The sequence below is a fragment of the Adiantum capillus-veneris genome, chromosome 13 (genome assembly GCF_014529385.1).
Source record: "Adiantum capillus-veneris isolate H3 chromosome 13, ASM1452938v2, whole genome shotgun sequence".
NCBI classification, from domain to species: Eukaryota; Viridiplantae; Streptophyta; class Polypodiopsida; order Polypodiales; family Pteridaceae; genus Adiantum; species Adiantum capillus-veneris.
In genome coordinates this window covers 47338282-47482460 of record NC_140943.1, presented here as the reverse complement: position 1 = coordinate 47482460, position 144179 = coordinate 47338282, and the positions used below count along the sequence as shown (strand labels likewise).

At 44.6% G+C, this 144179-nt stretch overlaps 2 protein-coding genes across 2 annotated transcripts; both read left to right on the top strand.

Moving 5' to 3' along the window:
* The first annotated feature begins 28720 nt into the window (after positions 1-28720).
* LOC147443932 (potassium channel KAT3-like) lies at positions 28721-129797 on the top strand. The gene is made up of 13 exons (XM_086527757.1): positions 28721-28930; positions 29065-29265; positions 29637-29852; positions 125926-126084; positions 126167-126224; positions 126305-126622; positions 126711-126950; positions 127052-127183; positions 127371-127556; positions 127659-127853; positions 127930-128005; positions 128131-128856; positions 129371-129797. Exons 2-13 carry the CDS (start codon positions 29078-29080, stop codon positions 129541-129543), a joined length of 2667 nt encoding a protein of 888 aa, XP_086383883.1. The 5' UTR covers positions 28721-28930; positions 29065-29077; the 3' UTR covers positions 129544-129797.
* LOC147443933 (uncharacterized) lies at positions 102946-108570 on the top strand. The gene is made up of 3 exons (XM_086527639.1): positions 102946-103285; positions 103337-103587; positions 108439-108570. Exons 1-3 carry the CDS (start codon positions 102946-102948, stop codon positions 108568-108570), a joined length of 723 nt encoding a protein of 240 aa, XP_086383765.1.
* Positions 129798-144179: the final 14382 nt, after the last annotated feature.

The window sequence follows — 144179 nt, the reverse complement described above, 5'->3', positions numbered from 1 at the left end:
CGCTCGCGTGTTTTCCTCTCTTCACAGATGTGCACGATCCAAAGCGTGGAGACACTAAGGAAATTCTCTACCTGAGCAACATGTGGATGTGTACAACTTGCGAGAAATTTTTAGTCTCTGTGATAAATTTATAGATATTTTATTGAGTCTTGAGTTCCAAGACTGTGTGTGTGTGTGTGTTTGTTGCCCTCAGCCTGCTCGTCAACCGTTAGCCCAGTGCAACCTGCTACAACAGTAGCGCCACATACTCTGCAGCCAGTGACAGTTTGAACTTTCCAGGCAGAGACAGGACACTGTTTCCTAGATATTTTTTTAGCTTTGATCCTAAATCCTAAAAGTCCATATCAGCATTTAGTTTTACAGGTTTTTTGCGAGGCGTATGTCCTCTGTGGGAGATGTACATATTTCTGAGGGCTTTGTAAATAGATACTGCAAATCAAAACACAAAAAAACTCTTTTGTTTTGGTCTTCGCTCGCTCGTGGTTAGCCTGTTGTATGTCAGAAATTCAGTGTGTTTTCAAGCGTCGTAAAGCCATGGACAATGTCTCAGAGAGTGCTTCTGAAATCAAAAGCTACCTGTATGAAGACTTTGAAGAGCCCAAGAAATCATGGAATGGACGGGCACTTGCACTTGAGGTGCGAATTCCTGTACAGGACCTGATGGATCCGTTCGTGCAATATGCCATGAATGCATTCACTTTGTTTTTCCCGGGCAAAATGCCTATTGCGCAGGATGTCGGACAATGGGTTGATTTTCTTCTCAAACGCCAGGCTGTCCGAGGAGTTTATTTTGGTGCTTGGGGTTTCTATGAGGTTTTACTGGCAGACACTGAAGCTAGAAACCTTTTGTTGGAGATGTCTCCGCTCTTTTTCGGCACGCAGATGACTCATGTTCTTCCATGGGCACTTACGAAGGACTATCAAAGCCTTAATCGTCACAAATGTCCTGTGTGGGTGGAAATTGTTGATTTCCCTCGCACGTGGCGGCATTTCCTTCCGTTGCTGGCTGCTCAGCTTGGCAAGGTAATTTGCCCTCCGAAATTGGATGCGAATACCAATAGGTTTTGCATTCTTTGGGATACGGGTAAGCATACCCCGGATGGAATTATGATGGATTCATGCGATCCATGGGTTGGCAAGCGTCCCTTTAAACTCAAATGGGGCAAATTTGCAAACTCCTGCTTCCGTTGTGGTAGATTTGGTCACATGCAATCTGAATGTCATGAACCAGTTCTCCAACCCCCTCTTTTGGTTGTTCCAGCTTCTACCCCTGCCCCTATAGGCAAATCTGTTGGTGAAGCTAAATTGAATGGTGTTTCTACTGTGAAGGTGATTCCCAATGTAGACAAAGGGAAAAACAAAAATTTGCAGTCTGCTGATGTAGGGAATGTAAATGCAGGGAAAGGCAAAAATGTTGGGTCAGGTGATGTTGGCTCATGGGTGGTGCCTAAAAAGACAGTGAAAAGTTGAACTCCACCTAATCCTCCCATAATTATGTTCCTCTGGTTAACGCCAACAAGAATGTATCGTTTAAACAGCTTCCCTACAATGACAATCGCACATTGATTGATGCTTGGGAAAAAGCGATGCATTCTTATAAGGATGTGCTTTTGGGTGAGGCTTCCACCTCTCAGGCAGTTCCTATGGACAACCCCGGGGCGGTCACTTTTTAGAATGTGTATGATATCACGTGAGTTAACCGGAAAGGATTATTAAAAGACCAAAATGTATAAAAATGTATACATACAGAGGGGATGGGGGTTTTTTAAATAGGCTCACAGTGTAAGTATAGTATGTATATTGGGTTATTATTAATTACCTCTTGAACGCACGTGATATAGGGGTCTTTTGATAAGTGACTGCCCCGGGTGGATAAGTCTCTTGTTTTCACTCAGCGGACGGGTTCTAGCATAGATGTGGTGGATGGAGATGTTCATATGGGCATCTCGACTTAATCCATGTGTTTTTTTGCCGTTGTATATATGGTTTCTAATACACAGTTGACAAATGGCGATTGACTTGGCACTATGTACATACATATAGGGCAGCAGCATGACTTGGTTGGCCAGTGTTCCTATTTTGTTGGTTATTGGATCGCATATGTTGGGTTGCAAGATTATTCAGGTTTATTGATGCTAGTTTGACATGAGCTTCAGCCACCTCTCTTTTGCAATGATCCGCAGGGCTGCTGGATGGTGGTTCAATATCTGCTGAACGGTCACGTTTATGAATTTGGAGGTGTTTATGCACATACAGCATCTGGGCAACGGGCTACTTTATGGCAAGATATCTCTTCTCGTTTGTGGACTTCAAATGCATTCCTTTGTGGTGATTTTAATAATACCCCTGCGATGCATGATAGTACCACAGGTAATTCGCACATGTTGTCTGCAGAAAGGCGAGAATGGGATAATCTGTTTGATACTGCTTTGATGATTGATTTATGGCGGCATTTTCACCCAGATGTCTCTGGATTTACTTTTTAGCATGTTGCTCACTCTTCTTATCAAGCGCGATTGGATCGATGGTATTTGCTCAATGTGCAACAATATGAGGATTTTGTGTGTGAGGCCAGCATCGATTACACCTTGCATTACCCTGTTTTGTTGAATCTGAGTTTTGGGCAGTCTCTTTGTGATCGACCTATTTCTAGGAAACGTCTATTACATATTAACAATGCCTATCTCAGTCATGCGGCTTTTCGCAACATGATATCTGATATTATTCCCCCGTTTCATTTAGACCTTGATGATACCTGGTATCGCTTTGTTATGAGGATGCAAAGTGTAATTCATGACTATGGCACACATTATATGCAGTGCACTCGGGGGGATGTTAAGGATGCGAAGCAAGCTTGTCAACAGTTGCAAGTGTTGGCTGATTTGCGGCCTTTGTCTGACTCTGAGATGTTAGAGTTGTACGAAGATTGTGTGTGCATTCAGCATAATGACAATCGTAAACTTGCTAAATGGTAGACGCGTGTCCGTCAACAGGCTTTCATGGATAAAGGCTGTGCTTCGAAGCAATGTTTAAAGCATTTGCATCATACAAGGGTCTCGCAAGCAATCAAGCGGGTTATGCTTTCCCCAGGTGTTTGGACTTCTTCGAAGCAAGAACTTGCTGATGCCATGGTTTTTCATTATCGAAAGGTGTTTGCTGCTCATTCTCAGGCATCCTCGGATGTTTTCCATGCGCGTCAATTGATGCTTTCCTTTGTTCGTCCGATCATATCCCCACAGGATGCATGTCGCCTTGAGGACCCATTTACTGCCTCGGAATTGCATTGTGCTTTGCTTGATTTGGGCCGTTGGCAGTCTCTTGGTTGGGATGGGCTTACTATGGAATTCTTCCTCTCCTTTTGGGAATCTCTTGAACTCCCGTTGCTTTTCATGATAAATGCAGCATGGCAGAAATAGGATTTGCCACTATCTTGGAAAGAAGGTTTACTTAAATTTTTGCCTAAGCAAGCACTTTGCGATAAATTCTCTCATTGGCGTCCGATTACATTGATGCCGATGATTTACAAGACATTGGCTAAGATACTATTACACCGCATTAAGGACCATCTTTTTGCAAGACTCCATCAGGCTCAATATGGTTTCATTCCGTGTCGCCAGATTATGGACAGATTATGGACAATTTGGCTAATGTTATGATTGGGATGGAGTATGCTAAGTACACTCATCAGGATATGTTGGTTATGCAAATTGACATTGAAAAGGCTGTTACCATATACATGTGGTAGTGATGTGTGTGAACACACTAGGACCGCCGGGGCATTTTTTCCCTCTTTAGGAGGTTTTTTCCCCCGTGCATTGTATATACGCCCATCACTCTAGGGCTATCTATCTTTTCCATTGCACACTAAGGAATACACTCTCTATTGTGTACCTTGAGCTTCCTTCGTCTTCTCCAAGCTGTGTGTGTTTCTCTGCAACCCTAATTCCAACAATTGGTATCAGAGCAGGTCACGTCCTCCCGGGCTTAGTCGCCAGCTGCTCCAGCACACGCCTGCTCACTTTCTCCGATTTCAGTGAGCTTTGGCAAGCGTTTGCAGGTCGACAAATATTTTGGGTGAGCTCAGAGAGCTCGGTCTGCTCAGAATTTTGATTTGGGCTCATTTCGGCCTCCGTTTCCACTACGGGCAGTACTGCACAGGCTATTTCGTCATTTTGTGCAGATTTTCTGTCAGTGCCGTTTTCTGCATAACAGGTGCCTTATAGTCTTCTACGGTTTGTGCTATATAGCACAAGTTGTTCCCGCTCCATTTCTCCTATTTTCGGGCAGTTTTCACATCAGGTGCAGCATTTACCATGGCTGACAACAACAACACAGATGTGTTCAAGATGTTTGCTGCTGAGGACAGGTTGGATGGGGACAACTACCCTATGTGGGCTTATATGATGCAACATGTTCTTGTGTCAAAAGGTGTCTGGAACATTGTGCAGGGCATTGATGTACGTCCTGGTTCTGAAGATGTAGGTGATGTTGAGGATGTTGCAGGTCTTGCTGCAAGGATTGCAGCTGTTAGAGTTGTTTTGCCTATAGCAGAACAAGCTCGTTGGGATGTTAAGGATGCGCAGGCTCATGCATTGATTGCGTTGTCTGTGAAGCGCACCATTATTCCTCACATCCGTTCAGCAAAATCTGCAAAACAGGCTTGGGATATTCTAGCAGGTCTTTATGCAAGCCGCAATGAGGCTAAAATTGCTTTGCTGCGTAAAGAGCTAGAGTCGAAGATTATGCATGAGGAAGATGATATGGACACCCTTGCTAGTGTCAAGGATATCAATGAGCAACTCATTTCTGCAGGTGAAGTCATTTCTGACAGTTCCCTTGTGCAGACTGTTCTTGATGCCTTACCAGATTCCTACCAGACTTTTGCTAGTACTTGGAGACTGATGACCCAAGGAAATCCTGAAGTTGTCAAGTTTGATGCATTATGCACATTGCTGTTGCAAGAGTCACTTTCTAGAAAAAACAGGACTAGGCAGCGTGCAGTTGAACATGCTTTTATTGCTTCTCAAAGAAAGGGTGGTAACACTAATACAGCCACTTCTTATGGTTCTGCTGCGAGTGGCAAAAATTCTGTTCCTAATGCTTCTGCTGGCAGCACTTCGTCTGGCAATTCTGGTGATAAGGGCAAAAACAAGATGCGTTGCCATTATTGTAAAGCCAATGATCACTTGATCAAGTCGTGTCCTAAGTTGAAGGCCAAAGAGGCTAAGAAGAAAGAGGGTGGTTCCACTGCAAATGCTGGTTCCACTACAAATGCAGCCATTGTTGAGTCTTCTGTGAAAGGAGATTGTGATGCTGATGTTGATGCAGAATGGGCTTTTAGCGCAGAGTGCACTTACAATCCTGCTGTCCATGATGCATGCTTGTCAGTTGCTGCAGATTCACATGTGTGGTATTTCGACAGTGGTGCTACAAAGCACATTACCTCACATCGTGAATTGTTTATCTCTCTCGAGTCTGTCCCTCATGGGAATTCAGTCACTTGTGCCAACAACGCCTCTTATCCAGTTCAGGGAGTTGGAAAGATTGTGCTCACTGCTGCTAATGGCAGTTCCTTCACACTTGTTGATGCACTTTATGTACCTGGGATCAAGAAGAATCTCTTGTCTGTATCCGCACTTGCTAGACTTGGACTTGTAGTCAAATTTGTGGATGACAGATGTACAGTTCATGATCTCAGTTTTGGTGATGAAATTGTTGCATCTGGGCTTTTGTGCCGTGGGCTGTATAAGCTCACTTTGTATGACAAGTGTGGACAAAATTTTGCAAATGCTGTTGTAGATTCAAGGGCTATTTCAGATGCAAAACTTTGGCATGCACGTTTTGGTCATCTGAATTTTGCCAGTTTGCTGCGTTTGCAGAAATCTGATATGGTTGCTTCTTTGCCGCCTCTTGAAGCACCTATCAAACATGTTTGTGAAGGCTGTATTCTGGGTAAAATGCAGCGTTCTAAGTTTCCAAAGGATGGTTCAGTTAGGGCCACATGCAGGTTGCAGCTTGTGCATAGTGACGTTTGTGGGCCCATGCAAACTCCATCCTTGGGCAATTACCTGTACTTCGTGACTTTCATTGATGATTACTCCAGGCATGCGTGGGTATTTCCGCTTAAAGCGAAGTCCGAAGTTTTTATGTGCTTCAAACAATTTTTGGCTATGGCTGAAAATGTCTCAAAATGTACTATGGGCACCCTCCGTTCCGATCGAGGGGGGGAGTATATGTCTCATGAATTTAATGCATTTCTGGCTAGTCGTGGGATAAAACACCAATGTACAGTGCCTTATACACCTCAGCAAAATGGTGTTGCTGAGAGGAAAAACAGGTCACTAACGGAAATGGCACGATGTATGGTCAAAAGTCAAGCTTTGCCGCATTCTTTTTGGCTTGAGGCCATCATGTGTGCCACTTATGTACTTAACAGGTGTCCTACGAAAGCTTTGTAGTCTATTACTCCATATGAAGCATGGCATGATAGAAAACCTTCTATTGAGCACATGCGTGTTTTTGGCTGTTTGGCATATGCTTTGGTGCCACAAGTGCAGGGCAGAAACTTGGATGATAAGGCTGTCAAATGTATTTTTGTTGGTTATAGTGCTGAAAGCAAAGGTTACAGGTTGTATCATCCGCAAACAAAACGTATTTTGGTTTCACGGGATGTAGAGTTTGTGGAAGATTCTGTTCAACCCTTGCTGTCATGTACTAGAGACAGTAATGTAAGCTCACAGGACATTTATGACACTTTGTTGCCTCTTTTCAGTGGTGGAAATACGAATGTAAGTTCCAATGAGGCAAATGTACAGCCTATGGGGGTTTCTGAAAATGTTTTAGAACAGCCTATTACTGATGCAGATGTACATGATGTACTTGATGAGGAAAGGGCTGAAAATGAGCAGGCTAGAAGTATGCCAAAATGGCTGGTGCACACTTTGCGTGACAGTAAATTGGATGCACCTTTATCTAGTCGTACTCGTTCAGGCTCTCGCCATGCATCTTATGCATCAAATTGTTATGCTTTGGCTGTGTCTAGTTTACATGATGTTGAGGAGCCTCTGTCTTTTGATGAAGCACAGAATTCAGAAAATTGGATTGCTGCCATGAAATCAGAATATGATGCACTTATAGAGAATGACACATGGACTTTATGTGATTTGCCTCCTGGCAAAAAGGCCATTGGTACGAAGTGGGTTTACAAGTTGAAACGCAAGCCGGATGGTGAGATCGATCGCCATAAGGCTCGACTTGTTGCAAAGGGTTATGCACAACAAAAAGGCATAGATTATGAAGAGACTTTTGCTCCCACTTGTCGTATGACTACTGTGCGTTTTCTATGTGCATTGGCAGCTCATTTTGGTTGGGATGTACATCAATCAGACATTGTTACTGCTTTCTTGAATGGTGACATATTTGAGGAAGTTTATGTAACGCAGCCTCGCGGTTTTGTCATAAAAGGACAAGAGGACAAAGTGTGCAAATGTAAGAAGGCTTTGTATGGGTTGAAGCAATCTCCTCGTGCTTGGTATGAGAAAGCTGACACTCATTTGGTTAAACGAGGCTTTCGTAACAGTCCAACAGAAAGCACATTGTATGTAAAGCGTGAGGATGATGTATTTCTCATTGTGGTTCTTTATGTTGATGATTTGCTGATCACTGGACCAAATGAGAGACATATTGCTGAATTTAAGGCTGATTTGAATGCTACTTTCAAGATGAAAGATTTGGGGCTGTTGCATCATTACTTGGGTATACAGTTTAAGCAGTGTGATGGTGGTATTGCCTTGTGTCAGAAAAGTTACATAGAGACATTGCTATGTAAGTTTGGACTTGAGGATTGCAAACCTATTGCCACTCCCATGGAAACAGGTATGAAGTTGAGTCTACATGATGCTGGCGATCCTGCTGATGTCACTCTTTACCAAACTGCTGTTGGCTGCCTCATTTATGTATGCAACACGAGGCCAGATATTCAGTTTGCAGTCTCGCAGGTCAGCAGATTTATGCATAGCCCAGGGTCTAAGCATTGGCAGGCTGTCAAGAGGTTTTTTCGCTACCTTAGTGGCACTTTACATCTTGGCTTGTTTTATCCCAAGGGGGGATCATTGCCGCCAGACTTACATGCTTTTTCGGACTCAGATTGGGCTGGTTGTTTTGACACGCGAGTGTCCACAAGTGGTTTTTGTTTCATGCTTGGCAGTTCATGTATATCATGGTTGAGCAAGAAGCAACCTACTGTGGCCACTTCGAGTTGTGAGGGTGAGTACAGGGCAGTCTTCACAGCTACGGTTGAGTGTGTATGGCTCAGACGCCTTATGGCTGACTTGGGTGTTGGACAGGACACTGCCAACACTATCTACACTGACAGTCAGAGCGCATTGGCAGTTGCGAGGAACCCAGTTTTTCATGCTCGCACAAAGCACATTGAGGTGCATTACCACTATGTCAGGGAGAGGCTCTCAGCAGGAGAGATCAGCTTGGCTTATGTGCCAACACAGGACAACCTTGCAGATCTTTTCACAAAGGCATTGTCTCGTGAGAAGCTTGAAGCTTTCCGCAAAGCTTTGGGCTTACTCCCCTTTGTGGACTGATCCTGTCCTCAGGGCATGGCACTTCCCTTTACTCATGTGCCATCTCTCGTTCACCGCATCACTCCAGGGGGGATTTGTTACCATATACATGTGGTAGTGATGTGTGTGAACACACTAGGACCGCCGGGGCATTTTTTCCCTCTTTAGGAGGTTTTTTCCCCCGTGCATTGTATATACGCCCATCACTCTAGGGCTATCTATCTTTTCCATTGCACACTAAGGAATACACTCTCTATTGTGTACCTTGAGCTTCCTTCGTCTTCTCCAAGCTGTGTGTGTTTCTCTACAACCCTAATTCCAACAAAGGCCTTTGACACTGTACAGTGGGATTTCATTGTTGCCACGATGAGGTGCCTAGGGTTTGGTCCTAAATTCGCAAATGTGGTTTATTTCTTGTATGCATGTAGCACGTCTTCAGGGATCTTGAAAGGCGAATTGACAGAATCTTGGCCTCTTGGTTGTTCGGTCAGGCAGGGTTGCCCCCTTAGTGCTCTGTTGTATGCTATAGCCACTCACCTGTTGTTAACTTATCTTGATTACTTGACTTTTGTCAAGCGTCTTCATGGTTTGCGGTTACCTTCGGGTCGTACCTTTGTTGGCCAGGCATACGCAGATGATTCATAGTTTATGCCTCATAATCAGAAGGCTGATGTCAAAGTGATTATGGAAGCTTTGGAACTTTTTGACATTGCGACTGGGCTTAAAGTCAACTTTTGTAAATCGAAGCTTCTGCCTCTTTGTTCTTGTGATTGGCACAATTTGCTATGGCCAGGTGAGATTGTTTCTCTGAATATGATTACTAGGCACTTGGGTTATCCAATTGGATGGAATGTCACACATTCTCAAAAAGTAGATTGGGTTATCCAGCGTTTGAATGTCAAGCTGCAATACTAGAAGTTATCCACGTGGCCATTACATGTTCGTCTGCGAATTGTTCATAGCATTTTGTTGGCTTATGTTCAGTTCTTTTTGCCGTTGATGCATTGGCCTCATCGTTGTCTTGATTCTCTTATGTCAGACATCATGTCCCATCTATGGCGGAATCATGCTTAGAAGAAAGGCTTGCGTTTGATGTCTATAGAGAAGCTTTGCACTTCTAAACGCATGGGTGGCCTTAAGATTTTGGATTTGCACAGGCATGTTCTTGCTCGGAAAGCTATGTTGTTGCCGACACTTGCGCAACAAATTCAGCCTTGGACTCTTATGTTTGCACACCTTGGTCAACATGTTGTTACTTCCTCTTTTGGCCATTGGCAATCATCTATCTAGGAGGTGGTTTTCGGCAAGATGAAAGGGTACATTCCTGGATGTCCTCTTGCTTCCACTTTAGTGTTTGCCTAGAAAGAGGTTACAATTCATCTTTCATGGAATCCTCGGTGGGAAGGTGATTCAATTCATTTGGAGAGCCTCCATTGGAGCCGCGCATTTTCTCTTACTTTGGTCGATCGCTCCCCTTGCCAGGCTTACTTTCTCTCTGGCCGTGGTGTTCGTGTGGTTGAGGATGTAGTCGATGAGGCTGGATATACTTTTGAGTTTCCCTTCGCCGCTCGCCGTTTTGGATTGGGTACGCATTACTGTCAGTTTTAGAGAGAACTTCAATGTATGCTGCTTGACTTTTTGCCAATTTCTCCCTTACCTGATGGTGATCGCATGTCTGATTGTTTCGAGACATTTCTGCGGGTCGCATTTATGCTCTCCTTCTACCACAATCATGGCTTACTGATCATTGCAATGATCTTTGGCACATGCATAAATCTGATCTCTGGTGGAGGAAGCTTCTCTCTGCCTTGTGGAAAAGCCATTTGCCGTTGAAAGAACGACTGTTTCTTTGGCGTTGTTTGCTTGGAGTGCTTCCTGTTGGCACTTTTCTTAGGGCACGTCATATTCGCCCTTCCTCTTGCGTCCGTTGCTCCAATGCAGAAGAGGATATGTTGTGGGATTGCTGCACTACTAGGGATTTCCTTCGCCGTGTATCGGCCTGTATGCGGCTTTGCTTTCCTGGGGTTGTTTTTCACAAACGGTTTTGGATATTTGGCATTTTCTCATCGACACTATAGCGGTTTGCGCTCTTCTTTATGTGGGTCAGATACTGGGCTTATTGGACCCTGTGGAGTCAGCGTAATGCCTGCATGTTTCATCATACTCATGCAGACCCATTCCCACTCTTTAAGCTTTCCCTGAGGCAATCGTTACGATTTGCTTTGGAAGTTGGTGTTATCACTGCAGAGATACATCGGCTTTCCTATGACTGTTTCTAGCTACTCTGTACAGCTAAGTAGTTTTGTGTTTTTCGCATTGTACATTACCCTTTTGGTGGGTTTTCCTCGCTTTGAGTTTTCCCACTGGTAAGTTAAGAACAATCTCCATGTAGGAACAATCCCAAGCCTAGACCCCAACTAAAGATATATTAAATTAGATTTACAAAAAAAAAAGTGTGTGTGTGTAAGAACAATCTCCATGTAGGAACAATCCCAAGCCTAGACCCCAACTAAAGATATATTAAACAAATTTCAAACTTCATATGAGAGAGAGAGAGAGAGAGAGAGAGAGAGAGAGAGAGAGAGAGAGAGAAGAAGAAGAAGAAGAGAATTTTTAACGTTGCATGGGAACAATACTAAAAGATGACATCTAGGAGTCCAGCTTCTCCTCAAGCAGGTACTCAAAACCATCCGCTACTAAGAGTGTGGTTACATGGTGCGTAGTTCTTGGTTACAAATAGCTTAGGCAAACTAAGCCTTTCGTAGTAAACTAACATTCAAAGTGGTCACACACAACATAGTTGAAACTCACAACTCACACGTTGAGGTGGAGTGCATGTCGAGAAACAAGCAGGGCACACACACACACACACACACACACACACACACACACACACACAGAGAGAGAGAGAGAGAGAGAGAGAGAGAGAGAGAGAGAGAGAGAGAGAGAGAGAGAGAAATGAAATGTTATATTAACATCTTCAAAAGGCCAAAGTGACCTATGAGACCAGAAAGTTACAATGCGGTGTATCTGATACAAAGTCAGATTAACAAAATAAATTAAACTAGGATAACAAAATATGAATATTGCGGAATCCTAAACTAAGCTGACAGGTGTGAAAGGTGGAAGGCGTGAAATGTGTGAACTAAGCAGTACAATGTGTAGACAATATGGGAGGGAGGTAGAGATCCATCTTCATAGAGGTCCATCTTCATCTGCACTATGGACGACGAACAAGTATGGCTCAAATCCTTTGCTGTAGCCTCCTTCGAAACTGTGTAGGCCTTCCATCTAGGTGCCGCACCCATTGTTGGTCTATTCATATGATTCCCTATCAAGTTCCCCATAGAGCCGTTGATACTTCCTGACCATGAGTTCTACTAAATAAAAAGCTTCTACCATCTTGCATCACATACTTTTAAAAAGCTTCTACCATCTTGCATCACATACTATTAAGTCTTAGCTATATGAAGTGGCTTTGTACATGAAATCTAGCTTTTGAATCTCAAAAATCTTCCCAAAGTAGAACGTATGCGTTTTACGCTTTCAGTGAATTCTCTGTGTGCGCGCGCACGTGCGTGCAAGTTTAAGGCTCCTCGCGTGGATCTTTAATATGTTTTTGGATTTTTGAAAGACATCCAAATTATCTTCTTCTCCTTTCTCTTTCTCTCTTCCCTCACCCCCCACCTTCCTTGAAGTCAAGACACATTGGGTAGACCTTTAGCACCTAAAATCGAGTGCTAAAAAATAAACCTTTTTCCAAAAATCTAACAAGCTTACTTTAAAAGAAATAGTAGAGGTAATTTTGAAGACTTTTCCAGAAATTTTCGTAGATTTTCGCACCTTCGAATTTAAAATTTAGAGATAAATCTCGAAATTTATAGGTGGAACTACACTAAAGTTTTAACCTAGGTCAGCTCCCTCTTTCAGGCGGCAAGGAATTTAATTATCTCTCTCTCTCTCTCTCTCTCTCACACACACACACACACACACACACACACACACACAAATAAAAGCACACGGGCCAATCGTGTTCTCTCTCTCTCTCTCTCTCTCTCTCTCTCTCTCTCTCTCTCTCTCTCTCTCTCTCTAATTAATCGATTGTGTATCTCACTCTCTAACTCTTCTCACACACACGAAGGATGAATCACGTTGCATCCTACTTTTATGTTGCACACCAAATCCTCCGTTTTCGCCTTCTTTTTGAATACACGGTGAATCCTCCCCGCGGCTTAAAGCCTAAACTTGAGCACGAAGACATGTCACGTGTCATCCTTAGGGACACAATTATAGCATCTATTGTCCCTATCTCCACCCACCTCGTTTATAAGTAACACGGGGTCCAAGTAGAGGGATTGACGGCAGGGGAGCCTTTTCGGCGGCGCGAGTGATTGGGGCTATTGGATCAACGCAGCAGGGGGGGGGCAAGATTTATATAGTACTGGACTCGCATTGTTTTCAATGAGTCGCGCTAGGGGAGTTGGATAGGGTGTGGGAGAGCAATGGAGCAGGTCACGAGTTCGAGACGCAGCGTAGCAGGTGGGGATCTTTCTTTTTTTATCCATCGTAGATGGGATCAACGGTGGATGAAACCCTCACCGTAGATCCCATGAGTTTGGGCGTGTCACTTATAAACAAGGCTCCACCATGGAGGATTCAACGTGCGACAAAAAAGTAGGTGGCAACACTGTCCAGCATAAAAACAGGCAGTAGTGCAATTTCCTCTCAACATCGTCCTTTGTGTGTGTGTGTGAGAGAGAAGAGTTATAGAGTCGATTAATTTTGGAGAGAGAGAGAGAGAGAAAGATTGCACCAACTTCCAACGATGGATGAGAGAGATAGTTGTATATGAGAGAGAGAGAGAGAGAGAGAGAGAGAGAGAGTCTTTTCGTTGTCGCCTGAAAGAGAGAGCCCACCTCAATTTAAACTTTAGTGTAGTTCCACCTATAAATTTTGAGATTTTATCTCTAAAATCTGCAAAATTTACTGTAAAGGTCTTCAAATTTACCTCTAGTGTTTCTTAAAAGTAACTTTGCCCTATTTTTGTAAAAAGGTATATTTTTTAGCACTCGATTTAGGTTCTATTGAACACTCACGCATGCAAAGCTGGAAGTTGTCAGTGGAAGTAGGCAGGTCCGACCGTCCGACTACTAGCCCCGATCATTTTTCTCTTTTTGTTTTACTTATTATTATTAGGCTACAATGGCTTATCAAGCGAGCCACACAATTATGCATGCAATGGTCTGCATAATCATGTTAAAGCTAGGGTATTCTATAGTACGAGGATGATCGTCAATAGTGTTTTCTTCACCTCCACTGGAGTCGAGCTTCTCATCAAGCAAGTACTAAAAATCGTCCTCTCTTAAGAACACGGTCACACGGTGCACAATTCTCGATTACAAATAGCCTAGGAAAACTAAGCCTTTCGTAATAATTGCTTGTAAAACTAAACATTGGAAGTTGCCACGCACAACATAGTTGAAACTCACAACTGGCACGTTGAGGTGGAGAGCATGTCGAGAAACAAGCAGGGCACACACACACACACACACACACACACACACACACACACACACACACACACGGAGGGAGAGAGAGAGAGAGAGAGAGAGAGAGAGAGAGAGAGAGAGTGAGTCATGCAGCAAAAATAGATTGTGAGCCCCACATTCTGTTTAATGAAAACCCATGCAATGGCCTCAAGAGAGGACGCCTACAAAATGCAAAACTCAAAAGTTATCACATCTCCCTCGATAATTTTCAAGAGCAACTATACCAAAACCGTCATAGGTACAAACTCCTTTGCATAATAGAACTATGCCTCTCAACTCTCCTCCCATGATCATGAATCTCAAAAATCTTCCCAAAGTAGAACGTATGCTTTTTACGCTTTCTTTTGTCATTAAGTATACCTATGAGTGAGTTCTCCCTCTGTGTGTGTGTGCGCGCACGTGCGTGTGCGGGTGCAAGTTTAATGCTCCTCACATGGATCGTTAATATCTATTTGGAGTTTTGAAAGAAACAAAACTATCTTCTTCTCCTCCCCCCCCCGCCCCCCCCCCCCCCCCCCCCTTCCTTTGAAGTCAAGACACATTGGGTGGATCTTTGATGTCATCTTTTAGGATTGTTCCCATGCGATGTTAAAAATTCTCTTCTTCTTGTTCTTCTTCTTCTCTCCTCTCTCTCTCTCTCTCTCATGTGTTAAGTTATAAATTTGTTAAGATATATTTGTGTTTAATATACATTGTGCACATCCATGAAGAGTGAAAAGCACGCGAGCGCTATCACATGGATGACCTCTTGACATGGTGAGCTACCTATGGGAAGCATTCTCAGAGAAAGCCATGATCCATTGTAGAGGACGGGCTTGCACGCGTGCACACACACACACACACACACACACATAGAGAAGGATTTTTGGTTTGCTACCCATAGTTGTTTATTTCCCTAACTACAAGCAAATTGTGAGCTTTGGACATGGATGAGTACCAGGAGAACCATAGTTTTGGTTGGTGGTCTCTCTTAGGAGATGGACGACAGAGGCCTCAAAAGCTAATATAGGAGGTTTGGCAAGGTCAGGAAGACCAATGTTATGATTGCTAGGGATATTAGTTCACCTTGTGGTTTTGGATCTATAACTTTCGCTTACAAAATTGGCATGAACCATGCTATTGATAGCTACATGATAAACTTTTGTTTTAATTGTGGGTAACCAAGTCACTAAGCAAGAAATTTTGGTAGGGGAAAAACAATTTCCCATGGTGGCAATGGGGACAATAGCTGCTATAATAGTGTCCCTAGGTATGGTGACCACTATAATGGACATAGGGACTATAGGGAAATAGAGGATATGCTAGGTATAGCAATTGTGATAGCTAATACTTACAAAGAGATACTCATTATGGAGACCGTGCTGATACCAATTGTTACGGGGACTCCCGAGACACTCAAGATGAACACCTTCACCAAGAGGCCAAGGGCCCGCAACTTAGAGCTCACATGCTGGGAGACTCGCATCCACTGACTTGAGTCCCTTTGGTGGCTCGTTGATGGGCTCGTCCAGAAAACGGCCCGAAATCACGTCTTGCTTCAACTCCGCGCGGTGCCTTGACAGGGGCCAAGAATGCCATGGTAGTGGAGGGCTAACAAGATACAAAGGGCAATACAAGCATCGAGCTAGGTTGTAAGACCATCCAAGTGGTGGAATCCGGTTTGACTATGAAGGCCTCTATTGAGATCAAGGGATGGCCAAGGCTCAGCCTGCTGTGAAGACACTTATCATTGGGTAGCTTCTTAATCAGTTACACCTCTAGCAAGAGCACATTCAGCTCATGAATCTGCTTCTTTGTTGAGCATTGTTTAATATTCATTTAGTTTTATAAAAATATTATGTTTTTGAGATCATGTTTGACTGCCATGAGGAACAATATCAAGAGACCACAGGAGGCTTGAACTAAAGATTTCATATTGTATAGAGAGGAAAGAGAGAGCAGCCTAGCGCCTACCATCAGGGGGAGGAGAGAGAGACATAGAGAGAGAATCTTAAGAGGCCTCTTGAGTCTTGAACTCAAGACCTGATATGGTATCACTTTATTCTTTGCTCTAGCGTCCACCCTTCCACGTGCTTCGCTCTTCTTGCATTGTGAGAATTAACGATATGCGTCTCAAAAGTGCACCAACAAAGATTAGGAGCTGCAAGTGTTGAGAGAGAGAGAGAGAGAGAGAGAGAGAGAGAGAGAGAGAGAGAGAGAGAGAGAGAGAGAGAGAGAGTTCTATTATCGTCCTCGGAGGTCAAATATGACCTATGGGACCAAATGAACATGTCACATGGTGTGAGTGGAGGTCATAAGTGACTCTCGATGCTCAAAAATGGTTGAAATGAGCGTCACAATAGAGAGTTCACATCGTGGTTGGGAGAAGAAGGTATGTAGGGAGAGCTCATGACTGACGGGATGACTGAATATATGGGGAAAAGAGGACCTAATGTGGTCAAAAGCTAAGCACTCAAGTAGTGTGTGGTACTCACTCTCTCGCACTTGACGAGGGCATAAGGTGCAAAGTCGACGAGACTCCTCGCCAGTGCCCGAACGTCCTGTCTCACACAATGTAGAGAATGGGAGCTAAGACGATGGAGGCAATGGTGCGGATCGCAGTCAACGGGATGGGCTCAAGGATGTAGGGATGGGTCCGGTTACCTCGTTCGGAGAAGAAGAGAGATTTGTAGTTTGGGGCAACGTGTGTGGTGTAATGGCTGAAGCGAGAACCTCAGGATTTCTCCCAGGCCGTGATACATTGGTGTTGTAAGAAGGCCTCATTAACTTGGGATTCGATTGACGCATCCTTGACCAAGTGACATGCATACCATCTTCCAAAACATTTCTTGATGTCAAGAGTCCACCCCAAACTTAGTATTTTGCTCTTGCATGTCTTTTGGACCTTTTGACTTGCTTTATATGTGATTCTAGGAAGTTGATGCAAAGGGCTACGTTGTGTCTTAAGCATGTACTCCACAACCCTTTGCATGCCCAAGACCTCAATGGGAAGCGATCCGGACTCAAGAAGTAAGAGCATGTAGGGTGTTTGTGTCTTGACTTGGAGAAAGTTGGTGAGAAAACGTTTTTGGACATTCTCAAACTCTTTCCAAGTAGACTTCCCAATGCTTCCACCCCATAAAGAAGCACCGGTGTCACCAATGTATCAAAGAGGTACTTTTGAGAGCCCAACACTTGATTTGTCCATCATTGCACATGTTCTAAATGTATAATAAGTCCTCTTACCGGCTTCCAAGCGACGCATTGCACAATCCTTCCATTTATGATTGGATGGAACCTCAATGCCAAGGTACTTGAAGTGATCTACCACTTCAAGTTGCTCATTGTTGTATACAATGCATGGATTTTCGTCATTGAGGGTCTTTACAAGCATAACCTTGGTTTTGGATCCATTCACGATCAGCCTGCTATGTAGGCAAAAGCATTCCAAGACACTCATAAGCTTTTGTGCATCTTCTAAGGTATGTGCCAAGAGCACTACATCATCGGCATAAAGAAAAAGCATGATCACCCATTTCCGATCTGAACCTCTTCTATGCCTTCTTGCTGCATAAAATCAAGAACCATGCATTCCAATTCATCAATGAGTAGCCCAAAGAGGGTTGGGAAGAGTGGGGATCCTTGTTTGACACCAATGGTGCTTGCAAAAAATTCTGAAATTCCATCTCCCATACGTAATCGACATATCACTTTTTGGTAGATGCGAAAGGCTGCATGCATAAATTCTCTCGGCACTTGAAGGCTTTGCATACGTCTCCAAATATTTCCTCACGGTACCATGTCAAAAGATTTCTTAAAATCCACAAAGCAACAATACAACTTTTTTCTTTTCAATCGAGACGCTTCCATAAGAACTCGATGTAGCCGATAATGTGTCGTGCTCTCTACATTGGGTGGTCCTCAATGCAATGTGCGTGACATCTCACTCAAACAGACTGAACAGAAAGGAAACAATAGACATCAACAGAGCTCACAAAGACGCAACAGTAGACCAGAACGTATGACTCGACTACCTCAAAGACTGATACAGACTCTGGCGTGGCAGCACACTCAGCTCCAGCCCAGAACTCATAGGTACAATGGGATGTCGAGGCTCAGATGTGCAGAGATGGTGAAGATGTGCTCTGTGTAAAGACTCACACACTCTAGACCACTACGTACAAGATAATACCACTCGCCCAAAGCGACTACTCGTATGTACAATCATCAAGAGCCACCAACGGCTCATAAAGAACATCATCTAAGTCTATCCTCCGTTGGGTGGCGGTGGTGACCTGGCCACGATGTCCACTAGACCACCGTATCCCTACCACGTGTCTCTACCCAGCGAGTCCGTCTAGTGTGAACCGACCAGACCAAAGACCAACTGACCAAAGACCAACTTTAAACTAACTGTCGTGTGAAAGTGACATTGTAGCCTGTTACAGGTTGCCCGCCAGAAGACCTCTGCCTGTCCCGGAGAGCGGAACTTAAGAACTAAAATATCGACGATCTACTGTTGGTGGTCGGATGATGGAGGAGGAGGAGGAGGCTGATAGAAAGGTGGGTAAGGAGATGGAGGACAAGTGTATGGTGAGGGGTAGTGACCATGAGGAGGGTACAATGGCTATGGAGTAGCCAAGGAGAATTGATATACTGCAGTTGCATCCCATAGTGCTGTGTTTGCAGCAAGTAATTGTGTGTGTGTGCATGCGCACACACACACATGCACAAGAGAGAGAGAGAGAGAGAGAGAGAGAGAGAGAGAGAGAGAGAGAGAGAGAGAGAGAGAGAGAGAGACTAATTTTGCAAATATAGCCGGTTAAAATACACTAAAGCCGATTATTTGTGAACATTGGTTCCAATTAAGCATTTCATAAGGTTCATGAATCACAAACAACCCTCAAATTTGAAGGGCGACCTACTACTTTTCCTTTTTCAGAAAGTCATAAGGAAACTCCCTTTTTCTTTTTATAGAAATTGGAAGGGCATACACCTATTTTTTCTCTAAATAATCTTCTACAATTTATATCTACACTATTCTATCTATACTATACATAATGGAGCTTAAAATTTTTCAAGAAGGAGAAGGCCTCCACATGTCATGTCTTGGAGCGTTTGCACGGACTTGTAGTGCAAATGCACCTTTCAAATGGAATTTGGAAACTCCTTTCAAATGGAATTTGGATACTTAAGCTATGTTGTTCATACCTATATCCGCTCGAGTGCATATGTGTGTGTGTGTGTGTGTGTGTGTGTGTGTGTGTGTGTGTGTGTGTGTGTGTGTGTGAGACACACACACACACACACACACACACAGAGATTGGCACCTATGTGTGTGTGTGTGTGTGAGAGAGAGAGAGATCAACGAGACTCAATGATTGGAGAGAGAGAGAGAGAGAGAGAGAGAGAGCACGACTGACACCTGTGTGTGTGTGTGTGTGTGTGTGTGTGTGTGTGTGTGTGTGTGTGTGAGAGAGAGAGAGAGAGAGAGAGAGAGAGAGAGAGAGAGAGAGGCGAGACTCAATGCTTGGCGACTCAATTGCATGGAGAGAGAGAGAGAGAGAGAGAGAGAGAGAGGATGGGTCTCACACCTCGCCGTTTGTAAATTTTCCTTACCAGTTATGCTATCTATGTCGGTGCTTAGCACATATTGCAACCAATGGGTGCAATGGGATACACCATGGTGAAGGGTGGACATTTTCTTGGTTTGGGTACCAATATTGTAACTTTCTCTGACAAAACGTCTGTGGCTCTGACGATTGACTTGCCACTACAAAATTTGACAGTAGTGGTGGGCCAAACCTTGGATGTGGTGCTAGCAGAGCCATAAGAGGTGAATCAGTCATCAACTACGTCACCCATGGCTCTAATGTTGGTTCTTGGAACTATGTACGTGGTGCGGGATTTGGTGATTCACATTATCGACTCTGTCTTAGTTGGGATCCATCCAACCCTCAAGCAACTCTTGCCTCATTGCTCGCCAAGAGAGAAAAGCTATAAGAGGAGCTTCGTTAGGTTGAGAAATAGGTTTGAGATCTTGAAACTACCGTTAGCCAAGTTGGGAATGTGCTAAAAGGGTTTGAAGGTTTCCTTTTATCAACATTGAGATGCATGCAATTTGAAACAACCAAAAAAGTTTCAAATGTTTCAAAAAGGGTTTGAATGTTTCGTTTCATCAAAATTGAGGTGCAAGCAATTTGAAACAACCAAAAACATTTTAGCATGAGGATATGTTGTTTTCCTTATTGATAGTCATGATAACTATGGTTGAGGAGCATACATTTGGTTGTGATTCTGATGATAGAATGGATGGCATTGGTCAGAGCTGCAAGCTAACTAGCTTACAAGGCATGGATCAAGTCAATATGCAAAGCGTAGGTGGACACAATCCAAGGATGGTAAAAGGATCAAGCATGCAAGTGAGCTAGATTTTGATGATGATGATGACATTGACCGTATATCTCGATAATAGTTTGTGGTGGAAAATTTACTACAGGTGTAGCATACTCTTCTCAATCAGTCATGGGGTTGGTTGTTGTGTAGGTATCATTATGAATATATGGATTTGGATTATATTTATGATTCAATAGCTTTTGTGGTTTTGAGTGGATGGTATGACTTTAGCATCAGAGGTGGGTGCTCACGCACAAGGCATGCAAAATACTTGATTCTCCAGAGTTCATCATATATAACGAAGAAGAAATTAATGATGAATAATAAGATGATGATGATAAGTAAGTTTTTCTTCAAATATGGCTTCTAAATGAGTGTCTCGAAGATAGCACAAACTTTGGTATGACTTCATATGGTTGTGCCCTGTTTTGTTTAAAGTTTACGTTATGGTGATCAATGTCACTTATAGTGTGGATACAAATAGCTGAGTATCCAATTTTTCATGTCATTTGCAATTTGTCATGACATGAGGGCTCAAACACTTTTCTCAAACACGTGTGCATGTGTGTGTGTGTGTGTGTGGGAGAGAGAGAGAGAGAGAGAGAGAGAGAGAGAGAGAGAGGTGGGAAAGAAGAAGAAGAAGAAGAAGAAGAGATATTATTACATTGTAGGAAACATGCCAAAACGTTTTGAAGGTCTATCCGACAAAAGAACTTAAAAGTTGTAAAGAGAGGCATGTGACATTGGAACAATCCTAGAGACCTTATATATTATCTGACAACTACTAAACTTTTTTTTAAAGCAAATCGCACTCATCTGGTGCGAGATGACAAATTGCATCCTTATAAGTACATAGGGTCGCTTGGTCGCACTTGAACCCATGACCCGGGTCACGGAGGTCAAGTACTCAACCAACCAAGCTAACTCCTTTGGAGAAGATGCATAGAAACAAGTGCTAAACTTAAAACATGTTACAAAAGAGTTGAAAGATCTAACCAACATGTTATGAACTCAAGATATATATATATATATATATATATATATATAGAGAGAGAGAGAGAGAGAGAGAGAGAGAGAGAGAAGAGATTTATTCAATCTTAATCATTGGTGACCGTACGGTGTACATGAGTTTATGTAATGGTTTGTAGGTCCACCTTAATTTCTTTATTCTGTTGTGTTGATATGATCAAATAAATTCAAAAGTATTGAATGTTTAGAAAAACTTAATATACATTAATGTAACATCCATTGTACATTGATACTTTATTTATTGAAGCATAGGTTTGTTTCATAATACTAAAATCCATGTTCGTTTTTACCGCAGCAACGCGCGGGTCACATACTAGTTACATTTGAAAAAGCTTGTCACTTCTTACATCCTGAAAAGGAAAGGCTGAAAAGGATGTCATTTCTTACAATCTTACCCTTTACTTTTGCATTTTAGATTAAATGTTTTGTAAGGTGTTGTTTGAAATGAACCAAGAGTGACACGTGGACGCCCTCTCCTTCCTTGAAAATTTTAAGCTACATTATAAAGAGTATAGATGGGTCTTCCAGAAAACAAAGTAGCTTGCCAATATGAACATTTTTTTACTTCAAGGTTTGTACTTTACTAAAACTCCCCTGCCCCCCACCCCCCCCTTCTTTTCTCTCTCTCTCTCTCTCTCTCTCTCTCTCTCTCTCTCTCTCTCTCTCACACACACACACACACACACACACACACACACACACACGTGTGTGTGTGTGCATGCACGCACGTGCACACAATTCTATAAATGACAATCACAAAAATAAATAAATAAATAAATATATATATATATGTGTGTGTGTGTGTGTGTGTGTATATATATATGTGTATGTGTGTGTATATATATATGTGTATGTATATATATATATACATATATATAAATAGTATATATGTATGTATGTATATATATGAGATAAATGACCATATATTGATAATTTTGGAAAGGAAAAATAGCAAAATATCCTTCAAATTTTGTTGGCTATGTGTCCTTTGCCCTATGCCATGCCAGTTGGTGTGTACCATTTCCAGTCTAGTAAAGATCCAGTCAGCAGGAAACCATGTGATTGCATGTGGGCTTTGGTGAGTTGCTTAAGGAGCCAAAAGAGTTCCTTTTGGAGCCTACATTGGTAGGTTGACCTTTGCCCTTTGAAAAGATGCCTCTTGACCCTTGAGACGTTCACCTAGCCATTTTACTATCACTTGCACTAGACTTGCAAGTTGCTACTCCTATATAAGTGGCAACACTTTGCACATACACTAATAGTGTTGATAATTCATGTTGAAGTTTGTGGTGAGTTTGGTGGTGAAGTGAAGAAGAGAAAGGGGCATAAAATCCACATGAAATGTAATAATGTATGGCCTTTGACCATTGGGTCTTGGAACCATTGGGTCTTGGAGCAGTAAGTAGCAAGCTATGGAAGTTGGGCAAGGTGGGATGTTCAATGTTTTTGTTGAAAGTTTTCCAACTTAAAGGGGATTGGCACCACATGAGCTGCCACGTGGCCCGTTTTGGTCCCACATGTGGAGATGTGGGCCAAGATCTTGCTATATATATATAATGGACCATGGACATTCTATGAGCATGAGAGAGAGAGAGAGAGAGAGAGAGAGAGAGAGAGAGAGAGAGAGAGAGAGAGAGCGCTCTTGCGTTGGATATGGTGCGAGCGTCCGTGAGGGCGCTGCTGCTGCGGCACTTTGGTGTGCATGGCGATTTGGTGGTGCCCTTGGGCATTGTCGTGGTGGTCTTACGGCATGCTAGTGGCGCTCTATGATGATGACACGGCAAGATCATGCGAGCACATTCACATGGGGGGACAAATGGCCTCCCCCTTTTGTTGAAAGAGAGGTGGGTCACCCCCCCCCCCCCCCCCCCCCCCCCCCCCCCCCTTGTCATGACGTCGTGACATCCAAGAAGGAGGGAGCTCACATGCGTGACTTAGAAGTTGGAGTCCAAGGCAATCAACAATTAAGCTGCAGTTCACATGCAACAAGCTAAAAAGAGGAAAGGTCGACAAAAATAGGAAAGTGCTAAAATACCGTATTCGTCGTATAAGGGACACATTTTTTTGTATTTTGCAAGGTCTTTGGTGAGCCCAGTGGAAGAGAGGAGGGCTATTTTTGGTGAAGAAGAAGGAGATCCATGAGCATTGTACCAACATTTTGTGAAGAATCAGGCAAGCACTACCCCTTTTTTTTTGTTGATCCTCCCATCCCCTTCCTCTTTCTGCTGTTTCCTCTCTTGGTGTTGGTGATGGCGTGTATGTGTTGCCCCTAGGTTGTTCTTTTGTGGGGTGAAAAGAGAGAGCGAGAGGCAAGTGTTGTGCAATGGTAGCACATGTGATTGAAGAAATAAGGCTACTCTGCAGGCTTGGATTTTCCAAAGTGTGTGCAATGTTGTTGGTGAGCAGTGCAGAGGGTGTGTTGTGAAAACTGTGTCGTTTTGAAGGCGTATATGAGAGGAGTGGGGTGTTGTGAGTACCCAGGGCTATAGAGAGGCATCTGTGTGTGGTCCCATTCCCCCTCTCCAACGTGTTTGTACAGATACTTTGTAAGCCTCTTGACAATCTACACATTGGAACTCTCAACCAAACCATTATATTGAGGATGGTAAGGCAAAGAGAACCTGTGTTGGTTGAATGCTTGGTTGGATGCCTAGCTTCTCAATTAATGCATGCATTAATTTTCTTGTATAACAAAAAGGCATTGTCTATGAAGAAACATTTCCTCCCACTTGTTGTATGAATATCATTCATTTTCTATTTGCATTAGTAGCTCATTCTGGATGGAATGTAAATCAATCAGACATTGTTATTGCTTTCTTGAATGGTGATAAATTTGAAGCATATGTAACACAACCTCATGGTTTTGTCAAGAAAGGACAATAGAACAAAGTGTGCAAATGTAAGAAAGCTTTGTATGGATTAAAGCAGTCTTGTGCTTGGTATGAGAAAGTTCATACTCATTTGGTTAAACAAGGCTTTTTAATAGTTCAACTGAAAGAACTTTATATGTCAAACATGAGGTTGATGCATATCTCATCGTCGTTTGTAAGTAAACAATTTGCGGATTACTCATTCAAATGAGAGACACGTTGCTAAATTCAATACTGAGTTGAATGCCACTTTCAAATGAAATACTTAAGGCTTTTGTATCATTACTTGGGCATATAATTAAGTAGTGTGATAGAGGTATTGCTTTGTGTCAAGCAAGATACATAAAAACATTACTATGTAAGTTCAGACTCAAGAAGTGCAAATTTATTGCTACGCCAATGAAAATAGGTTTGAAATTGAGTCTTCCTGATGCTAGAGATCTTGCTGATGTCACTCTGTATCAAGCTACTATTGGATACCTTATTTATGTATGCAATGTAAGGTTTGAATATTTAGTTTTTAGTCTCATAGGTCAACAAATTTATGCATAGCCCAAGGTCTAAGCATTGGCAGACTGTGATAAGGATCTTTTTCTACTTGAGTGGCACTTTATATCTTGGATCATTTTATCCTCAGGGGGATCATTACTACCAAATTCACATGCTTTTCTTGACTTAGATTGGGCTGGTTGTTATGACACATGAGTGTCCACAAGTGGTTTATGTTTCATTCTCGATAGTTCATGTATATCATGGTTGAACTACTGTGATGGTCACTTCCACTTGTGAAGATAAGTACAGGGCAGTCTTCATAGCTATGGTTGAGTGTGTATGGCTCATCAGCCTTATGGTTGATATGGGTGTTAGATAGGACACTGCCAACATCATCTACATCGCATTAGTAGTTGCAAAGAATCTAGCTTTTCATGCTTGCACAAAGCACATTTAGGTGCATTATCACTATGTCAGGGAGAGACTCTCAACAAGACATATCGACTTGGCTTATGTGCCAACACACCTTGAAGATCTGTTCACAAAGGCAAATTGCCTCATGAGAAGTTTGAAGCTTTTCGCAAAGCTTTGGGCTTGCTTCTCTTTGTGGATTTATCTAGAGCATGGAACTTCCTATACACTATGTGCCAGATCTTGGTCACCACATCGAGGGGGATTTGTTACCATATATGTGGTAGTGATGTGTGCCGTCGAGGCGTTTTTTCCCTCAATAGGAGGTTTTTTCTCCGTGCATTGTATATACACCCATCACTCTTAGGCTATCTTATCTTTTTATTTGCACACTAAGCAATAGACTCTCCATTGTGTGCCTTGAGCTTCTTCATCTTCTCCAAGTTGTGTGTGCATCTTTGCAACCCTCTTTCTAATAGAGATGATGAAAACTAGCTTAGAGTGTACTTCAACCTTCTCTTCTACTTTCTCCTCTACCTTCTCCTCCTCTATGGTCTTTTACTCATGCGATTTTCTCTCTTTTTTCTTATGTCTTTCGCTTACAAGAAGGAAGAAAGGAACATGTATCTTTGGCCATATTTCTATCGCTATTGCTCATTGTAAGCGTGGATGGGTGATTTTGGGAAACCGGGTTGAACTATTTATAGTTTTATGAAGCAAGGGGATCACAAGATTATGGTATAATAGCACTTTGTTTTTTTTGCACATACAAAACCATACAATATTGAGAGCATGACATTGGCGTACCTTTCATATCCAATCACAAAAAAGCTTAGGAAACCAACAAGATGAGACATTTGCACTAAACAAGTAATTGTCATTGATATCAAAATATTTTGTACAATATGTCAGTTGTAAGCAAGAATTGATATAAAATGCCAACAATATTAGCAATATGATAGGACTCTAAGTAGGGAGTATGCTTAAGTTTGAAAGTAGATGCACAATCCCTTCTAGCATGTTTTTATATAGAAATTTATTTTCAATCCTTCTTGACACTTGAGATCCATATTATAAAAAAGAGAAATTAAGACTATGACTCACACAAGCAAAGAACGAAAGAAAGAAAAAATCATTATCTACGCACCTTCTTGCTATCTATCTCCAAAGCAAAAGCTGCAGGCAAATCTATCTCTTGATTGTTTAGATCCTGCCTCACTTGGTGCAATGTGCACATGGATCTAGCTTATCTTTAAAGTTGGTAGGCGTTTACCGCTCATCCATACATCAATGCCTTGGATGGAGTTCTCATGAAAATCATCCATGTTTTGATCTAAAGGGACCAATATATTCAACCCCCACATCATGCCACCGAATATTTTAAAAATGATAATGAAGTTTTGTGTATGGATCATGTATTTACATGTAATGGAACCAGATTAAACTTTACAAATGACTTTATTCACTATTTTTTGAGCCCAACCTTCATCCACAAATTCCAATATACCTTTTGTATTTAGGTACTTAACTGACATCATTGTTCTAAACACTTCACATGTACTTTTGAAAAAAAAAAAAGACAAACACAATGATGGTCATTAAAATTGAAACTATGCTATGTTTGCTTGCAATGTTGGCCTTTAGGCATTTTTGGATTTCATAAAAGATCTCGCATTTTGTAGCTTTCATGCGCTGTCGAGCTTGGTAGTGGACACTCTCCATTCTTGGTAAAAGACCCATGAGTTCTTTCTTTGGTTTAAAGTTCCTCCCCAATGGAGCCATGCCAGACATTCAAAATATCAATGAAATGCTCCACTAGCTTCCATTTCTCTATGCTTGAGGGATCGGAGGTATGTAAGAAGCATAGTTGCACAACACAATCAGAATATAGGCCTAGTGGTTAAGGCAAGGGGCTCTAAGCGTGCCCAATAAGGTTCAACCCCTGCGACACGTGGGTGTGTGTGTGTGTGGGCGCAATCCAGTTAAACTAGCTGATGCGAAGCATCAGAGTGCTAAAAAGAAGAAGAAGCATAGTTGCACAATACAAGCACAAATATAATATAATAATAATAAGGGATAGAATGACATAAACAAGCAAAATCAAAGTGGAAATAACAGTCAATAATTAGTGTAAACACATGAATCACTCACATTTAACTCTCAACAAAGAAAGATTGGAGCTCTTGAGACAAAGGTGCAAATACTTGCGCATATAAACATAGGAATCACTTATAGTTAACTCTTTGCAAAGGAAGATTGGAGCTCTTGAGACGTAGGTGAAACTCCTAGTGCATATAAACATGTTGCACTAAAAATGTTCTTCACCGTCTTTTTAACTCGAGAAAGCTCGAAATATTTCACTCTTCCTTTCCAACATTTTAAGAACTTATTCTTTGAGGAGGCTTTTCTTCTCTCATTATGCTACATTATAATCTAGCTACCTTTGGTTATGGATATCGGGATCCATCGATTATGTTTGTTTAATGTGCCAAAGGTGGTGATGGACGATGGATATAATGTAAATGCTAGGGTGTTTTTATCAGGTGGCCTCGATTGCTTGAGGAAGATAACGCACAAAAGATAAAGGTGAAGAGAGGGTAGTAGGAAGAGGAGGGAGAAGAAGGTTATGCGACAAGGAGAGAAGTGGGAATAGGAGGGAAAAGAAGGCCATGAGAAGATTCAAAAACATTTTTTGGTTGGTGAAAGAGATGTTCTCAAAGTAAAAAGATCATGCTACGGAAAGTTACTTCAAATTGTCTCTGGAAGAGAATTTATTTTGAAATTCAAAAGCAATTTTAAAAATGAAGGGCTTGTAACAGAATCCCTCCTCCCCTAAAGCACTCTCTCTACACGTTAAAAGGCAAAAAAATGACCTCAAACTTCCCTTAATGACAACATAAAGGTGCACCACCATTTGTGACTTGTTAGACAAGTGGTTTAAAATGGTCGTGTGTCCATGTGGGCCATCAACCAAAATAAAACGATGAGAGACTTTGATCATGAAAGAGAGTTCGTGGTCTCAATAAGCTTAATCCAATGGTCCACAAATCCCATGAGTTTTAAAAGTCTACTAGCTGAGTAAGGCCCTTGTCATAGCGGGCATTGGACAAGGCCCCAACATACTAATGGGTATGCCTTGAGTGTCACATGGGGCGAGCGACATCCTTCAATGAAACTTTTCACACTGAATGCGACAACAACCGGAAAGCCACTCATCATGAGCACGCTTGTGGATAGCTCAAAGCTAGATACAACTAATGTCTACCATGAAGCCGGGACGGGTGATTGGGTCTACCATGTTGTTTGCCACTTGAGTGCCACATATATCCGAGAGAGGACGTGTGTGACACATGCCTAAGGAAGCCAAAAACTCGGAAATAAAGTTGTGCTGATATAACAGAAGAAAGTTATCACCTTCGTTTCATGCAGCTGAACAAGCGGGAGAAACGCGCACACCCCTCCCTCCTCCTTCCTTTCTCTCTACACACAGAGGCTAACGCCATTATTTCTGCTGGGCCTGCTTAGGGGCGGGTGTGCGTAAGCGTCCGTGCGTGCGTGTGCATGCATGGGAGAAATGCAAAGCTACGCATACTATTAATCTGCTTAGGACTCAGCAGCAATACCGCAGGTAATCTTCCCCATCTCCCTTGCTTGTCCCTACTCATGTGCGAGCATAGATGTTGCATGAACTCAATTGGAATGCAATCAACCGACGGTTCCTGCATTTGAGTGCCTCTTGATACGTTCTTGTTCAACCTGCAGATAGTCCTTCTTAATGCAGCTATTTGCCATGACTTTTGCGGAGGTTTTGCTATTGTGTGGCAGGACGAAGCCCTACCACGATGTTGAGCATTCACTGGAGGCTAGTTATCATAGCTTGTCCATACCTGCCTTGGGCGCTAGGAGTAGCAGTCATATCCATCTCCGAAAACACATCATTTCGCCATACGACTTACGTTACAGGTAATTCTCAAAATCAGTCTCTAACCCCCCCCCCCTTCCCCCCCCAAAACTATAATGGGTCGATTTGGCAACCTACTTCCACATATTGTGAACATGAGCTGGTAACTGGTTCAGACTGCACAACCAAAGAATTTGAAAAGGGGCTTGCTGCCTCCTGTGGCATCCAGGCGACGAAAAAAAAGGCGTTAAATTTCGAGTGCTAGTGCCACACTAATGCCCTTGATATTGAAAATTTTGAATTTTTGAAAGGCGTTCGCTAATGAATGTCATTTTTTGCAACTTCATTAACCTCCATAAAATTACCATTTTTTCCAACCATTCAATCTCATCATCTTTGGTTAAATCTGACCAGGTCCCCATTTTTGTGGCAGATGGTGGCAAAATCTGTTGATTGTTCTTGTAGTGTACTCGGCTTGGGTTTCTCCATTTGAGTTTGGGTTTATACGAGATCTTCCAGGAAATTTTTTTGTAGTGGATGTAGTCGTGGATCTATTTTTTATGGCCGATATTGGTGTTACATTTTTTGTGCCTTATTTGGACAAGAAAACGTTCCTTCTTGTGGATAACTATCGCAAAATAGCAACCAGGTATATTTAATGTTATCAAAAGTGCTTTTTATAAAGTGCCAAAAATTTACATGATTGTTTCTTTGATAAATAGATAGGTACTTGAACCCTTCAACTTACTATCACAAAATTTTTGGTTATAGTTGCATTTCAATCTTCTAGCAGTTTTTTGTTTTTGTTGTATTGAGTACTATGAATGTGTTTTAACTGCATGACAAGCTTAGAATTTACTTTGGCTCGCAGTGTAAATGTGATTGACTTAATTTAAGTAAATCAGAGGGCATAGGTGCTGTGTAAGACTATCTTGTGGTTCTTTTGCTGTAAGGTTTGGACCTTAGTTTAATAAGCAGACCTCTATGGTTGACCACCATTTAGTTTGTAGGTAATTGTAGCCTTTGGAAGTTGAGAGTTATTTAATGCTACTAGACAAGCATATAGATAAGAATTAAATCATAGCATTGTAGATTCTTCATGACCAACTTCTTTTTTTTTGCTTCCTTTGCTACTTTATCTTGAGATTCTTGTTCTTCAGACTCTTACTCCTGCTGAGAACCCATAGTGTGTGCTCTAAAAAATTGGATCAGTGAATTGGTGCACAATTGCAAGAATTGCTCAAGTGTGTCGTGTTGATAGATCAAACTAGTGGTGGTTTGTGACAATGTATTGCATAGATTTATAGTATGCCCGACAAACATATTCTGCACAACTTTGCCTAATCACAATGTTAAATCCAGCATAGCAATTGAGTGATGGTATGTACCTTCTCATTGAATAGCCCCATAGTATATCCATCACATATATCTTGTTAAGCTATGTATTCAGCTGTTTGATAGGGATATATTAATCCAAATAATGACAAAGAGATCCTTCTATTAGTTATGAAAAAAGAAAGGGTGCCCATAGGGCTACAAAAATCTCGTGTGTAGGAGTCAAAAAACCAGGTGTAGCAAAGGGATATATCAATCCAAATTTGGCTTGTATCACTCCAAAATTATTATTTGAAGAAAATCATATTTTACAACAAAGAATTCTAAATAGAAGAAGAAGGAATCTCCTCCTTCAACTTCATATCCTCTGTATAGTCTGTCCTCTTTGTGGCAAAGTGACGATTTCTTCTCGGCATCCAAAATAGTGGAATTCTTGTAAAACCATGGCATGCCCAAAAGGACATCAGAGTGAGGTAACTTAATAATATGCAAGTCAATTGTGTTCGAAGAGTCCCAAACCTTAACATGAAGTGAACTGATCAAAGAGGAGACTCGAGTCATATCCAATTGGGCTAGGATAGAGAAGCCAGGTTGAGCACAATCAATTCCAAGGTCTCGAGCAAAGCGCTCTGAAAGAAAGTTTTTTGAAGCTCTAGGGTTGAAGAGAATTATAGCTTTTTCTCCCTTCACTTGCTCCCGAGAACTATACATTAGGAAGAGAATGGGGTCTAGGAGGGCCTCTTTATTTGGCAGTTTAAAGAAGTCAAAGCTTTAGTATTAAGAAATTAATCAAAGGACAACTTTTAAATTCAAACAGGCAAAACGGCTACTTTACACCATTCTTGCACAGATGGTGTATGCCTATTTGTCAAAATGTTAATCACCTCCATAAGCTCATGGCAAATAAAGAGGCCCTCTGAGACCCCATCCTCTTCCTAATGATAGTTCTCATGATTCTTCATGGGGCAAAGTGTCATTCATATCCTCAAGCAAGTGGACTGATTGTTTTGTGCTTTGTTGGGTTGGAAATTGGTGGACAAGTTAGGTTTTTGTAACAAGGGACAAGCATGACAAGTATGTCTGTTTTGGAAACAATGGTTCTTCTTTATAAAAAGAATCCTGTTGTATTGGAGTAAGGTTTAACTTTTGAAAGGTTTGTTGAATAGTTCGGTTAATTGCAGATGGTGTATCTTTGGAAGATTGGAAGTACAATAGATGGGGCAATGGTTGTAAGTAGTAGAGGTAAGGGACTTGCCACTGGTGAAAGTGATTTTGCTTTCCATCATTTATATCCTACAGTGTCATGATCCATAATTTCTTGTATTGTGGAAACTTTGATTGTAAGACACTGCTCTTGTAATGGAGAAGTGTCAAGTGCAGCGGAAGGTTTGAGGATTTTAGTATAGATCGCACAAATGCTGAAATGCTGAATACTAAATGCTTCATGCGGATAAACTGCGAATACGCTAGGCTGAATACCGATGCTGATGATATAGGCCGGTGCTGACAACACTGGTGCTGATCTGCTAGTACTGTGGGTGTTGATGCTGAGGATACTGGTGCTGATGATGTAGGTGCTGTAACAGACTTGGACACTCCAAGTCAAGAAGCAATCACGACAGCACCAAATAACCACTTCAAACAATTCACAGATCACAATAGATTTACACTGGCCCCGTGGAGTTCTGTGCCTAGAGATATTGGCCCCAAAGACTGGCGCCCCTTTCGGTATTTCTTTATGTATTAAATCAATGTCAAAGTACAAAGAGCAGTTAGGGTTTCACTTTCAGACTCTGCGTCCAGATGCTCTGCAGAGTGAGCCCTAAATCGTATATATAAAGATTACAAGGGATGCCCAAAAGCAGAGCCCCAAAAGCTTGAAAGCAAAAGCAGATTCTCTCTCTCTCTCTCTCTCTCTCTCTCTCTCTCTCTCTCTCTCTCTCTCTCTCTCTCTCTCTCTCTCTCAATCAGAGCAACAAAAAGCAATTATGCCTTTCTCTCTCTCTATCTTCCAAAGCGTAGCCAAAAGCTGAGATTTGCGTCGCTAAAAAAAAACATTTTTTTTTTCACCTCCGCGATTTTCGGAAATATCCATACACTGCTGCCATGTGGCATGGCCGCCTGCTTTTAGGGTTTCCAGCCATTTTAGGGTTTCAGCCAGCAGTTATGATTAGGATTTCCAGAAATTAGGGTTTGCAGGATTTTTAGGATTTCTGGCAGAAATTAGGGTTTTTGGGCCGGTAGCCACATCATCACTTTGTGACATACCCCGCTCTTGAAAGCATTGTAATCGACCGCGATTACGGGTGCAAAACCGACAGAAGCCATAAACTATCTTAGCAGACACTGATTGTTAGTACCTACGTACTAGGAATACACATCTAGCACATGTACCAAATCGACAGTCATAGCACATGACATCACAGGACATCATATGACATTCAACATTCATTCGGATCTTAGACCATGATTTATCAGCAATGTAGTTCCAGGAGGCAAATCACATAAAGTCCATGTGTCATTTTCTATTAGAGCATCATATTCTGATTGCATGGCAGCTATCCAATTTTCTGAATTCTGTGCTTCATCAAAAGACAGAGGCTCCTCAACATCATGTAAACTAGACACAGCCAAAGCATAACAATCTGATGCATAAGATGCATGGCGAGAGCCTGAACGAGTACGACTAGACAAAGGTGCATCCAATTTACTGTCACGCAAAGTGTACACCAGCCATTTTGACATACCTCTAGCCTGCTCATTTTCAGCCCTTTCCTCATCAAGTACATCATGTACATCTGCCTCAGTAATAGGCTGATCTAAAATATTTTCAGAAACCCCCATAGGCTGTACATTTGCCTCATTGGAACTTACATTCGTATTTCCACCACAGAAAAGAGACAACAAAGTGTCATAAATGTCCTGTGAGCTTACATTACTGTCTCTAGTACATGACAGCAAGGGCTGAACAGAATCTTCCACAAACACTACATCCCGAGAAACCAGAATACGTTTTATTTGCAGATGATACAACCTGTAACCTTTGCTTTCAGCACTATAACCAACAAAAATACATTTGACAGCCTTATCATCCAATTTTCTGCGCTGCACTTGTGGCACCAAAGCATATGCCAAACAACCAAAAACACGCATGTGCTCAATAGAAGGCTTTCTATCATGCCATGCTTCATATGGAGTAATAGACTGCAAAGCTTTCGTAGGACACCTGTTAAGTACATAAGTGGCACACATGATGGCCCCAAGCCAAAAAGAATGCGGCAAAGCTTCACTTTTGACCATACATCGTGCCATTTCCGTCAGTGACCTGTTTTTCCTCTCAGCAACACCATTTTGTTGAGGTGTGTAAGGCACTGTACATTGGTGTTTTATCCCATGACTAGCCAGAAATGCATTAAATTCATGAGACATATACTCCCCCCCTCGATCGGAATGGAGGGTGCCCATAGTACGTTTCGAGACATTTTCAGCCATAGCCAGAAATTGTTTGAAGCACATGAAAACTTTGGACTTCGCTTTAAGCGGAAATACCCATGCATGCCTGGAGTAGTCATCAATGAAAGTCACGAAGTACAGGTAATTGCCCAAGGTCGGAGTTTGCATGGGCCCACAAACATCACTATGCACAAGCTGTAACCTGCATGTGGCCCGAACTGAACCATCCTTTGGAAATTTAGAACGCTGCATCTTACCGAAAATACAACCTTCACAAACATGTTTGACAGGTGCTTCAAGAGGCGGCAGAGAAGCAACCATATCAGATTTCTGCAAACGCAGCAAATTGGCAAAATTCAGATGACCAAAACGTGCATGCCAAAGTTTTTCATCTGAAATAGCCCTTGAATCTGCAACAGCAATTGCAAAATTTTTTCCACACTTGTCAGACAAAGTGAACTTATACAGCCCACGGCACAAAAGGCCATATGCAACAATTTCATCACCAAAACTGACATCATGAACTGTATATCTGTCATCCACAAATTTGACTACAAGTCCAAGTCTAGCAAGTGCAGATACAGACAAGAGATTCTTCTTGATCCCAGGTACATAAAGTGCATCAACAAGTGTGAAGGAACTGCCATTAGTAGTAGTGAGCACAATCTTTCCAACTCCCTGAACTGGATAAGAGGCGTTGTTGGCACAAGTGACTGAATTCCCATGAGGGACAGACTCGAGAGAGGTAAACAATTCTCGATGTGAGGTAATGTGCTTTTTAGCACCACTGTCGAAATACCACACATGTGAATCTACAGCAACAACTGACAAGCATGCATCATGGACAGCAGGATTGTAAGTGCACTTTGCGCTAAAAGCCCATTCTGCATCAACATGAGCAACACAGTCTCCTTTCACAGAAGACTCAACAATGGCTGCATTTGTAGTGGAACCAGCATTTGCAGTGGAACCATCCTCTTTCTTCTTAGCCTCTTTGGCCTTCAACTTAGGACACGACTTGATCAAGTGATCATTAGCTTTACAATAATGGCAACGCATCTTCTTTTTGCCCTTATCACCAGAATTTCCAGACGAATTGCTGCCAGTAAAAGCATTAGGAACAGAATTTCTGCCACTCGCAGCAGAACCATAAGAAGAGGCTGCATTGCTGTTACCACCCTTTCTTTGAGAAGCAATAAAAGCCTGTTCAATTGCACGCTGCCTAGTCTTGTTTTTTCTAGACAGTGACTCTTACAACAGTAATGTGCATAATGCATCAAACTTGAAAACTTCAGGATTTCCTTGGGTCATTAGTCTCCAAGTACTAGCAAAAGTCTGGTAGGAATCTGGTAAGGCATCAAGAACAGTCTGCACAAGGGAACTGTCTGAAATGACTTCACTTGCAGAAATAAGCTGCTCATTGATATCCTTGACACTAGCAAGGAAAGTGTCCATATCATCTTCCTCTTGCATAATCTTCGACTCCAGCTCTTTACGCAGCAAAGCAATTTTAGCCTCATTGCGGCTTGCATAAAGACCTGCTAGAATATCCCAAGCCTGTTTTGCAGATTTTGCTGAACGGATGTGAGGAACAATGGTGCGCTTCATAGACAACGCAATCAATGCATGAGCCTGCGCATCCTTAACATCCCAATGAGCTTGTTCTACCGTAGGCAAAACAACTCTAACAGCTGCAATCCTTGCAGCAAGACTTGCAACATCCTCAACATCGCCTACATCCTCAGAACCAGGACGTACATCAATGCCCTGCACAATGTTCCAGACACCCTTTGACACAAGAACATGTTGCATCATATAAGCCCACATAGGGTAGTTGTCCCCATCCAACCTGTCCACAACAGCAAACATCTTGAACACATCTGTGTTGTTGTTGTCAGCTATGGTAAATGCTGCACCTGATGTGAAAACTGCCCGAAAATAGGAGAAATGGAGCGGGAACAACCTGTGCTATATAGCACAAACCGTAGAAGACTATAAGGCACCTGTTATGCAGAAAACGACACTGAAAGAAATTCTGCACAAAATGACGAAATAGCCTGTGCAGTACTGCCTGTAGTGGAAACGGAGGTCGAATTGAGCCCAAATCAAAATTCTGAGCAGACCAAGCTCTTTGAGCTTACCCAAAATTTTTGTCGACCTGCGAACGCTCGCCAAAGCTCACTGAAATCGGAGAAAGTGAGGAGGCGTGTACTGGAGCAGCTGGCGACTAAGCCCGAGAGGACGTGACCTGCTCTGATACCAATTGTTGGAATTAGGGTTGCAGAGAAACACACACAGCTTGGAGAAGATGAAGGAAGCTCAAGGCACACAATAGAGAGTGTGTTACTTAGTGTGCAATGGAAAGATTGATAGCCCTAGAGTGATGGGCATATATACAATGCACGGGGGAAAAAACCTCCTAAAGAGGGAAAAAATACCCCGGCGGTCCTAGTGTGTTCACACACATCACTACCACATGTATATGGTAACACACTTCGGGTTGCTCATCAGGCTCCCCATCATCAGGCACATCACCCTTAAAAGGTTTCAAGAGACTCACATGGAATGCATTGTGAATCCTCCAAGTATCTGGCAGTTTCAATCAGAAGGAGACATCATTTATCTTTTCAGTGATCTGGAAAGCTCCGTAGTATCTCATATTAAGCTTTGGAAAAAGCCTCTCCTTTCTCTTTTTCTTTCGTAGGCGTGCCTTCTCAAAACGTAAGAGCACCCAATCATCCTTCTTCAGTTTCAAGTTGTGACGATGGCGATCCGCTGCCTTTTCCTGTCGTTCTTGAGACTTTTGCAAAGTCTCGCGAACCTTGGCAAAAGCCGTATCCAAATCTCGCGAATATTCATCCGCTTCAAATATTTAATCTTTCGTGCTCAGGAAGGATGGAACATTCGCAGCACTTTCAATAATCTCAAATGGCGTCTTCCCCGTCGAAGAGTGTATCGTGTTATTGTAGGCAAATTCCACCAAAGGTAACTTCTTTTCCCATTAAGTCTTTTGATCTGAGATACAAGAAATTCAATAAATCTAAAACCATTGAATTGGCAATCTCAGATTGCTCGTTAGTCTGCAAGTGGAATGACGAGAACCGCAACCGCATGCCAATGTTCTCCCAAATTGCCTTCCAAAACAAACTCATAAATCTGGGGTCTCTGTCGAAGACAATCGCCTTAGACGTGCCATGTAATCGGAAAATCATCGTGATCATTCTGTGTTCTCGGGAGATCAAAAATGAAATCCATTGCAATACTTTCCCGGGGGCGGGTGGGTATGGGTAAAGGCTATAACAATCCCTGTGCCTTATGCCTGTCAAACTTGACTTTCTGGCATACTAAGCAACTGCGCACAAACTCTTTCACATCCTTTTTGAGTCTCGGCCAAAAGAAGTATCTCTCTACCCCCTTCATGGTGGTAGCAATGCCGCGGTGACCCGTAAAAGGTGGATAGTGGCATTCAGTCATAACCTTTTCCCACAATGGCTGTGTAACGCACAACATGTTTTTTCTCTCAAGGAGCCTTCCCGAAGGGAGTATCCGGCTACTGTCTCCCCATCTCGTATCCGTGTAAAAATAAATCTGCAAAATCTGTATCTTTCTCATAAATTTGTGCTGTCATCTCCGGCCTAGAGAACAATAGGCTCTCGTAAGCAATGACATGGCCTTCTTGCATTAAGACCGCACCCAGACTACGACCACAAGCATCACAAAATACTTCAATGACTTTTGCAAGTCCGGCAAAGTCAAATCTGGTCCTGTAGTCAATTTCTCTTTCAATGTCTGAAAGGCAGTCACCTCTGTGGATCCCCACAAGAAAGGGACTCCTTTCTGTATCAAGAATATGCAAAGGGGAAGCAACCTCTGCAAACTTTCGAATGAACCGTCTGTAGTACGAACATAGTCCCAAGAAGCTTTCAACTTCATGGACATTCTTCAAATCGGGCCAATCACGGATAGTGTCTATCTTGGCCGGATCCATTTGCACTCCTGTTGCTGAGACAAAGTGTCCCAAAAAAAATGTATCTCTGAAGCATATGATCTCTGTGTTCTGCTTCATTCTTGGAGAAAACAATGGTATCATCAAAGAAAGTGCCAACAAATAGCCTGTACTTTTGAAAAATCCTGTCCATCATCCGGTTTAAATGTCGCAGGAGCATTGGTTAAGCCAAAAGGCATCACCAAAAAAACTCAAATAACCCAAAAGTCGTCCGAAAGGCTGTCTTGTAGATGTCTCCCGACGCGATTTGGATCTGATGATATCCACTCTTCAAGTCAATCCTGCTAAAGCACGAGGATCCCTGTAACCTATCGAGTATATCATCGATCCTAGGAATTGGAAATCTGTTCTTGATGGTGATTTTGTTGAGAGCGCTATACTTGATGCTCATTCTCCAAGATCCGTCTTTCTTCAAATCCAACAACAATGGAGAGCAATAACGGTGAAGTACTATGTTGGACAAGACCCTTTTCCAAGAGGTCTTTCACTGGGTTCATAATCTTTTCATTCTGTACTCGGCTCACACGGTCAGGTGGCCGGTTCGGTGGCGTGCTTCCATGTATCAGGTCAATGGTCTGATCTTCAGGCCCTCTGAAAAACAATCGGCATGAGTGTGGAGAAAAATCTTGGCGTTCTTTTGATCAAGTCAAAACATATCCATCGTTCAGTTCTCTCCCAAAAGAATGAGTAAAGAAACTGAAGTTCATCAAGTACAATCTCTGAGCCCTTCATCTATCAAAGTCGCTTTCAGGTCAGATTGCCAGGGTGAATGGCAAAGCCCCGCTTTGCATGACTCATCAACTCCTGAATAGAAGCTGACTTCTGTTCCAAGTAGTGATCTCGGATCTCTGTAGGTAGACCCAAGGTAAACCGCTCAATCTGTTCTCTGAACGAGATCTTCTTGAATGAAGAGGCGGGTAGAAAAGAGCTCCAGAATTTTTTACAGTAAGCATTGATTGTATCTTTTTTGGTCATACGAAGATGGTTCCAAGCAGCTCGTACATCTCGTTCATATTCTTGCGTCGACCAAGAAGAAATAAAAAGCTTCTTAAATTTCAGCCATTTAACTGGCGCGGTCTTGTTTAAAAGAAGCGTGGACCACCAAGTACGAGCATTCCCCTTAAAGTAAGAGACAGCTCTCCGAATCTTGGAGTGCTCTGAATAGCGTCCTCCCGCAAAAGCGATGTCGAACTGCTGTATAAAAGACAAAGCCTCCAAAGCATCTGAGTATCCTGAAAAAGTATCAAACTTGATCGAGTGGCCACCTTCCTTAAACTCTCGGACTTTCTTGCTTTTATCTTCGAGAAAGTCATACTGGTTGGCTTTGTAAAAATTCTTCTTGTTCGCATAAAAGTTTCCGTCATTCGAATATGAGCTGTCTGTAGACGAGTCCTCAGTAGAACTGTCAGTCTCTAGGCGAGATTTAGCCTTCTTTGCCTTTTTCTTGCCCTTTCCGAAGCTTTGTTTCTTGCTTCGCTTTTTACCTTTTCTGTCTTCTTCGCCCGAATCTGAAGAGCTAGAAGAACTGTCAGAACAAAGAAGAAGAAGAAGAAGAACTGGGTACTCCTTCAAATCGAACACGCTTCTTCTGTTTCTTTGTCTTGTCAAAAGTCGACTGACGACCCAAATATCCCGGGAAGTCCGTGCTTTTCTTTTGCTTTTTGCCGTGCTTTTTGGCTTTCTTTTGTGCGTCAAAAAGCTGAGCAATCCGTGCATCAACCACCTCTTGTAAATCCTTCTTTGGATACTGTTTGTGATCAGAAGGTTTCTTGAGAGCGGGTTTCAGGGGTGGTGTAGTGGTTTTCTGCCACTGTGCATGCACTTCCTAAAAAGAAGTCTCGCTCATATATTTTGCCAATTTCGGATCCTTCGCAAAATTGAGCATCATCTTTGTTGCATCGCCGATCAATTGACGACGCTTCATCTCTCTTTGCTCCGCCTGAGTAGGCCGAGGCGGGCCATACTCTCTGGCTGAATCTTCGTTGTGATCCCTACCTGCATCTCCAGATGCAGAGGGAGTCGACTGATCCTTGTGTGAAGCCATGGGTGCCGTGGAAAAAAAATTGGGGATCGGATTTCTCGTAGAAGAGAAATCGGCCGTGCTCTGATACCACTGTAACAGACTTGGACACTCCAAGTCATGCTGTAATTCCCTGTTTTATCACTGTCAGGTGCCCAAAGCCCTGATTAAGCATCCCAAGGCTCTCCCGAGGCTTCCTTGGTGATGTCCTGCAGTTTATGTGCAAAACCCTAAACCTGCAAAAAAAACACAGCAGGCTGTAATTTATTGTTTTGGATCGTTTTGGGCGGAGCGAGCACGCACGCAATGCGACAGTTCCCATTTGAAATGGACAAGTTTGCACACAAGAAAGCTCTCCGTTTTTGCAATCCTTTGCAATGCAATTACGCGTACCTATGGGGGATTAGCAATTAGCTAATCTGGTTCCTGTACACAAGGCTCTTGCCTTGGCAAACGTGCATAAAGCCCCAGAACTGTACACGGTCAAGTGAAAGCCCAATTAGTGGGGCATTATCATATGTGCAAAGGGAAGATTCGCAAGAGCAAATCATCGCGCTACATGAGACAAGGGAGAAGGCAAGCTTTCCATTAAAGCTGTGATCACCTGCACTCACTGTAGTCACTTATGAAGCCAGAAATCAGCCCCCTCTCTCAAAATGGGTTCCCCGCCGTGGATGAAGCTCTAGAGAGTGTGTGTGGCCTGCAGGTTGCTCTCCTACTTCCATGTGTCTAGTTTGCCTGTTTTGAGTTAATTTCCTAGTACCCACCGACTTATAACGTGTAGCGAGTGGCCTAAATGGCTTTGAAATGAGCCTAAATAACCTTTACTGCTCAGATCCCAGTGCCGACTGGCCCGACCATCTCGTGGAGACTTGCCCTTTCCAATTGCGGGCGAAACTCTTGGCCGTTGACCCTTTCACACTGGCCACACAATGTCTGTCCATTTGTAACTTTAGAAAGGGTCCCAAAAATCAAGTAAAAATCAAGGGAAAGAAACCAACGATAAGGTTAGTGGTTGCCACAGCCTCATGAGAAAAAGCATCAAATATGAAAGCGTCCACACGGCAATTTTCTATAAATCAGAGATTTCCCTAAAAATCTATTGCAAATTCCGAGATGAGAGATATGTGCAATAGACAAAGAGAGAGAAGAGAGAATGATATTGTGAATGGAGGTTTTGTTGCTAAATTAGCTTCATGTGAAGGAAATATAATTCCAAATGAATTATTGGATTTATAAGTGAGGGTTTTCTCGCTTGAGACATCAAGAAAAATGTAACAAACTTGGATACCCAAGTCAAGATTCTGTCGCGACACAACAAAGATTCACTTCAAAACACTCCACAAAGTTAAGAGTCCACAAGGCCCGGCGTAGTTCCATGCCAAGAGATTGGCCCCAAAGACTGGCACCCCTTTCGGTATTTCTTTTATATTAATCTTTGAGCAAAGTACAACTGCCCACGGGTGCTCGCTCTCAGACTCTGCGTCCAGATGCTTTGAGAAGTGAGCCCCCTTGGGTCACTTATAAAAATTGCAAGGGTTGCTCAAAGCAGAGCCCCAAAAGCATTAAACTCAAAAGCAATGAGCTCCAAAAGCAACTTGCTAAATTCTGCCAGCAAAAGCAGTCAGGGCCAATTGCGGAAATCCGTACAGTCAGGCCATGTCAACAGCCAGCGTAAAATGCGGGAGTCCGTACGTTGCCACGTCAGCAACTGTCCGTACACTGCCACTTCATCCAGTCAGCGCAGGAGCCGAAAATCCGCACTTTGCCACGTGGCACTCTGCTACGTTAGCTTGTCCGTATAGCAGGGTGCTGTCCAAAGGGTCATGCCATGTCATCAGTTTGTGACATACCCCCCTCTTGAAAGAATTGTAATCGCCCTCGATTACGCCTGCAAAACAAGGCCATAAACTGTCTTAGTAGACACCGACTGTTAGTACCGACGCACTAGACACAACACACCTAACACTTGTACAAAGACGACAGTCACATCACTCGACATCAATCGACATCACATGACAAATCACAAAAAAATTCATTCCAAATCTCAAACCATGTCTACCAGCAACGTATTTAATAATCGCATCTAGATCCATTCCGAACCTCACTGATGCCTTATTAACTAATCCTTATTGCGATCATGTCTATAGAGATTTATGAGACCGAAATGCTGCAGTCATTTTGTCTTTCAGTTCCTGCACTCAAACAAGTCAAATGAGAGAGTACAAATCAATCATATTCAATTTCGGGAATTCCGTTTCATAAAGTCATACAACAAAATACTGTCAGCCCATTAGTATCCCTGAAACCCAAAGGGGACATCAGTGATTTATTCAAATCGAGGTAATCTGTTGACAAAGGAGCAGAGTGACTCCCCTCTTGTGCAAACCCACTGCACCAGATTCACCCTTGCTGAGTTCGGGGTTCTATGGGAGTTGACTATGCTAAATCGAATGCTTCAGGGTAAAGTTCCAAAATTTGAGGACTATCTGCTAGGTCCTCCTCCACCATCCTCTTCTCATCTAATGCCGGATAGTTCTTGAATTTAACCAGGAACAACCGAATCACTTTACCTTTCATCTTTCTTTCCTTGTGTGCCAAAATCTATTCAGGAACGAGTATCTCCTCGCTCTCTTCCACTTTGGGTTGCTCATCAAGCTCCCTATCAACCGGCACATCACCTTTAAAAGGTTTCAAGAGACTCACATGGAATGCATTTTGAATCTTGCAAGTATCGGGCAGCTTGAGTCGACATCATTTATCTTTTCTTTAATCTGGAAAGGGCCATAATACCTCATGCTAAGCTTTGGAAAAAGCCGCTCCTTTCCCTTTCGTTTTCTTAGGCGTGCCTTCTCAAAACGTAAGAGCACCCAATCGTCTTCCTTTAATTTCAAATCTCATCGATGTCGATATGTTGTCTTCTTATGTCGTTCTTGAGATTTCTCCAAAGCCTCCCGGACCTTGGCAAAAGCAATGTCCAAGTCCCTAGTGTACTGTTCAGCTCCAAAAATCTTGTCTTTAGTGCTGAGAAAGGATGGAACCTTCAAGGCACCTTCAATTTTCTCAAATGGCGCCTTCCCCGTCGAACAGTGAACCATGTTGTTGTAGGAAAATTCTACTAAAGGCAATTGTTTTTCCCATTGAGTCTTCTGATCAGAGATGTAAGACTTCAATAAATCCAAAAAAACTGAATTTGCAATCTCAGATTGCCCGTCTGTCTGCTGGTGGAATGATGACGAGAACTGCAACCGTGTGCCAATGTTCTTCCAAATAGACCTCCAAAGAAAACTCATGAACCGGGGATCTCTATCGCAGACTATTGTCTCAGGCATGCCATGTAATCGAAATATCTGTGCAATGAATAGTCTTGCTAAATGGTCTAGCTTGACCGGTTTCTTCACTAGAATGAAGTGAGCTTGCTTACTGAATCTTTCAATGATAATCCAAATACCATCGTGCCCACTCTATGTCTTCGGGAGATCAAAGATGAAATCCATTGCAATACTTTCCAAGGGGCAGGTGGGAATGGGTAAAGGCTATAGTAATCCCTGTGCCTTATGCCTGTCAAACTTGACCTTCTGGCATACTAAACAACTGTGAACAAAGTCGTCCACATCCTTCTTGAGTTTCGGCCAAAAGAAATAAGGCTCCATACCTTTCAAGGTGGTGTCAATGCCGCGGTGACCCATAAAAGGTGGACAATGACACTGAGTCAAAACCTTTTCCCTCAATGGCTTTGTAACACACAACATCGTTTTCTTCATCAAGTAGCCATCCCGTATGGAATATCGTGCCATTATCTCCCCATTCTATATCCGAGTGAATACATCAGAAAAATCCGGATCAGATCAACCATATCCTCGAAGCTTCTATGATGAATCGCGGATATAGCCAAGACTAGGGGCTTCCGAGACAATGCACCTGCCACTAAGTTTTTTTTCCTTGAACATAAACAATCTAGAAGTGAAATTGTGAGAAGATGTTAGCCCACCGCATCCGCTTTTCCAAAAGCTGCTTCTATGACAAGAAGTAGCTTAAACTTTGATGATCAATAAAGACCGTGAAATCGGCTCCGAGTAGGTAATGTCGCCACTGAGTAAGAGCATGAATGACTTCCAATAGCTCTTTCTCATAGAGCATGAATGACTTCCAATAGCTCTTTCTCATAAATCTGTGCTACCAATTCTGGCCTTGAAAGCATTCTTCTTTCATAAGCAATCACATGGCCTTCTTGCATTAAGACTGCTCCCAGACTACGACCACAAGCATCACAACAAACTTCGAATGGCTTTTGCAAGTCTAGCAAAGCCAACACTGGTCCAGTAGTCCGTTTTTCTTTAAGTGTCTAAAAGGTAGCCACCTTTGTCGGTCCCCACGAGAAAGGGACTCTTTTCGGAGTCAATATGTGCAAAGGGGAAGCTACCTTTGCAAACTTCCGAATGAACCGCCGGTAGTAAGAACACAAGCCCAAGAAGCTTCTAATCTTATGAACATTCTTCAAGTCTGGTCAATTGCGGATAGTCTCAATCTTGGCCGAGTCCATCTGTACTCCTGCTGTTGAGACGATGTGTCCCAAAAAGTGTATTTCCGGCTAGAAAAACTCGCTCTTTTTGGCATTGATAACCAATCTGTGATCACGCAATGCTTGAAAGACCTGTAGCAGATGGTGTCGATGTTCTGCTTCACCCTTGGAGAAGACTATAATATCATCAAAGAAAGTGCCCACAAAAGATCGATGCTCTCAGAAAATCCTATCCATCATTAGGTTGAAAGTCGCTGGAGCATTGGTAAGTCCAAAAGGCATCACCAAAAATTCGTATAAACCCAAGCTTGTCCGAAAGGTTGTCTTGTAGACATCTCCCGAAGCGATTCTGATATGATGATATCCGCTTTTCAAATCAATCCTGCTGAAACAAGAAGATCCCTGTAGTCGGTCAAGGATATCATCGATCCTTGGAATCGAAAATCTGTTCTTGATAGTGATTTTTTTGAGAGCTCTATATTCAATGCACATCCTCCAAGATCCGTCTTTCTTTAGTACTAGTAAAACTGGAGAGCAGTAGGGTGAAGGACTCGGCTGGATGAGACCCTTTTCAACACTTGGTTCATGATTTCTTCATTCTGGGCTTGGCTAACACGGTAAGGTGGCCGGTTCGATGGTGTGCTTCCAGGAATCAGATCAATACTATGGTCCTCATGACGAGATGGGTGTAACTCGCTTGGCAGGACTTCAGAGAAACAATCAGCATGTGTGTATAGAAAATCTTTGCGTTCTTTGTCTAGTTCAGACATGTTCGTCAATGTTCATCATACAATTCTTTCAAATAGATCGAGTAAACAAAAAGACTCGATTTCATTAATTTGGAAATGGGCCAATAGGGACGGACTCGCCCTTCAATTTTACATCTAGTACAAATTTTCTCTTGGCCTGATAGTCGACCACGGTATTGTTCTTATGGTAGAAAGGGATTCCTAGGAGGACGTCACACCCTTCCAAAGGCATGATGTAAAAGTCCTCGTGCCCTAAATACCCCTGACAATGCGAACGAAGTTTGCCAATGACAGGCGTAATGGCTACATCCCGTCCGGGTGCCGCTAGAATTGCCTCCACCGGTGGCCCCATCCTGTCGGGCAAAATTTGGAGCCGCGCCGCCAATTCAGGTGAAATGAAATTGGCCTTGGCTCCTCCATCAAAAAAGATAAGGGCTTCCTGATCTTTCACTTTGCCCCAAGCTCGACAAAGTTTTGTATTTTCATCTATCTGGCTTGGGTCGGTTCCCATGCAATCCGGTACCAGTCCTGCTTTCATCTTGCCTTTTCTATTGCGTTCCTCTGCTGCTCTAGAACTCTCTGGCCTGTCCTTGTTGTGCCTTTTTGGGGCACTTTGCGGAGATGTGCCCTTGTTCCCCGCAACCAAAACACTTCCCCTCTTTGGGATAGTTAGCCCTTTCTCCAAGAGTCAATCGGGGTCGTGTATCTTTCTTTTCCTGGGGATTCTTTTTCTTTCTATTCTCATTGTTGGAGGTCTGTCTGGTCCTTTGAGTCAAGATTTCATCAGTGGGGTAGGTCAAATTCCTCGAATGTATCGAGAATCCCCATTTCGCATGACCCAGTAGTTCTTGAATGGAGTCCGAATTTTGTTCAAGGCAGTAATCTCGGATCTCTGTAGGGAGTCCGCAACAAAACCGCTCAATCTGTTCCTTAAAGGTGACTTTCTTAAACGAAGAGGTCGGTAGAAAATAATCCCAAAACCTCTCGCAATATGCATCCAAAGAATCTCCCTTGGTCATCCGAAGATGGTTCCAAGCGGTTCTTACATCTCGTTCGTACTCCCGGGTCAACCAAGAAGAAATAAAGAGCAGTCTGAATTTCAGCCACTTGACTGGGGCTTCTTTCCTAAGAAGAAGAGTGGACCACCATGTTCGATCATTTCCTTTTAGAAATGATGCAGCCCTCCTGATCTTGGAGTGTTCTGCGTAATGCCCTCCAGAGAAGGGCTATGTCAAACTGCTGGATGAAGGCCAAAGCTCTCAGAGCATCTCGGAATCCAGAAAAGGATTCAAATTTTATTGACTGTCCACCCTCTTTAAATTCCTTTGTCTTCTTGCTCTTATCTAAGAGGAAGTCGTATTGGTTGGCTCTGTAAAAATGCTTCTTCTTCGCATAAAACATGTGGTCATTAAGTCCGAACTGTTAGAGGATGACTCCCCCATAGAGCTATCAGAAAATGGTCGGAATCTGAACTTCTTTTCCTTTTTCTTGTTCTTTCCAAAGCTTTGCTTTTTGCTTCGCTTCTTGCTCTTTCTGTCCTCCTCACTCGAGTCGGAAGAGCTAGAAGAACTGGGTAGTCCTTCAAAACACACACGCTTCTTTTGCTTTCTTGTAGATGCAAAAGAAGATTGACGGCCCAGGCAACTGGGTAGTCAGTCCCCTTCTTGCGCTTCTTCAATTACTTTTTCGATTGATTCTTCATGTCCAAAAGCTGACTGATTTGGCGTCTAAACCACCTCTTGAAGTTCTTCTTCTGTAAACATCCTCGGAGTAGTAGGTTTCTTGATTGCCGATAGTTTTAATCTTTGAGCAAAGTACAACTGTCCGCGGGTGCTCGCTCTTAGACTCTGCATCCAGATGCTCTGAGAAGTAAGCCCCCTTGGGTCATTTATAAAGACCACAAGGGTTGCTAAAAGCAGAGCCCCAAAAGCATTAAACTCAAAAGCAATGAGCTCCAAAAGCAACTTGCTAAAGTCTGTCAGTAAAGCAATCAGCACCAATTGCGGAAATCCGTACAGTCAAGCCACGTCAGCAGCCAACGTAAAACGCGGAAGTCTGTACGCTGCCAAGTCAGCAACTGTCCGTACGTCGCCACGTTAGCCAGTCTGCACAGGAGCCGGAAATCCGCACACTATCACGTGGCACTCTGCCATGTCCGCCTGTCCGTGCAGCAGGGTTGTTGTCCACAGGGTCATGTCACGTCATGAGTTTGTGACAAAAAATAATTCTAAATGAATTATTGGATTTATTAGTTAGAGGTTTTTTCTTGCTTGAGACATCCGAGTACAGATATTTCTAGTGCGTCATTCAAAGTAATGATGGGAGCACTGGGAATGGGAATATCTGTAGGGCCATCATGAACAGGTACTTATGATGCATCACGTTGGATGGGTGACATAGAGCATTGATAAGAAGTATTCAACCATCTGGAACGGAGTTAGAATTGTGCACAAGAAGTGATCAAGCACTTGAATGAAAATGGGCTCATAGGAAATTTTGAAGAAATGCAGTCGCTTTTTGAGAAAGCTGATGCTTTCCAGTAAAGGAGTCTATGTTCGCATTGCATCTGCGCATGAGACCGCATCTAGGGACGCCTAGGTCAGCTTATAAGGTTTTTCTGAGTTTTTGACACATTCAGACCATTTTTTTAATGTATCCGGCCACCCACTTAATACGTGGGCAGCCCATGAGAAAAAAAGCAGCAAAAAATAGGTGATCCCTTTCTCTCTCTTTTTACCAAGAGAAAAGCGTGCGCTCTCTCTTTGCCCTATTCTTGCCAGGAAGACCCCCTCTATTCATGCCGGCTGCTAAGAGCTATAAAAGCGCACTCTCTTACTCATACGGACCGGAAAAAGCGAGCGCTAGAATTGAGCCCATGCTGCTGTAGATTTCAGCCGCCAAGATGATGCCGCGAGTGATTCCCATGGCTGCCCCCAGCGCACTAGATGTTGCCAGGACCAAGTATGGTGTCACAAACGGGAGCGCACACGAATAATCAAGGTGAAAACTAGTATGCCTTGATTGATTTTGTTGTGGAAATGGTGTGAAACAAGAGGAGCAATGTTGTACCTTACCTCCTATCGTCTCTTATTCTGAAAGCTCCATAGCATCTCCTCGAAGCTTTCGCCAAAAACTCTATGACCTCGCATCACAAGTGAGATTTTGCAGTAAAAGATGTGTGGATGTGAAAATTTGCACATTATAATAAAAACGAAGAGAGATGCATGTCGTGCATTTACAATGCTTGTGCCCATAAAAAAAAGAAAAAACCATACGTATGTATGGTGTGGAGTTGGCACCATTCTCCACATTTATAATAATACCGTAGGGAACGTGCCCTTTTCTCGCCGCTTTTATCCCCTCCAGTGTTGAAGGGGGACTTATGATTCTTCTCCAGTGTTGGAAGGTCTTTCTTATTGTAAAAAATACTACAGTTGTACAAGGAAGCACTCATTACCGATGTTTTATGAAGACATGTATCATCCACGTTACCTTGCCGTCGTGTATTGTCCATATGTGCCTTTGTTGGGCATCACAAAATTTTTTCAGCCCTTGTCACCTTCATCTACAATCTTTTGAATGAAAATGAGGTAAATTCATTGCCTTAATGTGTACATGATGCAATCTAAGTACTATTGAGATCACATGAAGGAAATCAAAGTACAGAATATAGGTGTGCCTCTGGTATTGGTCGTGTGGATCAACGCACAATCTTGGATGGATCCGCTTCTAGACCACCTTTACATTCTTCCGCCACCTTCCCACTAGTATAGATTCTGCCATCGGCATCCATATGGCGACTTCTGCAAACATGTTGACTGTCGCATTCACTTTTGCTATCATGCTTGCCTACCATTACCTCTGCTACTTCTGATGTACTTGGTTTCAGGGTATGGTGAATCTGCCTTATTGTCCATCCGTAGGCTCACACGCACACATACACAAAGTCAGTCTTTGGGACACCCCATCTGGCATACATATCGATCAAAACACGGCCAAGCACGACATCTTTCTCCAAGAGCCCTCGCTTTGCATCTGCTGAAAATAGCCTAGAGCTTTCTGGCGCTGCCCTTTTGGAGCAAATCCTGCAATTAAGAGAGAGGCCATTGTTTTGCATTTGTTGAACACAGACTAGAGCTTTCTAGCCCTGCCCTTGTGGAGCAAATCCTGCAATCAGCACGTTCCAAGAGTCCACACTCCAGACAGGAAGCTTTTTGAGAAGTTCTGGTGCTCTTTGAAGTGCACCACATTCACCAAACATGTCAACCAAGGCATTGCCAAGCATGACATCTTTTTCAACAACCCTTGACTAACAGCATCAGTGTGAATTTTTATGCCCATATCAGCATGCCTTCAAGATGCACGCGTATGTGATTGCATTATGAGAGAGGCGCATCCGCTGAAAATATCCTAGAGCTTTCTGGTCATGCTCATCTTGTGCGTATCCCGCAATCAATGCACTCCAAGAGACGACGTTCCAGACAGGAAGCTCATCAAGCACTAGCTTTTTATAATGCTCCTATTGTGCATATCTCACAATCAGTGCACGCCTTTCCAAACAGTAAGCTCCTCAATCACTTTTTGTGCTTCTTGAAGTGCACCACATTGGCACACATATCGACCAACGCAATGCCAAGCACGACATTTCTTTTCAAGAGCATCTTGAATAGAGCCACATGCCTTCAAGATGCACGCTTGTGTGATTGCATCAGGAGAGGTCCTTGCTTTGCATCCACTAAAAACAGCCTAGAGCATTCTGGCCCTGGCTAACAATATCAGTGCGCATCCGCTGAAAATATCCTAGAGCTTTCTGGTCATGCTCATCTTGTGCGTATCCCGCAATCAATGCACTCCAAGAGACGATGTTCTAGACAGGAAGCTCATCAAGCACTAGCTTTTTATACTGCTCCTGTTGTGTATATCCCACAATCAGTGCACGCCATTCCAAACAGTAAGCTCCTCAATCACTTTTTGTGCTTCTTGAAGTGCACCACATTGGCACACATATCGACCAACGCAATGCCACGCACGACATTTCTTTTCAAGAGCATCTTGAACAGAGCCACATGCCTTCAAGATGCACGCTTGTGTGATTGCATCAGGAGAGGTCCTTGCTTTGCATCCACTAAAAACAGCCTAGAGCATTCTGGCCCTGCTCCTGTTGTGCGTGTGATTGCATCAGGAGAGGTCCTGGCCTTGCATCCTCTGAAAACAGCCTAGACTTTTCTGGTTCTGCTCCTATTGTGCGTATCCTGCAATCAATGCACTCTGAGAGACGACGTACCAGACATGAAGCTTCTCAAGCACTAGCTTTCTAGCCCTGCTCCTGTTGGCCATAGCTGCCTCGGGGTCATTCCCAAGTGCCCTCAGGAGCCTGCTAAGCCCAAGCACGACATCTTTTTTCAAGAGCATCTTGTGTAGAGCCACATACCTTCAAGATGCATGCATAGGTGATAGCATCCCTCGCTTCACATCTATTGAAAACAGTCCCAAGCTTCCTGGCCCTGCCCCTTTTGGGCATATCTTACAATTAGTGCGTTCCAAGAGACAACATCCAGCACAAGAGCACCACATTTGGCATAAATATTGACAAAGGCATTGCTAAGCACATCAATATTTTGCAACACCCCCTGACAAACACTACCAGCGTGTATCTTGCATAGAGCCACATGCCTTCAAGATGCACGCGTTTGTGATTGCACGTGGAGACAAGCCCTCGCTTCGCATCTGCTGAAAAATGCCTGGAGATTTCTGGCCCCGCTCCTGTTGTGCGTATCCCACAATCAATGCACTCCAAGAGACGACATTCCGGACAGGAAGCTCCTCAAGCACTTTTTGTGCTTTTTGAAGTGCACCACATTTGGCATACATATCAACCGAGGCATTGCTTAGCACGACAACAGCCCTGGCTAACAATATCAATATGAATTTTTAAGCCCATATAAACATCTTGCATAGAGTCACATGCCTTCACGATGCATGCGTAGGTTATTGCATCGGGACAAAGGCCCTCTCCTCGCATTTGCTGAAATTAGCCTAGAGCTTTCTACCCTGCTCCTCTTGTGCGTATCCCGCAATCAGTGCACGCCACTCCGAAAAGTAAGCTCCTCTAGCCTTTGTACTTTCTGAAGTGCACCACATTTGACATTCAGCGTACAAAACAGACAAAAGCCATAAATTGTCTTAGTAGACACTGACTGTTAGTACCTACGCACTAGACACAACACATCTAGCACATGTACAAAGACGACAGTCACATCATTGCACATGACATTACATCACATGACAAATCACTCACATAAATATTCATTCCAAATCTCAGACAATGATTGCCAGCAACGTATTTAGTAACCACATCTAGATCCATTCTGGACCTCATTGATGTTGAGTTAATTAATCCCATATTGCGATCATGTCTATAGAGATTTTTCGACTCAAGCATTGTTGTGTGCAAGTAGTCATTCGCTTCAAGCACTTTCGTGTGCGAGAATCTGTCGCCTCAAGCACTATCGTGTGCGAGAATCATTTCCGGGGGTCCCAATTTATCACTAAGTTCATACTGAACAGAGTGGTCCAGTCATTCATTCCATTGAATCAGTCGTGATTCATGATTTGTTGTTAGGTTCATTCAGGAGCTGTCACTGGTCCATTTCATTCTTATTTCTCCTCTTTTTCCAAAATTAACAGATTCTTTCATAAAACATCTCCACATTTAAAACACTTTCCTGCCTTGAAATATTCATCTCTTTGGTCTTCTGTGAGAGAAGGTCGTCTATCTTTCGTCATTTGTTTTTGCTATGACTTGTTGAAGGTTCATTTGTGTAGCAGGCTACAGTGTCACTTTCACAGGACACTCACTTAGTACAGTTGGTCTGGTCTGGTTCACACTGGACGGACTCTCTGGGCTGGGCAGTGACACGTGGCAAGATACGGACGGTGGTCTAGTGGACATCGTGGCCAGGTCACCACCACCACTCACTTTGGAGATTGGCTTAGGTGGCTGGCATTTATGGGCCGTTGGTGGATCATCTTCTAGATATATGGTCTAGCGTCGTCGTTTTGAGTGGCGAGTCTACACAGCACTGTTTCACCATCCCTGCACATCTGAGCCTCGACACCCCCATTGTACCTGTGAGTCCTGGGCTGGAGCTGAGTGTGTTGCCACGCCAGAGTCTGTATCAGTTCTTTGAGATAGTTTGGCAAGTGTTTTGGCCAAGGTGAACATCAAGTTCCCTACCTTCAAAGGACTCTCTTCAGAAGATGCTAACGACCATGCAAGGAGGTTTGTATCTCTCTGTAGGGGTCGTGGTCTTAATAGAGAGGGTGCTTATTTGGTACTCTTTCCATCTACCTTGGATGGCTTAGCAGACAAATGGTAAAGCCAGTTTGCAGAGAACCATTTTGCAACTTGGACAGCCTTAAACCAACAGTTCTGTGTAGCATTCAAGCCAGGTGACTACCAAGAGAAGGTTTTGGATGAGTTGGCCAACATGGTGCTCCAGCCAGAGGAGACTTTTGCAAAGCTTATGACTAAAACCAAGTCTCTGGTTGCCAAGATTCCCCAGCAACCCGGTGAATTTATGGTTAAGAAGTGGGTGGAGAAGGTGCTTCCCAAAACTTCTCAGCAAAAACTCGAGAAGTTCATCGCCGTTGCTACTAGGATAGAGAGGGCTAGGAAGCTGTTCACCAACTCCCCTCACATAGAGAATCCCTCTGTGTTTTCGGAAAGTCATGCTGATCCATTGACTTCTTTGCGCAGAGAACTTGAAGCCCTAAAACTACAACGCGCTCTTCAAGAGGAGAAATCAATCTCTCTTCGCCAGGAGAAACCACCACATCTTGAGGCTTTGGATCAAATCAAGAGAGAGCTAGAAGAGCTTTGGTCTCAGCAGGAGACTAAGGCTATGGTATGGTGCCGCTCGTGTCGCTCTTCAAGACATCCTCCACAGGATTGTCCCCTTCGGGCTTATTGCCACTTCCGCAAGAAGTCTGGGCATGAAGACAAGGATTGCTACTATATCAAGGGATTACAGCAAATACAACAAAGTCTAGGTCCTTCTCTCCAACAAGGGCTAGCACCTGCATCCAACATGGTGTCACCCTATGGCCATCAAAACCCGTTGCCACCTCTGCTGACAACACCTCCTATGCAAGGTATGCAAAGTACTTTTCCGTCTCAGAACTTTTATCATACCCATGCTCCCTCATCACCTCAAAACTTCTATGCCTCCACCTCCAACTCCATGCACCAGGAGCAAGGACTACCTTGCCCTTTGACTCGCCCATTGAATCAGCCCATTTTGTGCTATAGATGCGGGGAATATGGTCATTACCAAAGCAAATGCCCTCTGCCCGAAGGGTCCCCTCCCTACCGTCATTGCCCCGAAACGAAGGATCACTACAGTAAGGATTGCCCTAAAATTCGTGCATCCACGGCTTCGAACCCAAGTCAAAGGCAGAATGAGTTTGCCTTTCCCAAGCTCAATTTGATAGCAGTTAGCACCGTTTCTCAGCCGCCCCCTTCTACCCACGTGGTTACCCGTCAAAATAAGCCGTCGCAGTTGGTGGAGGAGCCATTTGGCGTCCTCACCCGGTCCCAGAGAGCCGTTCTCGGTCTTAGCATTCCAGCAGGTTCAACTCCCCCATACATTCTCATACCAGTGGATACCCTACCTTCAGCTATTAACAAGCCATCCACCAGTGCCATGAAGGAATCCAAATCTTTGCTCTTCGATATTGATGAAGCTTTCATGGAAGCAGTTTCAGATCTACAGAAGATCAAGATACCAGGAAGAACAAGAAAAGCTTACAACAAAGACAGTCTTGAAGAACACTTTCCAACAAGTGTCCCTCTATGACATGTTGCGGCTAGATGCGAGTTTTAGAAGTGACACCCTTGCAGTTATTCAGTCACTCTACCCTGAAGCAGGTCCTAGTGGCGGGCACCTCCTAGTGCGACCGTCAAAGTCCTATATGATATCCAATCCCGCTGCTCCACTCACTGATTATAGAAGCCCTCCCTTGACAGTGTCCATTTTGGGTCGGCAATTCTCGGGAGTGATAGTGGATGGTGGATCTGGCATCAACCTGATGCCCAAGTTCACTATGTTAGCTCTAGGTCTACAGCTTACTCGCCCTGCTCCCTTCACAGTTACATTGGCTGACCAACGGATAGTTTACCCAGTGGGCATAGTGGATAATGTGCCTCTGCAGGTACAAGACTTTACTTTTAACTTGGATTTTGTTGTGGTTCGTCTTGCCCACGTTGGGGACGGATTTCCCTTGCTCATTGGAAGACCATGGCTGCGACACACTAAAGCACTTCATGATTGGGGAAACGATGCAATGTGGATACGTACTTCTGGCTCCCCGATGCAACCTATTCTCTTAGAAGGAGGTATGGATCCTGTGGTGCAGCAAGTTTCTTCGTCAATGGAAACCAACCCTGAACAAGAACAACCTACTACACCTGAAGGGTCAGACGAAGATCTGTTGGAGTGGTTAGATGCTACCAAATCTATGCCTTGTTATGGAGTCTCCATTCACTCTCGGCCTGAAGTTACACCCTCTTCCAATGTTTCCACAACTAAACCTAATGAGCCACCTAAACCTAATAAGCCACCTGAGCCAGCTCAAAGGTTGCAGGTCATAGAGAATACTCATGATGCGTCCTTGGTGGAAGCCTTTGAATTTGGTGAGCCCATGAAGAATCATAGAAGCGGAAAAAAATCCCCTTTACAGGAGTTCACTCCCCTTCACCATCAGCCCCATCAGCCCCTGTGCCTGCTTCTCCGACCAAAACAAAGCTCTCCTCTGTGTCTAGCTTCCTCAAGACGGGATACAACCAAAAGGATGTTGCTTTCAAGTTTTATGAATTCCCTGCTCATGATAGTTTTCTTGCTCATGGTACCTCCTCATGCTCTCCATCAACTGCCGCACTCTATAGCATCTCAACTTTCAGCCAGCGGACCATGGAATTCGTCTGCAATGGAATATGAACTCTTCCGACCATACTTTGCATTGGAGATTAATATTTGCTATCTGCCACCCCCTCACACCCTCTTGCCCCCATCTACCCCCTATCCCCTACATCCTACCCTCCCCTCACACCCCCTCGTTCCCCTACCCTTTTTCCCCTCGCCCCTCGCCCACTCACCCTCGCCCCTAGTCCCTTGCCCTTGCCCTTGCCCCTACCCACTTCCCCCTCGCCCCTCACACCCCTTACCCACCCCTCGCCCCAACCCACTTGCCCCTCGCCCCTCACACCCCCTAGTCCCTTGCCCTCGCCCCTACCCACCACCCCCTCCCTTCCCCTTGCCCCTACCCACCCCCTCCCTTGCCCTCGCCCCTATCCACCCCTCCCTTCCACTCGCCCCTAACCAGCCCCCCCTCGCCCCTACCCACCCCCTACCACTCACCCTCGCCCCCACCCACCCCACGCCCCTATCTTCCCCCATCTTGCCCCCTACCCACCCCTCGCTCCTACCCACACCCCCTACCACTCACCCTCGCCCCCCCTCATCAGCCCTCACCCCTACCTAGTGCTATCTCGCCCCCTACCCACCCCTAGTCCCCCCTCATCAGCCCTCGCCCCTACCTAGTGCTACCTCGTCCCCTGCCCACAGCTCTTTGCCCACAGCTCTTGCCCCCCTACCCAACCCTCGCCCCTGCCACACATGGCCCGAAAAAATCCCTTGCTGCTTCTCCTCACCCTCTCCCCCTGGTACTTCACAGTGTGTAGCCTCTTGTCTTCAGCTTGAGGAGACAGAGACCTTCTATAATTTAAAAATCAAGCGGCCCTCTGGCTTTGTTTCCTTGTTCACAAAAGCAAGAGAGCGACACAAAGGGGGAGAGCAAGTTTTCTGTATTTCCTTGTGGCTTTCAAGCATTCACCTCGTTGTCATCCTGTTGTTGTTAATGCTTTTTGTTCTACAATCATTATGGAGCTTAACCGTAGTTGCGGCGTTACTCGGGCTTATGGTCATCCCTCTTTTGGAGAAGAGTGCTGTTGCAATAAGATGCAAGGTTCATCTGCAAGCATGGACCAGGTCATTTTTCTCTCACTATGGTTATGGAGGATAAAGATGCGTTGGATCCAAGCCAAGCATATCTCTTTGCTATGGAGCCTCATTCTGTTTTTCCGATTGGGATTCTTGGACTATGCAATCATACTAGGTTCTGGCCTATGCAAAGGCTTAAGGCGTTTGCAAGCAGTGCAGTGTTTTAACTCCACTTTTGAGGCATGTAAGGTTATGGTTGGGCCTAAAACTTGCTTCACGAAAGATGTACGGACGCAGTACCTAGTGCTTCTCTTTCACAATTTCAATATTCCTCTCACCGAGACGGTGAGCGGTCTTGTGGCGGGAAACGTGTAGCAGGCTACAGTGTCACTTTCACAGGACACTCAGTTAGTACAGTTGGCCTGGTCTGGTTCACACTGGACGGACTCTCTCGGCTCGGCAGTGACACGTGGCAGGATACGGACGGTGGTCTAGTGGACATCGTGGCCAGGTCACCACCACCACTCATTTTGGAGATTGGCTTAGGTGGCTGACATTTATGGGCCGTTGGTGGATCATCTTCTAGATATATGGTCCAACGTCGTCATTTTGAGTGGCGAGTATACACAGCACTGCTTCACCATCCCTGCACATATGAGCCTCGACACCCCCATTGTACCTGTGAGTCCTGGGCTGGAGCTGAGTGTACTGCCACGCCAGAGTGTGTATCAGTTCTTTGAGATAGTCGAGTCATATGTTGTGGTCTGCTGCTGTGTCTCTATGAGCTCAGTTGTTGTCTATTTGTTCCTTGTTTTCAGTCTGTTTGAGTGAGATTGTCATGCACATTGCATTGAGGAGCACCCACCGTAGAGAGCACGACACACTATCCGCACTACAATCTGATGGGCAAGTCAATTGTAAGGTGCAGCGGAATGAATGTTGAACTTTGCTCAAGATGAGTGCTCCAAACTGTGCTCAAGGTTCCTTTTACTTACGGAATGTAGAGCCTTCCGTTCCTTTAGTGAGAGAGTGCAATGGACACAAACAAAGTGAATGGACATTGTGAATGGAAGTGCATGAGACTGAGAGATTGAGAAGAGAATACGACACCAGAGACGTTGTAAAACCCTCCTCCGAAGGCCCCACTCTCTATGGCGAGAGAGGTCTACTATTGATCGCACAAATCTCTACAATGCTTGAACTTGCCGACGATGTCAACGACGAGACGGGCTGAAATCTGAAAATGCTAATGGCTGAAATCTGCAAATCTTTATCTGCTGAATTCTGACTCTATGTCGATGATGATGTTGACGACGACGATGCAACGACCTCGCGCTGAAAACGCAGATGCTGAAATCTGTGTTTTCCGGGCTGAATCTGTAAACCTTGCGGAATCTGACCGTGCGGCGAGGATCTGCTGCGGGAAGGTGAGATCTGCGAGGTTCAGGACTTCTTCTGCGATGTCTGACTGCTGAAAATTGAAAACGGTGGTCTATGGGCTGATTCTGTCGCGAAGATCTGCAAAAACGCTGAGGTTGATCTGCAAACCAAAAACGCTAGGGCTGAAAATTGACCTTGCGGGGAAAACTGCTAACGCTAGGAAATCTGTTGTGTCCTGTGGAAATTTGCTAATGCTAGGGTTGATCTGCTGTCTACTGTCACCGGGAATCTGCAATTGCAAAAACGCTGGCTGATTTGGTGTAAAAACGCTAGGCCTTTTGTTGAGAGAAAACGCCAGAGTTGGTCTTGCTGAGAAGTTGCGTGTTGAGAAAGGTGCTCCTGCTGCCTCTTCTGCCAGAAAGTGATTACTCTGGTTTGCTTATATATTAACTCAGCAAAATTGCCCTACCTACTTTCCAACAAAAGTCAGTTAAAAATGACAGCTGACTGCTCGCTACTACTGCTCGCCCCCCCTGCTGCGCCATCGCTGCCCCCCCCTCCCCGTGCTGCCTCCCGTCCCCTGCCTGCCCCTGCGCGCATCTGCCCAACCCAGCCCGTCCGCCCGCGTGCATCAGCCCCGCCCGCCCCACCTGCCCCCGCGCGCATCAGCCCGCTGCCCTCACCTCGCGCTGCCCCCCAGCCCGTCCGCTGCCCTCTTCTCGCATCCCCCCCCCCGTCTTCATCATTTCCGAAGGTTTCTGCACTTGGCTCGGCAACACTGTTTCTTCGGACAGTGCTCGGCGTGCTCGGTTGCAGAGCTTCTTCACCGTCCGCTTCTTCGCCACAGCAGTAGACACAGATGGAGGCTCCATCTCCACCACAGAGGGACTCATCCGAAGCCCCCGCGCTCGACCCCGCTGAGCCCACCATTTGACTTGCTCTATCGTCGACAGAGCAAGTGAGCCTAGCCTCTGAGGTTGAGCGTTTGCAGGCGACTTCGGTCATCTGCAAAATTCTCGGCACCCGTCGTAGCAGAGGACAGCTGCAAGACCTTCTCCAGGCCCGTCTTCTCGCAGAGGTGGGCAAGATCTTGGATGTCCAGATTCTCGGACGGGGGTAGTACTACCAGATCGAGTTCGAGACCTCCGAGATGGCTTCCAAGGTCATAGATATGAGTCCACTAGCCATCCGAGCATCACGCGCCCACTTTTGACAGTGGCGACATGGTTTTGACCCGACTTCGGATGTGCTAGTAGAGGAGGCAGACATCCCCATCTCAGTCTGCTTTCCGGGTTTACGGAGGGAGTACCTACCACTTCTCTCCAGGATTAGCTCCGCCATCGAGACTGTCCTGGAGACACCTCGTACGGCGGCATCAGTAGCTGCCAAGGCGGCTGGCATCCCCTCAGTTCGAGTTTTGGTCAGAGATACCCACACGCTCCCGAAGGTCATCCTTCTGCCTCGGGTGAGTGGGGATTGGTTTAGACAGAGTGTGGAGTACTCGGGTCTCCCGAACCAATGCTTCATTTGCAGACAGACGGGCCACCTAGTGAAGGCCTGTCCACGGAGGAGGCCACGACCTGCACCTCAGCCTCAGCCCCAACCTGCCAAGGCTGGGCCGCAGACACAGCCAGCAGCACATCGCACAGATTCAGAGCCACCCTCCGAGCCTGGGGCTCCAGCGGAGAAGGGGTGGCAGCAGGCCCGTGGCCGTCGACGCCAGGGGCCACAGTGACAGCGTGGCACTCAGAGTGGCCCTCAGGTGCCTACTCAGTAGCAGTGGGTTCCCACGGGGAACCGCTTTGGTCCTCTTGAGCAAGAGGAACCCCCTACACCAGCCTCCACCTCCACTTCACCCTCGCCAGCCGCCCCCCCTTCAAAGTTCCCCTCCTCCTCCTCATCCTTCCCCCCGCCCTCTGCTCCCGTCCACTCCCCACCTTGCCCCTCTACCTCTGTCGCCCCACCCCGCTTTTCTTCCCTCCGGCCCTCTCAGCTCCTTCTTCCCCCCCTCCTGCTCCAGTTCCACAGTCGACTCAGGAGACTAGTCCCTCGCCGGCAGCTAGGAGATCTCTTGGCAGCGCCTTTGCCACGAGTCGCCTAGCGAGAGAGGGTCAGCCCTTCTTGCGGCCCCCTCTGCAGATTCAGACATCTTCCCTTGCAGCTATCCCTCGTGGTCTGACGAGCATTGACCTCCGACGCCGCTGGGATTTCTTCGACAACGGGTTCACTCGCTTTCTCGGCGATTCCGCAGCAAACCACGAGGAAGCCTGCTTCAGGGTACATGCTTTGTTCCTCGCCGCTAGGGGGACAGAGGCCTTGGACTCAGCAGTTGATTTCTCCTTCCTTCTCTGTGGTAGGACCGAAACAGAGTGGTCCCTCGACTCAGTGGTGGGATGGTTGCATACACAGGTTCTCGAGTTCTCTCACCACATGGGAGAACTTGGAGTTACAGATTTCATGCATACTTTGTGGCCACTGGCCAAGTTTGCGGTGACACCCCCCGACTGAGCAGGATGTAGGCACATTGTGGTGTACTTTTTTGCTGATGCGCAGTGTTTGCCTTGCTATGTATACATTCATGAGGACTCCTGGACAGAGGAGGTTGCTTTACGCACGGCTCGCTCTGCTTGGGCTTGGGCTAGGCACTCACTGCAGTCTCACCTATCTAGAGGACGCTTTGATGCGGACTACTCCCCATCCAAGCCAGCCTCGAAGATAGCCCATCTTGCTGCTGCGGCAGCATCTGTTCTCTCTCGCTCCCCATGAGGATCGTCTCATGGAACGTGCAGGGACTAGGTGGGCCCCAGTTTCAGCGACAGCGGGGCCGATTGCGTCAGGAGCTTAAGCGTTGCCTTGTGGGAGGAGAGATTGATCTCCTTATGCTTCAGGAGCACCATCTGTCTGAGAGCCGTATTCGGCGATGTGATCAGATTTTGCGTGGACGATATGATACCTTTTAGTCAGCTGCTTTTGGACCTGGAGGCATCCAAGGTGGGGTATGTATGACTATTGCGGACTCATTGCAGCAGGCCATTGTGGGCAGAGGGATTATTGTGCCAGGCAGGGCTCAGTGGATTACTATGCAGGTTCAGGGTGGCCTTGTGGGCTTCCTGAACATCTATGCGCCCAATGTGGCGAGTGCTCGTGCAGAGTTTTGGTCACAGATTGTTGTGTCTTTGCCACAGGCTGACCATTGGTGTGTAGGAGGGGACTTCAACATGTTCGAGGACCCTTCTGACAGGATTGGAGGCAGCCATGCTACTGTGCATGGAGTCGAGTGAGCAACTTGGGAGAGGCTGTGTATGACTTTGAGGGTCTCGGATACATGGCAGCACTCTGGCTTTGTGAGGCCTCCAGAGAGTCTTGCCTTCTCTAGATCGGACCGCAGAGTGGGAGGAGTGAATCTATCGCGGATAGATCGCTTCTACTCTAGTGACCACTTCAGTGACTTGGGGGGATCAGTGGACATCCTGGAAGGGACATCCTTCTCGGGCGGACCATGCACCAGTGATCCTCACAGTGGCAGACAGGCAAAGGAGTGGGAGCACGATGCTTTGCATCCCAGAGTGGGTCTTGTTGGACTCAACACTCAGAGAGAGGGTAGAGGCTCTCTGGACAGAGGGCATGGACAGCCAGGCTCTACTTGCAGACAGAGTGGCCTTAGGCCTAGCTCAGCTTAGCCACTTTTTCCTCCAAGAGTCTGTGGCTCGACGGGCTGCAGCGAGAGAGGAGGAGCAACGTCTCAGAAGAGGCATTGCTTCACTACAGAGGATGCAGGAGTTGCATCCAGACAGTCCATGGTTGGAGTAGTAGTTACAGCAGGCTCGACAGGAGCTTGCTTGCACAGAGGAGGTTTGCCTTTCACCGACAGGCATCTCAGTGGACTCAGGTGGGTGACAGAGTGATAGGTGCTTTTTTTGAGACTGTGGGACCTCGGCACTCTCATGCCAAGGTCAATCAGTTGAGGAGACCCGATGGGTCAGTTGTTTGTGAGCCCGAGGATATGCGTGCAGTTGCTACCGACTTTTACCGTGAGTTACGATCGGCTGAGCCCCAGTCAGAGCGGCAGGATGCATGCAGGGAGCAGGTTTGGGCACAGATGCCTTGTCTTGTGACTGAGGAGATGCGCCAGAGGCTAGAGATGCCTCTTCAGCTTGAGGAGCTGCACACGGCTCTTAGAACCCTCCCTCGTGGTAGCTGTCCAGGTGAGGATGGGCTGACTCCCAGCTTCTTCTTGGAGTACTGGGACCTGCTTGGCCCAGATCTTTGTAGTGCCTTTCAGTACATTCTACACACAGGAGTGATGCCGGATAGCATGAGTGAGGGCATGATTTAACTCATTCCAAAGGAGGGTGGCTCCTTGGATGAGATTCGACAGTGGCGCCCCATCACCATCCTCAACTCTGCCTACAAAATTCTTGCCAAGGCTCTGAGTTTGAGGATTCAGCCACTTTTGGAGAGCCTTATACATGGGACTCAGACAGGTTTTGTCAAGGAACGCAGTATCCTTGACAACATCTTCACTTTCTGGGAGGCTTCTGCCCTGGCACGGCTCCGTGGGGAGGACCTTGTGATTCTTCTTCTCGATTTTGAGAAGGCATACGACAGAGTTGACTGGGACTTTCTAGAGGGCACTCTACGCTGGATGGGCTTCTCAGATGCTTGGATCAGAGGGGTGTCAGCTTTGTACAGACAGGCTCATAGTCGGGTGCTTTTGGCAGGAGGTAGAGGTGAGCGTTTCATGCTCACACGATCGGTCAGAAAGGGTTGTCCTCTTGCCCCCTTTCTCTTTCTGTTCTATGCAGAGGCAATGAGCAGATTTTTGGTGTCACAGCAGGTTGGTCTGAGGGGCTTAGCACTCCCTATACGGGGAGATGAGCTTCTGGACGCTGAGTTTGCCGACGACTCAGCCTTTTACTTAGAGGGCCAGGAGGCCAATCTACACAGATGTGAGCAGGCTTTGGAGACCTTATGTTGTACATCGGGCGCACTGATCAACTGGAGAAAGACAGTGGCTTTCTCGGTTGGCAGTGCTCCTGTGCTAAGTTGGATGCCAGGAGAGGGTTTCAGGTGGATTCCCCTAGGGACTGCAGTTCGGTACTTGGGTTGTCAGGTTGGTTTGGACTTGTCCCCCGAGCAGCAGATTGCTCCTCTTCTCCTATCCATCAGGAGAAAGCTATTACATTGGAGCTCAACACGACTTTCGCTGGCTGGTAGAGTAGTAGTTGCCAACCAGGTGTTGTTGGCGACTATGTGGTACATCACTTCTTGCTGGATCTTCTCGAGTTCTTGTATCAGCCAGGTAGAGAGGCTGATCAGGAACTTCCTTTGGTCAGGTCGTGACACTCAGATTGCCCAAGCCAAGGTGGCTTGGTCGGTCATCACACTTCCTTGTTCTCAGGGAGGGCTTGGGATCATTGATCCAGCACAGCAGAGCAGAGCCCTTCTTGGGAAGTTCGTTGTCAGAGGACTTCTTCCAGGCGAGGAGCCCTAGAAGGAGTTCTTGCTGCAGAGGCTTCGTGCCAGGGTGCCTTAGTCAGGAGGCCCTTGGCAACCTTCGACCAGATGGATCTTTACAGAGTTGCGCCGAGTTGGTTTGAACAGGAGACTGGAGGACCGCTTCGCTGTGAGTTTGCTTCGATCTTGGGATCTCTTACGGCGTGGCCTAGAGCAGAGACAGCCGACATGCACGGAGGAACGCCTACGACAGCCCCTCGACTGGAACCCCATGGTTAGCACTCAGAGAGGCCACTTGGTTGGGAGTCGGCCTCATGTTTCTTGGGGTCCCATGGCAGCAGGTCTAGCGCGCTCTCTAGGTGACTGGCTAGAGTTCACAGGTTTGTCAGAGGAGGTGCAGGGTTTCCAGCTACAGGGCATGAGAGGGGTGCAGAGCATGTGTCAGGACATCTCAGAGTCAGTTCTAGCTGAGTGGCTCACGCCTCTCGAGCCAGTAGCACCCCGGTGGATGGGAGCCTCCACACGACTGGTGGTTCTCATTTCAATCAGGGCCTGCTCAGAGACTATCCCAGCCTTGTTCTTCGAGCTTCAGGGTGGGGGACGATTACAGCGAGTTGCAGTAGAGGCCCCGCAGGTAGCAGAGTGCTATTTCCAGAGGATCCGAGTTGTTGGCATCTGTGGGAGGACTTGCGTCATAGACTTTGACCCAGCAGCTCTTGAGACTGGACACTGGAGGCTATGGGCTTGGGAGTGTTGTCCACTGGCACGAGTACAGTGGGATCCTGGTGAGTGGCTATGGAGGGACCCCCTCTCTTTTGCAGACCGCCCAGGAGTCCCCTTCTTTCAGTACACTGTTCGGCTTGGACGTCATATACTTGCAGCACAGAGAGAGGCCCGTCCCGCTGCAGCACGTCATTGGCAGGAGGAGGGCCTCACAGTCGAGTTCTTGGCGGCCTTTTGGCAGAGGCTGTGGGACTCCAGACAGCCGAGGCGCGTCACTTTGTTTCAGTGGTTGGTTGCACATAGAGCCACGGCAGTAGGGAGTTGGCTTGTGCATTGTGGTCTCTCGGCCGCATGTGCAGCCTGTGACCAGTTGGTGGAGAGTCAACGTCATTGTCTTTGGGACTGTCCCTCGGCCCAGCAGGTGTGGCTACGAGTTCTTCGGCTGATGCTTGCTCTCTCCACGGCTCGACAGTACACTTGGGGGGCAGCGGCCTGGTCCACACTCACAGGCCCGGCACTTCAGTTTGAGCTATCTTCCACCAGCAAGATTATAGTGATGCAGGGGGGGCGACCTACACTCGAGCCTGTTACAGAGCTTACTCCACAGGAGTGGTGTAGTGAGAGAGAGGAGTGTTGGGAGCTCATCAGTGGCCTGACACTTTGGTTCATCTGGCGGGCCGGCTGTTTCCGCATCTTTGAGGCTCGCCCTGTGCCACCAGCGGAGACTGTTCGTGACTTTTGGCTAGAGCTGATCCATACTCTCAGAGAACAGCTTGAGGGACTACAGGGTAGCTCCGACCGCATGCGGGAGCGCCGCGAGGCTTTCCTTCGACTCTGGCGCCCTGGGCCTTTCTACACCATAGTCTAGGGGGTGCTCAGATGGCACTACTGTCCACCTTTGTTGCTCTTCCCTCCTCCCATCTCTTGATTTAGCCTCATTGTATATATGCTGTTTTTTCATTGGGAGAGTCTCCCCATCATGCTTGTTGTAGCCCTCTCTTGCAAAGGTGGATGTAGCCCTATGGGCAATTTTCATTAACTATTAGAAGGATCTTTTTCTCGGAAAAAAAAAAAAGTGAGTTAAAAATAATAAGTGAAAAATGTCAAAAATAGGCAAAATAGACCTATGCACAGTAAAAATGCTATTGATGGGATCTGACTGGGATCTGATGGGAATGTTGATGATCATGTTGTGTGCAACCAGAGGATATGCATCTAATCTAAGTGTCTAGACATGCACGGTCTGCGAACAGACTCACAAAAGTGCCAGATCACTTCCTATTCTAGACTGACTTGACTGAACTGAACCCTGATCATGCTGTAGCTTGTCCACGGACACATAGGGTTGGATGTGTCACGTCCTCCTTTTCAAAGTGAGGTACTGGTACCGAACTGTATGGCGTCGAGGGAGATCGCCAATAACATCCAGAATCCTGGAAGGGACTCTTCGCCAGCCCACTCTGATGTGTGGGTTGTGCGGTACTTGAACTTCGTAAAGGTCTGGAACGCTTTCTTCTTTGGGCCGCGCCGAAAGCGACACAAAGTCTTCTGAGTCTCCTTCAATGCTTCCACTTCTTCTATGGACGTAGGTCCACCTTCTTCAAGAATCTCCGAGGCTGAAAATTCCTGAAACCACTTCCAACACAAAAACATGAACATACTCATTCCATGTAAAGTGACTGAAAAAATTCTAGTCTTCATTAAAGACTGTGCATGCAATGTAGATGAACATAGAGACGGAGTGCCAAACCGTTCATCAAACACATGCAAACAATGAGATCGAATCTTTTCTTTCGGATCTAAATCAATCAACTGTGGCAAATCATAATGGAAATGCCGATGCTTGATGTTCAATCTTTCTTGTGTTCTTTCGGATATCGTGTCATGCCAAGGAAGAGACATGGAATGTAAATTCCTTGAATGCATACTTTTCAACTTTTCATGAATAATCCGCATACATCCGTGCTCATTCATGAGTGAAACGTGCTCAACGTACAATATGTCATGCCTAGGAAAAGGGATCACATAAAGACGCTGACGAAAATACAGGAAATGATCAAGAATGAAACACTCGCACAATGCGTGCGTACTAATCATGCGAACACATAATACTTCCTGTGAGGGTTCTTTGGACCTAGGCTCGAGAGCCAAGATCGGTTCTTCCTGAAGGGGTGCTAGGCTCGAGAGCCAAGATCGGTGCTTCGTGATTGATCGAATCTGCAATGAGGTTAGCTTCACTAGAGAAAGTATCAACTAACACATCATCTTGTGAACAATCACATCATCTTCATGCAACTCATCATGCTTGTGAGAAATCACATCTTGATCATCATGCTCATCATTATCATGCAAATCTTGTGTGGCATGCTTTAGAGAAGAAGAGACTGAGAGAGTCTCCTTTTCCCGAACCTTTTGCATCTGTGCCTGAACTTGAGAAAAGAGTCGCAACATTTCTTTCATGTGTCGGTCGTTCATTGCTTGTCTTGCTTTGCTCTCGCGATCATATTCTGCTTCTCTTTCGTTGTTCTCGCGATTCAATTTGGCTTGACTTTCTTTGTTCTCGCGATCCAATTTGGCTTGACTTTCTTTGGCTTCCAAGTCGTACTTACGCTCTATTGGCTGCCACGCTTTCTTCGTAGTCACGATCTATGGCTGCCATGCTTTCTTCGTAGGCCTTTATTTCTGCTTGTCTTTCTTCACGTTCTAACTTTCTTTCCATAAACAACTGCTTCAATTCCTCCATAAGAGTTAGTGCAATCCTTGGCATAGATGGGGAAGGGGGAGGGTCGGAAAAACCTCCTGGTGGGGAAAATTCTTCTTCGTCTCTCTCATGCTCATCACCTCCAAGCGAAGTATCCATTCCGCTTCGAGTGATGACCATCCACTGAAGTCTTGGGTTCTTGTGGTCTTGGGTTCTTAAGTTCACGAGGAACTTGGGTTCTTGTGGGTCTCGAGTTCTTGAGGTTCTTGAGGGTCTTGAGGTTCTTCTTTCGCTTGCAATCTGTGTTCGAGAAGAATCTTCTCTTCACCCGAGTTCTGCTCTTTTCCACGGGCGCACCCCTTCGCGGCCTTGTGCTCACACCAACGTTGCTTTTTCCCACCTCACGTCGATTGGCCGGCCGCTAAGTGCACAGTCCACTCTCAATGAGTGAAAAGAGGCACAAGGGGAGGCTGGACAAGCCCTTCTTTCTTGGGATTCCTATCACTCTTCAAAAACACGATTAGGAATCGACATGCCCAAGAGAACTTGGGTTCGTGCGACCTCAACAAGCAAAAAAAATAATTTATGTGGTTCTTGTGGTTCTTTCCTTGAGTGATACAGAACACTGCCAAAGCTCTAATACCAATGTAAGGTGCAGCGGAATGAATGTTGAACTTTGCTCAAGATGAGTGCTCCGAACTGTGCTCAAGGTTCCTTTTACTTACAGGAGGTAGAGCCTTCCGTTCCTTTAGTGAAAGTGTGCAATGGACACAAACAAAGTGAATGGACACTGTGAATGGAAGTACATGAGACTGAGAGATAGAGAAGAGAATACGACACCAGAGACGTTGTAAAACCCTCCTCTGAAGGCCCCACTCTCTATGGCGAGAGAGGTCTACTATTGATCGCACAAATCTCTACAATGCTTGGACTTGCCAACGATGTCGATGACGATGAGGACGACGACGAGACGGGCTGAAATCTAAAAATGCTAATGGCTGAAATTTGCAAATCTTTATCTGCTGAATTCTAACTCTATGTCGCTGACGATATTGATGACGACGATGCGACGACGATGCGCTAAAAACGCAGATGCTGAAATCTGTGTTTTCTGGGCTGAATCTGTAAACCTTGCGGAATTTGACCGTGCGGCGAGGATCTGCTGCGGGAAGGTGAGATCTACGAGGTTCGGGACTTCTTTTGCGATGTCTAACTACTAAAAACTGAAAACGCTGGTCTATGGCCTGATTTTGTCGTGAAGATATGCAAAAACGCTGAGGTATTGATCTGCAAACCAAAAATGCTAGGGCTGAAAACTGACCTTGCGGGGAAAACTGCTAACGCTAGGAAATCTGTTGTGTCGCTGTGGAAATCTGCTAACTCTAGGGCTGATCTGCTGTCTACTGTCGCTGGGAATCTGCAATTGCAAAAATGCTGGTTGATCTGGTGCAAAAATGCTAGGCCTTCTGTTGAGAGAGAACGCCAGAGTTGTCGCGGGGGTTGGTCTTGCTGAGAAGTTGCTTGTTGAGCAAGGTGCTCCTGCTGCCTCTTCTGTCAGAAAGTGCTAACTTTGGTTTGCTTATTTGTTAACTTAGCAAAATTTCCCTACCTACTTTCCAACAAAAGTCAGTTAAAAATAATAAGTGAAAAATGTAAAAAATAGGGAAAATAGGCCTATGCACTGTAAAAATGCTACTGATGGGATCTGACTGGAATCTGATGGGAATGTTGATGATCATGCTGTGTGCAACCAGAGGATATGCATCTAATCTAAGTGTCTGGACATGCATGGTCTGCAAACAGACTCACAAAAGTGCCAGATCACTTCCTATTCTAGACTGACTTGACTTAACTGAACCCTGATCATGCTGTAGCTTGTCCACGGACACATAGGGTTGGATGTGTCACGTGACATCAATTTACCCGAATGCATACCAAATCCCCGCTTCGCGTGTTCTATCAACTGTTGTATAGACTCGGACTTCCTTTCGAGACAGTAGTCTCAAATTTCTTTGGGTCCCCGGAATTTTCGCTGATATGTTGACGTGGCAGGCTGTACGGATAGGGCTGCTTTTTGCGTTGACTGTTGTACGGAATTTTGTATTTTGTGCTGGTTGCTTTTTGGGCTAGTTTTTAGGCTACATGCTTTTAGGAGTTGAATGCTTTTGAACCTAAATCTTTTGGAACTTTTGCTTTTGAGTTTAACTGATTTTGGGGCTCTGCTTTTGGCATCCCTTGTAAGAATAAAAGAGCCGTAAGGGCCTCACCTCTCAGAGAATCTGGACGCAGTCTGAGAGCGGAGGACCCTGCAAATGTATCCAGTTGCCTTGGTAAGATTTATGGCCGTGCTCCTGTTGTGCGTATCTCGCAATCAATGCACTCCAAGAGACGACGTTCCGGACAGGAAGCTCCTCAAGCACTTTCTGTGCTTTTTGAAGTGCACCACATTCGGCATACATATCGACCACACATAGGCAGGGCAAGGCCAAGCACAAAGTTTTCTATCAACAGCCCCTGAATAACAATTGCATCTGCTGAAAACAGCCCAGAGCTACCTGGTTCTGCATGCCTTCAAGATGCACGTGTAGGTGATTTCATCTGGACAAAGGCCATCACTTTGCATCTGCTGAAAACAGCCTAGAGCTTTTTGTCCCTGCTCCTGTTGTGGGTATCCCGCAATCAGTGCATTCCAAGGGACGCCATTTCAAACAGTAAGCTTCTCAAGGTGCTTGATATACATACTGACTAACGTGTTGGCTAAGTATGTGTTATTTACTATCGCAAATGTATCCTGCTGCTGCTGTCTTGGTAAGATTTCTGGCCTTGCTCCTGTTGTGCATATCCCGCAATCAATGCCCTCCAAGAGAAGACATTCCAGATAGGAAGCTCCTCAAGCACTTTCTGTGCTTTTTGGAGTGCACCACATTTGGCATACATATCAACCACACACAGGCAAGGCAGTGCCAAGCACAAAGTTTTCTGTCAACAACCCTTGAATAACATTATCATCGTGAACTCTTTTTCCGATAGAAACATCTTGCATGATGCCATATGCCTTCAAGCTGCATGTGTAGGTGATTGTATTTTCTCTCTTTGCATCTGCTGAAAACAGCCCAAAGCTACCTGGCCTTGCATGCCTTCAAGATGCACGTGTAGGTGATTTCATATGGACAAAGGCCATCACTTTGCACCTGCTGAAAACAGCCTAGAGCTTTTTGTCCCTGCTCCTGTTGTGGGTACCCCGCAATCAATGCATTCCAAGAGACGCCGTTTCCAATGGCGATGGCGGAAGGGGATGCAGCTCTCTCTCTCTCTCTCTCTCTCTCTCTCTCTCTCTCTCTCTCTCTCTCTCTCTCTCTCTCTCTCTCTCTCTCTCTCTCTCTCTCTCTCTCTCTCTCTCTCTCTCTCTCTCTCCAGCTGTAGCAGTGCGCGGCACAGCCGCTGCTGCAGCCCCACCTGCCACTGCCGCCCCTTGCTGCCATGCGTGTCCGCGCGCTGCCCACCCCAGCTGTAGCAGTTCGCGGCACAGCCGCTGCTGCAGCCCCACCTGCCACTGCCGCCCCTGCCGCCGCTGCCATTCGCTGCCGACTCCCCCTGTTGCGTCGCTCCCGCCATTGCCCCCGCCTGCTGTTGCCGCCTGCTGCTGAACTGCCCCAGCCTCCCCCTCACACAGCCATCTCTCTCTCTCTCTCTCTCTCTCTCTCCTCTCTCTCTCTCTCTCTCACACACACACACACACACACACACACGGATACATACCCACACACACACTACACACATACACGCATACATACACGTACTCCCCTTCTCCCCTCTTCTTCACAATATGAAGAGAGGGTAGCTCCGAATACAACTATGTCTTCCCCCATCATCAAGACGCCGAAATCGACAATGAAGACAACCTTCATGCTCACGAACAAGAGGCTTGCACAATTGGAGAAGGACATGAAAGAATGGTGGATGGAGAGAGAGATATGGAGGGAGGAGAAAGCCACCTTCATCAAGCTATGGAACGAAGAAAAAGAGGACATGAGAGCGGAAATCCAAAACCTCAAAGAGGAGAAGGAGAGAAGGGCACGGGAGAACGAGAAGGAGAGGGAGAGATGGAGGAAAGAGCAAGAAGAGATGAAAGCACAAATCGACCTCCTTCATGCTTCCATCACATCCCTCACCCCCGAGGAAGGAGAGATTAAAGAGGAGGCTAAGGAAGCCCTCAAGGAGGAGATCACCAAAGCCCTCACCGCAAGCATTGAGGACAAATTAGAAGCCACCAAAGAAGGATGGGTCGAAGTGGTCAAAAAGAATATCAAGAAGGTAGCAAGAGAGGAAGCCCAAAAAGATGAGGTACTCATCGTACACACAACCATCGAGGAGGAGAAAATGCGACAAGCTCGCCGTCTCAATGTGCGAGTGACCGGCATCAAAGAAGAAGAAGGGTCCACACCCGAGAGCGATGGGAAAGCCTTATGCAAGAAAGTGGGATACAAGGAAGAAGAGATCCCTTTCTCCAAAGTTTGGAGAGCCGGCAAAGATCCAAAGAAGAGAGCTCTCATCCTCCAATTCGCCTCCGAGGAGTCTCGAACTTCTTTCCTCCGAAAGAGGGTCATCTTGAGAGGGCTAGAAGGCCCCCGATTTATCTTGATGATGACCTCACAAAGATGCAACAAGATCACCGCCGCACGTGCATGCCTAGAGTCCACCAGGGCCGCAAAGAAGGGAAGAAGGCAGTATATCGAGATGGTAGGGTTATCATTGATGGCAAGACCATCGCATAGGGACTCGCGGCCTGTGGGACACACGAGGAGATTCATGTCACGGTTTGGAATTGCAATGGAGACCTATGGACACACCCAGAGAGACTTGAGGAGGTGATGAGAGGTCGAGACATCATTCTACTTACAGAGACACACGAGAGCCCAGAGAGAGGGTTACCACGGATACATGGTTTCCAATGGGAGTCTCTACATCGAGGATGTATGCGCCAGCACACCACTCGCGGCTCAGGAGGAGTGGCTATACTTTTTAGACAGGGGCTTCACAGCAGACTACAGATTGTTGCCCGGGACCCACAGGCCCGATACATGTGGATTCGCCTCGAGCTCTCACGAGACAGGATCGTCTACATTGCCCTTTGCTACTTTGCTCCCACAGGCTCCAGATTCGCCCCTATTGAGCAGGAGTCACCGTACGCATGCCTCACGGAGGAGATTATGGAGTACTCCACACTGGGTGAAGTCTTTCTTATGGGAGACTTCAATGCTCGTACGCGCAGTGAGCAGTGTGAGACATATGACCACGAGGACCCAGAGGCACTACACACTCTAGATGAGGAGGCTACTATGAGAGATACAGCAGACAGAGCTCCAGTCACAGCCTACGGACGACACCTACTTCGACTTGGCTCCCAGCACCGTCTCGTTATTTACAACGGGATGGCCCAGTGGCCCACCTCAGGGGGCCTGACTTGTATGCCACATGGAGTTACAGAGGGAGGGGGGAGTACAGTCGACTATATTATGGGACCCAGGGAGGCTACACACCTTATCACATCCTTCACCATTCCACCCATACCCATCGGAGCCGACCACACATACCTCTCTTTCTCCATCACCGGAGATACCATCCCACATAGCTCCACAGCACACACTCCACACACCACCATCCATTTCACACATGAGCTAGCCTCTCTTTACTCAGCCGAGGTCGAGCATGGCCTATGCCTCCTCCACCCATCCACACCACTCTCAGTTCTCACATCACATATCTCTTCCGTTCTCCACACTTCAGCTATTAGCTCTTTTCCACACACCACTCACACAGGACGCACTCCCCCTCCCGGGACTATGCCTCAGAACCGCTGGTATGATGATGAGTGCAGAGAGTTATACCGACGCCTCCGTGCACGGCGAGCCTTAGGAGAGATCACAGAGAGAGAGGCCAGATGAGATATGAAGACGCTGACACGCCAAAAGCGGCGAGCATTCGAAGAGGCACAGGAGCTTGAGCTATACCGCCTATTCATGAGCATAGATAGCGCAACGGCATGGCGCACCCTGCGCGAGCCACGTCCGACCACAGCTATTGAGGATCCACAGATATGGCATGATTATGCAGAGCGCCTCTATGAGGTGCCAGGGCAGCCTCCTATCCCACAGCCACATGAGCCACGCCCCACGTGCTCCTCCTTCTTTACAGCAGAGATGGTAGAGAGGGCCATACGCCGCATGCAGCACAGACGATCAGCTGACCACACTGGATTACAGAGTGAGCACATCATTTATGCGGCCTCCACTATAGCCCCGTTGATTGCACATGTCTTCAACCGGGCTATAGGGGAGGGCTTCCCAGAGGAGTGGACACAGCACACCATAGTGCCTATCCACAAATCTGGCGACACCCTGGACCCAGGGAACTACAGGACTATCATGATTGGCCACACGATGGCCAAACTATATGGAGCAGTACTTGAGGCACAGCTTAGCTGCTACGCAGAGACCGAGGGTTTACGAGCCCCAGGCCAGGCAGGTTTCAGACGAGCTTTCTCCACCACTGACCACATCTTCGTTCTGCGCTGCCTCATTGATGGGGCAAAGGCGCGGAAGAAGAGGCTTTTCTGCTGCTTTGTGGATTTCCACAAGGCCTTTGACACAGTCCCACGCGAGAGACTCTTCCAGCGCCTTCACAGCATTGGGGTACCGACAGAGATGATTTGGGCCATATATACTCTCTACGAGAGGGTGACGGGTCGGGTTCGTTGCCCAGGCGGCTTTTCAGAGACCATTGCTAGCACCATTGGTGTTAAGCAAGGATGCCCACTCTCCCCGACACTCTTTGGGCTCTACATCGACGAGATCTCCGACTACATACTACGAGCAGGGGGAGAGGGGAGCGACTTGGCAGGTACTCCGGTCCACATCATGTTATATGCTGATGATATTGTGTTGATTTCAGAGTCACCCGAGGGCTTGCAACGCCATCTTGAGGCCTTGGACGAATTCAGCACACACAAGGGGTTGACTGTGAACCTTGGCAAAACCAAGGTCATGATCTTTCACACATCCAGTGCAGTGAGGAGCGCTGCCACCTTCACAGCAGCAGGAGGACAGGTTGATGTAGTCACCTCCTATGTCTATCTTGGCATCACATTCACCAGCCTACCAGGACCCTTCACTATGAGGCAGGCTGCTGCTGACAGGCTCACCCGAGGATATGCAGCTCTGACCATGCTAGAGCGGAGATGCCACCAGGCACACTTTCAGGAGCCCCGCACGAAGGGCTGGCTTTTTGACACCTTAGTCACCCGGCCCTGATGTACTCGGCGGCAATATGGGCACCAGGATTGACGGATGACCAGTGGACACAGCTTGAGAGGCCACAGGTATGTATGAGCTCACGCTTGCTCCGCAGCAAGAAGACAGTGCCACATGACATTATTAGAGCCGAGCTCGCCACACCACCTATGGTTGTAGAGGCATTATTCCAGACAGTCTGCTTCATCCAGAGGATGAGAGAGCTACCTCCTGACAGACTTACTCGTAGAGCATTTGAGGCAGCTATACAGCTATCAGAGAGTGGGCATGCGAGAGCTTGGTACTCACAGGTCAGAGCATGGTTTGAGGGACACGGTCTTGACATGGAGAGCCTACCACCATTCCAGTACGACCCCCACTCACCATCTGTTCACCTCTCTCGCAGTGAGAGAAACTTGGTATTGAGACAGGATCTGTGGCAGCTATACACTAGGAGGGTCTGGGAGTCACCTGGCTTGGGGACGAGGATGTCAGATTACAGAGACCAGTTTCTCACCATATTGTCTAGGGGGTTCATACAGAGACCACGCTATATGGACACATATATGCCACATAGCTCACGGGTGGCGATTGGTCAGCTGAGAGTGGCTTCACACAGGTTAGAGATTGAGATCGGGAGACATACTGGTGTTCCCAGGGAGGAGCGAGTCTGCAGAGCCTGCACAGAGGAGGTGGAGAGTGAGGAGCACTTTGTATGTAGATGCAGAGCATACACTGAGATCAGAGGCAGGTATGAGGCCTTATTCAGAGGACAGCCCACTCTCTGAGAGATCATGGACTCTCGAGATCAGAGACAGCTCGGACGTTTCTTACTAGAGATACAGAGCCATCGGGACACACTACTACAGCCACGCACAGCTACACAGACAGAGGGGAGACAGTCGCAGCTCACAGACTTCTTTCAGAGGATTGCCACCCCTACCTCACCAGATACTCAGAGAGGAGTGACACTCCCACAGGCGGAGGTGAACCGAGCTAGACGACGACCACGAGTCACAGGCTACAGGGGCGTGAGCTCCCACCACCGACAGATCGAGGAGATCCGAGCCCGGGAGCGCCGTGCCATTGAGGAGCGAGTAGCTCAGATGAGGGCCGACCCGACAGCTTTCATCCGGGTAGCCTTGGCACCAGCCCCGCCCATGTACCACATCTTACATCCTCCCATTTGTACAGGATGGAGCTAGAGAGCTTGATGCATTCTCATGATTGTACTACCTTGAGCATATAGACATGCATATACCCCTAGAGATAGAACCCCATCCCTCCTCAGATACTCCATTACCTACATTCAGTTCAGTTTTGTATCAGTTTTGTTTCATTTGTCTTTCCGATAGACGGATGACATACACGCCATGTACATTTGATTTGTCTCATAGGCCGATTTCGGCCTGACATAGACGTTAAAAATCTTTCTTTCTTTTCTTTCTCTCTCTCTCTCTCTCTCTCTCTCTCTCTCTCTCTCTCTCTCTCTCTCTCTCTCTCTCTCTCTCTCTCTCTCTCTCTCTCTCTCTCTCTCTCTCTCTCTGTGTGTGTGTGTGTGTGCATGCCTTCAAGATGCACATGTAGGTGATTTCATCTGGACAAAGGCCATCACTTTGCACCGGGTGAAAACAGCCTAGAGATTTTTTTTGTTGCTCCTATTGTGGGTATCCCGCAATCAGTGCATTCCAAGAGACACCGTTTCCAATGGTGATGGCGGGAGGGGCTGCAACTCTCTCTCTCTCTCTCTCTCTCTCTCTCTCTCTCTCTCTCTCTCTCTCTCTCTCTCTCTCTTCTCTTCTCTCTCTCTCTCTCTCTCTCTCCCCGCTCCCCGTAACAAACTGTTGATGTGTCAAAGCCGTGAAGAAGGGAGCCAACTTGCAGATGTCGGCCGAGGGGCCTAAACCCTAAGAAGAACAAGTAATAGAAGAAGAAGTTCGTTTCGACACCATGCTGTTCACAGTTGATACTGACTACTCTTCGGGGATGCATGCTAGGCTGACATATGCTCCTACCTCTCCACGCCTTGTCTACCCCGGGGCTCGATGGGAGGCCATACGAGTAGTTGGCTCCCGCGGGAAGCGTCGTTGTGTTGACTCCCGTTTTGCTCCCGCTGATGCTGCACTTTGGAGGCTTTGGGTGTGGGAGGGTCGTGCCCTATCTCAGCTTTATTGGGACCCAGGAGAGTGGCATTGGCCTCACTCTAACCCACCGGCGTACATGTATCATTCTTTGAGTACACAGTCAGAATTGGAAGATTCGCTTTGATGAGACAGCACCCAGAGCAGCCCACTCGTATGCGTTTCTGGTTACATTCAGGTCTCTCCCATGCCTATCTACAGCAGTTTTGGTCAGCCATCTGGGATTTACATGTGGCTCGTCGTATTTCCTTTTTCCTGTGGATGACTGCACATGCGGGACTTCCAGTTGGGACTTGGTTAGCTTCTATGGGTCATGATCCGTTATGTACTCGCTGTTCTTTGCGCCTACCTGAGTCACCTGCACACTGCCTTTGGTCATGCTCGTCTTCTCATGCAGTTTGGCTAGCAGTTTGCTTTTTACTTAGGAGAGCTGGTGTTCATCATGGATTTCTCACTTGGGGATATGTCTCCTGGTTGATGCCGATGCCCGGACCGCATCTTTTCTATGAGGGCTCAGACACAGATCCAGCTCTTATGCTTACCATGACTGGTTACCGGCGAGGGACTTTGGCTATGTTACCACAGATTGCTTGGCAAGGGGATCCTCAGACACGAGATGAAATCTCTCAGTCATCACTAGCATTGCACTCTGGAATGTTTGGAGAGCTCGTTGTCTTCATATTCTCAGTGCGGCTCCCTAGCTCCTACCAGATACCCTCACTGCCATTTGGTTGGACATCATTCACACCCTCATTTGGCAGTGGGATTCTTCCTCAGGTACATCTAGAGAAGCCGAGGCTCGTCGATTTGACTTCCTTCGGCGTTGGGCCCGATCTCCACTCTTCTTCACACTTATAGGTGGACAGATTACATGGCATTATGCACCTCCTCAGTGGTTTCTCCTCCACTCCTCATACAGACCACCATGAGCTTGTTCTAGTCGAGTTGTCACTATAGTGGCTCTCAACCATACATTCAGCTTGTACACCCCACGTGATAGGCTATTTTGGCATCCGCTGGGGATTATCTTGTACTCAGTAATATATAGCCCTGCTTTTTCCAAAAAAAAAAAAAAAAGAAGTCCTACCAACTTATGGGGACCCCGTTCGATGGGGCACCAAGTGACAAAGGATTAAAATAAAGCAGGACCTGCACACACACACAAATTGATGATGTGGCAAAATTTTGAAAATTGCGTTGACAAATTTTCGCGTTCTGCGCTGGCTGATTCTTGGCTTTGCTTTTGGACCAGATGCTTTTAAGTTTGAAGGCTTTTTATTGTAAACCACTTTTTAGGCCAAGGCTGTACAAATTTTCGCGTTCTGCGCTGGCTGATGACGTGGCAGGCTGTACAAATTTTCGCGTTCTGCGCTGGCTGATTCTTGGCTTTGCTTTTGGACCAAATGCTTTTAAGTTTGAAGGCTTTTTATTGTAAACCACTTTTTAGGCCAAGGGGCCTTTAAATATGAGGTTAGGGCTCATTCTCTGGCATGCTTCATAGAGAAGGTGCAGAGTCTGGAGTATCGGCTTGTACTGTGTTGATGCAATATAAAGAAATACCGAAAGGGGCGCCAAGGTTTGGGGCCAATACTCTCTGGGGTGGAATTCGCTACTCCGTGTCACGTGTCGTCTCTCTCTTTCAGTTCAGTTGTTATTGAAGTGCTAAAAGAGTGTTCAGTCTGTTCTTTTCTATTGACACGTGGTGCCCTTCTTGTGACAGTGGTATCAAAGCATTAGGCGTGTGCTTTTTTAAAAGCATACGGTCCTACAAAAGAGCAGACAGAGCTATTGGATTTTTATTTGAGGTATCTTCGCCCTCCAACCCAGACTTACTAGCCACTCCCACCCTTACTTCATCACGCATCGGGCGCGCCCGTCTTCACCGCTCATGTCTTACAGGGCATAAGCCATTAAGATCACTTGCAAGAGAAGGATCCAAGATTTGTTTCGAGCTGCTGTTTTTCTCAGAGACAGTACCATGCAGATGTTGATGGTTACCAAGCAGCAGACTCCAAGTACTTGGCAAGCTTTCAAGAAAAAAAAAATTCCGAGAAAAAGATCCTTCTATTAGTTAATGAAACTGCCCATAGGGCTATGTTAGGTGCAGCGGAATGAATGTTGTATTTTCTCAAAATTAGTGATTTATTGCTCAAGGTTCCTTTTAGTTCTTAGGGAAAGAGAGAGCTTCCGTCTTGTAGAGTGCTGTGGTCACGAACAAAGTGAGTGGATATTGTGCGTGCAAGTGAATGAGACTGAGAGAAAGGAGAGAGAATAGATACGACACCGAGAGGTTGTAAAACCCTCTTCCGAAGGCCCCACTCTCATCGGCAAGAGTGGTCTAATTCGATTGCGCTAAGGTGTACAATGCGTATGCAATGGACTGATGCAATGGGACTATGCCGATGACGACGACGGTGGTGACGACGACGACTTGATGGTGAAATCTGTGATCTTCTTATCGCTGAATTTCGGGACTGTTTCGGTGGCTGAAAATGACTGTTTTGGCTGCGTTTTTATGGCTGAAAATGGGGGAACATCTGCAACCATTCGGGGGCTGATCTGCTACTGTGCATAAGGCTGAAAAACTCTGTGGTCTAATGCAGATTAGGGCTGAAACTGAAAAACGCTGGCTGGATCTGCCTTTACCAAAACACTACTGCTGATCTGAATCTGCAAATCAAAAACGCTGATTTGGCTGCTTTGGAAAAACACTAGCAATGGTGTGGTGAATTTGCTGGCGATGGCAGTTATCTAGTAGCGCTAGGGTTCTTGGGGTGTTGGCGATCCAGGCTAGGCTGAAAACGCCAGCTCTTGCGGGGGGCTCCTGCTGCTCTTCTGCCAAAAAGTGCTAAATTGGGTTTGCTTATATATTAACTTAGCAAAATTGCCTTACCTACTTTTGTTGGAAAGTCACTTAAAGATAATAAGTGAAAATCCCAATAAATAGGAAAATAGGCTAAATGCACTGGAAAATTCCCTAACTGATGCTAATGGATTCTGATGGGAATTCCGATGATCATGCTGTGTGTGCAATCGGAGGATATGCATCTATGCTAAGTGACTAGGCATGCACGGTTACGAATAGACTCAAAAGTGCCAGGTCACTGCTAATCTAGACTCGACTGAACTGACTGAACTCTGCTGTGGTGTAGCTTGTCCACGGACACATAGGGTTGGGATGTGTCACGTGACAGGCTACAACCACCTCTACGAGAGAGGGCTAAAACAAGCATGATGGGGAGACTCTCCCAATGAAAAACATCAACTGTACAAAGAGGCTAAATCAAGAGATGGAAGGAGGGAAAAGCCACACAGGTGGTCGGTAGTGCCATTTGAGTACCCCTGGACCATGGTGTAGAAAGGCCCAGGACGCCAGAGTCGAAGGAAAGCCTCTCTGCGCTCCCGCATGCGGTCGGAGCTGCCTGTAGTCTCTCGAGCTCTCCTCTAAGAGTGTGGATCAGCTCTAGCCAAAGACGCGAACAGTCTCTGCTGGTGGCACAGGGCGAGCCTCAAAGATACGGAAGCAACGGGCCCGCCAGATGAACAAGAGTGCCAGGCCACTGATGAGCTCCCAACACTCCTCTCTCACTGCACCACTCCTGTGGAGTAAGTTCTGTGGGCGGCAGGCTGGAGTGTAGGTCGCCCCCCTGCTCACTATTTCTGTTGGTGGAAGATAGCTCAAATTGAAGTGCCGGGCCCGTGAGGGTGGACCAAGCAACTGCTCCCCAAGTGTACGTCGAGCGTGGAAAGAGTAGGCATTAGCCGAAGAACACGAAGACACACTGCTGTGCCAAAGGACAGTCCAAAGAGAGTGACGCTGACTCTCCACAAGATGGTCACAAGCTGCACATGCGGCCGAGAGACCACTATGCACTAGCCAGCTCCCAACTGCTGTAGCTCTGTGTGCTACCAGCCATTGAAACAAGGTGACTCGCCTCGGCTGTCTGGAGTCCCACAACCTCTCCCAAAAGGCTGCCAAGAACTTAGCTATGAGACCCTCCTCCTGCCAATGAGGTGCTGCAGCGAGGCAAGCCTCTCTGTGTGTTGCTAGTATGTGACGTCCCAGTCGAATAGTGTACTGAAAGAAAGGGACACCTGGGTGGTTTGCAGAAGAGAAAGGGTCCCTCCAAAGCCACTCTCCAGGATCCCACTGTACTCGTGTCAGTGGAAAGCACTCCCAAGCCCACAGTCTCCAGTATCCAGTCTCAAGAGCTGATGGGTCAGGATCGATGACACAAGTCCTCCCACAGATGCCCACCACTCAAATCCTCTGAAAACAGCACTCTGCCACCTGCGGGGCCTCTACTGCAACTTGTTGTAAGCGTTCCTCACCCTGTAACTCGAAAAAAAGGGAGGGAACAGTCTCTAAGCAGGCCTGGACTGAGATGAGAACCTCCGGTCGTGTGAAGGCTCCCATCCACCTGGGTGCTACTGGCTCGAGAGGTGTGAGCCAGTCAGCTGGAACTGCCTCTGAGATGTCCTGGCACATGCTCTCCACCCCTCTCATGCCCTGTAGCACTGGAAACCCTGCAACTCCTCTGACAAGCCTGAAAACTGTAACCAGTCACCTAAAGAGCGCGTTGGACCCGCTGCCATGGGACCCCAGGAAACATGAGGTTGACTATCAACCAAGTGGCCTCTCTGAGTGCTAACCATGGGGTTCCAAACACAGATTATCAGAGTTTATGCTACTTCTCGTCACAGAAGCAGCTTTCGAAAAAGTAGATGAGGTGGGCTAACATCCTATTACGGTTCCATTTCTAGATAGTCCATGTTCAAGGACAAAAGAATTTAGTGGCAGATGTGTTGTCTAGAAAGCCCTTGGTTTGTTACCATATACATGTGGTAGTGACATGTGTGAACACACTTAGGCCGCCGGGGCATTTTTTCCCTCATTAGGAGGTTTTTTCCCCGTGCATTGTATATACGTCCCTCACTCTAGGGCTATCAATTTTTCCATTGCACATCTTATTGCACACCTATCAATGAGCAACTTATTTCTGCAGGTAAAGTCATTTGAAACAGTTCCCTTGTGCAAACTGTTCTTGATGCCTTGCCAGACTCTTACTATACTTTTGCTAGTACTTGGAGACTTATGACCCAAGGAAATCCTGAAGTTGTCAAGTTTGATGCATTGTGCACATTGCTGTCGCAAGAGTCACTTTCCAGAAAAAACAGGACTAGACAGCGTGCAGTTGAACAGGCTTTTATTGCTGCTCAAAGAAAGGGTGGTAACAGCAATGCAACCACTTCTTATGGTTCTTCTACGAGTGGAAAATCACTTGTTTCTAATGCTTCTACTGGCAGCAATTCGTTTGGAAATTCTGGTGATAAGGGCAAAGAGAAGATGCGTTTCCATTATTGTAAAGCTAATGATCACTTGATCAAGCAGTGTCCTAAGTTGAAGGCCAAAGAGGCTAAGAAGAAAGAGGACGGTTCCATTGCAAATGTTGGTTCCACTACAAATGTAGCTATTGTTAAGTCCTCTGTGAAAGGAGACTGTGATGTTGATGTTGATGCAGAATGGGCTTTTAGTGCAGAGTGCACTTACAATCCTGTTGTCCATGATGCATGCATGTCAGTTACTATAGATTCACATGTGTGGTATTTCGACAGTGGTGCTACAAAGCACATTACCTCACATCGTGAATTGTTCACCTCTCTCGAGTCTGTCCCTCATGGAAATTCAGTCACTTGTGCCAACAATGCCTCTTATCCGGTTCAGGGAGTTGGAAAGATTGTGCTTATTGTTGCAAATGGCAGTTCTTTCACACTTGTTGATGCACTTTATGTACCTAGGATCAAAAAGAATCTTTTGTCTGTATCTGCACTTGCTAGACTTGGACTTATAGTCAAATTTGTGGATGAGAGATGTACAGTTCATGATCTCAGTTTTGGTGATGAAATTGTTGCATCTTTTGTGCCGTGGGTTGTATAAGCTCACTTTGTATGACAAGTGTGGATAAAATTTTGCAAATGCAGTTGCAGATTCAAGGGCTGTTTCAGATGCAAAACTGTGGCATGCACGTTTTGGGTATCTGCATTTTGCCAGTTTGCTGCGTTTGCAAAAATTTGATATGGTTCTTCTTTGCCGCCTCTTGAAGCACCTGTCAAACATATTTGTGAAGGCTGTATTTTGGGTAAAATGCAGCATGCTAAGTTTCCAAAGGATGGGTCATTCGTGCTACATGCAAATTGCAACTTGTGCATAGTGATGTTTGTGGGCCTATGCAAACTCAGTCCTTGGGAAATTACTTGTACTTAATGAATTTCATTGATGACTACTCCAGGCATGCATGGGTGTATCCGTTAAAGCTAAGTCCGAAGTGTTCATGTCCTTCAAGCCATTTCTTGCTATGGTTGAAAATGTCTCGAAATGTATTATGGACACCCTCTATTGCGATGGAGGGGGGGAGTATATGTCTCATGAATTTAATGCATTTCTGGCTAGTCGTGGGATAAAACACCAATGTACAGTGCGGTATATGCCTCAACAAAATGGTGTTGTTGAGGAAAAACAGGTCTCTTATAGAAATGGCATGATGTATGGTCAAGAGTCAAGCTTTACGACATTCGTTTTGGCTCGAGGCTGTCATGTGTGCCACTTATGTACTCAACAGGTGTCCTGTGAAAGCATTGGAGTCTATGACTCCATATAAAGCATGGCATGATAGAAAGCCATCTATTGAGTACATGCGTGTATTTGGCTGTTTGGATTATGGTTTAGTGCCACAAGTGCGGCGCAGAAAATAGGATGATAAGGCTGGGTTACAGGTTGTACTATGCGCAAACAAAGCGTATTTTGATCTTACGGAATGTTGTGTTTGTGGAAGATTTTGTTCAGCCTTTGCTGTCATGTACTAGCGACAATAATGTAAGCTCACAGGACTTTTATGACACCTTGTTGCCTCTTTTTAGTGGTGGAAGTACGAATGTCAATTCCAATGAGGCTTATGGGGGTTTCTGAAAATGTTGTAGATCAGCTATTACTGATGTAGATGTACATGATGTACTTGATGAGGAAAGGGCTGACAATGAGCAGCCTAGAGGTATGCCAAAATGGCTTGTGCACACTTTGCGTGACAATAAATTGGATGCATCTTTGTCTTACATACTCATTTAGGTTCTCGCCATGCCTCTTATGCATTAGATTGTTATGCTTTGGCTGTGTCTGGCTTACTTGATGTTGAGGAACCTCTGTCTTTTGATGAAGCACAGAATTCAGAAAATTGGATGGCTGCCATGCAATCAGAATATGATGCACTTATAGAAAATGACACATGGACTTTATGTGATTTGCCTCTTGGCAAAAAGGCCATTGGTACAAAGTGGGTTACATAAGGCCATTGAAACGCAAGCCATTAAAACAAGTCGAGCCTTATGGCCATTGAAACGCAAGCCATTGGTTACATAGAGACATTGCTATGTAAGTTTCGACTTGAGGATTGCAAATCTATTGCCACTCACGTGGAAACAGGTTTGAAGCTAAGTCTATATGATGCTGGTGATACTGCTGATGTCACTCTTTACCAAACTGCTTTTAGCTGCCTCATTTATGTATGCAACACGAGGCCACATATTCAGTTTGCAGTCTCACAGGTCAATAGATTTATGCATAGCCGAGGGTCTAAGCATTGGAAGGCTGTGAAGAGGATTTTTTGCTATTTGAGTGGCACTTTACATCTTAGCTTGTTTTATTTCAAGGGGAGATCATTGCCGCCAGACTTACATGCTTTTTCAAACTCAGACAAGGCTGGTTGTTTTGACACGCGAGTGTCTACAAGTGGTTTTTGTTTCATGCTTGGCAATTCATGTATATCATGGTTGAGCAAGAAGCAACCTACTGTGGCCACTTCGAGTTGTGAGGTTGAGTACAGGGCAGTCTTCACAGCTACGGTTGAGTGTGTATGGCTCAGATGCCTTATGGCTGATTTGGTTGTTGGACTGGACATTGCCTAACACTATCTACATTAACAGTCAGAGCGCATGGACAGTTGTGAGGAACCCAGTTTTTCATGCTCGCACAAAGCACATTGAGGTGCATTACCACTATGTCAGGGAGAGGCTCTCAGCAGGAGAGATCAGCTTGGCTTATGTGCCAACATAGGACAACCTTACAGATCTTTTCACAAAGGCATTGTCTCGTGAGAAGTTCGAAGCTTTCCGCAAAGCTTTGGGCTTACTTCCCTTTGTGGACTGATCATGTCCTCAGGGCATGGCACTTCCCTTTACTCATGTGCCAGCTCTCGTTCACCGCATCACTCCAAGGGGGATTTGTTACCATATACATGTGGTAGTGATGTATGTGAACACACTTAGGACCGTCGGGGCATTTTTTCCCTCTTTAGGAGGGTTTTTCCCCATGCATTGTATATATGCCCATCACTCTAGGGCTATCAATTTTTCCATTGCACACTAAGTAAAACACTCTCTATTGTGTGCCTTGAGCTTCCTTCATCTTCTCCAAGCTGTGTGTGTTTTCCTGCAACCCTAATTCCAACATGGTTCAGGCTATTTCCGTGATACATCATCAAAGCTTCAATATGCCACAAACCTTGATTTTGTAGATATCTTTCATCGGATACAGAGTGGAGAGACAGTTGTAGGCTATTTCATACGGGACGGCTATTTGATGCGGAAAACGATATTGTGTGTTACACAGCCTTTGAGGAAAAAGGTATTGACAGAGCGCCATTGTCCACCTTTTTCGCGCCACCAAGGCATAGATACCATCTTGAAGGGTGTTGAACGTTACTTTTACTGGTAGAGGCTCAAAAAGGATGTGGACGAGTTTGTTTGCAGTTGTTTATTATACCAAAAGGTCAAGTTTAACAGGCATAAGGCACCAGGACTTCTACAGCCATTATCCATACCCTCCCGTCCTTGGGAAAGTATTGCCACGGATTTTATTTTTAATCTTCCCAAGACTCAAAGTGGGCATGAAGGCATTTGGACAGCCATTGAACAGATTCCTCACTTCATTTTGGTAAAAGAGACGGTTAAGCCTGATCATTTGGTGAGATTGTTTGTTCCACAGATTTTTCGGTTTTATCAAGGTGGAAAGATACGTAGTATACCACATGTTTTAGGTACCTACGGAACGTACTTCCGTACTAAACCAGGTTTCAGGTACGTAATAGCCATTTGTAAAAAATCCATATTTTATTAAAATTAAGTTCACAGACCTTTGAAAATTTGGACTCATAAACAAATTTACATTATAATGCTGAAAATGAACATATTAGACATAAAACTCAAATGATTCAACCTCAATGATAAATCATAAAATCAAGTTCAACTACAAGCATAATGTCTATGGCATCAGCTACAAGCCGGCACTGTATTTGCCATATAAACCGAAGCAAAATAATGAAACACAATAAAAGTCTGCTGCTCTCCAAAGCATGCACATAGGTGGCATGCTTATGGCCTCAAAAGTCTGTGTTAGATGCCGAAGATGAATTGTCGGAAGAGAGCATGCCCCCTTCATCAAACTCTGGCTCAGCAACAGTAGCATCTGGTACAAGCACCTCTGCATCGCTAGCCTCCTCAGAGAAATTAGCAATCTCGATGTGGATGAGCTGGACAACTTCATTTTCTCTCGTGCGAATGAAGCGGACACGAAGCTTCCCTGTGTGAACACTCTCTCGTCTCACAGTGTTTGGATCTGAAAGCGTCGAGCGTAGAGGAATGCTGAGAGATCGTCCACGTGATCTAGTCACACGACGATCCACACTCTTAAGCTCTCTATGCAGCTCTCTGAGAATTGCCTCATGCTCGTCTCTAATCTGTCAGTCCATCTCCTCTGGTCTAGGATCATCTACCATCTTGAGCTGTGTCACATCTACCTGTTGAAGAGTAAAATGAATGGTAGTGAACAAACTTCAATTTTCTCTCCAAGCCACACAAAATGGTTCGCAATAATTGTTCGCCAAGATGCACGCTAGGTTTTGCCCAATTTTTCTCTTACAACCATAGTACCGTACGGAATGGTACTGTATGTATGTACGGATGCAACCTTGGATTACATGGCATACCTGAGTCCATAGTCTCGGACAGAGACCCCCCATTTACTAGTTTGTTTTGGAGTGCAATCTGGAAGAACATTGCCATGTGGTTGTAGTTCTCATCCTCGTTTCACCCACAAACAAATGGGAAATCTGAGATAGCCACTCTGAGATAGCCAATTCAGTGGTTTTGGATTTATTGAAGTCTTACATTTCCAATCAGAAGACTCAATGGGAAAATTACTTGCCCTTAATGGAGTTTGCCTACAACAACACAATTCATTCATCGACGGGAAGGCGCCATTTGAAGTAATCGAGGGTGCTAAGAAGGTTCCTCCATTTTTAAGCACCAAAGACAAGATTTTTGAAGCTAGTCAATCCGGACATCAGTGAGATCTTGGATAGATCTAGATGCGATTGATAAACACGTTGCCGATAGGTTATGGTTCTATATCTCGATGGACTATATGTGATTTGATTTGAATGTTCAGTGGGCTGTTGTCTTTGTAAGTGCTAGATTTGTGTTGTCTAGTACGTCGGTACTTAGAGTTAGTGTCTACTGAAATAGTTTCTGGCTTATGTTTGATTTTGCAGGCGTAATCAAGGGCGATTACAATTCTTTCAAGAGGGGGGTATGCCCCAAAATGATGACGTCATGTCCACCCGAGAACTGACACATTTAAAAGATTATAAGTTGTTCCAACGTATATGATACCCATTTGATAAGGCCCTTGGGGACACTTAGGTATCATAGAGAGAGCACATATGCTGATGTGGCAAGCCTTGTACAGATAGCCCGCATTTTACGTTGACTGCTAACGTGGCAATGTACGGATTTCCGTGGATCGTGCTAGCTACTGGGCAGCGCCAGCTTCTGGGCCAGATGCTTTTGAGATTGAAGCTTTTCATGTGATTGCTTTTGAGAAGGCCGAGAGAAGGCCGAGAGTAGATAAATTGTAACTAGGGCCTCTCTGTCCCTCAGATTTGCTTGGGAGCACTGAGCAGAGAGGACCCGTAGAATTTGTACTTTGCTCAATTATTAATAGAAAAATAAATACCAAAAGGGGTGCCATACTTTGGGGCCAATACCTCTGGGCACGTAACTACGCCGGGTCGTGTCATCTCTATGAAAGTGTGATAAAGTTTGTGAAGTGATTTTGAGTGATTTCTCGTGTGTCATGCCAGATTTGCGACTTGGTGTGTCCAAGTTTGTTACAATATAACTTTTCCATGTTCCTTTTGGGCGAGCCAGTCGCATTCCTTCCGAATGTTCCTCTCAAAGTAAGGCGGAAGAAATTGTTTATAAAACTCAGTTTTAATTTGAGCCCACATTCTGGCTTGTGTACCTTCCACAATCTTGGCTAACCACCAGTTGCTTGCTGTGTCCTTGAGATACTTCCCAATATGACGCAACATGGATTTTTTGGTGAAGTTTCTGTTGGAAAAAGAAACTTCAAATTGTCTGATGAAAGATAGTGTCTTGGAGATGTCTCTCCATCCTGTGTAATTGTCAAAACTTGACATCCTTGTCACTGGATTTGAAAACCTGCATCTTGCGTTGACGCTTGCGGTTATCCTTTTTGAACTTGGGCTTCTCTTTAGTATTAGTAGGGAAGTAGTAGGAGTTTTTTTCTTTGAAGAAGGTTTAGATACTATATGAGAAGTAGATGTAGCACTATAATCAGGAGAGTACGAGGGAGAAGAGATAGAGACATCCTTGCTTTCGTTCAGCAGAGAGAAGAGAGTTCTTTTTGCTGGCCCTTGCTCTTGGAAGGCCATTTGTTTTGATCCGGAGATCCCTTGTGCGCTTTGGTACCTCTTTCCGCGGTTTCCTCTTGCGGGTTGTTACCATCGGCAAGATTTTCTCAACGCCCATTGGCATTAATTCCTTGCGGCTTCTTAATTCCTTCCAAAACCTTTTGGACATCCGGCAGCGTGAGAAGCTACTGCAATTCCGTGAATTGAACGAACTTGCTAAAGTTCGTCTTCAACGGTTCTTTCGATGAATTCTGTGGCTCATCATGGTTCTTCCCGTTACTTCTTGGAATGTCCGGGCGTTGATACTACTGCAAAAAACAAGAGCGCACACAAATAATCAACAAGCTGAAAATAAATTAACACTCAACCAAAAGAGACAAGGGAGAAGATCGACACAGTATTGGGGACCAGAAGATGAACTGGTCCCCTTTAAAGAGAATCTTTATTAGGGTGAATCTTTTTACAAGCACAAGAACCGAAGTGACCCCTCCATTCTAAATCTCATACTCAATGGTCAATTCTTTCCTATGTGGGAAATTCCAAGGGATGAGCTCTCAACTTCATTTCCCTCTGTACGTGGAGGGTGAAGCTCCACAGATCGTTCTTGATTCCGTTCTCGGAATCCTTGAGCATATGCCGAGACCTCTTTGCTCCTCTATGACGGAGTACTTGCAAAAGCATAACACAAAACAACTTGTAGAGTGTATTCACAATCGGTACTTGTCGCTCCCAAGTGCGGAAAAGTGACCTTCGCCGTCACCAGGAGGTGTATTTTTCCTGTTGGCCTCTTTAAATATGTACTACATATTTTTTTTATTTTACTTTTACCTGTTTTCACCGAAACCCTTGAAAATGTGCAAGTGAATATTGCATGGCCAGTGTGAAACGGCTGCGGTCAAACGGGTTTCTCACATTAGGACTCTAGGTCGGTTTGTCTGGGACTAATCGGGTCAGTTAGCATTGAATTTTGATTAGTATGGAAGCCCGTGTGCCCGATGGAATTTGGGCCACTCAGCAAGTCACTTACAACTTTATAAGTTGGTTGGAACTAGGGAATTAACTCAAAAGAGGCAAACTAGACATATGGCAGTAGGAGAGCAACGTGCAGATCAACACACACACTCCAGGCAGGCTCTCATCCTAAGAGGAGGTGCCCAAAAATGAGATTGGAGGTTGATTTTAGTCATTGTGACCTACAGTGTGTGTGTGAGTAGTGGGTGCAGGTAATCTCAGCTTTAAAGGAAAGCTTGCCTTCTCCCTTGTCTCATGTAGCGCGACGATTTGCTCTCGTGCATCTTTCTCCCCCCTTTGCACATATCGTAATGCCCCACTAGTTGGGCAAGAGCTTTCTGAACATGGATCAGATTAGCTCATTGCCAATGCCCCACAGGTACGCACAGTTCCATCGCGATAGATTGCGAATTTGGAGAGTTTTCTCGCGTGAGAACTTGTTCAAATTATAGGGGAACTTTCCCATTGCGTGTGGGAGCCCTTGGGACACGCGTAGGTGTGTTCGCTCTGCTAAAATCGATTCAAAACAGAGAATTACAGCCTGCTGTGTTTTTTCTGCAGGTTCAGGGTTTCACACCTAAACTGCAAGAGAACACCAGGGAGGCTCGAGAAGGCCTTGGGATGCTTAGACAGGGCTTTGGGCACTTGGCAATGGCAAAACAGGGATTTACAACTCGCTGAAATTCAGTTACAGCTCACCAAAAAGATTCTTAAATGCTAGGGAATCCGCCCTAGAGGTGTACTTTTGACCTACAGAGGTTATGGCGCCTTTATGCTCTACCAAAATCAGGTCGGAAACCTGCGTTTTCAGCCCTTGACAGGTTTGGACAGCGTGGTGGTGAGAGTTTGTTCTAAGTGATTGGATTGTCTTTTTTCAAAAAAATAAGGAAATACCTAAAGGGGTGCCAGTCTTTGGGGCCTACAGGGTGTCGGTCTTCATGTGTGCAGGGACATTCTAGTCGCTGGATGCATTTGTGTTCTCTTTTCTTCTCAGTGCTATGTGTAAAGTTAACATGTAATTGAATTAGTACTGCCCTCTATGGTGTACAGGCCGGTTATATGGTTCCATCAACGGAATGGTCGCTTTTTCTTCAAAAAAGTGCAGCGTGGATTGTTGTGGGTGAAAGAAACACGGAGCTTCTCGTTATGGCAGAGAAGAGAGAGACCAATTTACTGAAGAGGGATCTTCCTCACACGACAGAGAGAAAGTTCCTTCAACTCTTTAAGAAGAGGATAGGTTGTTCAGAGCTCAGCTGCATGGAAATGTTTCAGTAGTTAGCTAACAACTCAAGGATGCATGAGTTCCTACAGGTTATAGAGGAATTTCAGGCTTCGACACAAGGTTTTCAGGCTCCGACACAAGGCATGATTGAGCCCTTGCAAGAAAAGGAGATTTTCAATGCACAAAGGTCTCGTGATGCTCGAGGGAAAGCCCATGTGATTGAGCAACCAACGATGTTCATTGATCCCAAGCAATTTGCTTTACCTGGACAAGAACCATTTGTGAATGGTCGAGGGAGTAATGAACAGGCTATGTGTCAGACCCTCCTGTTACCTAGCTCATATCTTGGTTATTTTGGAGGTGGTTCAATGTTTCAAGCTATGGCTAGACCTTCCACAAGTTATATGCAAGGGAATGTGTTTGGGGCAATGCAAAGAGGTATGGTTAACTCTATGTATGGGAACATGGGTGTCAAAAGGCTGCTACTTTCTTGAAAGGGAATGCGCTTCAATGGTGGACCCCATTGTTGAATCAGGGTCAAGCCCCTACAATGTGGGTCTAGTTCAAACAACTTTTTGCATGTGGATGGCTTACAAACACTTTTGAAGTGGATGTGATGACAAAATGGCACGAGTTGAGTGCTAAAGAGTGTGCGAATCTTGAAGAATACAATAAACAATTCTTGGCCGCAGTGTTGCCAGTAACCTCCTATAGGTTTTTGCCATTGTCAGAACAGATTGAGAAGTACTCTTGCAGATTACCCAAGAAAATCAGGGACTAATGCACAAAGACTACGATCATGAATATGGCGCGGTTGATTGAGAATGCGAAAGTGGCCAGCAATCTGTCGAAGGGAGATTCTGATGGATTTAATAGCAACAAGAGAGGGTCTTAGGGCGAATAGCTTACAACTAAGGGTAATGCTGCAACAAAGCCTTTTGTGCCTCTCACAAAGAAACCCTCCGTTGATGAAGCTGACACGTCCAAGAAGCAGTCTAAACCTTTTTCTGAGCGAGGACATGGATAGAAAAGACATTTTTCTGACAAATCTTTTGAAGAAAGGAAAGCTCTAAGAGAGGCCAAGAAATGCTACATTTGTGAAGAGGAGGGACATTTTGCGAATGAATGCCCACAGAAGAAGTCACAGGATAAGGATGACAAGTCATAGCATAAAGGAAGGAAGCCAAAACTGAGTGCATGACTTGTCCCAGATTTGATTGGTCACCAGCCAAACATAGATGCCACGAAATTGTGTAGAGCTTGGGGCAAAGTTAGAGACCAGACGGTATTGATTTTCTTTGATCCAGGAGCTCGTGCAAATTTCATATCACCAGAATTGGCATCAAAGTGGGCATTCGTGCAGAGGAGATGGGTGTGACAGGTTAAGCAGGTTTGGCATGCCCAGGTCATTCAGAGCTTGTTGCTCCCATTTTGGGGAAACTTCGTCTGCACATTCAAAGTTATGTGGATGCGGAAGAGTTTCATATTATGCCACTTGAGGGATGTGATGTGTTATTTAGGTATCCCATGGTGTTACATGTTGCATGCTATGGTGGATATTTGCAACAAAAAGATTACCCTTGTACATAGAGGAAAGACTCATGTCCTTGATGTAAAGCTTAAAGGCGAGTCTGTTCCAGTTGTTTTTGCTTATGCAATTTCTTCTGTAACAAAAAATCATCTTTCTGTATCCTTAATCTTTGCAAAAGAAGTATCTGAAGTTGTATTTAATCAGTCTACCTTAGATAAAGATAGATCATTTTTTTTGAGTGATTTCAATGATTGTTTTTTGGACTCTTTGCCCGAGGAGTTACCTCCTGAGATACCTGAGGATCATACCATAGATCTTGTGCCAGGTTCTAGTCTACCGAATAGACCACCGTACATGGTTAGTGCAGCCTAGCCAAAAAAGATAATGAGTCAGGTCAATGAGCTTTTAGAGAAGGGGCTGATTCAACCAAGTTCATCCCCTTTTTGTTCACATATACTCCTAGTGCAGAAGAAGGATGGTTCATGGCGTATGTGCATTGACTATCGTGTCTTGAATAAGAAAACCATCCAAAACAGGTTCCCCATATCGAGGATAGATGACATCCTTCATCGGCTTGAGGGAGCGTCACTGTTTACCAGGATAGACCTGAAGAGTGGGTACCACCAGATACGCATTAGGCCAGAAGATGTTCACAAGACTGCGTTCAAGACAACATTTGGTCTCTATGAGTTTCTTGTCATGCCATTCGGTCTCACAAATACTCGTGCCACGTTGAATAGAATGAGGGACATAATATTTAGACCACATAGAATTTTCGTGGGTACATTCTTTGATTACATGACAACACATTAGTATTCCTGAAAGCCAAAAGGAAATCAGTGACTTTATTCCAAACGCCTACAAAATAGCCAAAACATCATACTCGTGCAACCAATTTAACACGATAATCAAATTAGAAAACATAATTTTGTACCATCATAAAGAAGTACAATCACTTCTTGGTTGGTTCAAACAAAAGAGATATACATAGAAACAAAAGAGATATTACCTGTGTATATCTGTTTGTAAGCTACTCTGTTGCTACTTATAGGCTACCTTGTTGCCGCTGGCATTTTATTTGTGTCATAACTTTGTCATACAAACTCAGAATATAGACTTCCAGGTAGGATGGTACAGAACGTACTGTACGTGGTGTATATGTACGTACTGTACGTTGTTCCCTACAGGAAAAAATTTTATGTACGTAAAAATACGTACTCTTGTAAAAAAACTGCAAAGTACTAAATTTTCTAGGAAATTTCCAATAAAAAACAAGAGAGAAAGCAACAACTTATAAAGAAATTCAAAAACATGTTTTACAAGACAACCACATACCGTGTAACTACTGCAAGAGACTTCAAAGTTAAGACAACATTGATAATTGAACAGGAATATCAAAGCTCAAATGAGATCTGAAATAGCAGTGAACAGTGAACACACCAATACTGAAAAAACATGAAAATACCATAGGTGATAGCCTACAGGGCCCTGGCTATAATAAAAGGCTCATCATAGAGCGTACAATTGTCATAAATGAAACCATCTTACTCAAAAAGTAAGTCTATAAAGTAGTAAAAAGCACTCAATAGCTAGCTTTAAGCTATCCCATCATCCATATGATAGCCCCATCCTCAAAAGTAACCATCAGATGCAGATGAAGTCCCCATCCGTCAGGACATTTCCCCCTTCGTCGTCATCTGGCTCTGCCATCACGGACACGTGCCTGATGTAGATCATCCTGTCTCTGACCAACATCATCCTCTAGTGCATCTGCCGAATCCTCAATGAGACGAACCACCTTGTTTTCCCGTTTCCGAGAAGAACGAACAGGAAGCTTCCCTTTACAAATGCTCTCCCTTCGAGCACTCTCTAGGTCTAGAGCATGCTCACGTAGAGGAATAGCCAAAGCTCGTGCGCGTGACCTCATCACACGCTGATGACCACTCTCCAACTCCTTGTGAAGCAGTTGAATAATCTCCTCTTGCTCATTTCTGATCTGCAGCTCCATCTCGTCCATAGCACTAGGATCTGCCACCATCTTCACACTTGTTGGGTTTGCCTGTTGAAATCGAAAAAATATTATTTAGTATGTACTAAGTACTCAATGGTCAAGTGTATCATGATTCAATCATTCATGTGAAAATTAAAAGTGGACCTGCTTGGGTGTTCCCAAAGCGTGCATAAGCCTCATATTTGCTCGACAATAGACTAACTTCTCTAGTTGAGGAGTGCTGAGATTGTGGATCTTCGTATGTATCAAGGAATAAGCACTTCAGTTGCGAGTCGCATGCACCAGCTAAGCAATCCTATAGCAATGAGCATTTAGATTTCAAAATTCACACTTGAGTCTTGGTTTAATATATGGCAATAGTAAGTACAAAAACTACAAGTCTCAAGATTTTCAATTACCTATGAAAGTACTCGTAAAAGCAGATGTATAAGCGTTGGAAGACCTTGTCTCCCATAATTCTGCCACCATGTAAGAGGAAACTTGGTAGCCTCTGGCCTCAACACCACAACTCTTGCAAAGGATGGTCCTAGATTGTTCCTGAAGCTGATTATCTCTGCATCAATCTCCAGCCGATCGTCAATGTCGTACATCATATTGATGTTATCATTCTTGAGCTTCAAGAGATTCCTCTCATGGAAAGGCTCTGGTGTCTTGTAGAAAGGATGAAGCAATGCAGCCATCCCATGAATGGACGACTCATAAAGGTCCATTGCCTATATACAATGTCCAAGATGTCATCTTGGATGAAAAATTTCAGCAATGAAACAAAGTTGAATTGGGTCACGCCGCAAATTCGAAAGACAACAAAAAGATTTGCAATGAAAGCAATAATCAATTTCAAAAGACAAGTACTTACTAGTCCTGTGTCAAAGACTTGCACTTAGTAATGTGTCTCTTCATCTCCATGAAGAGATGATAGACTAAGCCCAATGTAGAGCCCTCCATGTCTGTGACTCGTAGAAGCACATACATTGGCTGCAATGCCACTGTCAAACTTTGAACCTATGTCCACCCAAAAGGACTCATCGAGCACCCATCGCTCTATGTATTTAGTGGGATCCGCGAGTGGTACATCAATCTCCACTTCGGGTCCACGAATGTCTGAAGAAGTGGATCCCTCAATTTGAAGAGCATCTGTAACACTAAATACATATAAGCAAACCTGATCTTCGAGGGCCGCACCATGTCAAGTGTACTGTGGCTCCTGAAGATAGCTAAATCTTGATGTTTTGCGGAAAAAGGTGGTCATCTTAGTGGCATCTATGTCAATAGGCAATACCCAAGGCAACTTGCCTATATCCTCAATAAGTAAGTCAAGACAATGCGCAACACATGCATTGTCAGTCACAACGTGTACCACATTGTTTGGCCCAATCTCCTCAATAGCTTTCTTGATGTGCCCAAAGATAAACTCACCTGTGATGCAATCTCCGGCCTTCCGTGCATCTAGCGCCGCGTAAGAAGTATGTGCCAAGATAAGACGACACAAGAATATTAATGATGTGCCGCTTGTAAACATCACTTCAGCCATCTGATATCATGGTGCACCCCAAACTACTCCCAACTTGCCTTGACCGGGACCAAGGTCTTCTGCTCATCGAGCAGTGTAGTGCGCATCTTCCTATACTCCACCCCTAACCATGAATCTGTGTGGCAAACATCAGCTATAGCCCGGACCATCCTCTTCCACTGCTCAGTCCTCAAAACATTGAAGGAGATATTGCACTCAATGAGAGTGCGAGCAATCTCCATCTCAGCAACCTTTTGACACTCCTTCACCCAAGAAAGAGAGTTCATACGCGAAGGCAAGGTGCTTTGCCTACGTGCATCCATATTACCTTCATCCTTCTCCTCCTACACAACTCGAGCCCTCTTTCTACTAGAACCAGGAGTGGGCAGAGCATCATGAAGAGCATCCTGTGTGTGCTGTCCAGCTCTGTTTTTTTTTGGTGTTGGTGCTTCCAAAAAATTCTCTGCAATCATCTTGTCCCTAATATCCTGTGGTACCTTTTTGCACCCTCCACAATTATTGGTCGTTCCAATGCTTGTCAGGTGCTTGAAGACACGAGAAATTGTACTCGTGAGCTGAAAATTATAGTACTTGCATTGCCATCCTCGAGTGCTGGAACCCGCTTGCCTTGGAGTGTTGATAATGCGGATGACATTGGTATGCTCCTTCGAGTACGGGTTGCATGGCTTAGACATGATGATTCTATCGCAAGCAGCAAGACAAACACGAGAGAGAGAGAGAGAGAGAGAGAGAGAGAGAGCAACTTGGAGAAGAGAGCGAGAGAATTTACCTGCGCACCTGTCTCTGCAAGCTGCAATTTCTCTGCAGTGAAGAGTTTTTGCACGTGGTGTTCAAATGTCTTCAAAATGTGGCCTAAAAACTGCTCGCTTAAGTCTAGCAAAACCCTCAGCCACGGTCCAGGTCGGCCAATAAATAAAAATGAAAATAGCACTCGTACAGATCGTTCTGTACGGTGTGGATCTGTACAAAACAGCTGTACCGTACGGATACGATCCGTACGTACGTGTTGATCCAGCCTTGCAAGTTCCAGGTACTCAAAACGACGAGAACATGTCTGCTCTATAAGGCAACGCGGGTAGCATTGCGAAAAACCTCTTATTTTGGCTAAAAACGTAACCTTTAGATCACGACTCATAATTTTTTTTTAGGTCTCCACAACTTTTCCAACTTGTTTTAAGCTTACCCATGTATTTTAAGCTAAAAAACAGGAAAATAAAAAAATTGATATCGATAAAAACATCAATTTTGATTACGTTTTTACTTTACTGTCTATATCCAAACTATCCTTTATTCACTAATCTTTATTAACCATGTCTTTACTATATTTTAAAAAAAGAAGAGAATGTGGTTTCTCTCTCAACATCTTCAACTCATTTACATAAGACTAATACTCTCTATCTAATAAACTATTCAACAATCTTTTAAATCATGTTCAACAAAAGATCTAGCATATTATATTCTTTTTGACTTTAAGAACCTTGAAAAATAGTCTTATTACATTCTCCCCTTATCTTCTAGTCAACAGCTCTATCCAACTCTTCTTGCCGGTACAACTTCCGCTTTTCTGCACTCGCCTGTTCTTTCAGCTTTCCTCCCGGCCTGAGAGAAGAAACAATGGCCTCATGCCATATCGAGTAAATCGCATCAATCGGGTAATCGGGTAATTCTTCAGGTGTTTAGCAAATCTCAGGTCTTTGGAGAACTTGATCAATCTTTTCACACACATATCAACCTGCAGTTGACGCTTGTACTCCGTTCTGACAAACTTCTCCATCGAAAATTTGTCCAAATCTTCATTCTTTTCTTTAGTTCCCACGCCGGATTTTAACTTTTCTTTGCCTTCCCACTGAGAGGTGTTATCTTTGTCCGATTCTCCACGAGAACCCATGTGTAATCTGGGGTTCTTTAAGGCTTATGCCCTTTAAGTCACAGCGATAAAGATGCGAGCGCGCCCGATGCACGATGGACTTCGCGATCTTCTTTTTTTTAAGATCTTATATCATCGGACGGAACCCTATAAGTTGGAACAACTTATAAACTTTAGATCTATCTATTTCCAAATAGCCCTTTGGAGCAAGATAAGATATGTTTCATGATGCTCAAAGGAGTAGTTGAGCAATTGTATCTACTCTTTCCATACAAAATTGGCTAGAGAAGTTTGTGCTTGAGTACACCAAAAGGCTTCTATGCTTGATATATGTGTGGTAGGAGTAGAGGCGGGGAGGGAGCTTTTGTTCGTAAAATGGACGGACTAGCAAATTTATTGAAGAAGCTCTCTTTATGAGCTTGTGCTGGTCTTTAATCTTATGCAAAAAGATCCCTTCGCCCAACGATGAGCTATGTCCAACATCGTGCCGCTACATCAATCGACAAGGAGATGGAGTGGCGATTGGTTGGTTGGAGGGTATATTTGCATTTTGAACCATGTGTTTGCATACAAGATATAGTAAATATGAAGACAATTGCATTAGTCCAACTTAAAATACAATTGAACTAAAATATGAGGTTCAGGGTGTTGTGTGACGCAACGCACGCTACGTGGAGGAAGGAGAGAGATAGATAGAGAGATGTACTTAAAACTTCGAGAGACAATCACACCTTAATCGGCATGGTACAGCATGTGCGATTGTCAAGAATATCTTTCATACTTTATCTGCATTTGTTTTCTTTAAAAATTTCTCAAATATCAATTCCCGACAATGACTTGAGACGGTGATGGATAGAGGGAGAGATAGTTAGAGATTCAGGCACTTCAGTGTTTGACAACCCATACACAGATGTATTGCAAGGCAAAAAAACAATGGAAGCATTCACTGCAGAATCCATGGCTGATCCATCTCGTAACGAACGAAGGGATTTTTCCACAATGTGTGGCCTCAGAGAGCTTAGTAAGGCCATCTTCAAGTCATCCTCTGTCTTGTCCGAGCCGAAATGAACAATCTGAATATAGTTGCTATCACTTCTTGTAGATATCTCAATCATCAAAAGATAGATCTCAAAACACATTGCAACTCTCAATCAAGATTTCCACTTACCAGTCAACGGGTATGTTGGTAGGTCTGAGACATGCATTATCTCTATTTCTAAACTCGTTGCAAAGTCCACTACCTCATTTGCTAACATCCCACTTCTCTTACCTGATCACCAAGAAAAGCACAATTTTCAAAGCGTCTGAAAATATGTTCACCATTTAGATGTTAGTAAGTATACTTACGTTTCTCTCTTGCACGACCTACCCCCCTGCGAACCCGAAGCCTCCCCGGATTGTTCCATCTGCAAAGAATTATCAAATAATTAATTCAAACTAAATCTAACGATGTGGACATGTACCATACAATCATGAAGGCACCATTTAAGGTCTTTGGACACTTGACTCTGCTATCACAGATATTTGTGTGTCCCCACGTTCTCTTTCCTCTCTATCTTTCACAACATCGTTGTGTGCCTTCTCCTCGTTCGGAGGGAAGTATCCCTCCCCATACTCCAAGAACCATGGAAAACCCTGGTAGACATTGCTTCTGAAGTTGCATGTTATTTGCATTGGGTTAAAAATATGCTCTGATTTTTCGATTTCAAGAATTTCTTGCAAACTTCTGACCCCTTTTATGTTAAACTTGCGAACCCGCAACCTCCTAATACGAGCAAGAACATAGTTAGCATCATATTATAGTTCACGGCATGTAAGGTAATTGTCTACTGCGTATACATGCAAAGAAATCTTTTTCCTACATCCGCCAATGCCTTGCTCACCTCAGATTGTGTTCCCTTTTTCATCACACCCAGCTCATAAGCGAAGGTCTTGCTCTTATGTATCAACTTAGCGTCTTCAATGAATGAATCCAGGTCCAAACGAGGCATCGATTGTAAATGTATACTGTGGGTACATCTGTATACGTTCTCTGCCTCTCCAACAACGGAAGACCAAAATACTTCGATCCTCAACCACTCTCGGAAAATAGCAAACTCTCCTGTGACAATGAAAACAATGGATATGTCAAAACGACTAAATCTATCCACATGACTCTGCAGTCCAACAACAAGGCAATCAAATGTACTCACCAGTATGAGTAATGTCTAGACTACTCACATCTCCCAGATCATTGGATGCCATCGTACGCAAGATGAAGGTTTTTTTTTCTGACATAAGAGTTGCACACGCCAACCCATATAATCTTTCCTCTGTTATCCACTTTTGCAGACTAGTGCACTCGATTGCGCGCACTGTCCTACACAAGAGTCCAAAGGATTCAATGGTAACATGCAGTAGGAGTTGTAATTGTTCTGCCTCAGAAAGATAACCAAGACCAACCCACCTCCACCATTCATCTCCTAAAGCAGGGTCAACTATCGCCAATGCATATCTTGTCATTTTTTTTGACTGTGCGTCTGCTTCAAAGTTGCTTTTTTGTATCAGGCTTGAAACTCTGCTATTTTTCTCTGCCACATTTTTTTTCAAGGCAAGCGTATATTTTTCCTACAGACATGAAGACAATGGTCAAACAAATGTATGGATCTAAAACATTTTGACACTCAATAATTGAACAATCTCAAAACACATACTGGATGTAGCAGCCGAGTCATTAGAGCTACATGTACATTGAACGAGGACTTTTTTCCCACCCTTTTCTTCCTTGGAAACAAGACCCAGTGCCCACACCATCTATAACATGTCTGTGTATGATGTGGACACATATCCTGTTTCATTCAATCTACAAGAAATTGATGCAATGTTAAAGATTAGTCAATCTTATACTATTTCAAGTCAACTGCACACTCAAATACACCAAAGATATATTACTTGTTTGTATGCATCACTATGCTCAACATGTCGGCCTCATTTGAGGAGTCTACTTTGACTAATTCCACTCGAACTCGAGGGTGTAGATCTGCATCTTTCTCATAAGCAACACCTAACATCATAAAGATGGATTATTAAATGTATTTCTTAACATACCCGCAAATTAATACTATCAGCAATGCAGCTAGCTTACTCTCTTTCAGTACTCCCATCCAGGCAGCGAGCCTATGGTTGCCATCCCAGGTATACAACATTTTACCGCATAGATCGTTCCAGCAAGTGTTCTGGATTTCAGCCTCAAACTCATCGTTTATTGCACGCCACAAGGGATCCCATGTCTTCTTGGTGTCATTGTCCACATCAATGATTGTATATCTCGGTTCAAGAGAGCATATGAAGCTTCCCTTGGGTTCGTAATACCCTCCAGCAAGAATATATCCGCATGAGGTTGCAGATGCTTGGTATCCTAGCTAACTTATCTTGCTTTTTCTAGCTTCACCAAACGGCACAGTGGAACCCAAGGGAGCAGAGATTCATGCTCTACCTGCAAGCAACAATATATGTCAAAGACCAATTCAAAGGAAATTTATACTAATCTTAAACCAAAAAGCTCTAATTTACCTTCAAATTTCCTAGATGCTTTGATAACATATCTTGTCGAAGTGTAACGTCTTTGTTGATGGGAAATTCTCCCCCAATGTTTGTCCCTGCAGTCATTTAAGCCTCCATTTTTCTATCATCAATCTCCTCGTTGGAGTTGTATTTGTCCTCCACCACAAACCCAGACAATGCTCCTTCTTGCACTTTAGCTTTTCCTTTTGCAAATTTTTTGGATTTCTCGATTGTTGCGAGACAGGTGGAGATGACACCGTACTAGCAGCTACGCTCTTCGAAATAGTCATAGCAGCAGATGAACATAGTTCTTCTTGTTATTTCCTTGCGATCTTGGTGACCCGCTATCAAATAAATAACACAGTGTAAATTAATTAACATACAAACTTCTGGCAATTATTTGAAATATAATACTCAAATACAAGAAACACAAACTTTTGGACAAATGAAGAAAGCAATTACCAGATCGGTTTTCGGCCGCGTGACAAGGTTTTTCTGTGCCTTCTTTAGGGTATTCATCTCGTCGTTCATTGAAGGTACATGGGGCAGAGGAGCATCCTTGCCATCATACGCTTCTAACACGGCTACAAAAAAGCATCCTGGAGGCAATCTGCTTCCATGTAACTCCGCCAAGTTCGAAGTCTTCTCTATTCACCCTATATCAATCGCTTCCTGTTATATGAACTCAACACTAGCGCCAATATCAGATTTCTTGGCCATCGGAAGAGAACTAAAAGCCTAGCACAAAATACTGATCCGTCAAAAAGAAACGCAGGTAATATTAGTATCACTATTTCTTTTCTCTTTTGCTCTTGAATTTCTTTACCTCAGACAATCCAATTCTCTCTCTCTCTCTCTCTCTCTCTCTCTCTCTCTCTCTCTCTCTCTCTCTCTCTCTCTCTCTCTCTCTCTCTCTCTCTCTCTCTCTCTCTCTCTCTCTCTCTCTCTCTCTCTCTCAGATACGAGGCCCCTGCCCCTCGCGCCTACTCGCCCGCCCCCCGCCCCCGCCCCCGCTGCACCCTCGCCCTGCTCCCTGCCCGCCCCTACCCCTCGCGCTTTCCCCATGCTGCTCCCTCTCTCTCGCGCTGCCCCCCCCTCCCCCCCCCCCCCCCCCCCCCTTCTTCCTTCTGCCTATCCCGGCCCCCCCCTCCTCAGTCTATCGCCCCCCCCCCCCCCCCCCTCTCTCCTCAGTCTATCTCCCCCCTTTCCCCCCCCCCCCCCCCCCGATCTGTCTATCGCGTCCCCCCCCTTTCCCCCCTCTTCAGTCTATGGCGTCTCTCCCCCCCCCCCCACCCACCCCTCTCCTCAACCTATCTATCGCACCTCTCTCTCTCTCTCTCTCTCTCTCTCTCTCTCTCTCTCTCTCTCTCTCTCTCTCTCTCTCTCTCTGATTCTCTGGGCCTCACCGTAATGGATCCACTTGAAGAAGACCCTGATTCTTTGGGCCTCACCGTAAGGGATCCACTTGAAGAAGACCCTGCACAGGACACGGAAGCCGCCAATGTCTCACCTGTTTGCAAGCCACGAGCAAAGGCAACCTTCGTGCTCACGAATAAGCGGATGGCGTAGATGGAGAGGGAAATGAAGGAGTGGAAAACAGAGATGGAAGGATGGTGGAAGGAGAAGACCAACCTACTTCAGATGGTCTTCAATGAGGGCGCACAGTGGAAGAAAGAGAAAGAGAGCCTTAACGCAGAAATACAGACACTCAAAGAATAAGTCTCAACCCTCAAACAAGAGAACCCAAACGTCGAGATACGGTACTCAAAAAAGAAGTCTCAGCCCTTAAACAGGAGCTTGCTGATAGAGTAAGCAATGGACTAGAGGAAGGCGAATTTCAACCCTCGGTAATAGATGAAATCAAGGAAATTAAGGAACAGGTAAGGATGATCACAGAGGAAGAGAAACTGAGTGTGGCAAAGACATCTTCATGGGCGGAGATGATAACAAGGACACAGAAAAAGGCGGACGAGGCTGAAAAATGGGTCGCCAAGAAAGGAAAGGTCAAGAAACTCCTTGTACACCGACGCTTATCAACATGACTCTCGAAGAGGAACAAAGAAGGCGGATGCGAGCACTGCATGTGAGAGTGACCGGTCTCAAAGACATAAACAATGTGGAGAAAGAGGTCACAAGCCTTACATCCATGATGGGGATGGAAAAGCCTCTGCACACAAAGGCATGGAGGGTAGGTAAGAAAAGTGATGGCACGGGTGAGTCTTCAAAGGGGAGAGCTCTCATACTACGCTTTCCCTCGTTGGAAGAGAAGAAGGAATTCTTGAGGAAGAGGCCTACTCTCAAAAAGACAGGAATTTTCCTCGGTGATGACCTGACTCTCTCACAGCTCGCACATATGAGAGAGGTAATGCCAGAGATTACAGCGGCAAGGGAGAAGGGAAAGATAGCCTTCTACAGAGATGGACAGGTGGTGATTTTAGAGCGGCGTACTGCATGACGGTGCGAGACCTATGGGACCACACTGAAGATGGCTACCTGGAACTGTAATGGGTCTATGAGGTTGGACGTGGGCGCATTTGAGGAGAGTTTCAAAGACAAGGATATTGTGTTCTTCTCAGAGACTCATCAGGCCCCTGGACAGGTAATGCCACATGTGGTGGGATACAGATGGGAAACAGCTCACAGGACAAATGCGAGATCTGAGCACGGGAGTAGAGGTTCAGGAGGAGGAGTAGTGCTATTCAGAGAAGAACTACAACCATTACTACGTATTGTACGAAGAGATGATCATGCTAGATATATGTGGGTGAGACTGAGACCTGACACAGGTCGATTCCTATATATTTCCATATGTTACTTTCCTCCCAGTACATCAATGTATGCCGCATCCAGAGGGCAGGCGCCTTTCTCTATCCTAGATGATGACATTTGGGAGTTTTCTAGGGATGGTGATATCATTCTCCTAGGGGACTTCAATGCCCGAACGGGGAACTCGCAGACAGTCTTCTACGACACTTTAGATGAGATGCTTAGAGAGCTGAATGTGGGTGAATTGGGGCTTGACAGATGCTCAGATGACAGAGAGCAAACGGAGTATGGGAGATACCTCATGGAAATGACGACTACACATGGATTAGCCATACTTAATGGCTTACAACGATTTCCTGGAGCAGCCGGTTTCACATGCTTTCCACATAGACATGGGGCCAGTACAGTGGATTATGTTATGACACAACCGAGCTTTATCCCCTGCATTCAGGATTTCACAGCGGGAGCCAGGCCAGTGGGCATAGCAGTAGACCATGCTCTCTTGACACTATCCATTAAATTTCAGTATAGTACAACCCAGACATCAAGAGGCAGGTCACACACTCGCTATACATTTACTCCAGAGACTGATTTCGTTTATTCAGAGGAGATCTGGCACCGTCTATTGGAAGGCACAGCTGGCACAAATGGTACAGGCCTCTCAGTGGAGGAGTGCACCACGCTACTGACTGAGACATTGCACGGGGCTGCATCAGTGGCATACCCACACACTCAGCTGGGCAAGAGACGACATTCTGGGAGCATGCCCTAGAATAGTTGGTATGATGAAGAATGCAGAGAGATGAGAGACCAGCTTCAGAGGGATCTCCTTTTAGGAGTCATCACTTACAGACAGTCTCGGATTGCTTTCCGACGCCTTGTGCGACGGAAGAAGCGAGCTTACCTAGCCCAAATGGAGCGATACTTGTATCATATGTTCTTGAGTAGGGACTCAGGAGAGGCATGGCGTCTCTTCCATGAGCACTCCCCTCCCCCAGTGATTACTTCACCTAAGGTGTGGGGCCAATATGCAACATCATTATATACGGTTCCTGGACAGGAACCCCTTCCAGACCCTACCAAGCCTTGCCCAGCTACGAGCACTTTCTTTACACCTGAGATGGTACAAAGGGCCATTGACAGAATGAAGACCGGGAAGGCATATGATCATAACGGTCTAGTGTCGGAGCACTTTATACATGCCAGGGATATGCTGATGGAGGTTCTCGCAGTGTTGTTCAATCGTGCCATGTGTGAGGGATTACCTGAGACTTGGAGATTGTCTAATATTGTGCCCATCTTCAAGGCTGGTGACCCTACAGAGCCTGGGAACTACCGCACTATCATGGTTGGACACACATTGGCACGGTTGTATGCATCCATCCTGGAGCAACACTTGAGTAATTGGGCAGAGGGCGAGGGGGTACGAGCAAAGGGTCAAGCCGGCTTCAGGAGGGGTTTCTCCACTCTTGATCATATTTTGACACTCAGGGCCATCATTGAGGAGGGCAGAGCACATGGGAGACGAATATATTGTAGCTTTGTGGACTTTCGTAAAGCATTTGACATGGTACCAAGAGCTCGATTGATGCGCAGACTACAGGAGATGGGGGTGCCCATAGAGGTGATTTGGGGGATTATGGCTTTGTACAGATCAGTGATGAGACGGGTACGCACTCCAGAAGGGGTATCTGATTTAGTTCACTCTACCATTGGAGTGAAACAGGGCTGCCCATTGTCTCCTACTCTATTTGGTATGTATGTTGATGAGGTGTCTGATTACATCGATAGAGAGGGTGACAGAGGTGCACAGCTGGCAGGGACGTGGATCCCATTGTTGCTATATGCTGATGATATTGTGCTGATATCTGACTCATCAGAAGGTATGCAACGACAGTTGGATGCACTACGCAATTTTGCAGAGGATAGTGGATTGTGTGTTAACCTAGGGAAAACCAAGGTTATGGTGTTTAACACCACACCGCAATGGGTCAGGAGATCAGTACCCACTTTCAAGTATGGTCAGGAGATTGTGGAGTATACAGATGCATACACTTACTTGGGGGTAGTCTTTACTGGGCCGAGATTTTCCTTGAGAAGAGCAGCAGAGACTAGACTAACTAGAGCTGGTGCGGCTCTGGGAGGAATGGAGAGGATGTGTTCACAGGTTCAGTTCCAGGAACCTAGGACAAATTTATGGCTCTTTGATACTTTGGTTGCCTCTACTATGTTATATGGGGTGCAGGTTTGGGGACCTTCTATAGGCCAGGATGGGTGGAGGCGTATGGAGAAGCCCCTAGTATCTATGATCTCTCGGCTGATTAGAGCCAAGGTTTCTGTACCGCATGATATCATTCGAGCAGAATTAGCTGCCCCCCCCTATGGAGATTGAGGCGCTCACAAGATCAGTCTCCTTTGTACACAGTCTGTGGGATACTACCAGAGACAGATATGCCAGGGTGGCTCTAGAGTCCTCCAGACGATTAGCTCTTAACGGGGATACATCATGCTGGTATGCTCAGATGACATCATGGTTTCAGACACATGGTTTCACCATGGACAGGTTGCCTCCTTTTCAATACTCTCTTCGGGCACCCTTGAGGTCTCTGACACGGGTAGAGATTAATAGACTCATCCGTCAGGATTTGATCCAGTTGGACACGAGGAGGACATGGATAGAGCCATTACAAGAGTTGGGCACAAAGATGGCTTTCTATAGAGAGCATCTTCTCCACCTCACGGGGGATGGGTTTGTAATTTGACCTAGCTATATGGACACGCATCTTTCACATGGTTTGCGTTGTGCCATTGGCCAGATACGCACGTCCTCACATCAGCTCGAGATTGAGACTGGCAGATTCAGAGGGACACCAGCAAATAACAAAATATGCCGCTTATGCCATCTAGAGCCAGAGACAGAAGTACATTACATATGTCATTGCACAGTGTACTATGAGATACGAGGCCGTTTTCACTGTCTATTCAGAGAAGGTTTTGGGCCTCTATCTAGGGTCATGAGTTATGAGGATCAAAGATCTCTTGGGCTTTATCTACTTGAGTTACACAAGCATAGAGAAACCTTACTGAGGAGAGGTGAAGAGAGACATCCCCAGAGACAGATCACAGATTTCTTTACACTAGATACTGTACACCCAGAAGAACAGACAGAGGAGCAACCAGCGACGGTGGAGAGGTCTACCCGCACTACTGGCATTCTCATAGACCGAGCATTGGAGCTAGGGAGATCTAGACGACCCCGAGGGAGGAGAGGAGCTACACAATTTCGAAGGAGGCTATGGCAAAAGATTCAAGCCATACTCTTTCGTCGTCGAGAGTGCAGATGAAGATGGATCTCTACTCCCCTCCCATATTGTCTTCACATTGTACTGCTTAGTTTAGGATCCCACGGTATTTATATTTTGTTATCCTAGTTTAATTTATTTTGTTAATCTGACTTTGTATCAGATACACTGCATTGTAACTTTCTGGTCTCATAGGTCACTTTGGCCTTTTGAAGATGTTAATATAACATTTCATTTCATTTCATTCTCTCTCTCTCTCTCTCTCTCTCTCTCTCTCTCTCTCTCTCTCTCTCTCTCTCTCTCTCTCTCTCTCTCTCTCTCTCTCTCTCTTTCATAACAGGTCTTGAGTTCAACTCCTCATCGCCTAGATCTTTAAGGTCTCTTGGGATAGTTTCCTACAAAGTTAAAACTCTCTCTCTCTCTCTCTCTCTCTCTCTCTCTCTCTCTCTCTCTCTCTCTCCATTATCTTACCTGTTTACTTATCTCTATCAACCTCTTTCTCTTGGATTCAGTCTCGTCCTACCAACCTCTCTTGCTGTCACTTCTCCCCCCCCCTCTCTCTCTCTCTCTCTCTCTCTCTCTCTCTCTCTCTCTCTCTCTCTCTCTCTCTCTCTCTCTCTCTCTCTCTCTCTCTCCCACCCCATCCTACAACCCTCCCTCGCCATCTCTCATGCTCATAAAGACATCCAAGCGCTAGCGCTCAATCACCTACACGAGCAAGAGAGTAGGAGAAGAAGGAAGAAAGAGACAGGTAGAGACAAGTAAGTTATAGAGAGAAACCAATCCAGAGGACGAAAATGCCTCGGCAGTGTTAGACCTCGTAACCACCAGAAAATAAATGATTAAAAAAACTCGCATACATCTATTTATATAGATTTAGGGCACACCTCTTGTCTCATGTACCTTTCTCCTTCTCTCCTGGAGGTGAGCGCTAGCGCTCAGCCGGGTTGCTGCGCAAGGGAGAGAGCGAGGGAGCGCTAGCACCGGGTTGCTGCATAAGGGGAGAGCAAGGGAGGGAGTTATTCAATTAAAAAATAGTCGCCCAAAACCTCTTTATATAGGCTCCTTGTAAAGTTGATTTACTTTCAAAATTGAAAAGCATCCCCTCTACCGCTTTCTTGTGAGTACTGAGCGCTAGCGCTCACCAAATTTCTACCATGCTCTAGCGCTGGTCTCTTTCTACCATGTAGGCGCAATCTCATGCTTTCCAGCCCTAGCGAATGAGATAGAGGGAGAGGATGATTGGATGGAAACTTACGGGCGCTAGCGCTCAAAAAATTGTGGGTCGGCCCAATATTTTGTCATGAATTCCCAAAATGCCCTTCAATTTTTCCAAAACGCCCAAAATAACCCTGGTTGTGAGATTTATTTCCTCATAAAATAAAAAAATTATAGCTTTCTATAAGAAGACTGATTATGTGGGGTGGGATTGGGTAGGGACGAGAGGTGAGGGGGTGGGATTGGGTAGGGGCGAGGGAGAGAGAGAGAGAGAGGGTAGGGGCGAGGGGTTGAGGGTAAGGGCGAGGGACAGAGAGGGTAGGGGCGAGAGGTGAGGGGGTGGGTTTGGTTAGGGGCGAGGAGGTTGAAACATGTGAAAGCCAAGGGAGCACAGAGAAATTTTGTTCTAATTTTTAAAAGCATCCAAAGAAAAGAGAATTAATGCCAGAAGCGCCAAAGGCAAAAGCACAATAAAAGAGAATTTTAACTGCCTTGAAGCAATCCAAGAAACCTCAGAGATCTATGCAACGAGAGTTGAACTCAAGACCTGACCTAATCTACCACATTGAGGGAGAGAGATGATAACTGCTAGGAACAAGGAATTTTTAATTAGAGTTAATGTACGAAGGAGGGAGGGAGATTCGGATGGGAATAGGATCTGGAGCGTAACAATATAATCATCGTGAATGCAGATTGGAGACAAGAAAGTAGAAAATGATGAAATGAAAAAAAGTGATGAGTGTAGTGACTATGAAAGAGAGGAAGAAAAGTGGGACCGGAGAATTATAGATTCCATAAAATTGGAGATTAAAAGTCGAAGTTAAACTCAGGAACAGTTGAGAATGCAATTTCATCAAAAGTGATATACTTGAAAAGAAGATTAGAGATGTAATAACGGTTGGTGGGTTGGTGGGTTGGTGGACACAGAGCAAGAGAGATACATCTGAAAGCTTGAAATCTGATTGAGGTTACAGACAGAAAACAGAAGGTTGTACTGAAGATAACATAGCTAAGAACTCCTTAAACTAAGTTAGAGGATTGGTGATAGCATTTCACCCTGGATCCATTTACTAGTGGCAGGGGCACACCTTCCAGAGTGACTAACTAGACAGCTCCCTGTGGCAAAATCTTTTCCACCATGAATGGCCTTGCCAGGCTGGGAACAACTTCTTAGCTTTCTTTAGATACTTAGCTTGATAGAGTAGCACCAGGGAACCCTACGTTATTTTTGTCTTTCGGAGATGGCGATCATGCCACGCTTTGCGAAGAAGCTACTCTCCTTCCAGAGCCAAAGAAGCTAAACTTCAGCTTTCATCCAGAAGGTCAAGACGAGAGACAGATGCCGATCCCAAATCTACAGTGGCACGCAGACTACCCACTCGCGAAGATCCTGAGTTGAATTCGAAGGGCGCTATTGCTTCCAGACCGAAAGCTAATTGAAATGGGGTGTGATTGGTTGTGGCTTTGAAAGAAGTTAGGTATGCCCACAGGGTGCCGTGGATAGCTTGAGTCCAAGTCGCAGGATGGAGATGACATGCTTTCCGCAGAAGTGCTATCAGAACTTTATTAGTGCTCTCAGCCTGCCCGTTTGCTCTAGGGTAATAGGTACAAGATTTGCGGTGAAAAATCTTGTAGTTGGCAAGCAAGGTTTAAATTGTTTCATTCACAAAGTGACTACCCCTATCACTGGTGATTTCCAGGGGACACCCTAACCTGCACAAAATATTTTTGTAGAGAAACTTGGCTACAGTAGTGCCAATGCCAATCCGTTGTTGCCAGTACCTCTGCCCACTTTGTTGCGTAATCTGTAGCCACTAGTAGATACTTCCGATTGCCTGGTTGGGCGGAGGGACTAATTGGACCCACAAAGTCAATGCCCCATCTCTCAAAGGGCTGCCATGCCATAGAGACCTGCAGAGGACGGTTTGATTGCGTGCTTGGTTTAGGGCCATAGCGCTGACACACATCACATACTTTTACATAGGCAATTGCATCTCGAAAAATATAGGGCCACCATAAACCACACTGCAGAATATTCTGAGCAGTAATATGACCAGAGTAATGGCCACCAATGGGACCATTGTGGGCATCCTCCAAAATATACTCCACTTCATGAGGGGAGACACACCGCCTCAGAACACCATCCTGTCCTGACTTGTATAGCTGGCCCCCAATTAGAGTGAATGACCTAGACTTCAACAAAAGTCATCTCTTCTGCAGTGGAGAAGCATTCTCTGGGTACACGCCAGTAGAAAGCAGATGCAAAACATCGCCGTACCATTCCGGAGTGGTATCCACCTTAAAGAGACTGCTATCTGGGAAGTCCTCAGCAACCCTCGTTGCTTCTTCACCCGTGTGAATGTGAGAGAGGTGGTCGGCAAGGACATGATGTTTGTCGGGCCTGAGTACCACTTCGAAATCAAATTCTTGAAATAAGATTAGCCATCGCCATACTCGACCTACAACTTGCGGCTTGTTGAGCAGATAGCGCAGGGCATGGTGATCAGGAATAACTGTGAAGTGGACCCCTAATAAATAATGCCGAAATTTTTGTAGAGCATACACAATAGCCAAACTTTCCCTTTCTGTGGTGCTATAGTTGCGCTCTGTCTTGGTGAGTAGACGACTTGCATAGTGAACATGGCGATCCAGGTTGTACTCCTTACTAGGCTGAGTCAGCACAGCCCCCACAACCAGTTGACTGGCATCAATATGCACATAAAAAGGGAGAGACCAATTTGGAGCCACTAGAATAGGCGCTTCAGTCAGGCGTTTTTTGAGATATGCAAAAGCTTCAGCCTCTGCATTCGACCATTGAAAGGGAACAGTAGCACTGGTTAGGCGGGTTAGGGGTTGAGCCACCTATGCATACATGTGTATAAACCGGCGATGATAGCTTGTATGGCCTACAAAGCTCTGCACCCCTTTTGGGTTGATGGGAGCTGGTAACTTTAAGATTGCCACGATTTTCTCTGGGTTAGGCACTAAGCCTTTAGCAGACACCACATGGCGTAGAAGTGTGCCCTTAGTGACCAAAAAATGACATTTGTTAGGATTTAGCTTTAGGCGTGCCTCTCTGCATCTCAAGAAGACAGCAGAACAGCTGAGCGAGGTGTTCCTCTAGATTTTCCACTGGGGTTGAACATTGAGCACCTGAGAAGGTCGAAAAATCGTCCATGAAGATGTGAAGATGATCTATAAGCAGAGGACAAAAGATGAGATATACCGCCCGATTGAAAGAAGGTGGAGCGTTTTTCAATCCAAAAGACATTCTAGTATAGATAAAAAATACCCCAGGGAGTCAGAAAGGTCGTTTTCAACCGATCACCTGGATGGATGCCCAACTTATTGTATCCACCAAACCCATCCATGAAACTGTACAAAACATGCCCTGCTACATCTTCGAGCACACGCTCAATGAAAGGTGTGAGGGAACCATCTGGAATAGTTACCTTATTCAGCGTGCGGTAATCTACACACACGAATTTTATTAGACTGCTTCTTAGGCGCTATCACCATGGGTGATAACCACTCAGAGTGCTCCATAGGTACAATGATCCCTGCCTCTTGCATTTTTTCAAGCTCTGACTTGACAGCCTCTACATACTTTGGGTTGAGCTTATAAGCTCGGCCTCTGACAGGCTTATCCCTTTCAACCAGAGGGATTGTGTGGAGACCCAATTCTGGTGGGATCCCTTCCAAATCCTTGTAGGACCAAGAAAAAACATCCTTAAAAGAGTGAATAAAAGAAACTACTTGATCAAGTAATGCGGGATGCTCCCATAACCAAGCTGCTAAGAGGACGTGCTGAGGGTTTTCAGGGTCGCCCAGGTTTACTTTTTTGACAGGGTCAGGAGGTGTAACTGTGGAGGGTACTTCAGAAGTTGAGAGCTGAGCTGCCTCTTGGAGCTTCGAGACTTCATGTGCTGGTGTTTGATCGATTGGAAACTCCGCGTACTCTTCTTGTAACCATCCTGGTGGAAGCTCCTCGAAGGATAAATCTTCAGACACAGACACAACAGGTGCTTTTGAGGAGGCGGGGTGTCTGACCTATGAGATGTTAGAGGGAGGGAGTAATCATTGGCGCGTTTATGCAAAGGATGCGAAGATGATCTATAAGCAGAGGACAAAAGATGAGATATACCGCCCGATTGAAAGAAGGTGGAGCGTTTTTCAATCCAAAAGACATTCTAGTATAGATAAAAAATACCCCAGGGAGTCAGAAAGGTCGTTTTCAACCGATCACCTGGATGGATGCCCAACTTATTGTATCCACTAAACCCATCCATGAAACTGTACAAAACATGCCCTGCTACATCTTCGAGCACACGCTCAATGAAAGGTGTGAGGGAACCATCTGGAATAGTTACCTTATTCAGCGTGCGGTAATCTACACACACGAATTTTATTAGACTGCTTCTTAGGCGCTATCACCATGGGTGATAACCACTCAGAGTGCTCCATAGGTACAATGATCCCTGCCTCTTGCATTTTTTCAAGCTCTGACTTGACAGCCTCTACATACTTTGGGTTGAGCTTATAAGCTCGGCCTCTGACAGGCTTATCTCTTTCAACCAGAGGGATTGTGTGGAGACCCAATTCTGGTGGGATCCCTTCCAAATCCTTGTAGGACCAAGAAAAAACATCCTTAAAAGAGTGAATAAAAGAAACTACCTGATCAAGTAATGCGGGATGCTCCCATAACCAAGCTGCTAAGAGGACGTGCTGAGGGTTATCAGGGTCGCCCAGGTTTACTTTTTTGACAGGGTCAGGAGGTGTAACTGTGGAGGGTACTTCAGAAGTTGAGAACTGAGCTGCCTCTTGGAGCTTCGAGACTTCATGTGCTGGTGTTTGATCGATTGGAAACTCCGCGTACTCTTGTTGTAACCATCTTGGTGGAAGCTCCTCGAAGGGTAAATCTTCAGACACAGACATAACCGAGTGCTTTTGAGGGGGCGGGGCGTCCGACCTGGGAGATGTTAGAGGGAGGGGGGAATCATTGGCGAGTTCATGCAAAGGAGATTTTTTCCCCCTTCCGTGATGGATGCCGAGGGCTTCCATAGGAGGATCATCTGAATCATGAGAATTTGGAGCTGACCCACTTACTTCTTCGACTCGTCCACTGTCTGCTGTAGGACTTGGGACATTTGTGTCCACCTGAGGAGTTGGGAGAGAGAGTGTTACCGGCACATGTGAGTTTTGAATAGAGACCACATAGCATGGCATCGAGGCGGTAGCTTCCAACCACTGCAGCAGGTCTTCGTCAGACCCGTCAGGTGGGATGGGCTGCTCAGGGTCGGGGTTGGACTGTACTGACAATGAGCTTTGATGAACCACTGGATCCATACCTCCTTCGAGCCGAATTGGTTGCATGGGGGGGCCAGGAGTATGTATCCACATGGCGTTGTTTCCCCAATCATGAAGTGCCTTAGTATGCCGCAACCCTAGTCTACCAATCAACAAAGGAAATCCTCCCTCCACATGAGGAAGACTAACTGACCACCACAAAACCAAGCTAAATGTGAAGTTTTGTACCATCAGAGGCACCTTCTCTACAATGCCCATAGGGTAGACTGTCCTCTGGTCTACTGCCAATGTAACAGTGAATGGAGCAAGGCGGGTAGGCTGCAGCCCTAAGGCCAACATAGTAAATTCTGGCATCAGATTGATCCTTGATCCACCATATGAAATCATGTAGGACTCCAAGGGCTGCATAGGTAGGTGCCCGCTACTAGGCCCTGCACCAGGGTACAGAGACTGGATAATGGAAAGGGTGTCACTTCTAAAATTTGCATCAAGTCGAAGCATGTCGTACAGTGACACTTGTTGAAAAGTGTTTTTCAAGATAGACTCTGCTGTGGGATTGTTTCCTTTGATTAGATCTTGCTCTGGTATCTTAAGCTTCTGCAAGTCCTCTACTGCTTCCATGAAAGCACCATCAATATCTGATAAAAGCGAGGTAGGTTGGCTCTTGACACTACCTGCTGGTTTGTCAGCTACTAATGGAGTTTGACTCATTTGTGTGACAGGAGATGGAAAGACTGGACCGCCAGGGAGGCTGAGGCCAAGAGCAGCTCTCTGTGCCCGTGTGAGCACACCAGCCGGCTCTTCCACTTGCTTCAACCCATCTCGAGAGGCAACTACAAGAGTGGAAGGCGGGGCTTGTGGAATGGAGCTTACTGTGATGAGGTTAAGCTTTGGAAATGTAAACTCCTGATGGTTCTGGCTTGTGCTTGCAGATTTGGACGCTCGTTGTTTTGGGCAATCCTTACTATAGTGATCCTTAGCTTCAAGGCAATGTCTGCAAGGAGGGGACCCTTCTGGTAAGGGACATTTGCTCTCATAGTGTCCATACTCCTCGCACCTGTACTAGAAAATTGGCCTATTTGAGGGGCGAGGTGGTCTCGGCCCTTGTTGCTTGGGACCGGATGTTGATGTGTAGAAGCTTTGGGGAACTGAAGGAGTACTAGCATGATAAAAGCCGGGGGATGTAAAGTTGTTGTGCATACCTTGCATAGGAGGTGTTGTCAGCAGAGGTGGCATCGGGTTCTGATGGCTATATGGTGACACCATGTTTGATGCAGGTGCTAGCCCTTGTTGGAGAGAAGGACCTAGACTTTGTTGTATCTGCCGTAATCCCTTGATATAGTAGCAATCCTTGTCTTCATGCCCAGACTTCTCGCAGAAGTGGCAATAACCCCGAAGGGACAGTCCTATGGAGGATGTCCTAGAGAGTGACACAAGCTGCACCATACCATAGCCTTAGTCTCCTGTTGAGACTGAAGATCTTCTAGCTCTCTCTTGATTTGATCCAAAGCCTCAAGATGTGGGGGTTTCTCCTGGCGAAGAGAGATATTTTTCTCCTCTTGAAGAGCGCGTTGTAGTTTTAGGGCTTCAAGTTCTCTACGTAAAGAAGTCAATGGATCAACAGGACTTTCCAAAAACACAGAGGGGGTCTCTATGTGAGGGGAGTTGTTGAACAGCTTCCTAGCCCCCTCTATCCTAGTAGCAGTTGCGATGAACTCCTCCAAGTGGCGTCGGGTCGGAGACTCTCTCGGAGTTTTTGCGGAGAAGTTTTTGGAAGCGCCTTCTCCACCCACTTCTTAACCATGAATTCACCGGGTTGCTGGGGAAGCTTGGCAACCAGAGACTTGGTCTTAGTCATAAGCTCTGCAAAAGTCTCCTCTCGCTGGAGCACCATGTTGGCCAACTCATCCAACACCTTCTCTTGGTAGTCACTGGGCCTGAAAGCTGCACAGAACTGTTGCCTTAAGGCTGCCCAGGTTGCAAAATGGTTCTTTGCAAACTGGCTGTACTATTTGTCTGCTAAGCCATCCAAGGTAGATGGAAAGAGTACCAAATAAGCATCCTCTCTATTAATACCACGACCCCTCCAGAGAGATACAAACCTCCTTGCATGGTCGTCATCATCTTCTAAAGAGAGTCCTTTGAAGGTGGAGAATTGATGTTCACCTTGGCCAAAACACTTGCCAAAGCCTCCATGGCCCCTTGCTGAGCCTGTTGCTCAATAGCCTGCTGTAGTAGAATAGGAGATATCTTTACTGGAGAAGGTGATCTGGAAGATGTGGAACCGGATGAAGGAATGGGTGATGTATGTGAAGGTATGGGTGATGAGGTTGATGGACTTCTACTAGGTACCAAAGGTCGTCTTCTCTTATAGTACTTCAGAGGGATCAGTAGTGTGCTTTGACGCTCGATTGACCGTCTTGTATGTGTCATGCAGTGACCACCAATCCAACCAACCTTTGGGCAAGAAAACCTTGAACTGGCTAAAGACTGGTCTACACTCTACTAGACCAGGCTAGTGACTAGAGCAGGGTGGACGAAAGACGAGGAGGACTAGACCAGGGTCAGGAGGACTAGACCACGATGAGGACTGGTTGGACCAGGGCGAGAGATGACTAGGGCGAGGGAGGACTAGACCAGTTGGACCAGGCGAGAGGAGAACAGTGCAAGGCAAGGGAGGTGAAGCTAGGCAAGGTAGGCGAAGCTAGATAGACCCAACTAGCTTCAAGATTTGTACCTCACAGAGTGAGATTTCAGTTGAGGTCCCACCGTGATCGCCAAAATGAGAGCACTTGTAGCGCAGATAGTGTGTTGTGCTCTCTATAATGGGTGCTCCTCAGTGCAATGTGCGTGACAATCTCACTCAAAACAGGCTGAAGACAGGAAACAATAGACAACAATTGAGCTCACTGAGTCACAACAGCAACAATAGACCACGACAAATGACTCGACTATCTCAAAGAACTGATACAGACTTTGGCGTGGCAGCACACTCAGCTCCAGCCCAGGACTCTTAGGTACAATGGGGTGTCGAGGCTCAGATGTGCAGGGATGGTGAAGACGCGCTTTGTATATAGACTCACTCTAAACGACTACGTACGACCATATATGAAGATAATCATGCAAATGACCCAAAACGACTACTCATATGTATAATCATAAAGAGCCATCAACGGCTCATAAATGTCCAGTCAGCTAAGTCTATCTCCAAACTGAGTGGTGGTGGTGACTTGGCCACGATGTCCACTAGACCACCGTTTGTACCCTGCCACGTGTCACTCCCTAGCCCAGAGGGTCCAGTGTGAACCAGACCAACTGTACCAACTGTCCAACTGTCTGTCGTGTGAAGTGACACTGTAGCCCTGCTACACACTTACAACTTTACAAGTTGGTGGGAACTAGCGAAATTAACTCAAAAGAGGCAAACTGGACACATGGCAGTAGGAGAGTAACCTGCAGATCAACACACACACTCCAGGCTCTCATCCGAAGAGGGGGTGCCCAAAAATTAGAGTGGAGGCTGATTTCAGTCATTGTGACCTACATTGTGTGTGAGTAGTGGGTGCAAGTGATCACAACTTTAATGGAAAGCTTGCCTTCTCCCTTGTCTTATGTAGCATGACGATTTTCTCTTGCTCATCTCTTTCTCCCCCCTTTGCACATATCGTAATGCCCCACTAGTTGGGCTACTCAGATGATCATGTACAGTGCTGAGGGTCTCTTGCGCATTTTCCAAGGCAAGAGCCTTCTAAACAGGTACTGGATTAGCTAATTGCTAATCCGTCACAGGTACACACGGTTCCATCGTGAAAGATTGCAAATTTGGAGTGTTTTCTCGTGTGAGAACTCGTCCAAATTACAAGGTACTGTCCCATTGCGTGCAAGAGCCCTTGGGACAGGCCTAGACGTGTTCGCCCTACTAAAACCGATCTAGAACAAAGAATTACAACCTGTTGTGTTTTTGTGCAGGTTTAAAGTTTCACACCTAAACTGCAAGGGAACACTAGGGAAGCCTCGGGAAGGCCTTGGGATGCTTAGACAGGGCTTTGGGCACGTGGAAATGGCAAAACTGGGATTTACAGTGTGCTGAAATTCTGTTACAGCTCATTGAAAAGCTTCTAAAATGCGAGGGAATCTGTCCTAGAGGGTATTTTTGACCTACGGGGGTTTTGGTGTTGTTATGTTGCAAAAATCAAGTCAGAAACTTGCGTTTTCAGTCCTTGACAGGTTTGGACAGCATGGTGAGAGTTTGTTGTGATTGGATCGTCTATTTCCAATCAAATAGCAAAATACCGAAAGGGGCGCCAGTTTTTGGGGCCTACATGTGATGTGGGTCTTCGTGTGCACAGTGACATCTAGTCGTTGGATGCATCTGTGTAAAGTTAACATGTAATTGAATTAGTACCACCCTTTACGGTGTACAAGCTGGTTATATTTGCACGCAAGCTTCACTCATTTGTTTCCATATTCCCAACGGCAAATTCTCCAAAAGCTAGCGCTAGAAAATGGTCCGAAGAGGGGGGCGTGGGCTGTTTTTATAGGCACTTCTCCCTAGCAGGAATAGCCGGTCGGGACCCAAAAACAATAGCTGTCCAGAGGGATCTCTGCGCTAGAGAGGAGAGAGGGTTAGCGGTAGTTTTGGTGTGAGCAAGAGAGAGAAATCGAAGGCTATTCTCAGCCCAAGAGCTATAGCACTAGCTTATATTTGAAGAGGCCTTGCTTTATTTTAAGCACTGGCTGCCCACTTATTAAGTGGGTGGCCGATCATCTTTTAAAAATGTGTGAACTTGTTTAAAACTCAATAAAACTCAGCAAGTTTAAAACTGATGCCACATAACACTGCCCAGGCATCCCCGGATGTTGTTCTCAGGCATGGATGCAATGCAAACACAGATTCTTCACGGGAAAGCATCTAAAGCACTCAAAAATATTCTTCTTTTTAGAAAAAGCTTCTCAAAACCCATCTTTATTCTTGTGCTTGCGTCTTTACGCGTATTCCTCCAGTTCGGATTTCCCGCGAGACCAATGAAATATTCTCTTTCCGATGCCCCCTCTCACCCATCACATGATGCATCAGGAATATCCACTTTTCGGTCTCTCTTATCGAACTAATGGTACAACCCCTTCGTGATGCTTAATGTCACACATCATATGACACATCAAAGTTGTCCGTTCCTGATGGCTTTAACAATTTTAGTAGATCTACAATACAAAATAAGAAAATAGTCTATTTAGCAACATATGGTGAGTTCCATAAAGTGCTTACAAAGATTGTTTCCATCGCGACAAGTTACTTTTTTTCTCTGTTTTCAGCCCATAGACATCATAGACGGGGCTGATCTATGAAAGAGAACCTGAGAAAATACCTCTTACGTGGGTAGGATTGGAAAAGAGGGTTCTTTGCAAAGAGATCTCTTGCGGGGAGTTTTTTAAGTTTCGAAACTTCTCAAGTAATGTTTTTCATGTTTTGATTTCTCAGTGTTCGTTTGCACGAGGAAGTAGGAGTGTCACAAGACTGGCACCACGTGCCAACGGAAAAGAACAGACTTTAGCACTTCAATAAGAACTGAAACTGAAAGAGAGAGAGCACACGCGACACGGAGTTGCGGAATTCCACCCCAGAGAATATTGGCCCCAAACCTTGGCGTCCCTTTCGGTATTTCTTTATATTACCTGAACTCAGCACAATGCCAGTACTCGCGCTTTGCACCTTCTCACTGAAGCGTGCCAGAGACTAAGCCCTCTGCACTTATTTAAAGGCCCTTCGCCTTGAAAAGCAGTTACATGAAAAGTAGTCAAAACCCAAAAGCAATTGGTTCCAAAAGCTGGCGCTGAAAACTGAACAACGTAAATCATGGAAATTTGTATAGGCTGCCACGTCAGCAGGTCAACAAAAAATCTGAAAATCTATACAAGTTGCCACGTCGACAGTCAACGCAAAATTCAAAAATCCGTATTGATGCCACGTCGTCAGCTTCTACGCTGTCTTTTGTGTGTGTGTGTGAGTCCAGCTTTATTTTAACTCCTTTATGTCACTTGGGTCCCATCGAACGGGATCCCATAAGTTGGTAGGACTTTTTCTGTTGTTGTTTGTTCTTCTTAGGGTCTAGGCCCCTCGGCCGTGATCTGGCCATGATCTGAAGGTTGGCTCTGTTCTTCAGTGACTTGACACGTCAACAGTTTGTGACATCCCCCCCTCTTGAAAGAAAGTAATCCTTCGCGATTACAACATATCTGCAAAACAACTCAAGTTAGCTCAAATTCTTTTGAGGGACATTTCGAGGGACAATCACTTTGCTCTTTTTTTGTTAAGGAGTTGGCTTTTCCTTTTGGATCTTTTGATCAAGAAGTTGGCTTCTCCTTTCGACTCTTTCAATCAAGGAGTTGGATTCTCCTTTTGTCCAGATCGAAACTCTTGGTATTTCGGCGTAGTAAAATTAGCTATCACACCCAGACATCACTAATCTTCCACGGGTGTTTTGATGCACTAAAATTACATACCGAGGCAATCTCATCCAAATTAGGAATATATTCAATGGTTGGCACATCACAATGCAATACAAATGCTCACATATGTATGTTACAAGACACAACGAACACACCGCTTAGCACTCCCCCAAGACAAACGGTCTACGTTATGAAGCTACTCAACGACTACCTCGTCCCCCCTCCCGCCCCCTCGCAAATAACCTAAAAAGGTCCGGGCATGAGCTCAGAAAACTGTACAACCAAACGCTCCCCAAACCGCAATCTACGTCACTTGGAGGTTCAAGCATACAACCAAACGCTTTCCAGACAATGGTCCGCGTTGTTCGGAGGTTTTCTATCATACAACGGAACGCTCCCCAGACATCGGCCTGCGTCATTCCAAGGTTTTCAAACATACAACGAAATGCTCCCCAGACATCGGCCTGCGTTGTTCCGAGGTTCAAACAATACCAAAACAGTATTTCTCACTTCTCCACCCATGAGTAAAATCACCAATCAATGAAACGAGAATTAAAACCAGAGTCAAACAGTTCAAATCAGCACCAAGACAGGTTTAAAACAGATAGCATCCATTTCAAACAATACTTTTTTAAACAATGTTTAAAAGTATCTAACTATAAAACAACTAGAGAGTTCATTCAGGGTTTTGTTCGGACAACCGAACTTTGAGGATGATTGGCTTTCCCTTCTGTATCACGGTGATGGTTCGGTTCCAAATCTAGAGAGTCGCATCATTCTTGTCATGAGAGGGCATACCCAAGAGAACGTCGCAGTTTCCCAACTCCATAAGGTAAAATCTGCTTTCCCATGATAATCTTGGATAGTCCCTGGAAGAGCACCAATGAGTTGTACCACTTTCTGAGTTTACCCCGTGGCTAGCTTAGCTTTAATTTCTCCACTCCCTGCATCATTGTTATGAGCGCGTGTAGAGCTAGAAGAGAGCAAGAAGAGGCGCTCACAATATACAAGAACTTGGACTTGATGATAAGCTTAATATTGATTATAAGGCTTAATACTTTATTAAGAGAGCTAGATACAAGACTTGGATTACATGACTTGAGTTCAAGACAAGGCTTGATTGCATGGACAAGAGTTGAATATAAGAACTAGAAGAGGGATTTCCTCATAGGAGCCTCACAACTGGTGTTGGCAAGAGTGAGGGGCTTGTGTCCAAGACCCCTATTTAAACTAGTGCTTGAGGAGGTTAGGACTTTCTAGGTTCTTCTTGAGGAGGTTAGAATCTTCTAGAACCTTCTTGATCCTTCTAGTTCTTCTAGAACCTTCTGGATCCTTCTTCAACTTTCTAGAGCTTTCAAGAGACTTCTAGATTCTTTCGGAATCTTCTCCAAGCTTCTTGATCCTTCTACTTCTTCTAGAATCTTCTAGATCCTTCTTCAATTTTCTAGACCTTTCCAAAAACTTCTAGATTCTTCCGAAATCTTCTCCATGCTTCTAGAAACTTCTAGAATCTCCTTGATACTTTTAGAACCTTCTAGAATCTTCTAGATCCTTCTAGAATCTTCTAGATCCTTCTAGATTCTTCTAAAGCCTTCTAGTGATGATGTAGGCGATGACACAGGCGATGATGCAGGCAGCGACTGACTCTCAAGCATCCATGACATTACCCCTCCTCTAGCGACGAGTTCCACGAGGAGCAATGGTGTTCCTTGACTGGAGCTTCCATGGATGTTGTTATAGAACTCATGAATTTTGGACCAATGACAAGGCTCCAACACTGAAACATAGAAGACTGGATAAATTTGCATAGACTGTGGAAACTGGAGATGATATGTGAGTGGATTCACTTGGCCAACTATCTTGAATGGTCCAAGTCTTTGATAATTCAGCTTTTGAAAAGGGCAAAATGTACGTAGATCATGGCAGAGAGGCCACTCGATCCTTAACCTTGCACGGTAGTTGTTGCATTTTGTGTTCCTTTGTGTTGACCATATATCTTTGTTGAGCTCTTCTAATATTCATCGTCAATTCTTTATGGATGCTTTGGAGATGTATGGCTAGATCTGTGGCAGTTCGATTCTTCACTCGATGATTCATGTGGACATCCATCCTTAGGTGTTGATGGTAGTTGATTGTGCATCGATGATACTGTTCTATGGCTTGATTCACCCCCTTTGTTTGTCTATTACTTTGTGGATGATTGGATAGAGAGAGATTAATCTTTACACTTGAAGTTTGAACAAGCCTCTCTAAAAGCTTGATATCAACTCTGGTCCTTGGTTTGAAACAATGTCACATGAAAGCTCGTGATAGCGGTAAATATCCTCAAAGAAAAGCTTTTCCATTCCTTCCCCAATGGATGAAAACAGATGATAGCCTTGGTGTAGCTTGCTAAGCTTGGTTTCAACTACTACTTCTCCAAAGCATGTTGAGAGAAGTGTGCCAATGAGATTAATTTGAGAAGCACCATCCGAATAGATTGGTTGCATGCATATAAACAGCACTGCTTGTTGGAAGAAGCCTCTAAACTTTGATCCTCTCCCATCATACTTTTCAGGTAGGTTGTCCTCATGCTCCTTCCTTTGTTGTGGTGAACGAGAAACCACGAGCAAATTTTGGTACATATTGGCTTCTTGGACTGGTGGTTGAGGCTCTTGCACCACTGGACTTGGAAAGCGTGGTTTCTCTACTTGACCCATTGGACTAGCCAAAATCATGGGTGGATTTTGGCACATAGTGGCTTTATAGAGTTCTTGCACTGGGGTTTGAAGCTCTTGCACCACTAGACTTGGCAAGTGTGATGTCTCTTCTTTCCGTTGTGCATGTAGCTCTTGAATTTTTGTTGCACCTTTTGCAAGGTGGATGCAATGCTTTCCAAAATAGATTGTTGCATGGCTAGGTAAGCCATGATGTCAGTCTTGCCAAACTATTATGAGCGCATATAGAGCTAGAAGAGAGCAAGAGGAGGCGCTCACAATATACAAGAACTTGGACTTGATGATAAGCTTAATATTGATTATAAGGCTTAATACTTTATTAAGAGAGCTAGATACAAGACTTGGATTACATGACTTGAGTTCAAGACAAGGCTTGATTGCATGGACAAGACTTGAATATAAGAACTAGAAGAGCGATTTCCTCATAGGAGCCTCACAATTGGTGTTGGCAAGACTGAGGGGCTTGTGGCCCAAGACCCCTATTTATACTAGTGCTTGAGGAGGTTACTTCAGGAGGCTAGGACTTTCTAGGTTCTTCTTGAGGAGGTTAGAATCTTCTAGAACCTTCTTGATCCTTCTAGTTCTTCTAGAACCTTCTGGATCCTTCTTCAACTTTCTAGAGCTTTCCAGAAACTTCTAGATTCTTTCGGAATCTTCTCCAAGCTTCTAGAAACTTCTTGATCCTTCTAGTTCTTCTAGAACCTTCTAGATCCTTCTTCAACTTTCTAGAGCTTTCCAGAAACTTCTAGATTCTTCCGGAATCTTCTCCATGCTTCTAGAAACTTCTAGAATCTCCTTGATACTTTTAGAACCTTCTAGAATCTTCTAGATCCTTCTAAAGCCTTCTAGTGATGATGTAGGTGATAACACATGCGATGATGCAGGCAACGAGACCGACTCTCAAGCATCCATGACAATCATAATCAAAGTGCATCAGCTTCAAGAATTCTGGATGGGTGAAGTTCTCCATAGCTTCGGGGTCAAAGAAGATGAAGGATTTCAAGACGTTGACTTTTCCATAAGATTTTCATAATTCACTAGAACACTCTAGGTGTATACCATAAATATTGGGTACTAGTTCAATAGTAGTTCTAGCCCTCTTAGCCGGAGGTGGCCTCGAGGATCTGCCTGATGTGGGAGTAGAAGGTTGCTCTGAGGACGTCGAGGCTTGCTCGCGACATGTATTAAAGGTATGCCTTGTTTGGAAACATTCAAAGCATCAACCTTCTTTTAACAAGGCGTCTCGTTGACGGTGTGTCAGACGAGGCCGTTAAGGCTGGTTTTCACGGGATTCCTGAGAATTTGTTCGTTGTTGCTGGGAGTTTTAGTTAGTGGCCGGAGTTGCTTCCGTGGTAAACTCCAACTTTCCTTTCATCATTTTGTAGCCGACCGTGGCATGGTCAATAAGCTCTTGCATGGTTGAAACTTGCTTGGACAAACAATATTCCTGCAATAGTAATGGTAATCCAATGGTGTAGCGCTCTCACTGGACCTCCGAGGGAATAAAATTAAAGGACACCGGAAGGTAGACATCGAGAAACCTTTGGTTGCAGTCCTCCATGGTCTCTGTGGCAAGCATTTTCAAGTTGCCCCATTCTGACCTAATCTGGACTTCGAACATAGAAGTCATGTAACTACGTGCAAAACTGTCTTGAAAGCTTGCCATGTTCTTGGAGCATGCGGTTGTGTCGCGATTGAGCTCCATCATTGCATAGCATTATCTTTAAGAAATCCCGCAGTCCCAAAGACAATGATGGTGACTCTTCAAAGGATGGTCACAAGCTGCACATGCTACCGAAAGGCCACTATGTACAAGCCAGCTCCCCACTGCTGTAGCTCTATGTGCAACCAGCCACTGGAACAACGTGACTCACCACGGCTGTCTGGCATCCCACAGCCTCGCCTAAAAAGCTGACAAGAACTCAGCTGTGAGACCCTCCTCTTGCCAATGAGGTGCTGCAACAGGACGAGCCTCTCTCCGTGCTGACAGTATGTGACGTCCCAGTTGAACAGTGTACTGAAAGAAAGGGACTCCTGGATGGTCGGGTGAGGAGAAAGGATCCCTCCAAAACCACTCTCCAAGATTCCACTGCACTCGTGCCAGTGGACATCACTCCCAAGCCCACAGCCTCCAGTGGCTTGTCCCAAGAGCTGCTGGGTCAGGATCTATGACACACGTCCTTCCACAGATGCCCATAACTCAGATCCTTTGGAAACAACGGTCTGCAACATGTGGGGCCTCTACTGAGACTTTGTGTAATCGAACCTCTCCCTGTAGCTCGAAACACATGGAGGGTACAGTCCTTGAGCAAGCCCGAACTGCGATGAGGACCTCCAGTCGCGTGAAGGCTCCCATCCATCTAGGCGCTGCTGACACGAGAGGTGTAAGCCACTGAGCTGGTACTGCCTTTGTGATGTCCAGACACATGCTCTGCACCCCTCTCATGCCCTGTAGTTGGATGCTTTGAAGATCCTCTGACAAACTTGAGAACTGTAGCCAGTCACCTAAAGTGCGTGTTGGACCCTCTGCCATGGGACCCCAAGCAACATGAGGCCTACTACCAACCAAGTGGCCTCTCTGAGTGCTGACCATGGGATTCCAAACAAGGGGCTATCTTAGGCGCTCCTCCATGTAAGTGGTGCTCTAGGCCTCTCTGCAGCTCCTCCTAGGAGCGAAGTAGGCTCACAGCAAAACAATCCTCAAGTCTCCTATTGAGGCCAACTCTACGTATCTTTGTGAAAATCCATCTAATGGAAGGTCGGGCCTCCTGCTCGAGGCACTCTAGCTCTATGCCGCTGAAGTAAAAGCTCCTTCCAGGGCTCCTCCCCTAGAAGCAGTCCTCTAATGACAAACTTCCCAAGAAGGGCTTTGGTGCAGGGTCTATGATCCCCAAACCCCCCCTGAGAACAAGGTAGAGTGAGTTGCCAGGCCACTTTGGCCCGAGCTATCTAAGTGTCGCACCGTGACAAAAGGAAGTTCCTGACCAACCTCTCTACCTGGCTGATGTAGGAGCTTGAAAAGATCCAACAAGATGTAATATACCACATAGTAGTAGCCAACAACACCTGGTTGGCCACTACGACTCTGCCTGCCAAAGAAATTCGTGCCGAACTCTAGTGTAACAACTTCCTCCTGATGGACAGGAGGAGAGGAGGAGGGAGCAGCAATTTGCTGCTCAGGAGACAAGGACTTCTTCTTCTGCTATTGCTTGTTCTTCTTAGGGTCTAGGCCCCTCGGCCGTGATCTGAAGATTGGCTCTGTTCTTCAGTGACTTGACACGTTAGGCAGTTTGTTACAAGGAGCAAAGGAAGGCATGAGCTTCCGCAAGAGAAAAGTGCTTTGAGGAAATAGAGCTAGATCAGGCACTCTGAGGAAATAGAGCCGCTAGATCAGCCCAAGGGTCTTGCATTGAGAGTTTGGGAGTAGATTCACCGATCTGAGAGTGGTAGACTCTCCAATTGAGATCGATATATCTCTACATGTTGCTTTCATAACAATACTCATGTACACCAACAATCTATCGATAACTCGCGTCTATTAAACCCTTGACAAAAATTTCTAATGGACAAAAGAGGTGATTGTATCCTATGGTTAAAGATTTGTGACCGTGTGTTCATGCAAAATTGAGGGTGTAGAAATGTAGTGTGATTGTTGCATAGGATTTTAAGAAGTTGTAATTATTGACGCTTGGAAATTTCTTTCGTCAGATATATTTCAACTTGGCTAGTTCTGGATGTAGCTTCTTCAATACCATTTCAACTCTTTGCTCTTGCTGTAACTAAGGAACTTGGGAGAGGACTCACTTACAACCTTCTTAACATGTTGCGACTATGGAGATTGCGGCGTGTCAGTGCTTTGTTTGCTAGGTGAGAATTAGCATATCAAATAAAGTAAATTAGCTTTCCTTTGCAACCGTGAAATCAACATCTATCATTTATTCTGTCATAGGCTTGAAAAAGATGTTCGTTTCAGCTACTTTTGGATGCGTTGCTTGAAGCTTTTTGGTGTAAGTTGCAGTCCCTGTTTCTATATATGTTTATAAAAGTTTAAGGTGGTTGTCTTATCATTTTAGTCTTTTATATGCAGGTAACATTATTGGTTGTTCATAGCGCGGGATGCTTCTATTACTTACTAGCAGATAGGTACCATGATGAGGCTCGAACATGGATAGGGACTAGCCTAGAAAATTTCAAAGAAAAAACCATATGGCTTAGATATGTTTATAGCATGTACTGGTCAATCACAACATTGACAACAGTGGGTTATGGTGACTTACATGCTCAGAATGGGGAGGAGATGATTTTCAATTTCTTCTACATGCTCTTTAATCTTGGATTGACAGCTTACCTGATTGGCAACATGACGAATTTGATTGTGCATATCACTGGACGAACTAGAAAATTTGTAAGAGGAGTAAATTGCACAGAAGTTTTGATTCTAGTTTTAAATCTTTTATTTGCATCAATTTGGGTTTTTTGTGTTTACGTTGTAGAGAGACTCTGTTCAAGCTGTTTCAAATTTTGCCATACGTAACCATTTACCGCTGAGATTGAGAGATCAGATGATGGATCATATGAGACTGAAATTAAGAACAGAGAATCTTCAGCAAGAGGAAGCCATGGCGGTGTTACCAAAGGCAATACGATCGAGTGTCTCACAACATCTCTTTCTACACACTATAGAGAGGGCTTACTTGTTTCGTGGAACTTCATATGACTTCATGCTACAACTGGTAAGACATGTTTTTGGACCTACAGCTAATAAACCTCTAATCATATTACTTAACAGACCTCATACGACTCATTGTATTTATTAAATGCTTCTATGCAAAAGGTGACAGAGATGAGAGCTGAATATTTTCCACCTAGAGAGGACATTATTCTCCACAATGAGGCTCCAACTGAGTTTTACATCTTGGTATCGGGACTAGTGGAGCTTTTGATGTATCAAGATGGAAGAGAGCAGGCAAGTTGTGGTACTTGTTAGTATGCAGTAGGACTAATCTCACTATTTATCTTGCTAGGAGTTTCCTTGTTGAACAAGTGGAATGAAGTTATCATCAGATAACCATTGCTTGTTGTGGCTCAATTGTGGTCTATCTAACTGCTTTTTGGTTAATTTTCTTTTGTGATGCAATCTGGTTTTTCCACAGCATTATGGAATTGCTGGAGCAGGGGATGTTATCGGAGAGATAGGGGCTCTTTGTTACAAGCCACAACCTTTTACTGTTAGGAGCAGGAAATTATGTCAGCTACTATACATAAATCGAAACACCTTTCTTAACATTGTTCAAGGCAATGTTGTAGATGGACAGATAGTGATTGACAATCTTTACCAGGTGTTCTAGTTGTTGATTTTATCTGGAAAAAGCCTATACTTTTGCAAACCAATTTATCTATTCTATGTATTATTTGTGACTTTTTGTTATATTTTTTGACAGTTCGTAAAAGATTCCAGAGTTCTCTCCATGCTTCGGCTTCCCATGGAGTTAGAATCCGTCATGGCTGATGTGGGAATGGGCATCCCTTTGAGCCTATGTTTTGTTGCCTCAAAAGGCAACAACCAACTTCTGGAACAACTTTTGAAAAGAGGGAGGGACCCAAATGCGACGGATTTCTGTGGACGCACTCCATTGGTGTGTAAGATTCATTTATGTCCCTCTCCTTGTGTGTTCTTCATTACTATGTCCTTAACCGCTTGGTTATGATCAGCATATTGCAGCAGCAAATGGGTTTTTTGAGTGTGTACAAATGCTTCTCCTCTACGGAGCTAACCCTAATATTCAAGGTTTGTTAAAGTTGTCATTACAATACCAGTGTGTTGTGTTCAAGTTTAAAACAACCATACCATGCTTTATTCTTACATATAGTGTGGATGACTAGAAAGATTCTAAAACACTTACATTGCTGCAGACGATGATGGTAATGTTCCTCTTTGGGAAGCAATTCAAGGTAGGCACAAATCTATTGTCGAAGGCTTATGGAGTGCAGGTGCTCGTTTGACGTCTGGAAAGGAAGGAGACTATGTGTGCAAAGCAGCTGAGGCAGGTGGACTTCACATTCTCGAGGACTTGTTAAAGTATGACAGTGATATTAACAGTCAAAACTCAGATGGATCAACTGCCCTGCATGTTGCTGTTGCACTAGGAAACCTTGAAGTGGTAAGGTTTCTAATAGAACAGGGGGCTAGCATTGAGGTTCATGATGCGAGAGGCTTGACACCATATGACTTGGCTGTGCAACAAAAACAAGAAGAGTTGGTTAAGTTGTTTCCAACCATAGCAAAGAAATCACAGGAGGAAGAAACTCAAGGGGATAACTATGACAGGTCACATGCAAAAACACAAAAGAACCCTACTAATATCACAGAGATTTTCTCTTTCCCTGTAGTCAGCGAAAGAAGACCATTATCTCAAAAAGCAACAGAAAGGGGTTGTCAGATAGATGCCAACTTTGACAGGTCGATTGTACATATGGTTTCGAGCTCGTGGAATGTGGATAAACATTTTCTTAATCGAAAAGATTTACCTATGCGCGTGACAATACATCGGTATCATCCCAAGGGCAGGCATGCCATAAAATCATTGGGGAAGCTCATCAACCTTCCTGGCTCCATAGACCAGCTACTTCAATTTGCTAGTAAGTGGTGGGCTATCATTCTTGTTTGATATTTAGGTGCTTTCAGTTTCTAAAAACCCATCTTTGGGGCATAAATGACATGCAATTGGGAACTGTAATTTATCTTGAAAGATAAGAAGATAAAAGACAGTATATTATCTATTAAGCACTTCGTGTGAGAGTTGGTAGCCTTGAAGGAACTGTGACCTTTTAGCTATTATTATCTTGTTACAAACACGTGTGAGCCATTAACTCTAGATCTAGCTTTGTGGTACCTAATGCAGCTTAGTGTATATCATGAGTAGTTCAGAGTTACAGATTTCATGGTGCATTTTGTTTATCTATATAGATTGGCCAAGTATGTTACCATATCAACTTAGTATATTCCTCTTTGATATAGAAAAGAAGGCAAGCTTGCTTAAGTTCTAGGTTTTTTAATTTCAAATAAGCTTTTTAAAAGTTGCCCTATTTTTTGACTTAGTTGCTTGTTGATGCGTACGAGCTAACATTTTCATGTGATTTTGTTGCAATGTAGGTGGCCAATTCATGTATTCTCCCGTGATGATACTTGGCAATGACTTGGCTGAAATAGATGACCTTAGTGTTATACGGGATGATGACCATTTGTATGTGGTTGATCAAGAAGAGCTTAATAGATTACTTGGAGTCCATGGAGATAGAAACCATGAAAAAGAAAGCTCTACGTAATTTCTTCAAGAAAGCTTGTCAGAATTTCTAAGAGAACTCCTAAAGAGTCGAAGCTTTGTGAAGTTACAGTAGTAGAGCTCCTTTTGGGGACCTGTTTAGACTTCATCTTGTACTTGCAAATCTGGACAAGGTGCTACATTAGCAAGAAATAAAAACAACCCCCCCTCCCCCGCGGTGTTTTTCAGACAAACTACTCTTTCTCTATTGTTGAAAGGCCATGTCTTCAAGAAATTCAATTAGAGAGTTTTCCTCCCTCTGTCTTCTCTATTGTTGGAAGGCCATTTGTTTTCAGTGGAATTTTGCTCTCCTTCTATTGCTTGAGGGATTTTCAGTAAATCTCTTAAAAATTCCATGTATAAGAGAGATAGATAGATAGATAGATTTTATTATCGTCCTCGGAGGTCAAATATGACCTATGGGACCAAAGTTACATGTGATGTATTATGTGTATAGCTGATGAGTGACTCTCGATGCTCCAAAATTGTAGTGATGAGAGTCGCAATGGAGAGCCCACACTTTGGCTGGGAGAGGAAAGTGTGTAGGTCTAAGTTATGGCTGAAAATGTGAGAGAAGCAAGTTCGGATGTGATCAAAAGCTGAGCACTCTAGTAGTGTGTGGTACTCAGACTCTCGAACTTGCAGTGAGCATAATGTGCACAATCGATTTGACTCTTCTCCATTGCCCCAACGCCCTATCTCGCATCGAAGGAAATGGGAGCTAAGCCGAATTGCTGCGATGGTGCGTATCGCGGACAAGGGAATAGGCTCAAGCATGTAAGTGTGAGTACGGTTTCCTCTCTCAGCGAAGAACATGGTTTTGTAGTTGGGGGCAATATAGGTGGTGTAATGTATGAAGCGTGACCCACCGGATTTCTCCCAAGCCGTAATACATTGGCGTTGTAGAAAAGCTTCATTCACTTGAGAGTCAATTGAAGCATCATGTAGCAAGTGTAATGCATCCCATCTCCCAAACCACTTCTTTATGTCTTGCATCCATCCCGTGCTCAAGATCTTGCTTTTATGCGTCTTTTGAACTTTTTTGCTTGCTTCCCATGCAATTGTAGGAAGTCGATGTGAGGGGTTTTGACGCATCTTTATCATGTACTCCACAACCCTTTCCATGCCCATAACCTCAATTGGAAGAGATCCCGACTCAAGAAGTAGGAGCATATATGGTGTTTGTGTCTTAACTTGGAGAAAGTTTGTAAGAAAACGCTTTTGGACATTCTCAAACTCTTTCCAAGTAGACTTTGAGATGCTTCCGCCCCACACTTCAACTCCATAAAGAAGAACCGGTGTCACCAATGCATCAAAAAGATACTTCTTGAGAACCCAACACTTGATGTTTCCCGCATTACACATGTTCTCAAATGCATAATATACTCTCTTTCCCGCTTCCAAACGACGCATAGCACATTCATGCCACTTGTGATTGGATGGAACCTCAAGGCTAAGGTACTTAAAGCTCTCAACAACTTCAAGTGTCTCGTTGTTGTACACAATGCATGGCTTCTCCTTATGGTTGGTTTTCACAAGCATAACCTTTGTTTTGGATTCATTTACAATCAGCCCACTATGCAAGCAAAAGTTCTCAAGGACAACCATAAGATTTTGTGCATCTTCTAAAGTGTGTGCTAGAAGCACTACATCATCCGCATACAACAAAAGCATGATTACCGCATTGCAAATAGTGACCTCTTCAATTTTCTCTTCCCATGCGCAATTGACAAATCGCCTTCTCATAGATTCGAGAAACCGCAAGCATAAACTCACTTGGCACTTGGAGTTCTTCCATCCTTCTCCACAAATTGCTACGTAGAATCATATCAAAGGCTTTCTTAAAGTCCACATAACAACAATACAATCGCTTGCCTTTCAACCGACTTTCCTCCATGAGAACACGAAGAGTGACAAGATGATCAATGGTGCTATGGCATCGACGAAAACCCGCTTGTCCCTTTGCACGCTTGTCATTCTCTTCAACCCAATCACTCAATTTCATCTCCATTATGCATCCAAACAACTTTGCCATAAGAGACCCAATCATTATAGTCCGGTAGTTGCTTACATTCTTTACATCCCCTCCTTTATGCAAAGGCTTAACCCAATTAGTACTCCAATCATAAGGTATACCATGTTGAAGTGCAAGATTGAACATATCACACATCCACTCATGGGTAAAATCTCCCGTCCATTTGATCATCTCCGGCTTGATACCTTGAAGATCTCCCGCTTTGCGAGTGGCCAACTTTTCAAACCCACCGCATACATCCTCAATAGTAAAAAAAGACGGCATATATGGGAGTGAACCATAAAATGGCATTTTTTCAATATTTTCTTGCTCATATAATTGCCTACAATGTGTGTACATATCCACTAGACTCAAGTTACCAAAATTCTCAACCCGCTTGCCTCTCAAGTTTCTCCAAAATCTTCCACATGCATGTGCCTTTTCTTAGACTTGAAATTCTTGTTGCTTTACTTCCTATCTTCTTCTCTTCTTTTGAATCAATGCCTTGTATGTATGCAAATGACTTTGATAGTTGTCTTTGTCCATAGTTGCATCAAGCTTTATCAAGGACTTTCAAGCATCTTGACATTCTTTATCAAACCACCTTTTGCGTGATCTATCTTTGTTGATACCATGGAGATGCTTTATGGCAAAGCATTCTTCCGCACAAGAACAAATAGCTTTCTTGAAAGCTTCCCATTTAGTTTCCAATGGTGCATCACATTGAAGCTTTGTCATCCATAATTTTTGCTCAACCATTTCAATGTACATTGGTGCCCGTTTAAAATCCATACATAGTGATAACTTTTCTTTCCTTTGGCTGAGATTATCATGCTTAGTTGCTTCTCCACATGAAAGGTCAATACATAAGGTGCGATGGTCGGATTCCGGGGTCCATTGACCAAACATAAAACTCTTTATGCAATACATGATGGCTTCAGAGAGTAGCATATAGTCAATCACACTATCCCCATTATGTCTCCTACATGTAAATCCATTGGTTCCACTCCATAAAGATACACCATTGGCAATGACCATACCCGTGCTATTACACATGTGTAAAAGTAACTTTCCATAGTGATCCGGCTCTTTCTCATCCATTGAAGTACGATCATACAAGTGAACTTCCTCCAACTCCCTTGAAATGTATGGCATATCAAATTGTTGAGTATCATGTTGCAATGTTTTTGTGCGAGCATTCATATCCCCAAATACAATAACATCACCTTCACCTTTGAAATAAGCAATGTCCTCTTCCAAATCAGAAAATGGTTGATCTCTATCCATGCAAGCATAAAAGGGAGAATCATGATGAGGAATGTAGCAACCGGCTACAAAAATGGGTGCTCTTTTTGGTGTCATAATTTTCAGCCATACATAACGTTTGTACTTGTCATCTTTCACAATTGATACAAAATCTTCCAATCCTTTCTTAACCATACATGCTAACCCTCCTTGTCCTCTTCGTTGCTTGAGATTCTTTGACCACATCAATGAATGTACATTGTAATCCTCCAAGCCGTTAATCCTTTGTGTATCATGCTCCCAAGTTTCAACAAGAAGTACAATATCAGCTTTGCTTGTTAGTTCATCAATGCCAACCCCCGCATTCCATGGGTATCCATTACAATTCCAAAAGCATATTTTCAATTGTAACTCGGTCTCATAGGTCATGCATCCCTATTTGCTTGAGAGACTTGCCTCCTCCTTGGGCACATTTTCTTCATGAGAGATCTCCTTGTTTTTATTATTCTTTTCCTCATATGCCTTGCGACGCATATTTTGTTGCTTAATAATGCGATCTTCACATACAAAACATTTTGTATCCCTCAAATAGATCCAACTATTATCAAGGATAATCTTTCGCTTGGTCTCATCCGGCATGGTGCATACAATTGGCCGTTCTCCCGAGCGAGGAGCTCCTTGCTTCCCCACTCTATGTGCTCCATAGACCATAACTCTGGATATGCCAAAGTGGGTTTTGAAGAAATCTTCAATAACAATGGCAAGAGAAGGAAGTGTCTCTAACTTCTCTTCGGGAATTCCACGAATAACAATGTTCTTGGAACGTCGCTCCCGTTCCTTCAACTCCTCCACATCCACATTCTCAACATTCTTTGTTTGAACCATAGCTTGCATGAGTGAGGAATTAGAAACCACATTGCTACCACATACATCAACCCAAGACTTGTTTGTGCATACATTTTTCATGTCGCATACATCCCGGCTCATAGTGTCAAATTTCTCCTCTTTCAATACATGGTCATGCTCTACTTTGCTCATCCGCTCCTTCGAAGCATTCAAGTCCACAAGAGAGCGTTTACATTCCTTGACTTCCTCTTCAAGTTGCATCAAACGTGTTGTTTGCATCTCAAGTGTCCTCTTGAGATTCTCATTCTCAACCACAAGTACCCTTAGTGTGCCATTCTCCATTGCAAGTGCTCGTAAGTCTTCGCCTTGTTTGTTTACGGTCTCTTGCAATGATATCAAGTACGCCATGATCATGGTTTCCGATGTCGTTGGTTGGGTGGTTGTGTTGCTATCTCCACACTTAGGAGATTTTGGAACATTTTTCACAATGGTTGTGGACCTTGTTGAAGAAGAAGAACCCTTGCAAGTGCCGGAAGACATTGTATGTAAAATAGTAGATGAGAATCAATTTTGTTGAACCTGTTCACTTCGGAAATGATGCTACAGAAACGCCTTCCATAACTCTGAAAATTTATGTCTTTACATCAATGCGTAGAGGACTTCGTGCTCTTCGATTGAGGCTATAGATCACCCAAATCGGAGTTCGGATGAAGAAGTTATGATCAAAAAAGTGGACTGCTGTCTACTAGGTCAAAAAACGGCTGCACTGAGAGAGAGAGAGAGAGAGAGAGAGAGAGAGAGAGAGAGAGAGAGAGAGACCATGGTCAGTTCTCACAAATATGTATCAATGCCAAAAGTGATTATAGAGTTCCTGTTCCTAGTGCCTTCCCTTGATTTTCAAGGTAAGTGGATTCCTCTTACACTAGAAGGAGATCCGCATCCTACCTTGGTGTATTATCGAGATTTTAATGGAGTGGATTTGAAGGTGATTTTCTAGGCTCAACATAGGGGCTTTTTAGTCATATGGGTTCTAGATCCTTGCCTACACGATCATGCTACATTGCCAGATGTGGACAAAGCTTTTGGCTGATTTTTATTGACTTCACTTAACGTGTGGCTTTTGCACCACTTTTGACAAGCCACTATGCCACTTTTGATGATTGATGTATCTTATCACTGATGTATCAATATAGTTGTGTGAATGGTGGGTTTCTTTACACTATTGAGAAGAACTCTTAGTTATTTGTTTGTTTAGAATAACCATCATTGTTTTATCATTTGAAATCCTCTTTTGCACTCAATAATTATTGCTTGAGTGCTTTGTAAAATTGCTGGAGTCTTTGAACTCTTGGACGGTGTGTCAAATTCTTTGTTTAGAGCATCCTATGCTTTCTTAGCATCTTTAATGCCAACAATATGCGAGATAATGTGACTGTGCATTGAAGCCAAGTGTCTTCCAATTAGGCGCAATATTGACAGGTCTAATATGCATCTTCATGCGGTTCAATTAGATGCCATAAGCCCTTGCACATGAACAAATCCATAGTCTACTCTTCCATGTGAATAAATTTTTTCCATTGTGGTAATCATGTCATTTTTTTAATTCATGAGGTGATCTTATTTGGGCGACGCTCAAATAGTGTTAAGCTACAAGCGTGGATATAAGCTCTTTCATTCATTTGTGAGAAAATGCAAAGGTTTAAACAAGAATTAATCGCAATCATGTCTAATTGTGTGTGCAACTTAGAATTTTTTGGCGGTCTTACCTTGTACAAGAGTACCGTGCACGTGCTTTCAACAAAGTTACTTTTTATTTTTATGCATTAAAATAAATAGGGTGGAAAATTTGAAATTGCTATCATTTGCAAGTGTTAAGTTTTTAGGGCTTTATTGTTGGGGATTGATGATCATTCACCAGTTGCACATAAAGTACGAGAATTGATTGGTCTCTCAGCCTATGGGACATCTTGTTGCAAGGATCAAGATGAGATAGAAAATTGTGATTAAGCTACTATTGTAGCACATTTAAGAGAGTTGTGGGGAGAGGCTTGCTGTTGAAGTTAAAAGGGGAGGAAGGTGACACTAGTGTTGTATTGCGTAGACAAGCTGCTTTTTGAGAGCCAAAGTCCTTTGATCAATGGTAGCTCAATATTGACGTAAGCAAGGAAGGTGGAGAAAGCAAAGATGCTTTTTGTTGACAGATCTTGGTTACAGACGAGGTACTTTGTGCATGATGCCAAAAACTATCTATGCTTTTGAGTTGCACCATTGCAAGATTGTTCTTTCCAATGTGGTTGCAATTGCTTTATAAATAATAGTGGAATTACTTCTAATGCTCTCAAAAGTGCAAGTACTACTTCAACTAGTACTCCCAAAAGTGTAGGGACAGAGATAGTTTAAACTCTTATGCAGCTAGTAGGGTACATCACTTGTCTCTTCCACAATAGCAAGCAGGAAAATAGCTCGTCAAGTTTTCCTAAGGTGGCGGGTTCTTCTGCTATGTTCCTCACAATATATCAATGTCATAGGGTGAGATTTTTCTTTGCCACCTGGTTCATTCTACCACCTTGAGCCAGGAGCATATTTCACTTCGCTTGTACGGCTCACTAAGGACAAGTTAGACTCCACCATTCTAAGGGACCAATAATCAAGTCTTGTTTCCTACCTAAGATGAAGTCTAGCTATGTGGGAAAATGTGAGGGTATTTAATTCAGCCCTATTTCTCTCTCCAAAATACGAGCTTTGTGTGTGTGTGTGTGTGTGTGTGTGTGTGTGTGTGTGTGTGTGTGTGTGTGTGTGTGTGTGTGTGTGTGTGTGTGTGTACATGTATGTATGTATATAGCTATATATATAGAGAGGGAGAGAGTGCCCCAAAATTTAGCAAGACACTAAATTATTTAAACAATTTTTTTATTGTTTTGTTATTAGAAAAGAGATAGAATTGAATTATCTTGACACAAAAAAATATATGTATCTAGATTATGTATCATGGATTATCTATATGTGTATGTTCAATGGCAAACAATATGTGCAACCTATCAATGTAGGTGCATGAATATGCTCTAAGATGTTTGGATGTTGGATGATGCGCAATAGGCGATGGCAAGACGGTCTCTAAACCATTGCCAATAACTCTTGTAGTTTCTTGTTATGCTTGGCCAAGGTCTCTTCAAGCTTTCTTTTAGGGTGTAAGTTGGCCATTAAGGAGGTGAGTGTTAGATTGAGTGATCCTCCTAGTCATGAGTGTGCTATACAGCCTTCACTATGATCATTTTCAAAAGGAAGATCGAGTGATCCTCCTAGTCGCATGTGTGTTATTCCCCTATGTTACTCTCATAAACAAATCCAACGAAAATTTTCTTTTTAAATGCAAAAGATAGCTTCTCCCTCAATAGAGGATGATGAGACCACCAACCCCCAAGCTAAAATATTGCAACTATACATATGATTTCCTTTATCAACTAAGAATTTAAATTAATATGCGTCAAAAAGCTAAGTTAAATATTGGATGGTATTGTTGGCTCTTGAGATGAGATAGTTTATTTGTCAACACAAATGCTTAGCTCACTAGTGATTTTTTTTTTAATAAAGATATTTAAAGATAGACATCTATTGTCCAACCAAAATAAAGTATGCAAAATTTGGAGCAATCCATCCAAAATTGCTACAAGGGAAAATGTTCAAAAACCTCCCCTTGGACTTTGGACTACTGAAAGAACTACATAGAGACTCACTGCCACATGGGCTAATAGAAGTCACATAGACGAATGCTAAGATGATACAATAGGTGATCTCATCATGATACGGTGTGACACATATTGAAGTATCCTCTCCTCAAATAATCATTACTATAGACCCAATGAGTAGATTGGGGACCATCCATATCCTCTATAGTACGACATTGTAATTAATATAAGGGTCAGGTGTAGTACAGACATGGAAATCGCTCTCATGTTCCTTGTCTTTGTCTTCATCCACACCCTTTGCTATGTTGTCTACCTTTTTCCTTGTTGTTACTACTCCTCCCATGACACTTTGAGCGGTGAATGACCTTTGATGTTGCAATTGCTACAATATTTGTTACTGTAGCAATCCTTTGAAAAGTTTTTAGGCTTGCCAAACTTGTAACAATGACTTTTATTTTTATTTGACCTAGATGATAATGCCCTAGACAATGATGCAAAATATGCTCCTCCATTTTTTCTTTGTTTGATTCTTTTCTACTTTGTGGATTGCACTTATCAGTTGTAACGAAGGTGTGGGATCCTTTTTCTCTAATAATATGACTATGTTGTCATAGGTGTCAAGCAGAGACTCAAAAGCATAGCTACTTTGTCTTCTTTAGGAATCTAGTACTCAATGTAAATGAGCTACGTGATTATGCTCATTAGCCTATTTCATAGGCTAGATATGTCCTCTCCTTGACGCATAACTAGCTTATGAAGATTTTTATTTAAGATTATTTTAGATTTCTCTTGCTCCCCTTGAAGCATAGTTAGCTTATAAATGTTTTTCTTTAAGCATATTTTAGATTTCTTTTGCTTAGCACCAAAGTTTTTCTCTAGAACTATCTGTGTTTGAAGTGTTGTAGTGCAACATATGTGAATTGCACGTAATAATCATGTTAGGCCGGGATAATTATACCTAGAGCTTGTTCATCATTTGCATATGCCTATGCAACTTGGGCTTGTGTCTGTGTGTGTGCGCCTTTAGAGGTGGATGATGTGGTTGCCCTAGGCTTGACAAATCCATAAATGTTTTCTCATTAGGTCACCCTGTAGATTTGTCTACCACATGTGAAAACACTCCCCGTTGAACTTCTCAACCCTTGTCCCCCATAGTGAAAAATAGAGGGGTCTACAACATGTGAAAACCCTCCCAATTGAACTTCTCAACTCCCTTGTTCCCCATAGTGCAAAATAGAGGGGTCTTCACTCTCATCCGTGTGCCAAGGTCAGTGTTTACCTCCTTGCAAAAGCACTATTATGATGACATGCATTTTGGATTTGGGTGCAAAAAATTTGAGCTTAAAATTTCAAAGAAGAACTTTAGAGTGTGTGTGAGAGATTAGTCTCAAAGAAGCCTTGGTGATTTAAAGGTTTGGTAAACTCTGTCTTAGCTCCCTTTGAGTTCGAATGCCTTGAAGCTTTGAAGCTTTGATGGTTTTGAGCTCCATTTGAAGTTGTGCTATGATGCTACCGTGGGAACACTTTCTTGGCTAGAGATGTTGAGAGCCCTTTGGGGCTTTTGGGAAAGCATCCCTAAAAGGGTTGGAGCTTGGAGGTCTTGAAGTGTGATTTGGTGCACATGAGAGAGGTTGTTTATGGAGAGAGGCCAGGAGGTCTTGTAGTGTGAGTTGTTGCACACGAGAGAGGTTGTTTATGGATCCGAGTGGGTCGTGGGCATAATTAAGAGGCTTTTCACGTCTGGCAATGGCTAAAAAATCCTTTAGTGCATGGATTACTGCTTATACACCCACCTAGGCCAACAAGCCATATTGATTTGGGAAGATGATGTCCACCCACATCCCCTCCTAAAATTGAGGTGTTGACATTGTGACCTTGTTGAGAGAAGCGTCCCACTTATGTTGGCCTAGCCAAGTGGGCCAACCCTATCCCCAAAGAAAAGTGTATTATGCTTCAGACTTGTAGTGTGGATACACACAAAACACACATACACACCCAAAATTAGGTGAAATTGGGAGGATAATGAGCAAGATGCTCAAGAACTTGGAATGCAAAGGTTGATAGCTTATGAAAGAGCTCTTGAGGAGTATTTCCTCCACACATAAACAATGCAAGAAAAGGGTTGGTGAGGTGAAACTACTTGGAGTAACAATGTTACAAAAACCGATACAATGCACACCTAAATGCAGGTGAATTTGAATGGCAATTGAGTAGAGAATAGAGATAAATTTTCCCAATCAATATAGCAAAAGAAATATTAGATGATGCATACCCTAATTGCCATGAACATGAGACCTAGAACTCTAAGTCAAGCCATGACCTAGCTATGGAGAGTTGTAGCTTGATGGATTTGCACCATGAACTTGCCCACACAAAGTTTGATCATAAAATTGATTAGAGCCTAGATAAACTTAATGGACCTAATGTGATTAGGAAGGTGCTAATCACTAATTAGTTTTGATACCAGCTGTTAAGGTTAGGGTTAATGTGGAATAATGAAAGTAGCATTCATATAATGAAAGATTAGATATAGAAATTGGACAATGCATAGTGTAAAAAACCAACAAAAATATTAGATTATTATGAAATGAACTAGCAACACTACTAGTGTGTGTATAAAGTGTGGCTACTTATATAGGAGTAGCAAGGCTAGTGCAAGTGGTAGTTCAATGGTTAGGTACACCTCTCAAGGGCCAAGAGGCATCTCCCCAAATGGCAAAGGAAAACCTCCTAATGTAGGCTCCAAAGGCACTCTTTTGGCTCCATGTGAAACTCACTTAAGCCTACATTCTATCACATGGTTTCATGTTGACTAGATGCAAACTAGGCTTGAGATTGTACACACCAACATGTTGTAGCATAGGCCAAAGGCCACATACCCAACAATCACCTTTAATTGACCTAAAACAGGTTTTTACAACATAGATCCGCATTCAATTGTGGTAGTGGCGGATGCGGATAGGAAAGATCTCATTCACTATATGCATGAGCTTTTTACACAGATCTTGTGGCATCAATTCATGAACAGTTGGTGGTATAGACAACGTGTTCCCCTCTCCTATAAACTTGGAGGCAACATGGGCTACTTGACTAAAGTTTTGGTTGTATAATAGATACAACATGCATTACACATTTGTAGTCTACTTGTCAAGAGCAAATCACTCCATTTTGATATGGACGTATAGTGTTGATTTGCGAGTAGATGCATGGGCCTGGAGCAAAATATTACTTATTTTATTAGTGGCTACCAATGGCAAGACTTCCTAACATTACAAGTCACCTCTTGATGATTTGTCCATTGTCCAAGGTGTACAAAAATATGGATATTTGAGTATCAATTGGCTCTATGTCCCTCTTGTTGTGATAGAAAGTTGAGGTCTACTATATATACCCCACAATAGTGTTGGGGTATAAAGCCCAATGTGGTCGCCCAGGTAAGTGGGCGGGCCGCCAGGTATGTACACATATTCTTTTGTAAAAACCTAATAAGAACTCACTATGCTCTACACATTACAGTAGAGCGAGTTCACCATATCGTCGTGCTCTTCTTCTCGCACTCTCTCTCTCGCGTCGCACTTCCGCTCGTACTCCTTCAACTGGTATCAGAGCTCAGATCGAGACTCGGGGCAGCACTGCAGGAGGCTAGAGTCACCAGCTCATATTGGAGTGAAATTCGACAGGCGAAGACACGGCCCCAAATCCTATGCGACGGCCCGAAGAGTTCGGTGTCGTCAGAATTTCATTCTGAGGTCATCTCGGCCACCGTTCGGCTTCAACAAAGGTCTACGCAGGCCATTTTCGACTACGTGGTCTCGACGGGTGCAGATCCGACTTTGCAAATTTGGGGTTTTCGGCCTACGACTGCACGTGATGAGAATATCGACACTCCCAGAGTGTTGATTTGTGGCTGTCTACACATCGAAGGACAGCTCATAGTTCTTGGAGGCGTGTCATATATGACACGGGCGCATCTACACACAGACTGTAGCCGACATCCACTAGTTCATCAGGTAGCTTGTGTTTGCTGCTTGATATTCCAGATTTCATCCTGACATTGCAGGTACTTCCACATGGGATGTATTGTCAGAGATGATGTATGTCTGTTGAGGGTTTGCTGGCTGTGAGTCACGCAGCAAACAACCGCCGCAGCGGTTACAGCATACAGTGGGAAATTTGTGGATGTATGACTTTGTGGGAAGTCTATGTACTGTCAGATTTACTGCAGCCTTTGTTGAGGGTCGAGTGAGGTTTTATTGAGCTGGGGGATTCTCGAATGTTGAGATCCTTTCGGTGATACAGGTCTTGGAGCGATCCCTCGAGCACCCTCACATAGGCAGCTAGGATGTATTGACTGTGAGTTAGACAGTTGGGATTGCATCTTTGCTTTACTGCCGTTGAGGCATTGTCGCAGTCTATGCTTACAGGACAGTGACAGGACAGTCAGAGACAGTACAGGTGCAGGACAGGTTTACCCGCAGCTTACAGTGTCAAGAGAGACAGTGTTTTTTGAGCTGTTTTTTGGTCTGTTTTTTTAGTACACCAGAGCCATTTTACAAAGGAGACTCTCCCAAAATTTATGCAGAATCTGAAGCTTTCTTGGTTCATTTGATAGGTTGATATTGGTTCAGAGGTCAGTTTACAGGGGAAACTCTGCCGAATTTTTCCCAGGAAAGTAAACCACTGTGAAGCGTAGCTATGGCTGGATCACAGGACACTACTCTTTACAATATCAAGAAGCTGGATGGAACCAATTTCCCATTGTGGAAGAAGTAGATTTGGCACGTGTTGGTACAAAAGCAGCAGATAAAACCTATAAAGCTCAAGGGGATAAAACCAGAAGATATGGACGAAGATGAATGGAGCGAAATGGATGAATTGGCACTTTCTACCATTATGCTGACTTTGGCAGAAAGCGTTTACTTCAATGTAGCAGACGAGATGTCGGCTTATCAAGCATGGTTAAAGTTGAGTGATCTTTATGAGAAGCAGAGTGCAGCTTCACAGGTATACTGGCTTAAGAAGCTTGTTGACTTGAAGATGAAAGAAGGGACACCTATGTCCAATCATCTAAATGAATTCAACACAATCTATAGTCAGTTGTCAGCTCAAGGTGTCAAGTTTGATGAACCTGTTAGAGCTATGTTCCTGTTGATCACATTGCCGGAAAGTTGGGACACTTTTCGCACAGCTTTGAGTAATTCTGCACCTCCATATGGTTTGAACATAGCAGGTGTAGAAGGAAGTCTGCTTACTAAAGAAACCAATAGAAATACAATGGACAAAGGCAAAGGAACAGCCTTAGTTGTCAGGGGAAGGACCAAAGAAAAGTACAAAGGTGGAAAGAGGAATCAGTCTCGTAGCAAGTCCCGCAGTGCTAAAGGCAAGAGTGACATAGAATGCTACCATTGTGGCAAGAAGGGTCACATGAAAAGAGACTGCAGAGAATGGAAAGCAAAAAAAGGCAAAGAGAAAGCTGAAGACCATGGTGAGAAGAACAAGTCCTCAGTGAAGATTCAAGAAATAAATGTGACAAACACTGTTGCAGAGGATGGCAGTCTAGTGTCAGGAGACATCTACTTCTTGAAGAATACAATGGACTCAGCTCTTCTTACAGCATATGATGGAAATGCACTGAGTGACTGGATTATAGACTCAGGGGCATCACTTTATGTGTCTCCAAACAAGGAGTGGTTTACTTCTTATGTGACCACTAAAGATCATGTTCGGGTAGGCAATGGGCAGACATGTGAGATCTTAGGTGTTGGAGATGTTCAATTGAAGTTTCAGAATGGCTCTTCTTTCACGCTGAAGAATGTGAGACATGTTCCCGCAATTACAAAGAGCTTGATCAGCACAGGTTTACTTGATGATGCTGGCTACGTCACCACTTTTGAACAGAACATGTGGAAGATATCCAAGGGTTCTATGGAGTAAAGTCCGGAGGACTTTACATGATTTATGTATCAAATGTCTCTAAAAATGTAATCAATGTAACCGAGCAGCTGAACGTTTCTTTGTGGCATAGCCGGTTAGGACATATGTCCAAGAAGGGAATGGAAATCTTGTCTCGTTTTGGTTATTTCCCTGGCTTTTCATTTAATGATTTTGAATTCTGTGAACATTGTCTGTATGGTAAGCAAACACAGAAGCCACATAAGCATAGAAGCAGTAGAAGAGATACACAGTTGGCACTTGTTCATAGTGATTTGTGTGGACCTATGCCTAACCTATCTCTAGGGGGAGCTTCTTACTTTATGACATTTATAGATGATTACTCGAGGAAAGTATGGGTTTACTTTCTCAAGCACAAGGATGAAGCGTTTAGTGTTTTCAAAACGTTTGTGACACTTGTGGAGAATCAGAGTGGCAAGAAGCTTAAATGCTTACGCACTGACAATGGTGGAGAGTATGTTTCAAAGGCCCTTCAGGACTTTTGTGAGTCAAAAGGTATAAAACGTGAACTTACTTCTCCTTACAATCCTCCTCAAAATGGTGTTGCTGAGAGGATGAATAGGACCATACAAGAGAAGGTCAGAAGTATGTTGTCTAATGCACAGCTACCAAATGGGTTTTGGGCTGAAGCTGTATCAACAACTGTTCATCTTGTAAATAGATCTCCTAGCAAGGTTTTGCAGAAGGATTCAGTGCCAGAGATGGTATGGTCAGGCAAAATGCCCTCATACAAGCATCTCAGAGTCTTTGGCTGTGAGGCATATACTCACGTTCCAAAGTAATTTAGGAACAAACTTGAGCCAAAGAGTAGAAAGTGCATCTTTCTAGGCTATGGTAATTCTGGTGAGATGGGGTACAGACTTTGGGATCCCGAATCCAGAAAGGTTGTCCGCAGCA

Bases quoted from the DNA above. Each gene is read 5' to 3' on its own strand.
- LOC147443933 (XM_086527639.1), top strand. From the start codon at position 102,946: ATGGCTACCTGGAACTGTAATGGGTCTATGAGGTTGGACGTGGGCGCA. The intron at 103,286-103,336 runs GTACATCAATGT...TCTCTATCCTAG, and splicing joins CATATGTTACTTTCCTCCCA to ATGATGACATTTGGGAGTTT. The intron at 103,588-108,438 runs GCAGCCGGTTTC...TCGTGAATGCAG, and splicing joins GCTTACAACGATTTCCTGGA to ATTGGAGACAAGAAAGTAGA.
- LOC147443932 (XM_086527757.1), top strand. From the start codon at position 29,078: ATGCAGCTATTTGCCATGACTTTTGCGGAGGTTTTGCTATTGTGTGGC. The intron at 126,085-126,166 runs GTGAGAATTAGC...ATTCTGTCATAG, and splicing joins GTCAGTGCTTTGTTTGCTAG to GCTTGAAAAAGATGTTCGTT. The intron at 127,184-127,370 runs GCAAGTTGTGGT...GTTTTTCCACAG, and splicing joins ATCAAGATGGAAGAGAGCAG to CATTATGGAATTGCTGGAGC.